General features: G+C 38.0%; 1 pseudogene; it reads right to left on the minus strand.

Moving 5' to 3' along the window:
• Window positions 1–44,275: 44,275 nt before the first annotated feature.
• Window positions 44,276–115,986, minus strand: LOC119535351 (annotated as a pseudogene).
• Window positions 115,987–144,179: the final 28,193 nt, after the last annotated feature.

Below are 144,179 nucleotides of genomic sequence, written 5' to 3' on the forward strand. Positions count from 1 at the left end.
TTGGAGAATGCCATTTTGAAATACAACCTGGGTGTAAGCAGACACCAGCCACATGCCTTCCCAGCTAACAGAGGTCTCTGGACACCATTGGCCATCCATCAGTGAAGGTATACTCGTGTTTATGCCTTGGTTTGGGCACTTTTATGACCTTAAGACTGTAATTTTGTAACCAAATAAACCCCCTTTCACAAAAGCCAATCCATTTCTAGTATTTTGCATTCCAGCAGCATTAGCAAACCGGAACAATAGTCAACCAATTATTTTATTTTTTATTTTCAGGGAGGGGACACACTATGAGTTGCCTTGCAGTTTGCTTTTAACCTATGTTTTACTTGGCAGATTTAGGGATTTGGCTACGGATGGATCGCAAAGACTGGTGCTCATATTGGGTGCATCTGAAATGTAAAGGGTTGTGGGACTACACCTGTGGGATATTGAGCAGGTTCTTGTTTTGGGCTTGAGATATAACTGATTTTGTATGTATTTAATTGTGCATATGTGTGAGATCTGATTTCTTAAAATCCCATGTGATTTATTGAAGACTACATAGGCTCAAGCAAATCATTCAACTGGATTTTGGGTGTGAGAATTTTCTTACTGCAGTGCCTTGGATGTTTTCATTGACAGTTTTTGATGTTTGGTGTTTTATTTTATTTCTTGTGGGAAGTTGCTTATTTTTAAAAGAAACACTTTTCTGCTGTATTTTTTTGGGGTGAGTTTGAAAGTCCAAAGGTGAATGATAAAAGACTTAATTATGATATTAATAAATAACAATATGTGGTATGAAAATATAGGAAGAATAGGAGAGGAAGGGCCATAGCCAGGATTGGGTTAAAGGTGTGTGTATAAATTTAAGAGACACTGATGAAATTGGAGACAAAGCAGAAATCGATTCTCAGTACCTGAGTCACTGTTCTGACTTTGAGCTTCTTATCCATCTCTACAGTTAAGTATCCCTTGAGATTAAACAAACAAACAAAAAATTATTCTTTGGCATTCAAAAAGCACCGAAGAACCAATATTTTCATATTCCGGATGTGTACCTTCACACTGAAATATCCTTTCTTAAATCCTGGGATAGGCATGTGGGTGGAACCTGAAATGTCTTTTGCTTTTAACTACAGTTTGGCAAAGAGTTTTCAATAAAGTGTATTGGAGGATGCCGTAAGACTAACCTTAAGAAAAGGAAAATGAGAGACGGAATAATAATAATGATGACTATCTAGCATCTACTGTGTGCTGGGTTCTTTAAATGCATTGCTTCAAAATTTGGAGCTCAAAACCTCACAATAACTCTGCAATATAAGCGTTGGTATCCCTGTTTTAAAACTTCAGAGATTTACCCAAAGCTTCACAATTATTAAGTGACAACCAGGATTTAAACCCAGGCTTTCCCTGTACCATATTGCTCCTCACACTAGTCTGTACTACTTAAAAGAGGATGGGATTGTGGAACTGTGAGATCAGAGGAGCTAAAAAAAATGGGACCGCAGTAGAAAAATGTGAGAAAAAAAACATGGGGTTCAAGCAGAGGCTGGGTTATTCAGTCAATCTTAGGCTGTATTAAAAAGAGCTATTTATACAGCATTGCAAACTAGTATTTCCCTCATACTGCTGTCATTTTCTGTAGTTGCAAGAGTTCTGTTGTGACACTGGATCCTTTTGAGCCCTTCTGGGTAAAAGCCGGTTTTTCTTTCTTTCTGTATGTTCATGTTGTTGCGCCTGCCTAGTTTCCAGCGTGGTTTGCCTGGCCCTGGATACTCTGAAACTGATTCCAGGACAGTGATGCTGAAGGTTAAGAATATTGATTGTAAGATCACCACTTTGACCCTAAGCTTTCTGGATTTTGGTGGGGTGCCTATGACAGGGCATTTTAATGGTTTTCCAAATAAAAGTCTATGAGAGCCATCTATTGCTATGTAACTAGTCACCCCAAAATTTAATGGCTTAAAACAACATAAAAACAAAAAAACAAAAACAAAAAGAAAACATTTATTATTTCATAGTTACAGTGAGCAAAGGATCCAGATGTCTCTGGGTTGGGATCCCTCAAGTTTGCAGTCAAAGGGTTGCCTGGAGCTGCAGTCATCTCAGGTTGGACCGAGAAAAGATGCATTTCCAAACTCATTCATCAGGCTGTTAGCTAGAGACTCAGTTCCTTATCATGTGGGACTCTCCTTAGGACAGCTCACAACATGGCAGCTAGCTTCCTTCAAAATAGGCAAGCAAGAGAGCACCAACAGAGAATCCACAATCTTTTTACATCCTAATCCTGGAAGGGACATCCCATTGCTTCTGTTCTATTTCTTAGTGGCAAATCAATAAATTCAGCTTGTACTCAAGGAGAGGGGATGACACAAAAACATGAATACCAGGATATGGGGTGCTGTGGAAGCCACCTTAGAGAATGCCTACCACAATGATGCTATCATTATAATTGCCTGCTTACTTAGAACCTGTTTACTTCTTTGTTTCTCCCTTTCAACTACATGTTATATAAAGCACAAGGGCTATGCCTGGTTTATTTACTGCTGAAGTAAGGGTAGAACCTAATATGTATTCAATAAATGTTTAAATTTTAAAAGAGGATGTAATCACAATTCTCATACAAATGAACACAAGTCAAATATTTTATTAGCTCCTTAATTAATGAGGGAACCAGTAAGATATTATAAATCACTCAAACAAAAATTCAAAGCATTACACATTTATTGCCAGGTAAAGAATGTTAAAATGATTTTTACATGCAAAACTGGCAAAAATGGTCAATGTCTGCAGGGCAATAATCAATGGCGCTCCACTGGACACAATTTGCATTTTGATTTACAGAAATTATTCTCATTACTATCAATTTTCTACAGTTAACTTTTATCTTAAGAGTGTTATAATCTCATGTAGTCAAAAACAAAGGCAGTCATAACCTGGATTTATGAACTAGACCAAATACCCATTAAATTTCAAAGTCTCCCACAATTTTTACTTACAAATGAATGGTATAAACTGGTAGAAAATGTATCCCAGGGAAAGGCCAGACAAGAAAAGAGTCTTGGCTGTTTTCTTTTTAAATTCATACAAGCAGTTTGGACTTCACTGGGGAGTTAGGGTTTTTGATTATTAGGGCACAGGAACTCCTAAACAATTTAGAGTATTTCATATGTATCTTCATACCTTCCCAAAATGTTATTAATCCCCTTAAACATGGTCTTTGAGCTTATGGAAGAGAAAGCATCTCTGGCAAAGAAGGATTAAAACCAAACATTCCCAGTGCTCCAGGAGGTGACAGACTCCTGCAAGTTGATCCCAAGGTCCCAGGATTCCAGCACAATTCATTAAAACAGATGTGCCAGCTACATCAAAATCTGTGGGGTGTACATCCTTGTCAAGAATTCTGACTCTTGGTCTCTACCTTAGACCTGCTGAATCACAGTATGCTGGGGTGAGGCCTGGATTATCTTATTTTAAATATTCTCCTCAGATGATTCTATGTGGCTAATTTTATTTCCCACTGGTCTAGATCACTTCTTATTGAAGAAATTCATGATGCTGTGGCTTTGACCAAAATGTATCTGAAGAGTTTACAGAAGCCTCTGAGTCTACCATGAAGAGGTTATAGGTGGGTTTTCCTTTGAGTTTCTCCAGGTGAATATGGAAGCAAACTTTTCTCCCCAGCTAGGTAATGAATAAAATCACTCAATTTTGAGAAAACACATACCATGCTATAAACTTAGCTACAAAACCATTAAAAAAAAAATACAGAAAATTAACATGGGATACAGATACAAATCTCTTCCTATATCCTCAAACCATAGCCCAAGTTATTGTGGAATTACCCAATAAAAGTCCTTTTGTTTAGTACCAGTCAGTGGAAGTTTCAACATGTATTTGCAATGTCCTGCTGGGTCCTATAGGAGTAAGAGTAAGACAATTATATACACTTTTCTACCATGCAAATTTTGCTGAATGGTTTCACTACATTTGAAAAGCTATAACTATTTGAAATTCAAGTGAACATTTGCCATCTGTGGTCTTCATTAACATTTTAATGGCATCATGATTTCAGACTTCTGTATTGATGAATATTAGCTTTCTTGAGCCTTAAACTGTTGGTTTCAATTTTGTAGTCCATAAAGTGTAACAGGTAATCCGTGATTCATTATATAAATTGTAGAGTGAGAAGAGACTTCAGAAATGATTGATTTTAATGCCTACATTTTATAAGAGAGGAAAACAAGACTCAGAAATGGGAACCAAATTGCCCAGGGTCAACAAGCTAATTAGTTGTAGCACTGGGACTAAAATCCCAGTCTTTTGCCTGTCCATTTGGTGTCTTTTTCTCTATGCCACGGTGTGATTAATACATAAAACACCAATTCTCAAAAAAGTTTTAGCGTGCAAAATTGCAGTTTGAAGATTGTTCAGTACTCGTTCTTCACTTATCTTGAAACTTTGATAGTCTCAACAAATGTTGGATATTAGCATGGGTTTCAACTTTAGGTATAAAACATTTATACTGTAAAATCCAGACTAAGAATTCATACCATTCCAACATATGTGGCCTATAAGGTGTGAAAAACTGACACTTAATATATCTATAACAATTTCATCTTTGACACTGCTTCTGTACTCCAATCTCTCAGCTACTTTTCTTACGTAGTTTGTAGTACAGTATCAGCACTTCCATGACTATGTCTGTCTGTCTGTCTGTCTATCTATCTATATCGTTTGAATCCAGCTTTCATTTTGGCATTACAGCTAGCTTTTTATCCTATAATTAGAGCTGAAACTTTAAAATTTGATGCTCACAAATGTAAAAAAACACAAAAGTTTAGTAGTCTTTGACAAATTAAGAATATTCATCATTTCATGGTTTTTCTGTGATTTGCCTACCACCCTAAAGTAAGAAAGCTGTAATTACTTGATCCAGGTTTGTAAATTGATTGGTATCCTTCAGTATTAAGAATAATTAGCAAGTGGAAAACATTTGTTGTTGGAGGGGAGCCACAAGTCCTGCAGCACAGGTGTTTATGTAGGGCTGCCAGATGAAACACAGGACACTCAGGAAATATTTGGGACATACATTAAAAAATTATTCATTATTTACCTGAAATTCAAATTCTGCTTGAAATATACTTATACTATAAAATTATCTGTCATTTTTCTGAAATTCAAATGTAACTGGGCATCCTGAATTTTAATTTGCTAAATCTAGCAAACTTAGTTATATGGAATTTAATGGTAGATCAAACACCAAGATTTTTGCTTGTAGTGAAAGGACCCAAAACTTTCTCTTCCTAATGTGTGCAGAGCACATAATATTAAGGACATTTGATGCTTTGTTTCTCTATGCCAAGACTCATTTATTAGAGAGGCAGTGATCTAAATAGGAATGATTGTTGATTGTTAATGCCTTGGGAATAACCACCAAACTAGACTGTTTATAAAAGAAAACCAAATTTATTGCTTATTGCCGTAATGAAGGCGACAATACTGACAGGGATTTAGTAGTGTCTCAAAAAGGGGAGGTCAAAGGCACAATATTTATGAGTTGGGGTTCTATTTTGAGATGGGTCTTTCAATGTGTTGGGAGGCCTGTTTGGGACTGGACAAAGTTTGCAAAATAATATTTTAGGATGAAAGGAGCAAGCAAGGCAAGGGTTTTGAAGTATGCCTTGAAGATTAAACAGCCTTTGATGATCTAGTGTTCTTTGAAGGGGTCTATTACCTTAATAAGAGCAAGTTTAGCAGTATATTATTTAAATAAATGGATTTTCAGAAAGTTTCTTTAACAGACAATAAATAGTAAAAGCGACAATAACAGTGGCAAAACAAACAATAAAAATAAAGTTATTTGCAACGTCATCTTTCTGAGCAAAAACTTCATGGAATAGTTAAGTCATGTTTATGCAGAGAATCCAATAGCAAAACAAACCTAATGTTGACAATAACTGGCCTGGCTATAGATCAGCAGTTCTTTAAGTGGTTCAACAACCACTAGGCAACCCTAAGACTTTTTTAGGGGATCTTCAAGATCATCCCTTTTCCAATTTCTATCTATGTAAGGCCAGAGTTTCTTCATATATTTCAACCAAAACAACATGTTGCAACAGATTAAATCAGATACGTGAACTCAGTCCTCTTCAATTAAGCCACACATTTGAGATTTGCAAAAAATTTATAAATTAATGGCACTCTTCTAATTACAACTTTTTGTTGCTGCTGAAAATACACTTATTATCAAGAACTGTGAAGGGTCTGGGGTTTTACCCTATTTGCCAGTTATCAAGTTAGCTTGCCATAGTTTTATGAATGCTGACAGAAGACGTGATGCTCCTGTGTCAGAGTCAAATGTCTTTACTCACAGCACAACCAGTAGTTAGTCAGCATGTCGACATCAGTTCCCCCTAGAGAGCCCCACTTGCCCAAAGCAACACAGATGGATGCCTGCACACATAGTGGGTTGGGTGTCAAGACAACATAGACCTTGGGGAACCTGCTATTTATAGCACATGGTAAGCAAGCCTTCTCTTTGTCCTGGAGGGAGATACGACCTCATCACTCAATGCTGCTTGCTGTCTACACAACCCCAAGAACACCTGGATAAAGAGGGGTCAGGGTCTTGAATTCTTAGCATACACAGCAAGATGTGTAAGAGCATTAGAAACCTATGAAGCACCCAGTTGTTATTTTTCATAAAATTTTGTTAGTGTCAACATGTGCTGGATATATTATAATTTTTAAATGAATGATCAAATAATATTAAAATTTTTCCTCAATTTTAATTCTTAATTGGTGAATATTGATAGATATAACCTAACTAAACAAGCTCTTTGGTGTGTTCAATAATTTTTAGGAATATGAAAAGGTCTTATGACCAAAAGTTTGAAAACCACCGTTGTGCATAGTTTCAATTCTCATCGTTATAGATATCTTTATTCTTCCCCTTTCCTCAGTCTTAGAAATAATTTATTTATTGCTACCAAGGGATGCCCAGGGGTATATGGTAGTTTTGCAACAGGAGGCAGTACATGAGACAGATCAGAGAACATGATATGTGGATAGATATCTTGGTAAAGTGAGTGGTGAAGGGGAGAGTAGAAGGAGATGACATCAGAGAGTCAGGACTGATTGTCTAGGACTCTGTGAGCCACAGTAACAATTTTGGCTTTTAGTTGGAGTAAAATGTGAAGCCTCTGGATGTTTGAGAGCAAAGGAATAATATGATAAGACTTACATTTTAATGGGTTCCTTCTTGCTGCTATAAGCATGTAAACTGAAGGTGGGGTTGCAGAGGCAAGTATCAGCAGGGAGACCATTTACAAAAGACCACTGCTATTATCCGCAGAGAAGTTGTCGGTGTAACTAGGGTGGGAGCAGTGGAGTGAGGGAAGTGGTAGGATTAGGGATCAATTTTGAAGGTGCGACTGACAGTAGCGGCTTACAGATGGGATCTAGGTGTGAGAAAAAAAGTCAAGGATGGGGCTCGTGGATTTTGGCTTGAGTTGCTAAAAGAGCTCCTATAGATCAATTATGAAATAATGAACACCTCAATGGAAAAATGGGCTGACATATAATTGAAATTAAACGAAAAAGTGATTTTTAAGCAGTATTTTTAGTAAGCCTTTTATTGAAGAAAAGTACACAAATCGTAAATGTATAGCTTGATGGATTTTCACTAAGTGAACAAAACACACCCACATAACCAGCACCTACATCAAGAAACAAAACATTACCTGTACTCAAAAAATACATCCTGCCAAGCAGTTGCTTTTAAATTAGCTCTGTATGTATGTTAAACCTTTTCTGTAAAGCAAATGATGTAGATCAACAGACCGTAGAGCAGCAGATATCTTCAGAACTTGGTGGAAGAAAACTCAAGAAACTTGCCCTGAAGCTGTGTGACAGGAATTAGTCACCAGCTCGAGCTCACGAAATTCATACTGAATAGTTCTTTTCTAATAATACAGTGTGAGACAGAGGGTAAAAATAAAGAGATTTTTGCATTGGTTTCAAAATTAGAAAGTTCACAGGAGTTGTGAAAAAATAGAACCCAGAGTTGACAAAAGAAACTTTACAAAAGTGAAGTTGAATATACTAAGGTCAAATGATCTGTTCTTTTAAAGTAAAATATTCATTATCTAGCAATCTTGATAGAAATGAGCATCAGAATAAGACACTTTAGATGTTGAGACTGAAAACAGGACCCGAGCACAGAAAATAACGTTATAACTTTTCTCACAAGTTACATATGGAAAACAAAAATATGAGTGAGTGCATGAGAGGTTGAGAAGAGAAAGGAAGGGAGAAATAATAAATTAAATTAAATTCCTGTATAATTATTTGAGCCCCACCTACCCCAATCCCAAATATTTTTGGCAATGAAAATCTTACATTTTGAACATTAATGATATCTCTCCCTATAGATCCTGAAAATGCAAACTAATTCTAGAAATTTGCTGTTTCATTATTTTGATAGCATTGAAATGTTAAGTCTATCTAAAAAATCACTGTTTTTATTTTTGGTAAAAATATGGCTAACAAAATAACAGAAACTTATTGATGAGAAGAGGAAATATCGATCCCTTTGTAAAAGAAAAAGATACTCAAAAAATTGCATGCACAGTTATTGCAGTGGGAGTTTATTTTTGTTTTTATTTATTTTTGCCTCTTGGTAATTATTACCCCTCCTTTGGGTAACCTGTCCCTATTTTGTCCTGAGAAAATTACTCCTCAGTGAATACTATCTGGCAAGAGGGAAAATCAAGGCACTTGAACTCTCCTGGCAGCGAGTGGGCCTGTGCTCCAAGAAAGTCAGTCGTGTCCTCTCTCCCTGGAATATGAATCTTGAACAAAGTAGCCAAATACCAACCATGACTGGAGCTGGTTCACTCAGGAGTTTGCTCCCTGAAGAGTGTCTCTCATTTCTTCGAGCTGCCCTGGTTCTTGCTCCTTCTTTGATTGATTCTTCAACTTTTCCTTCACCTCTGGGAGCTACCCCTCTTTCTGTGAACTTCCTTTTTTTGCCTAAGTTAACTAGAGTGGCTTTCTATTTCTTGCAACCAAAGAGCACCAACTAACATTCTAGCAATATTTATCTCAGAAGGATTCTCTCTCCAAAATTTTAGTTGGCAATAACAATTTGATTAAATATTGAGTGAACAGTTGGACAAAGGCATGGAACTATTTCATACTCTGCAAAAAGAAACTGTTTAAGAAAAAAATACTTCATAGTGACACCCTGTTTGGGGTGCATAACTTTTAAAAAATAAATTTAAGTATTGTTTGAGAAAAAATACAGAGATACATGTGTGTATGTATGTGTGTATACATGTGTGTATATATACATATATACAAAGTAAATGCAGCCATCAAGATTTTCATTTAAAAAAAGACTAAAAGCATGAGAATTATATTGTTTTTATAGTGCCCCAATTCCTAAAGGCAAGGCCATCTCTGCTGTTCATGCACAAGTGCTTGATATTTGTTCTTTGATGAAGATAAATGTAGTAAATTGAAGCATGAGCCTGGCAGAAAAAAAATCTCCCCATGGGATCTTTTTGTACTTTTTTTCCTAGTATCACTTATACTTAAGGAGCCACTATTTCAAATCACTTATAAACTATTCATTTAAATTTCTGTCCAAAAAAAAAAACAAAACAAAAAACAAACCTATATGGCCAAATACATGGGTTTTGAAATAAAAGAGACTTGGTTTCAGATCCAACTCTTAGCTCTGTAGCAGTGAAAAAGTTAATTGGCTGCTCTGGGCCTAAATTTCTCTAACAGAAAAATGGAAATAATTGTATCTAATTTATTTGTAAAGTGTTCTTGAAAAATATAGTCCTTTATTATTATTAATTGCACTCATCGGTAGAAATTAATATTTCCAGAAGCTACTTGTATCAGAAATCAGTTCATAAAACTTGCATGTTTCTGTGATAACCTTAGAAGCAAAGTTTTCATATTTAAATTCAAATCATGGCAGTCTGGCAGCTGAGATTACTTTAAAGAAAAGGAGAGTTCTTGATTTTGGAAATAACATAGAAAATTGCTTATTTCTGATTGGAAAAAGGCAACTGTAATGATTTCATACTGACAGCACAAGAATGCAGCTATGTGACTGTAATTTTTTTCTTGTTATTCCTATGCAAAGTGGAAGGGAAAAAAAAAAAACATTTTAGAAATCTAAGAAATAACTGGAAGTATTGAAAAGCCAACTAAGTAAGACCCTTTCAAAGACTGGCAGAAAGTAGATGGACAAGCCTGTGAATTACTGCCAAAGAAAGACCCCAGCAATATGTATTTATTCTATTCTGCCCACAAAGATGTTATCTTAGTTGTAAATATATCTAAATATACTTTTTTAGAATACCTAAATGCTCGTCTTTCTTAATTCTACAAGTTGCAGTTTCATCATTTTGAATCTGAGGCCATGCCTTTGATGTTAGTTAACAGAACTGGCAATTTACTGGCTAAAACAAGAAAATAGAGACTTTGGATAAATCTTCTAGATATTTTATCTTCAAAAGGCCAATTTTAAAAGATAGTCATGCTTGGGAACCTCTTCAAGACAATCTTGATATTATGTCTCCAGAAAATGATCATTCTTAATTCTAAATAAATTGTGGTTATCAGGCTTTTAGAAATCAGCCAAATAGGAGACTCATTATGTAGAAATTTTTATGTTCAGAAAATCTTTCAACAGTTTAAATCCCTATGGATTATTTTCCCTGTTTACGCTAACTGATAGTTGTGGCTACATATTTATGCCTGATTGTCTTGATTGCTTGGAGATAGTTTAGATAAAATATTTTCTAGTACTTCAGTTGGTGTCTACTTAATCTTTCGGTTCTGCTTATGAGGCTCTCCAGTCTTTCTTTTCATTAATGTTTAATCATTTTGAAAAGTATTTGCAGATACGTCTTCTAGCTGACACTAGACTGAATGGCCGACATGCTCCATGATGGCAAGGACCATATCTGCCTTGTTTACTGCTACATTGCAGCAAGTAACCATGTAGAGTCTGGCACAGAGTTGGTACTTAATATTTGTACTCTGATGGATAGCAGAGTCGTGGAGCTCATAATGCACTGGTGAGAAACCAACTATGACATAACCCCGAGGCTTGCCTTTATTTTCCTTAGCAGTCTTCTGGTGTCGACACCATCCACCTGCAGCATTCTGTTAGGGGGCCTATAAAATGGCTGGGAAATATGTGGGCTTAAATTACCCATGCTGTGTTTGCTATGTGACTACTGCCAAGCCCAGCAGTACACCTGGCTCCACCTCAAATATCCACGTGTTATTGCAGGCGCATACTGGTGTGAGTGAGACTGTGCATGAATATACTATGAAATTTTTGAAATATGAAATATTTCAATGCAATCACATTCAGTCATCCTTCACTTAATTTCGGATCTCTGTCTCTGAAAATTTGGTCTATTTTATAGTCATATGACTTCTACCAAACATGAAATAAGTAAAAAGCTATGATGGTACCCCTGCCTTCCCTAGGTTAATCTCTATAAATAGTTCAGTATTATTTTGGAAGAAGAAAGAAAATCCAAAATCATACAATTAGTAATCCTAAGATTGTTTTGATTCCTACACTCCCCCTCCCCAACACACTTACTCGTCAAAAAAGGAAAGGGAGAATGTCAGTATTTGTTGAGTACCACCATGTGAAGATAAATGCTTTACATGTATGGTGTAATTTAACTTTCATAGTAACTTTAACATATAGATCTTATTTACCCAATGTACCCATGGGAATACTGGAAATTGAGAGAACTGCCCAAGAGCACATGGCTAGTGAATGTAAGAACTGAGATTTTAATGTATGTCTGTTGATTCTAAAAACCTGTGTTGTATCCCTAACATCTCAATCCGATAAATGCACACTGAAATTCACACACCCCAATAGAAATCTCAAACCAGTTTAACTTTTTTTTCTTACCTGTATTTTAATGATTATGTTGCTGTCAGACTTTTCAAAGGTAAGAACAAACTGACTAGTGTAGGAGCCACCCATTAAGGGAACTTTCAAAAAGGGATTTGATAATGTGTACCTTTGAAAACTGCACAAGTGCTTAAGTGTCTATTTTGCATCTTCAGTTTCACAGCTTATTTAGTTTCAAAAAGCAGATTTACTGAAATAAACATTTCAGTGTGTAGAAATGTTCTCTCAAGAAAAAAAGGTTTTTGCTCTCGAAAATATTTTTTTTGGAGCAACATAGAAAGGTACCACAGAAGCCTATTTGAACAAATTACTTGAGTCAGCAACTCTGTGCAGACACAGTCTGTAAGATCTGAAAATTTAGTAAACACTTCTGAAGGAGAGCTAATATTTCAGGGCTTCAGCCTAGTTTGGAGGCATATTTTAAATAAACATGTATCAGACACTACTCTTTTCTAACTGTGACTGCAGTTTCTAAAGATGTTGAACTAATAGACCAATGTTTACACAGGGCATCTACATAATCAGTCCTCGGGAGTTTTTTAGGTTGGGGATTAGATATAATTTCATTGTATATTACTTAATAAGATTCAGATTTAGATTAAAAACAGTAACATTATGGGACATGATAGTTGCTTCCAAATGTTTCCTGGAGGGAGCAGTGGAGCAAGAAAACAGTAAAGTTGTGGAAGATAGAGGGCCTTTTATGAAAAATAAACTTTAACAGAGATGGATCATAACCATTGAAAACTATATGCTTGGATATATGTTTAATCTATAACCCAAACTGGAACAATTTTGAATCTTTATAAATATATGTATATTGTGGTACATGATATATATATACATGCATATACACTATATGTAATTATATGCATTTATTCACATATACATACAAAATTGAAGAGATTTTATTTGGTTTATTTTCAGAAGAAAATAGACCACAGAAGGACTGAAGATGAAATAATGCCAGATTAGCTATTTGAAGGATATTTTATATACTATAGTTATCAGAGAGCTATAATCAAATACATTTTGACTGATTGTTTTCTTCCATACAAGCACAATGAAGCACAATTCCAAAAAATTGGAATATTTTTATTCCAACAATTGAAATGTGCTGTCCAAAACAATCCTTTCATCATTGTATTCCCGTCTATGTTTGTTCAATTGAATAGTAATCTCATGTTTTGTCACAGTTGTATACAAATTGCAATCCTCTCTATTCTAATCTGATACACTAAGCCCAAACTGTAAAGTATTTAGTGTGAACTTTGGTGTATTACATTAATTTCCTTTATCATATGTAGAAATTTATTTTAGATAAATTAAATTTTGAGACTGTGCCAGTTTGAATGTATTGTGTCCCCTAAACGCCATTATCTTTGATGTAGTCTTGTGGGGCAGACGTTTTGGTGCTGATTAGATTTGCTTGGAATGTACCCCATCCAGCTGTGGGTGATGACTCTGAGGAGATATTCCCATGGAGGCATGGCCCCACCCATTCAGCGTGGGCCTTGATCAGTGGAGCCATATAAATGAGCTGACTCAAAGAGAAGGAACTGAGTGCAGCTGTGAGGGACGTTTTGAAGAGCAGTTACAGCCAAGTGGGACGCTTTGAAGAAAGCACAGGAGCTGCAGATGAGAGACAGTTTGAAGATGGCCGTTGAAAGCAGACTATTGCTCCGGAGAAGCTAAGAGAGGACAAATACCCCAAGTGCAACTAAGAGTGAAATTTTTGAGGAACTGCAGCCTAGAGAGGAACATCCTGGGAGGAAGTCATTTTGAAACCAGAACTTTGGAGCAGACGCCAGCCACATGCCTTCCCAGCTAACAGAGGTTTTCCGGACACCATTGGCTATCCTCCAGTGAAGGTACCCGATTGCTGATGTGTTACCTTGGACACTTTATGGCCTTAAGACTGTAACTGTGTAGCCAAATAAACCTCCTTTTTTATAAAAGCCAGTCCATCTCTGGTGTTTTGCATTCTGCAGCATTAGCAAACTAGAACAGAGACCTTGAGACAGTCATAGTGATTTTACCTTTTAGAAAGGCACAAGGAAAGAAAATCAACTTTCACTGAATACCTGTTACGTGCATAAATATTATCACAGAGACATAGAACTGTTCTTATACCAGTAGATGGTGCTAGTATTATCTGATCCCATTAAAACCAGGACAATTTGCCTCATCTTGGAGTAATTTCTGTGAATCTTGGATTGCAGTCTAGATTTACAAATAGTTACAAGATAAAAATTTTGCTAATTTGAAATAAAGATATTTGAGAATCATGGATTTTAGGATAGTCTCCAAGCAACTACCGTGGCTTGAATTTTCTTAGTGCAAACCTACCAGGTAGTTATTCAGCTGAGGTTTACATGCCTCAGCCACAAAGGAGGACTCAATACCTCTTGAGGTAGTCATGCCACCTTAGAACCAGCTTGACTCTAAGAAAGTTCTTCCTAATACAGAGCAAGAATCTTTCTCCCTGTGAAATCTACACTTTGGTTCTGAATTTATTCCTGTGGGTCACATAGCAATCCATTTATTATTCAATAATTATTCACTGAGCATCTACTGTATGTAAGGATTTGAATTAGTCATTGAAGAGCAAGGACAGGAACATAAAAATGAAATAACTCTACTTCGAAGAATCTTAGTCTTTTGAAGGCAGGTCCATAAAGAATTAATACAATGTGGTACATATTTAAAGGAGGTGAGAATAAAATGCTATGAGAGGAGCAAGGCTTCACAGAGGAGGTTACATTTGCAATAATTTTGTTTGATCATAAAATAAATTCATGTTTAATGAAGATCACTGGAAAATATGAAAAGCATAAAGCAAAAAATATATACCAAACCTTCACTCAAGCATAAAAATAGTTAATATTTCAGTGAACATTTTTCTGTGTTTACTCCACGCATATGTAAAAATGTTCATATAAAAAGATTTGGCATAATGTTGTATAAATCTTTTTTTTTTCATCTAACAGGATCTTAATAATATTTTTCACTTCATAAAATATTCTTCTAAAATGATTTTTCAGTTACAGTTTTCCATTTTGCAGATGGATCACAATTTATTTAAACTTCATGTTTACAGAAATTTAAATATTTCCTTATTTTTTCTTCTTACAAATGATGCTGCAATTTTCATCACCACAAGCAAAATTTTCTACACATCTTTGATTATTTCCTCAGAATAAGTTTCTAGGGGTTGAATTATTGGATAAAATAATTTTTAAAAAAATTTAAATAAATACTTCCAAATTGCCCTCAGAAAACTTCCTCTGATTTATGCTCACACCAGCAGACAACCTATTTCTATTCTTTGTTACCAACATTGCATATTCTTTTACATCTTGGACATTCGGTAGGTGAAAAATTATTTCTTGTTTCGATTTTGATGTCTTTGGCTTTTATTGAGGAAAAATGTTTTTCATATGTTTATTGATTGACTGTTTGTATGTCTGCTTTTGTGAAATTTCCGTAAGATAAGCTCCATCAAAGTAAACGTAAATCTCTCATTTTACTACTGTATCCTATTTTCTATTACAAGTACAGTTATTTCCAAATTATATTGGGAATATTTCCCCCACATTGTCCTTTGCCATTTTTAAATGTTTTTGTTAATTAAAATTTGTTTTTGTTTCAGCATACCAATCAAGAAATATTTTCCTAATATATTGTGTTGTTGGTGCTTGCTGAAAAAGGCTTTCTTCATTCCAAGGTTATGTAACTATTTGCTAGTAGTTATGAGCATAATTTAGGAAGTAGTTCTCAAACTCAGAATTTGGGAATTTCCCTCAAATCCTTAATCAGTACTGTTGTAGTGATTTTAAATTCCAATTTCATTTTATAAAAATGATAATGGAAAATTACAATAATAATCCTAAAGCTAGGAATTACTGTTTGCTTATTGTGCTAAGCATTTAATATGCATTATCTTACTTAAAACATCACAAGCCTACTATAATTTTGTATTATATATGATTTTGTATTACACTGTTTTTATTATCTCTGCTTTATGACTGAGGAACTTGGGCCTAGGAGAAGTTAATAAAACTCATATTTTAGTTTGTTTCTAAAACAGTGCTTTCTGATCATTGTTGCATCAAAATATTATTTTAATTATTATAGCTTTATTGCTTTCACATCAAGTAGAAGAGACTAGCTGTTTGAATGTAGATTTCTGTTTCCTCATTCTCCATACACAGTTTAGCCTAGCGTTCATGATACTTTGGTTCACTATTGTCCTTCTGGTTGAACTAGTAGCTTAAGAACCCTAAGACATTTTATTTTTAAATATTGTTGAACCCTCATAGCAAAAAAAGAGACTTGGAGATCTGTTCTTTGCCCATGCCAGGAGGAACATTTTGGATTTTCTCTACTTATTTCATGAGATATCAGCTCTTTAAAGGAGGAGAGTTGTAAGGTGTTCTTTGGTATCTTTTCTTTATCTTTTCCCTATCTGTCTGCACTATAGCTAACAGACATTCCTAGATTTCCTGTCATGTGTAAGGTACTCATCACTATTTTTCAATGCTGAGATGTTTTTATTTCTTATTTTTGTATTCCTTTGGTCATTTCAAGGAGGGTATGGGTTAGGATTGGAATTTAGATGCTTACTTAAAAATCCAAAGTGGTTTTTAAAGTATTAGTAAATGTCCTTTAGACAGAAAAGAGGGATAAGGCTTTCTAGGTAGGAAAACATGACAAAATGTAGTAGAGAAGAAGTTGTCTGGAACTGGTATGGTTGGAATTAGAAAAGATAAAGTTAGAAAGGTAGTTTAGAATCACATTATGTAAGATTTTTATGCCAAACAGATGTACGGGCTTTGTTCTTCAAGAAACCAGGAGCCATCAGAATCTATTCTCTCTACCAAATGACAGCCTTTCCAACACATGAAATAGCTATTATATTTCTCTTGGAATTGCCTTCTGCAAACTAGTATGCCCAGTTTCTTCCTTTTTTCCTCACATAATATAGTTTGATTTCTTCATCTTTTTGATAATTCTTCTATGAACATATTCAGTTTATATGTGGCAATTACTAAATACAGTCTAATATCTTCTGCATTTTAAAAATGCTGCTTCCGCATGTATAACACTTTGGAAACAAAGGCTTTATCATTTTCATTTTTTTTATTCTCTTTCCTCCCACTACTCACACAGTACCTCGCATCACACACAAAATACATGAATTATCTTATTAATGGAGTAGGTATTTTATTATTTATTGCTTGGTGAATAAAAGAAGTGTTTAGTTGCTAATCTCACCAAACAATTTGTATTTTAGTAGTGATCCTGCAGACTTCTCTCTCTCTCCAACAAAGGATCTGAGTGGCCATTTTTAACATGTCTGAAATGAAGTGATGACACAGACCAAAAAAAGGAGACAACCAAGCTCTCAGTCAGGAATCCATCTCTTATAGATATTAACTTCTAAAATTCAAAAATTATCTTTTATCTTGAATGCAAAAGGATAATTTAGTTGGAGGTTTTAAATATTTTATTCTGCTGTTTTCTTAAAGCTGGCCATAGAACAGAGCCATATTCCTGTTAATAGAAATTAGGAAAGAATCAGTTAATACTTCAGTATAAATTTCCTATTTGCTATATTTCTTAAATGGTCTCCAGCCAAACAGCATCTTTAATGGCTCTACTGTTAGCTTGGAAATGCCATATAACAACCTTTGCAGATGTACCAACTTCAACAGAAAAAAACAATGGCTTAGAGTGATGCAAAAAAAGGTGGGTTACTGTCAAAAAAAAAAACAAAACAAAAAAAAAGCTGAAAAAGAGCCCAGACTTCAATTAGTGATATGAATGAAGAAGGTCCGGTTAAGACCAGGGCAAGCCAGGCCAAAGGGTAAAGGTTGAAACTGATTGTGTTTTAAAACTTCAACTTCCATATGAGACCAAGGGAATAGATATCTATTTGGTACAGGATCTAAATTTTCTAAACATTACAACTCTACAGTCAATTTGTTCAAACACCACAATTGCATGGAACTTTGAATAGGAAGTGAGATACGGTAGGTTAGTATAGACTGGAGTGAAATAGTGACACATCCCAGAGTAATTTGGGCAGATAATTAAAAATATACTTACAGCCTCCCCCTCCCCAGCCCCAAGGATCTGGGGGAAGGTGCAGATGTGTTGGACATCCTCACCTGGACTGGTGTTGATGTTGTCACAAACATTGAGACTGGCGGTTTGATGTGCTGAGCCCTTGATCATGAGACATGCACTTATGAAGCTCGTTACTGCAAAGGAGCGGCTAAACTTGCATATAATTGTGCCTAAGAGTCTCCCCCTGAGTACCTCTTTGTTGCTCAGATGTGGCCCTCTCTCTAACTGAGCCACCTTGACAGGTGAACTTGCTGCCCTCCCTGCTACGTGGGACCCGACTCCCAGGGGTGTAAATCTCCCTGGCAATGCAGAATATGACTCCCAGGGATGAATCTGGACCCGGCATCGTGGGACTGAGAGTATCTTCTTGACCAAAGGGGGGATGCAAAATGAGATGAAATAGTTTCAGTGGCCAAGAGATTTCAAATGGAGTCAAGAGGTCACTCTGGTGGACATTCTTATGCACTATATAGATAACACCTCTTAGGTTTTAATGTATTGGAATAGCTAGAAGTAAATACCTGAAACTACCACACTCCAACCCAGCAGTCTGGACTCCTGAAGACAATTATATAATAATGTATATTACAAGGGGTGACAGTGTGATTGTGAAGACCTTGTGGATCACACCCCCTTTATCTAGTGTATGGATGAGTAGAAAAATGGGGATAAAAACTAAAGGACAAATGGGGTGGGATGGGGGGATGATTTGGGTGTTCTTTTTTCACTTTTATTTTTTATTTTTGTTCTGGTTCTTTCTGATGTAAGGAAAATGTTCAGAGATAGATTGTGGTGATGAACGCATAACTATGTTATCATACTGTGGACAGTGGATTGTATACCATGGATGATTGTATGGTGTGTGAATGTATTTCAATAAAACTGAATTTAATAATAAAAAAAAAAGGTGGGTTAATAGTGAATATACCTCAAATATTTTAAGACAGTTTCGCAGAAGAAATCAGTCAGCCAATGGAAATTTGTAAGATTGTCTAATTGTCTAATTATGACCTCTTCAACCATTCTTGTTCAGAGGTAAAGTGTAAAATATTAGATTCTGTTAAAGTGATCTTGCACTGAAATACCTAACTCAAGAACAATTTGAAAAACAAAAAAAGCTGTCTTGTGACAAACTGGTAAGGAAGGACATGTCATGGTGATATTTAGCAATACTTCCTTGGCAAAAGATGGCTCCTTGGCCATATATTTTAAATCACCCATGATTGTTTATAAGGGATACTGTGAGTAGATAAAAGTAGGGATAGGTCTTTTGGCAAACACCTCAACATGCATGTCCTGTTATGGTCAGTGAATGGCATCATTTTTGACAATGATGTTTATTAATATAAGCAAATACTTATTTTTGATGATGATGTTAATATAAGCAAAGAATAACAACAAAAAAAAATCAACAAGAACCATCTAAAGTAGATGAAGTCTAAAGTTTAAATAGAGTGTAGATGTGTGTGATTATACTTGAATTTAAAATGTAACTGTTTGTCTTAGCTTTGGCTGAGTTCTTAAGAGAGTATACACAAACTACCCCCATATTTCAAAATGAGATGTGAGACTGCCATATGGTACTTGCGATGGAGATGGTCACAACTAATTTGGTGTGGGTCTTCACCCACAGTTAAGGTATGAAAGGGATGAAATGGGGATTATAAAAGAGTTTATGTACACCCAAAGCACAAGCAACAAAAGAGAAAATAGATAAATGGGAACTCCTCAAGCTTAGAAGTTTCTGCACCTCAAAGGAATTTCTCAAAAAGGTAAAGAGGCAGCCAACTCAATGGGAAAAAATTTTTGGAAACCATGTATCTGACAAAAGACTGATATCTTGCATATACAAAGAAATCCTACAACTCAATGACAATAGTACAGACAGCCCAATTATAAAATGGGCAAAAGATATGAAAAGACAGTTCTCTGAAGAGGAAATACAAATGACCAAGAAACACATGAAAAAATGTTCAGCTTCACTAGCTATTAGAGAGATGCAAATTAAGACCACAATGAGATACCATCTAACACCGGTTAGAATGGCTGCCATTAAACAAACAGGAAACTACAAATGCTGGAGGGGATGTGGAGAAATTGGAACTCTTATTCATTGTTGGTGGGACTGTATAATGGTTCAGCCACTCTGGAAGTCAGTCTGGCAGTTCCTTAGAAAACTAGATATAGAGCTACCATTCGATCCAGCGATTGCACTCCTCGGCATATACCCGGAAGATCGGAAAGCAGTGACACGAACAGATATCTGCACGCCAATGTTCATAGCAGCATTATTCACAATTGCCAAGAGATGGAAACAACCCAAATGTCCTTCAACAGATGAGTGGATAAATAAAATGTGGTATATACACACGATGGAATACTACGCGGCAGTAAGAAGGAACGATCTGGTGAAACATATGACAACATGGATGAACCTTGAAGACATAATGCTGAGCGAAATAAGCCAGGCACAAAAAGAGAAATATTATATGCTACCACTAATGTGAACTTTGAAAAATGTAAAACAAATGGTTTATAATGTAGAATGTAGGGGAACTAGCAGTAGAGAGCAATTAAGGAAGGGGGAACAATAATCCAGGAAGAACAGATAAGCTATTTAACGTTCTGGGGATGCCCAGAAATGACTATGGTCTGTTAATTTCTGATGGTTGTAGTAGAAACAAGTTCACTGAAATGTTGCTATATTATGTAACTTTCTTGGAGTAAAGTAGGAACATGTTGGAAGTTAAGCAGTTATCTTAGGTTAGTTGTCTTTTTCTTACTCCCTTGCTATGGTCTCTTTGAAATGCTCTTTTATTGTATGTTTGTTTTCTTTTTAACTTTTTTTTTTCATACAGGTGATTTGAAAAAAGAAGGGAAAGTTAAAAAAAAAAAAAAAAAAAAAGATGTAGTGCCCCCTTGAGGAGCCTGTGGAAAATGCAGGGGTATTCGCCTACCCCACCTCCATGGTTGCTAACATGACCACAGACATAGGGGACTGGTGGTTTGATGGGTTGAGCCCTCTACCGTAAGTTTTACCCTTGGGAAGACGGTTGCTGCAAAGGAGAGGCTAGGCCTCCCTGTATTTGTGCCTAAGAGTCTCCTCCTGAATGCCTCTTTGTTGCTCAGATGTGGCCCTCTCTCTCTGGCTAAGCCAACTTGAAAGGTGAAATCACTGCCCTCCCCCCTACGTGGGATCAGACACCCAGGGAAGTGAATCTCCCTGGCAACGTGGAATATGACTCCCAGGGAGGAATGTAGACCTGGCACCGTGGGACGGAGAACATCTTCTTGACCAAAAGGGGGATGTGAAAGGAAATGAAATAAGCTTCAGTGGCAGAGAGATTCCAAAAGGAGCCGAGAGGTCACTCTGGTGGGCACTCTTATGCACACTTTAGACAACCCTTTTTAGGTTCTAAAGAATTGGGGTAGCTGGTGGTGGATACCTGAAACTATCAAACTACAACCCAGAACCCATGAATCTCGAAGACAGTTGTATAAAAATGTAGCTTATGAGGGGTGACAATGGGATTGGGAAAGCCATAAGGACCAAACACCACTTTGTCTAGTTTATGGATGGATGTGTAGAAAAGTAGGGGAGGGAAACAGACAGACAAAGGTACCCAGTGTTCTTTTTTACTTCAATTGCTCTTTTTCACTCTAATTATTATTCTTGTTATTTTTGTGTGTGTGCTAATGAAGGTGTCAGGGATTGATTTAGGTGATGAATGTACAACTATGTAATGGTACTGTAAACAATCGAAAGTACAATTTGTTTTGTATGACTGCGTGGTATGTGAATATATCTCAATAAAATGATGATTTAAAAAAAAAAAAAAAAAAAAAAAAAAAAAAAAAAAAAAGAGTTTATGGACAGAGTTATCAGAGAACTGTGTCTCTTACCCCATGCCTCATTATGTCCAGGAAAATAGGCATCAAAAGATCCTCTTAGCTTGGCATGTGTCTCTTGCTACTTGGAAGACACAATGAACACAGTCTCAGGCCAGACAAATTAAAAGGCTGAAGGCTGACTAGCTGGCTGTCTTCCCTAATGGTGGGACTAAGAGAAGCTGATCCATTAGGCATCCTGTTCTTCTAGAATTTATTGGGGGAAAAGAATGCATGAGAATTTCTCACAAATCACATGAGAGAAAGAGTGACAGAGAGGGAGGAGCAGGTGGGGGAGCTTTGATCATCTCCAGGAAGATTGCCTGCATCAGAGGTATACCTTAGATGTCAAGGGACTGAGGCAGGAATTATGGGCAGTCAATCAGAGAAGATCAGGAACTTTGGGTAAGTGATCTCCAGCAATGCACTTGTCTCCAAAGAACTTTGAAAAACACTCTGAAAGAGAAATAGAGCTTTAACATCTGCCAAGCCCAAAGAATGTCAGCTTCAGTTCCTTATGACAATATCTGACAAGAAAACTTTTTCCTATTCTCCCATCTTCCTCCTACCCTTCACTATCTCCACCTTGGGAGAAGTCAGAAATGATGGATTAGCAACCTGAAGGAGGAGAGGTTGAAGCATAAGAAAGGAATAGAGGGGAAGGTGACCCTCGCTGTGTAGGCTGAATAGTGCCACCCTTACCCTAAGATGTCCACATCGTAATCCCTGGAACCTGTGAATATGTGACCTAACAAAAGGGAACTCTCTGATGGAACACCCCTACCCAAACTGCTTCCCATCCCTGGTTTCATGTTCCATATCCTTGCTGAGAGAGCTGCAGCTGAGCCTTTCTAACATTTAGGGCTTGCTACTGTGAAAAGCTCTAATTACTGGCCCATGCCAATGGGTCTACCACATTTCCTGCCTCAAGAATTCCTAATGATCAGGCCCAGGTCCCTTCAGTTCTCTAAGCTTTAGTTAAGGCCATGCAAGACATATTCCTCTATTTAAGAAATATTTATTCAATTAATCCTCTAGTCTAGGTGTTTTGGAATAACAAAGAAACATATCCTTGAGTACCTTATGTGAGGAAGGCTATTTAGACAATGTTTAAACTGGCCAAGAGACAATTTGAAATTTTTTTAAAAAATTCACTCATAAATTGCTCTTACATTTTTCTATTTCTTTCTCACTCAATCCCCCTGATGATGGTCACAGCAAGGAGAGGCCTTCTCTGCAATCTCAAGCCAACTTCCCGGGTCACTAGGAAAGTAAGCTTCTCCCAAGACCACAGCTGCTTCCAGGCAGCAGAGTCACCTTGTAGAACAGGTATACTGGGGTGGCTATGTTTACTGTTTACACTGATTTGTGCAAACACAAATTCATGCTTTATGACCTATGCCAACTTGTTCAGCAGGAGAAGCAATAGGTCTACAATACTGGAGATGTTCTCAAGAGTATAGGTTTGAATTTACAGATTTTTACAAAGTCACCCACCCTCCTTCTTTTGTTCCCTCTTTCTGTTCTATCCACATTCCCATCCAGTACTTCCTTTGTGGCAGTTTTACAATGAAGCCTACCTTGCGACAATATCCCACATCCTGGTTATTTCTGTTACTATGTCATTTCAATATAAGATGCTAGAACAATGTTAAATTTTAAAATAGGTAAGATTGGCTTTGGCTGCAAGTGATGGGAAAAACCAGAAGAACAGTTGTTTAAACAAGATGATCAGAAGAGAGCCAGGCATCCTCTGGCTTGTTGCTTTGCCATGCTCAATACATAGCCTTCCACCTTATAGTCAAAGATAGCTGATTGAGTTTCAGCTATGAGGTTTGTCTTAGTAACCAAGTTGCTAAAGCAAATATCATACAATGGGTTGGCTTAAACAATGAGAATTTATTGGATCACAGTTTTGAGGCTAGGAGAAGTCCAAAATTGAGGCATGAGCGAGATAATGTTTTCTCCTGGAAGACTGTGGCATTCTGGAGTTGGTTGCCAGTGATCCCTGGGTCCCTGGGTCCTTTGCTTTTCTGTCTCATGGCAATGCATGTGGCAACATCCTCTCTTTTCTCTTATGGGTTCTGTTGACTTCCAGCTTCTTCCCATGGTTTTTTCTCTTTCTGAATTTCATTCTGTTGTGAAGGACTCCAATAATCCAGATCAAAGCCCAACCTGATTCAGTTGGCCACATCTTAACTAAAGTTAACATCCTCAAAAGGACCTATTTATAATAGGTTCACAGCCACAGGAATGGATTAAAGCTAAGAATGTGTTTTTGGAGGTAAATAATTCAACCTTCCACAAGGTTCATACACCAGCCAGCAGGTGGGAAGAATATGGAAAAAATATACACAAAGACCTAGCTCTGTATCCTTTCCCTAATTCCTAGAGCAGAAAGTGTATGTCAGATATTACTATTGACAAGACCCTTCTTTATGCAATTTGAATAGCCTTTATCCAATCAATAAAGGAAGTGAGCAAACTCCTACAAGCAAAGGAAAAATCCCTGGAAAACTCAGAATTATTTTTGATATTTAAAAAATAATGACTCAATATCATTCACAGAACTAGTTTCCAAAGCATAGTAACTGAGATGCCCCTAGAAATTCAACTATATGAATTATTTATTTCCTAGAGATTTTTTAGTAGGGATGACAAAACAAGTGCATGGTAGCCATCTATATTTATAGCAGCAGCCACTTAAAAGGAAAATAATGTTGCATTCAGAAGAAATAAATATTTGAAACCACCACATTTGCTCATTTTCTTTTCCATTTACCTCATCTTAAAATTATACGAAAAAAATAGTTTGTGCAAGAAAAGAAATGAATGTTGAGCTTTTTAGGTCATATACAGGTTAGGCAGGTATATTATTCTTAACAGAGATACTTGGCTAATGGGTAACACTAAGCTCCATTCCACCAGCAAGCCTCTGTAGCTGAAAGAGGCATCTCTCATTCTCCATAAGGCAGAGTTATTTTCTCAGGCTTTTCTCCTGATAAATGCAGTGATTCAGTAGGCAATAGAAAGGACAGAGGGAGGCAATTCCATCAGCTGGGGCTAAAAAGACCCAAGACCCAAGCTTCATGTGCATTCAAACAATTCATAATATCTACTGAGGGATAAGATTTTTCTGTATCCTTCTTCACAAAGACCCCTCAGAAAGATCTCTAGGAGGTCTTTTGCTGCTCAAGACTTCACTTACTGTTCCTTTAAGCCTGGTTTCTCCATATGTAAAACTGAGTGGTAGTGTTGAGTAATTAGCATTTCCCAGAATAGTACCCCATAAGCATAGATTTAAATGTTAGTCTTACAGTCTACCCTCTCCTGTCTTTCAAACACTGACTCTGACATAAAATTATAGTAGCATTGAAGGTTTCTGGCTCAGTTTTCTGACATGAAGGTGGAGGGTGATGACATGTTTCTCCCAAGGCTGCTAGTGTTTTCAGTGGGCTCTGTCTTTGGTTCAGTGCTATTGAAGGTTGATTCAATGGCTTCCTTCTTGGAAGCTTTCCTTTGGACAGAAAAAGTGTGATGGAAATATAGAATACTGCTCAGAAGCATCTCATACATATCTGCCTGAAGAATATAGTTGAATTGTGCAAAATTAAACCTATATCTATACTGGATCCATGTATTGGAAACATAGGCAAATATTAGAAGTGATTACAATATTTTGTAAATGTTGCATATTATTTCACTACTGGTCTGTCACTAAACTTCCCTACTTCCAGCAGCTTATGGGTTATAGTTTTCATCTAAATTCCAGGGACTGAGAATCAAAACCTTATAGGGTGTTAACCAGATGCCTTTTACTTCTAGACATAGAATACCAGAATTGATTGTGAGAGAGAGCAAAGATCTAAAAACCAATTCCAGATCCTTTTAATCAATATAGAGATCGTTTACATTTATCACAAATGCCTTCCTCTACCTGTCTCATTCTTATGAAGTATTGCATGCATTATTTTATAATCATGGAGAAGAAGCAGAAGGAAGAGTGAAGGAAAAGCTAATTACAATTACCCACTCCACTACAATTAGGCTGCAAAAAATATGAAGTAAATATGTTTTAACTTAATAGTTTGAATTAGTTCTGTGTTCAGCTAAGTGCAAGGCTGGGACACAGGGTAAGTGCTTAGTGCTAGGAAGAATGTCAAGAAGAAGGGAGGGTTCCTGGAGAGAGAAATGGAGTCAAAGCTAGGGAACTGGGGTAGGGGTAGGGGAAATGATGTCAATGATGTACTTCCTCTGCTAGAATATTTTGGGTTGGGCAGAGAATAGGGAGTCATAGAATGGCACATATTAATTGTAGTTTTTAATGAATGATTCATGGTTCTATGATATACCCAGATATAAACCAAAGCTCTGTTTACTCACTTGAACTCTAAACTTTTTCATTTTTTCTGGCTGCCCAAATTTTACCTATTGTGTGAGTTTATAGTTAATTCACTTGTTAGTTTATTTTAAATCTGGGGAGTCTGTGTGTCAGGAATTGTGTTAGTCACAGACAGTGGAGAGACCCTGGTCCCCAACATTTACAGTATAGTAAATATGTTATGGTTGAGATCTACAAATGTGTTTTTTAAAAAGGAGAAAAGTAGGAAAGTTTAACTTTAGGAAGAAATAGTTGAACTGGTGAAGAAGAGTGTGAAGAACAATCCAGCCCAAGAAAACTACATGGTAAAACCCAGAAATATGTGTGAAAAGTGATGGGGTTGGGGAGGACAGCATATGTAAGACTTCTTGGCAGGGTAGGGGGAATAAAGAAAGAGAGAGAGAAAATGAGACTGGAGAGGTAGACTGGAGAACAGGGACTTTACAAGCCAGGATTTTGCATTTTGGATTTTATCATTTGGGCCCTAGGGAGACCTTGAATTTTTATAGCAAAGAATTAATGTGATAAGAACTGTGTGTTTGAACAGATGGTAGACTGGAAAGAGGAGAAAATGAATAAAAAAAGACCAATAGTCAGACTATTTTTGTTCTTATTTGGTGCAATGTATACTCAATGAATGATTGAGGAAAGAAGCACAGGAAGGGGAAGAAAACATAGGACGGAGTTCTAGAAAATGGTCCTATTTAGGGGTAAGCAAAAGATAGGAAACCAGCAGAGTCTAGCCACAAAGGGAATAGCTAGGAGAATTTAGTGCTTAAGCTCCTAAGGGAATTAAATTTCAAGAAGGAAAAAAAAATGAGATATCTAACTAAAATGTCATAGCATGGTCGAGTAAGATGAGTGCTGGTTTCATCTTTAGAAGATCATTTTGGGCCTTAATAGTAGGCAGCAGAGTGACAATGGAGGGAACCAAACTATTGTGAGGCATGTAAGAATAGAAAGTGAGGATGGTAGGAAAGAAAAATGGGAGTGTGGAGATAGGGTTAAGGTTTTATCAGCATGGAAAGAGCTGAAATTGTTAATAAACTGGTATGGGAAGTCAATGGAGAAGGGATACTTGAAGAAAAGAGAGAGAGAGGGAGAAGAGAAAGAGAGGGAATAATTGAGAGGTCACATTCTGGAGAAAGTCTCAGGTGATGGGATACCACTGAACTGGTTGAAAGAAGTTTTCATAAGATGGACGACAGAAGTTAAAACAAACTTAAAATGGAAGAGGGGCAGAGTGCAAAACCGAGTCATGGCAATGTCTTCATACATCTTCCATCAAAGAATCAATCTAAACTGAATCCCTAATCTGAGTCAGAGGGTTACAATACACCCATTTGAAAATCTATTTTGTCCTATTAATTAATTACAAATTCATAGATTAATAGATTTTTAGATTTGAGGGGGACTTAGAGGATCTCTTAAAGTTCTGTTGGATCAGCAAGACATTGCAAATGGAGGAAAATCATGAATTTGGGTCCTTTTTCTGGATCTTGTTCTAGTGGTGGTTGCAGCAGTTAATGGACTGGGGATGGTGCTCTTTGTTTTCTCCTGCTGCTCCCATAGCTGCAGAGAGGCCCCAGATGGTAGGTGGGAGAGGATGGAGGCTGAATCTGTCTGGATTCTGCTCCTAAGTGCACTGAGGATTTATTTTCACCGCTTTTGATTGGTATTCTCTCTGTTGAGAAAGAGATGCAAGATTCTTTTGGGCCATGTAGCAGATAATCAATGGCATTTTTTAAAAAGTTCAATAGGGATGAGATACTATGAAGTTATAAACCTGTAATATAGAAGTTTCAGGTGCAAGCACAAAGTGATATCACCATAGCAACTCCACTTGCACACAGGAAGCTGTATTTAAGTTAGAAATTTCACAAATGCTTCATTTTTTAAAAAAGAGGCTAAATATTAGAGCATAATTTTAAAAATTAATTTCAATAACTTTAAAATTGATTTGCATTAAAAAATGTATTTCTTTTCCTAATATAACTTTCAGCTCTCAGAAATTATTGGTGTTTGAAAAGTTTCATGAGCTGCTTTTCATTCTGAAAGAAATCATTAGATTCTTCTTGGTTATAAAAATATTGATTCTCATGTATATTATTTTAAAACATTAATATTTATAAAAAAGTGAAAGTGAAAAAATCATGTAAAATACTACCACCTGGAGATATTGTTCATATTTAGGTGAATATCCCTTCAAGATAATACCACTTTAAAAACACACATACACACATACACTTATCCTAATTTTACTAAATGATTCTTTAATATTTTAAATGACATCACAAAACATTTCAGAATATAAATTTGTGGGGGTCAGAGACCATGGCTTATATTTTGGGTTGAACTGAGCTCCCCCAAATACAAGTTCAAGTCCTAACCCCTACTTTTGTGAATGTGACCTTATGTGGAAAAAGCCTTTGAAGATATTATTGGTTAGGATGAGGTCAAACCAGATTAAGTTGGCCCTAATCCAATATGACTGGTGACCTTACAATAAGACAAAACGGACACAGATGCAGGAAGGGAGAAGGCCCTGTGAAGAGACAGACACAGAGAGATGATGGTTGTGATGACAGAGGCAGTGTCCGAGTCATGCAACAACCTGAGGGATCCCAAGGATTGTTGGCCACCACCGGAAGCCAGGAAAGAGGCATGCAACAGACTCTTTCCTTCTGACACCTTGATTTCGGACTTCCAGCCTCCAAAACTGTGAGACAATACATTTCTGTTGTTTTATGCCATCCAGTTTGGTGCTTTGTTATGACAGCCCTAGGAAACTAATATTAGTTTTAAACATCTTTTGTGTCATGACCTACCGCTCAGTATGGATATTCAGGTGCATTTGAATGTGAGGAAATTTCCTGCTTAGTCACATTGTGGTCGTGGTTTTCAAGTGGAAAGACTAGTTCAGCAGAAGCAGTGGTTTTTTTTTTTTCTTTTCTACTTTTTTCCTCTCTTTAGGATTCACTCCTTTTTCTACAGCCATGTTTTCCCTCAGTTAAGAAAAAGAGAAATGTGTTTAATTGGTATGGAGTTTCTGTTTGGTGTGATAGAAAAGTTTGGGCAATTGATCATTGTAATGGAGGCACAACTTTGTGAATGTAATTAGCACCACTGAATTGTATATATTAAAGTGGATAAAATACGAACTGTTAGGTTGTATATAAGTTACCAGGGAAACAATTTTATAACACAAAGCATGAACCCTAAAGTAAACTATGCGCTATAGTTAATAGCATAATTATAATATTGTTTCATCATTTGTAACAAAGGTATCACATTACTGCAAAATATTAATAATAGGTAAAAATGTGTGTGTATGGGGGGGTTATATGGGAACTCTTACATTCTGCATGATTTTCTGTAAACCTACAACTGCTTTAATTAAACACAAATCTCAGTGAGATACAACTTTACACTCACTAGGATGGCTGTAATAAAAAAGACAGACAATAACACATTTTGGCAATGATGTTGAGAAATTAGAACCCTTGCATTTTTCTGTTGGGAATGTAAAATGGCATCAGCACTGTGGAAAAGTTGGGCAGTTACTCAAAAAGTTAAGTATAGAATTGCCATATGACCTGACAATTCCACTTCTAAGTATATTCCTGGAAATATTGAAAACAGGAAATCAAACAGATACTTTTACACTGATGTTCATAGCAGTATTATTCACAATTGCCCAAAATTTGAAACAACCCAAAAGTCCATCAACAGATGAATTCATAAACAATATGTAGTATATACATGCAGTGGAATAAAAATTAATGAAGTTCTAATACATGTTACAACATGGATGAATTTTGAAATCATTATGTTTAGTGAAGTAAGCCATACACAAAATGACAAATACTGTATAATTCCACTTATATGAAATATCTAGAATAAGAGAATTCATAGAGACAGAAAGTACATTGGGAATAGGAATTTATTGCTTAATAGCTATGGGGTTTCTATTTGGGGTCATGAAAAAAGTCTTGGTAATGGATGGTGGTAATGGTAGCACAACATTGTGAATGTAATTAATACCACTGATGTGTATACTTAAAAATGGTTAAAATAGGAAATTTTGTGTTGTATATGTTGCCACAATAAAAAAAAAAATCATTGAATTATGCACTCAACTATGACATAAGCGTTATTAAGAAAGTAATTTATTCAATTAAGCTGAGAAGTCTTACCATTTGAAATTATGGTGTGAGGAGACTTATTACAAGTGAAATCTGAGAGCCCTATTCTTCTGTTTTCTGTTGAAGAGATGATAGGAGAAGAAGTCTTTGCCCTGTCACTAGGATGGGTTCTGAGCCTGACAAAAGGAGAAAACAAAAGAAGACATCTGAGAAAGGTGGAAAATTACTCAAAAATCTCCAAGGAGATATTATGGTGTGAGTGTCAGCATCCTCTTTAGTGCAGCATGCTTCAAGGAGGGGTAACCTATTTTGGTGGGACAGTTTCAAAAGAAAAAGGAAAATAATGAGAATTGAGAGAGAGCAGGGAGATGCAAAAGGAAAGGGGGAGAAAAGAGAAGCAGGAGGTGCCTGTGGGTGAGCCAGGACCACCAGTTCCTGGGACCCCTAGTTCCCTCCTTGCCCAGGCAGAGGGGCTAAGTGCTGTACTCCAGGACCCACACGTGGAAATGTCACTCCTACACATGGGGTCACCCTGCTTTGTTCCATTTGTTCCTCTATTTACATTGTTTTGATTTGCTACCTGGTCTTGGACTCCTATCTTTTACTTGACCTTTCTTATGTTTAACAAAGAAGGTAAGAATAAGGGCCTTAAAGATGAGTATCTGGATAAAGATACCTGCACAAGACCAAATATCATGAATGGCCTAGGTAGCGTCATGTATCCCTTTCTTGTCCATCTTAAATTTTCTTTCAGATGAAGTCTCCTGACATCTATCCCAGCTGAACAAGCACCAAGCAGTGATTCTTAGTCCCCCTAGAAAAAAAGAAGGAGATCACTGCAAAAATTAAGTCCTACTAACCTAGGATATAACTCCCATCACCATTTTTAACCATTGATATCACATCTTCTGTCTATATTCTGACACCTTTGAAGTGTTTTTTTAATGTGGACTCCAATCAAATAAGATAACAGGACAAATATAGTACTTTCTTTTGGTTTGCTGACATATGGAAGTAAGTGGTGTTTTTTCTTTTCTATAAAAACTAAAATAAAAATTTAACCACATGGGCCTTTCACAGAAAAATTGAATTATACTCTATCCTTTAGCTTTATTGCAGGTTTCATAGTCTTTGGGGATACTCCAGAATTTAATCTTGTACTCTGGGCTTGATTATTTCTTAATTTAAGGGATGATAAAAACTTTTTTAGTCTATAACCTTTGCCATTCTCTTTTTCTGCAGCTACATATACACACATACAATAATTTTTTCTACATACAATGTATGAGGTAACATTTTGCTTCAAAAGATGACTGAAAATACATAGAACAATATTAGCATTGTTTAGTCTAGTTGGAGGGAATATAGATTTTTATGTTATTCTTTATGCATTTCTAAAATTTTTAAATGTTTCAAAAGAAATTTTTACTAAAATACTTTTTATTTTGACATAATTTAAGACACATAAATGTTGCAAGAATAATACAAAGAATTCCTGTGTACCCTTTGCTCAGATTTTCAAAAATTAACATTTCACTGTAATAGCTGTATCATTCAATTTCTGTGTTATATACATGTTATTTTTTTCCTGAACCATTTTAAAGTTGCATGTATGACATTCCTTTACCCCTAAATACTTCAATGTATATTTCCTAAAAATCAAGGACATTCTTTTACAAAGCAATAGTACATTATCAAAATCAGAAAATTAATACTAGTGTTGTACTGATACAATACTAGGCTAATCAACAGACCATATTCAAATTTTCCCACTGTGACAATAACATCTTTTGTAGGGAAAGGAGATCCTGAATCATAAGTGCATTTGGCTGTCATGTCTCCTTAGTCTTTAATCTGGAAGAGTTCAGTCTTTCTTTGCGTCGTAACCATGACATTTGTGATGCGTATGGGTCAGCTATTTTTGTAGAATTTTCTTCAACTTGGGTTCTCAAAAGAATTTTTAAAAAGATTTTAGAGACAACCTCTTTCCCATATCTCAAGCTACCTTAAAACTGCCTCTAAAATTGCACTTATTTCCCCTCCACCAGACTTAACTCTCCTCTGTATCCTGTTTCCATAAAAGGTGGCATCATTTACCAGTTGCTCACTCCAGAAACCTAGGAGTTGCCATTCTCCTTCTCATCCAGCTCCCATGACAGAGTTTATATCTCATAATCACTTTTGTAGTACTTATCTCTTCTCTGTCCCCACTGACATTCCTTAGTCCAGGCCTCCTTCTCACTTTTTTCAATTGCTTTCAGCTGGTGTCCAGTCTGCTGTACTCAACCCATCCCTCCACCCCTGCTACCAAACACACAGTCAGCCTTTCATGTCTAGAGCTGCCAAAACAATTCTTTAAATATAAAATATAAAATTTTTTCCTCCCCCCCCCCCCCCAATTAAGATTCTTTAAGGATTATACAGAGTTTGCAGGATAAATTACACATGCCTTTTTTGGTGCATCCCTAGCCTACCCTACTAGCTTTAAGTCCTAGCCCTTCCTCCACACACCCTGGTGTCCAGTAATACTGAACTACTTGGAAATTCCCAATCATGTTGGTTTATGCCTGAGTCTTTACATATGCTGTTCCCTTGGTCTAAAACATGCTCCTCCCTTGCCACCCACATGTTCTTTGTTATTCAGCTAACTACTATTTTTCTATTAAAAATATTTAAGTAGGTCCTCCTCTGACAAGATTTTCCTGCTTCCACCACCTCGAATCCAGTGGGATTTTTCTCTTTTTTTCTTTGTAATCTGTTTTGGAAAAAAAAAAAAAAGCTTTACAATTAGAACCACCAGAGACTACTTCCTGGTGGACTAACCTACTCCTGAACCAAACTAACAGTCCAAAAGCCAGCACTCAATGTGGCACCCTAAAAAGCATTAAGGTTTCATTTATTTTATTATCCCTGTCTTGTTTGCCAAAAGTTAGCTTCTAAGATCTTTACCTGTGTGACTCGCTATCTGAAATTTCTTGTGATTTCATTACTATACTTAGAGCTTCCAAACAGAGGTTTTTCCTCCTGGAAAAGGATCCTGGTTGTCTATTAAAAAATCACATCACTATGAATTATTTTTATAAATCAAAGAAATTGACAGTGTAAGAATAGTGAATGGTGGCAGTGTTACCACGGTAATGGTTGATTACCCAGGAAAAACTTCCATGTGTTTATTGTTGTCATTGTATTCTGGAAGGGACAATTCATTGTTCCAAATGGTTTATAGACCCCTGGCTAGGCTAGCTCTACTTCAGGTCATTCTGTGCCTAGTGAACTGCCTGGAACTCAATAAAATGAATAGCAGCTTTGTCAAGCCTAAGATATCATCAGACCTATAAAGAAATGGGGAAACTATTACTCAAATTATCTGCTTCAAAGAAAAGACTCAGCACTATTTTTGACATACTTTCACCCAGGCTCCAGAACAAGGTCAGGGTCTTGCACTGAACCACTTTACAACTTGTGTTTACATCTCCAACTGGTGTTTTCAGTTTCTCATTTTCATTCCTATAAATCAGTGATTTTCATATCTGCCTTCATATGAGAATCATCTGGGATATTTTTTAAAAAATTCTGATGCCTGGGACCCTCCCCCCAAAGGTTCTTATTTAACTATCCCCAACACTGGTACTTTTGGAAATGGAATGTTTTAATATAAAGCTTCAGTTGAGAAACACTGCTGGCAAAGGATCTTTTTTCTTTCTGATGTTCAGAAAGTGTCTGAACAAAATGGGGTTCTTCTTTAAATTTTACTTTTGTTTAAGTTTCGTGTACTTTTTTCAGAGTTTGCATGGGGCTGCCATGCTAGTTATAACATGTATAAACATCTTGATATATAGATATAGACATGACTATGTTTAGCATATGGTTTCTCTAGAGAATAGCAATATGAAAACTCTGGAGGGATTTAATAATCATTTGAATCACCACTTAGGATTCCTGGAAAAACACCAGTATAACTGATAAAACTAAAGCTTTCAATGTATAAAGAAAGACATGCCCTAAACTGCTATGAATATTCTGAGTGATAATATAAAAACAACTAATTGTATTTTCTGTGCATTCCAGGAAAAATACAACAGGTAAAATTCTAGTAACTAAGAATGTGATGAAAGTGGATGAAAGTCTTTAGTTGATGAAGGATTATTGAGCCATCTCATTCTTCTTTAAGTAGCCACACACCTAATCTTTTATGAAATAAAGAGCTGTCATTGATACCACAATAAATTAAAATAGCTAACTTTATTTTACACCATCATATTGCATAGCAACTACAACCAATTTATTAAGTAACTTTGGCTATTTCACTAATGTAAAGTTTAGATATCAATTCAAAACATGAAATCAGAAAACACACTTTTAAAATTAAACATTATTGTTTTTCTGCGTTGTACTTGCTATTGTGTTTCAAAATCATAGTCTAAATGCCTAGTCCATTTTGGTGGGCAAGTAAGATTAAACAAAAGCTGAGCAAATTACATTATAGTTAGCTAGATTTTACAAGCTTTGACACCAAAACAAGGTAAGTTAAGGTTATGAAAGTGTTTTTATTATGTTTAAAGTTACTCAAACCCTGCATATTGGTGGGAGGGGAAGGAGTGGGAGAGGGTGTTCAAAGTAATTTACAATGAGCCAAAATCAAGTTGCTGATTCTAAGAAAGTAAGACAACTATTTTGGATATGAACTAACTATTCTACAATTTTATTAACATTTTAGTGTAAATGAGTTAGAAACATGTATTCTCTGTACCTTAAAATAAAATTATTAAAGGACTGACAGAAATGCAGAGGAGAACAAAGGAGTGGTAAGTCTCCAAGTGCCACTGTGCACTGCACAGATTTTGACCTGGCTTCTGCCTTTCCAGATAGGCACAAGTTTCTTAGCATAATGTTCTAGTGGAAGGACCGCTTTTTACATATTTCTCTCCAGCAAAAAAGGAAAGTTTTAGTAAGCTTGATCTGTGGTTGTAATATGTATAATATTTATGAAAATAATGGGAAAGTCCTAAATGTGTCTGGTATCACCAAATTAGAATAAGGACCACGAACTCACAATAAAAGATCTACTTCAGAAGTTATGTGACCTATTTGGCAATATCCATACAGTGGGAACTCAATTGTTTGTCACCCAATTATCTTTCTCTTTTGGCTCCATATGGTTGGGAGGTGTCAGGAACAATTCACTATGAGTATTTTCATTTTTATATCAAAATGCATTTATGACAAAACTTACTATTTCCGTGGCTCTACTTGTTCATTCCCTCAAATATCCCACTTAAAATTATCTATACAATAGTGACTATTACAACACATGGAACATGAAGATTTTACATTACTTACCAACAGCTCTAAGAACCTTCCTTATTATGTAAATATAACTAACCAAATTGAGAACTTCATAAGCCCTGGAAAATGTCAATTGACATTCCGAATGTACAAAATCATAATGCCTCCTAGGCATACTTGACTTTTTTCTTAAACAACAATGTGGTCACTTTTAAGATTCTCTGCAGTGTTTCTGTTTCCTGGCTGTGCAGGTAATTGGAGAGTATCGTTGTTTTTCCTTCATCCATAATGAGAGAGAATATGATTGTCTAAAACCTGAGGCAGTGTAAGTTAATGGGTTTTGATAGCACCAGAGGAGACGTCTTGGTGGGCTCCTCTAAAGTATCGTGTTTTCATCAGGATTAAATTTTCAGATGTGGCCTGAAATGTTGATCTAGCAGATTTGGAACAGAAATTTAGAGAAGGAAAAAGAGGCAGTTTCCATCAGTTAGTCCGTTTGTTCACTCCATATCAGGTATTATAAAGTAGTGACGGCTGTCGACAGCATTATATGAACTAATTTGCTTGGGAGAAGCATGTACAATTGTGACAACTCAATTGAAAGTAACCAAGTTAAAATTTTTGCACATTTAAAGGCAAAGTAGACTTACTGCCACTGGAAGAGAAGAGGGCCAAGGAGCAATTGCAGAGAATATCTCACCCGTTCAATGCTCAGAGAAAGAAATATTCCATTTTCTATGCCTATAATCTGTAAAATGGACAGATTATATTTTTTAATTCAATTTTTTTGAGATTGTTCATATACCATACAATCATCCAAAGATCCAAAGTGCACTATCAATTGCCCATGGTCCCACCATACAGCTGTGCATCCATCACCACAATTAATTTTTTTTTTCAATTTTTAGGACATTTTCATTACTCCAGAAAAAAAATAAAGACAAAAAAGAAAACTCAAATCCTCCCATACCCCAACCACCCCCCTCCATTATTGACTCATAGTATTTGTATAGTACATTTGTTACTATTGATGAAAGAATGATAAAATACTGCTAACTGTAGTACATAGTTTGCAATAGGTATATTTTTCCCTATATAACCCCCTATTAATAACTTCTAGTTATAGTGTCATTCATGTGGTCTAGTTCATGAAAGAGATTTCTAATATTTGTACAGCTAATCACGGACTTTGTCCACCACAAGATTCACTGTTTTATACATTCCCATATTTTAACCTCCAACTTGCCTCCTGGTGACATACATGACTCTAAGTGTCCCCTTTCCACCACATTGACCCACCATTCAGCACTATTAGTTTTTCTTACAATAAAGTGCCACTGTCATCTCTGTCCATTTCCAAATACTTAAGTTTAACCTAGTTAAACATTCTGCTCATAATAAGCAACTGCTCCCCATTTTTTAGCCTTGTTCTATATCCTGGTAACTTATATTTCATGTCTATGAGTTTACATATTATAATCAGTTCATATCAGTGAGACCATACAATATTCGTCCTTATATGTCTGACTTATTTCACTTAATATAGTGCCCTCAAGTTTTCTTCATCAACCCGTTTTTATTTTTTTTAAGACAGTTTTGTTTACCCACCATACACTCCATCCTAAGTAACAATCGATGTTTCCCTGTATAATCATGTATTTATGCATCCATCACCATCACCATTATCTATGTGGGGATATCTCCATTTCTTCCACAAAGGAGGAAGAGTCAAAGAAGGTAGAGAGACAAAAGAAAGAGAAAAAGAAAGAAAAAAATGATGGCTGAAAAGCAACAGAAGGAAAGACAGAATTAAACTACAGTACAATAAAAGTCAGACAACATCACCAATGCCAAGAGTCTCATACCCCTCCCTTATATCCCCCTCTTATAGGCATTTAGCTTTGGTATATTGTCTTTGTTACATTAAAGGAAGCAAAATACGTTTCAGTTAACTATAGTCTCTATTTTGCATTGATTGTATATTTTTCCCCAATACAACCCCATTTTTAACACCTTGCAAGGTTGACATTCATTTGTTCTCCCTCATGTAAAAATGTATTTGTACATTTTTATCACAGATGTTGATCACTCTAGGTTTCGCTGAGCTATACAGTCCCAATCATTATATTTCCTCTTTCTTTTTGGTGTCCCGCATGCTCCTAACCTTCCTCTTTCAACCATACTCACAGTCATCTTTGTTCAGTGTACTTACATTGCTGTGCTACCATCACCCAAAATTGTGTTCCAAACCTCTCACTCCTGTCTTTTCCTATCTGTCTGTAGTACTCCCTTTAGTATTTCCTGTAGAGCAGATATCTTGTTCAAAAACTCTCTCATTGTCTGCTTGTCAGAGAATATTTTAAACTCTCCCTCATATTTGAAGGACAGTTTTACTGGATACAGGATTCTTGGTTGGTGTTTTTTCTCTTTCAGTATCTTAAATATATCTCACCACTTCCTTCTTGCCTCTATGGTTTCTATTGGGAAATACACACATAGTCTTATCAAGTTTCCTTTGTATGTGATGGTTCGCTTTTCTCTTGCTGCTTTCAGGATTCTCTTTGTCTTTGATGTTTGGTTATCTGATTATTAAGTGTCTTGGCATAGGTCTATTCAGATATTCTGTTTGGGGTATGCTGCACTTCTTGGATCTGTAATTTTATTTCTTTCATAAAAGATGGGATATTTTCACTGATTATTTCCTCTATTATTGTTTCTGCCCCTTTTCCCTTCTCTTCTCCTTCTGGGACAACCATGACATGTAGATTCATGTGCTTCATGTTGTCATTCAATTCCCTGAGATGTTGCTCATATTTTTCCATTCTTTTTCCTATTGGTTCTTTTGTGTGTAGGATTTCAGGTGTCTTGTTCTCCAGTTCCTGAGTGTTTTCTTCTGCCTCTTGAACTCTGCTGTTGTATGTCTCCATTGTGTTTTTCATTTCGTGTGTTGTGCCTTTCATTTCCATAGATTCTGCCAATTGTTTTTACAAACTTTCAATTTCTACCTTATGTTCACCCAAAGTTTTCTTTATATCCTTTATCCCTTTTGTCATATCTTCCCTGAACTCATTGATTTGGTTTTTGAATTGATTTTGCATATTTCTTTGAAAACATTTAATTGATTGTTTCATTAAAGTGAAACAGTATCTCAACTGTATCTTAATTGAGGTGTAAGCTTGCTCCTTTGACTGGGTCATATCTTCATTTTTCCTAGTGTAATTTGTAGTTTTCTGTTGTCTAGGCATCTGGTTTCCTTGGTTACCCCAATCAGATTTTCCCAGACCAGAATGGGTTCAGGTCTCAGAATGGGGTTGTATTCAGTTTCAAGTTTCACTGAGGATGTATCTTAAAAGATTGACAGACTTCCCTGTGAGGACTCTAGCCGCTGTGCTTTTCCTAACCTGCCAAGCATGTGGCACCTGTCAGCCTGTCACTCTCCACTGGTATAAAGACGTGTGTCCCCTTTACTTCTCAGTTTAAGTTGTTTCTGTTTTGACTGTTTTCCCCCAGGCCCTGGGGTCTGAGTTCTGAAGGGAGGGTAGGCACTGGAGCTGGGCTCCACCTCCTTCCTCTTAGGGAAGACACACCCCCTAGGAAGTTATCTTCTGCATCTGAATAGCTCCTTTGTCTCTCTGACTCTGTTAACTCCACTGTCTGGGTCAGAGTGCTGTGAACTGAAAATGGCTGAGGCTTTTTCCACTGAGCAACTCAGGATGACAGAGATAAAAAGGGAAAGAAAGCCCCTTTTCAGAACTTGTCTATGGTCCCCCAGTTTTGCCTGTGGGTCAGAGAGAGCATCAGGTCTTCTGGCTCCCTTTCCAGAGCACAGGTGTTTTCTAGCTCTTTAATGTCAGTTGTCTCTAAAAGCCTCTATATTTTTCCTTCTTTTTTTAAATTCTTTTTTTTTTTTCATTTCCTTCAGCCCCACCTCCTCTCCACTTGGAGCAACCTCAGGGTACTTTGCTGCTTATTAGGGGCTTACCTATGTTTGTAGCTTGTATTGAGAAGTTGATATTTGTTAATTAAAACCCCAGTTGGAGTTGGGCTGAGCTATATTCGCTTCTGCCAGGAATGCTGCTTTCTCCCATAGTGAGGTTTTGCAGCTCAGCCTGCAGTGGGGGGAGGAGGGTCCCAATGCAGTTCCACAGTTTTTACTTACAGATTTTATGCTGTGATCTCAGGTATTCCTCCCAATGCAGGCTGGTGTATGATGTGTGGACAGTCACGCTTGTCCCCCAGCAGTTGTTCCAGATTCTTTACTAGTTGTTCCTGGTTGTTTATCAGTTGCTCCAGGGGACTAACTAAATTCCAAATCTCTCTGTGCTGCCATCTTGCCCTGCCTCCTCCAACAGATTGTATTTTGATCAATAATTTAAAAAATAATTTCAAAGTAAGAAATTATTTGGAGATCTGAGAAGAAAGGTTTAAACCTGATATCTTTAGCAGTATTTAAACATGTTGACCAAGTAGGGAAGGACTCTTCTCAAGCAATTTCCTGAGCCATTCAAATTTCATCACTACAAAATATGGCCTCATCAGCACAGATGAGAATAGCACATTTTTTCACAAAACACTTGGGAGTTGCTACCTGTTTTGTGTTCAATATTATGGGATTTTAATTGATTCAGATGAGAAACAGGGTACAGTTGAATTATAAACACTTTAAAAAAATAGACCAGGGACCACCCTACCTAAAAGACCACCCTAACTTTACAGTCTGTTGATGGTCTGCTCATCATTCTGATTAAATAAATAAATAAATACATAAATACACTGTTTTATAGAAATGGTGCAGCCTTCATCTTGGCTATTTTAAAAATAACAAGAATTTATCATAATATGTTTTTCATGTGCACTAACACCCCCATATAGTGCACCCTGAAATATTATGAATTTGGGTATGATGTGAATTTGGACGTAACTGGATCATGCTTGGCCAATCTTCACCACACCTCTATTCTCATTTCATTAACTAAGAAAAATTGTTACTTCCTCATGTTATGCAATTTAGATTTTTAAAACTTCTTATAGTGTATGGCAGGTTTTTACTTATGGTTAAATTGTGTTTCAGAACACTAAACATTAGGACCTTACATTTTCCTCTGAAAATATTTGGTAAGGAAGAAATTAACAAGGAATGTTAAATTTATAGTCATTATGATTCAGATAGGAAGAATTATAATATTAGTTCTGTGTAACTGAATTGACTTTCTCAAGACCTTGTTTCCATAGATGGTATGTATTTTGGGGTATGGATGCCATAGGTGAGGGGAGAGAGTAAAAAGGACTGGAGGAATTGGGGGTGGATGTGGGAACCTTAATTTTTCTAATTAAAGGTAATTTTCTTTTTGAAAATTTGCTTCTTCCAGATTTATTCATCTTGGTTGGGATAAATGTTCAGTTTTTCATAGTTCTGCCCCAACCTCTTCTGGACAGATGGCGGGTGGACAAGGGGAAACTTTTGAAACTTCATGGCTTTAAAAGGAGAGTTTTCTGGTTCACATGCGAGGATATCCTTGGGTGTTATCTGGGCACTTTGGTATTTTATCCTCTGTAGTCTTTACAGTAGTCTAAAGCAATGGGCGCTGCCTATATTTGGGGAAAATCAGTGGCTGTTCCCTCTTGTGTCTGTGGTCCCTATCACTCTTGGACCCTGGTGGTGAAATCTACACTCCTCATCTCCACCTCAAGAATTCTCCAATCTACATGCCCTCTCAACATTTTTGCTAGTTCTCCCAAAGTGGGGGATGGGTACCTTCTGGATACTTCCCTGACTAGCTGAAGTCTTGTGGAATCAGGAAAAATACCCAGTCATTTGAGACTGTGCTGGTTTGGATGCATTATGTCCCCCCAAATGCCATTATCTTTGATGCAGTCTTGTGTGGGCAGGAAATGTATTGGTGTTGATTGGGTTGGAGACTTTTGATGGGATGTTTCTGTGGAGATGTGATCACTCAACTCTGGGAGATCTTTCATTGGATGGTTTCCATGGAGATGTGGCCCCGCCCATCCAGCATGGGCCTTCATTAGTTTACTGGAGCACTATATGAACTCAGATAGAAGGAGCAGGCTTGCTACAGCCAAGAGGGACACTTTGAAGAAATCACAGGAGCTACAGATGAGAGACAGTTTGAAGACAGCCATTGAAAGCAGACTCTTGCTCTGGAGAAGCTAAGAGAGAACAAACATTCCAAGTGCAACTGAGAGTGATATTTTGAAGAGGAGGTGTGGCCTAGAGAGGAACGTCCTGGGAGAAAGACATTTTGACACTAGAACTTGAAAGCAGACGCCAGCCACGTGCTTTCCCAGCTAACAGAGGTTTTCAGGATGCTGCTGGCCATCCTCTGGTGAAGGTACTCAATTGTTGATGTGTTACCTTGGATACTTTATGGCCTTAAGACTGTAACTGTGTAACCAAATGAACCCCCTTTATAAAAGCCAATCCATTTCTGGTGTTTTGCTTACTGGCAGCATTAGAAAACTAGAACAGAGAACTTTGCTTACCTAAACACAGATACTTGCTTTCTACAGCTCACTTCTAAAGTAAGCAGCCACCTCACTTTAATGCAAATTGCTTTGAGTTCCAGTTGGGAAATGAGGCATAAATTCCTTCTGCCCTCAGATCTCTCCATCCCTCCCTCCCTCCATTTCTTCCCCATCCCCAATGAGGGTGGAAACCTTGGGAGAAGGACATGGCCAAAACCCTTTCAGGGGCACCACACACATACCTTAGAGGTCTGTCTTCTCTCATCACTCTCCTGGCTGCTGCCCCCATACCCTGTGATGAGAAATTGGCTCTAGAAAGATTATAACATACATCCTTTCACCCCCATAGCTTATAGCAAATCTCTATGCTCTGTGAGTCTTCATACTTGAAAGGAAGCTTTAGGAATTTAGGAAACATTTTTCTTTCTCAGGTGCAAGGCTGTTGTTATAGGAAGGCAGTGCTTTCATGACCATCTATACTAAACTTTTTTTTTAAGAAATGTTAGTTTTATTTAACCAGTTTTCACAGCTGAATATTTGATTCTATAAAAACTTTACAGATTGTATAGTTTATATATAGTTCAAACTACAGAATAAAAAGAGTAGGTACACAGATGGAAAAATACTGTGCCAGTCTATCCAAGGTCAAGGCAGATGTACACATTATACAGCTCTCTGCATGGCTGGGGAGGTGATCAGTGCTAAGTATAAATTTCAAAACGTATAAAAATAAAGTTTTGATTTTTTTCATTCTTCACACATTCAATATGATTGCAAGCTCAGAAGCCTAAATAATAATAGGCACCTGGAGTCAGGAATCAGTCACCACTCCTGGGAGGAATGCACAATGTCTATCATACAGGGCACTCTTGGACACCATTTGTCTTCAGGATATTGTGTAGACATGAAAGAACAGACAAATAACATTAGATGTCTAATAGAAGGTAGTTTTGTTTTTTTTGTTTTTTTTTTTCTTTTTCCTCTTTGGATGGAGTTTCTGCATTAATAGTGTGCCAAAAGAATTTTAACTTATTAAATAAAATATATTCTAAGTGAACCTAGAAATTACACTTTATAAACATAAGAATACTTTCTTGGGGTAATATAAATATATCTGCAAATAGAAAACCAAAACTGTATTTTAAGTTGTATTTCTCACCCAGCAACAAGAAGCACTTATGTAGTTATTTTTCAAAAGGGTCAGAAAAACTGATTGTTTGAAACCCACTGAGACTAACTTATAACTTTTAGGTATTTACACTTTTAAGCTATTCAGTGATTCACTAATACTGCAAAACAAGCTTTTTTCTAGAGAGACAGTGGTTTCTTCATGTTAACTGGGTAAGAACTGTACATATGGAAAAAAAAGGAAGGGGGAAACAATTGATCAATTGATTTCTCAGCATGAATCACAAGTGTACATTTAATTTGGGTGTACACTCTCCAGTTGATTTTTCATCAGAAATATTTATCCTAAATGATAAGGCTCAACTTTTGAATCAGAATTTCTTACCTCTGAAGTATTTGTACCTTCCTGAAGACAAAGGGAATCTCTCAGATCTTTCTATATGGCCATTTGGGGCAGGGAAGATTGAGGCTCGCCAACACCCTCTTTAGAATCTGTGTTCCCAAAGGGAAAAATGTGGAAAACAAACATTATTCCGGACTCTCCTGAAATAGCAAGACATAATTCTTTTCCTTTTATACAGTACTAGCCCAAGAGAATAAAAATTAGAGCTCCAAAGAGCAGCTTAGTGATCACCATTATACTTGTAGACTCATAAGTAAATTGAATATAAAATAATGATGTTGGGACACAGGAGCTTTGTAGTTATTTACTTTAAAGGTACAGTACTTAAAAACGCCTTGGTAATAAATAGTTTGGATGGCTCCAGTCCTGTTTCCAAGCGTGAGCTAAGGGTAAACATTTTTCAGGCTGTAAGGGCAGATGAGGCCACTGGGAGACACAGTTCCAGTGTCATTTGGGAGGTGTCCGGCTGATCAAAACTCATTGATTTTCCTCTGTAGGTATTTCAACATGGAGTCCATTCCCTGCGCTGAGTCCCAGATTTTCTTCAGCACTTTGCACTCCCTCTCCTTCACCTTCTCAAACTCCATCTTCACGTTAACAGCGATCAAGGACCTTGGGTTCCTCAAGCACAACTGGATTGTACAACTCAAGTTCCTTAATTCGAACCATGACTTCCTGGGTGAATGCCCCCAGCAAAACACCTGGAGACCAGTCCTTTGTCACAGGCCTCCCGTGCAGTCAGCTTCTGTCCACTGAGTAACATTTCATTCGTGGATTCTCCTCTCATAATCTTGGGAAACATAACAGTAGCGCAGTCATCTGGGTTCTGCCCAAAGATAGTGCGGGGCACTGAAACCAGGCCTTTTCCTTTGCCAAAAGCACATCACAGAGAGGCAAGACGGAAGTTCCCAGTCCAATGGCAGGGCTATTTACTTCTACAATAATTGGCTTCTTAAACTGAATAAAAGTATTCACAAAGTTTCTGATCGCTTCCCCCTTTTTAGTGCTTTCTCTTTTTCTGTCATCTGTTAAATAAATTTTCTTTTTCTGTCATCTGATAAAATAAATAAAATGGAACCTGAAGTAGAAGATGCTGCTGATGGTGCTGAGCAGCACAAGCTTGCCATCATCAGCCACCGTTGTGTGCAGGGCACTTTGCACCTCTTTCATTACCTTGGGATTTAGTGAATTATTCTCTGATGACTTTGTTGATAACAAGATGTGGGTGAAACCATCCTGCTTCCTGACTACAATGTCCCCGTATCAGTAGGCACTTTCCGTTTGCCTCCCACTGAAACGCAACTGCTCGTCAAAAGGCTGTTCTCTTCTGTTGTCCATAATTTTCCTTTTCCCAGCTGACACTCCAGTAATGGGTGCCTGTATATTGGTTGTCCTATTGCCTGTTAAGGCTGCCGTAAACAGAGATGCACCTTTCCTATTAATAGCTAATCCTGTGGCCATGGCTATGGTCACTGGGCTGGCTGTCTGGGACCCCAGCAGGTGGATCCAGGGTCTGCTGCCCATCCTTTCTTGGCACCAGGGTGCAGCAGAGCTCCAACTAGCTTCTCAGTGGCCACCCCAGGCACCACCGTATCCTCCTGACCCTGCTCCCTGGGGTTGAGCTTCTCGGAACTCTCGCTCTGAAAGCTGTCAACGGCTATCCTCCTCTTTTGGGGGCTCTTGGGCATGAGGATCTTGATTCCTGTTTTTGTGAGGCTCCTATTCTTCCAGTTGGACAGAGCTGGAACCCCATTTTTTCTGAACTTTGGGCTGGCAGCAAGAGCTGGCTTTTTATCTCATGGTCTTTGCCAATCACCAGGGATTTAGGGGAGATCTTAGAACAGTTGCTATTGGTGGATCTGGAAATCTGCTTCCTGGCATTATTTGGAGAGGTCCTGTTTGTCTGGTGAAGGTGCTTTCTTTCTGTCTCTTGGTGTGGCACCGGTTGAAGTTGTGAATGTACTCCTCACAGTTCATGAGGTGCTGCTTCAATTCCCAGATGTTGTCCTTGCTGTCGTAGCCTTTCTGACCGAGTACTCCACCTTCCCTTTTTTGTTTCTTCTTTTGTCTACAATCCTTTCGACCTGTGTGAGCCCATGGCAGAGACGAATGTAATCCAGCTTACTCCTTTTCCAAACAAACCCAACACATGGATAATGAACAATCAGGACACCCAAGTCTGCAGAGTTCAGGAATCAGAAACCGTTCCTCACTTCAGGAGAATAATGACTCTATACTAAACTCTTTTAAAGTTTATTTTGAAACCTTAAGATGAATTCCCTCTTCTTTATTCTTGGCTGGTTCTGCTTATTTTCTGAAGTAATGACTGCTCCATTATTGATGGGTAAAGTGTTAAGGGCAGCAAGAATAACCAAAATATCAGACGATAGTTCAGAATATTACCCTGCCATGCAATTATTAACTTGCAATTATTCCCAAGAAAAAATATATTCTTTTTCAGGGACAAGCATGATAGGCAATTTATAAGAGATGAAAGAATGTTCAGTGATAAAGCAGAACCACCCTCTGAAACAAGTTCAAGGAATGCACACTTTCTGCTTCTTAACAATATGGAACAAGTTGAAGACAGGGGCCTAGGAAATGTATTGAACTAATGTGTTAGCAGGGATCACATGAAGCAATGACCTATTAAATTTGTATGCTGCTCAGGTTAGTTCACTGATATTATTCCTACTCCAAGACCTCTCTCAGCAATGCAAATCTCTGGATTTGGTGACGGACAGCTGAGGGCAGTAAGACTGAGGTGACTCACAGGAATAAGTCTGATCAAATAACTGCAAGCAAAGACTAAATTCCAAGTAACCATCTTCCCCATCACTAGGAGCCTGATAATTCCCGTTTATTAACAATGTCAAGGTAAGGGTGAATATAGAACCTTGCTCTGAAAAAGCAAAAAATATTTTATCTCTGCTTTCTTAAGCTCATTTCCTTTTAAGTGGTAAGTACCTCTAAGCACCTACTTGATTAGTTCAAGAAGGATCAAGGATATGTCTATGTGTTCTTTGATTAGTTCACAGAAGAAAGTTTTATCTTCACCATAAGATTGAGCATCTTTAAGAGTAGTGACTATAGATGAATCTTGTATCTTCAATTATGTCTAACCAATACTAGGCATATTCCACATCAATTGGTATGTTATTTCCCATCAGTGATTGAACTTCCACAATTTCATGGTGGACATGCACAGAGAAATCATTGGCATGGTTTTGTGCAGTGTATGGAAAGTAGAATTTCCCCTGTATTTTGAAAATAAATGGATAGGCATTATTTAAGGAGGGAGAGAGAGGTTATACTAAGTGGGAAGGATAGTGAGAGTGAATACAATGCATTGTGAAAGAATGAGTGTGTCTGTTGACTGTAGTGGACAGCAAATAGAAATGGAAGCCAAATGTTGGGGTGCTTGAATGCAGGCAACGAAGAGTAGCAAAGTGATGTGATAGAAGCAGGAAAGGCCCATATTTCCCAGGTTTCCATCTGCATAAAGATTAATGGGATCCAATAATACAAAAGACACAAATAAGACGCTTTCTGGCTTCAATCCCAGCTCTCCTCAAGTCATTCAAGAAGACTCCAGGGTGTTTTATATGTGCCTTCTCTGGCCCATCTTGTGTTCTCTGCCAATATCCTGCCAACTCCTTGTGATGAACCTCAACAATGGCTGCATGTTCCCTGAGTCATTGCCATGACATCACTTGTCATCCTTGAAATAGACATTGTGGCTTGGTACCAAGGTCGTTATTATCTTGGATGCCCAAAATACTCAGCCCTTCCTAGTGCCGTCACATAAAGTGGGACTACTCCCACTTATATTATACTCTGTTATTTGGACCATGAAGCAGCAAGCTCTCTCTTTACAGGAACTAACCAAAAATTATTTGTCACCACTTTTTTCCCCTAGGTCTCTAGTACAAGTTGTAGGGATAGGAAGACCATCTGGATTCAAACATGCTGGCCTGTTTTATTTTGTCTACAATCTTTTTGCAGTTATCTATTGCTTCATAACAAATTATCCCAAACTTAGCAGTTTAAAAGAACAAGCATTTATTATCCCCAGTTCCTGTTAGTCAGGAATCTAAGTGGGGCTTAGCTGGGTCCTCTGGTCCAGGGTCCCTCATAAGGCTATAGATAAGGTGCCCAGTAAGGGCTACAGTCGTCATGAGACTCAATTGGGAGAGAATCTGCCTTCACGCTCCCTCATGTAGCTGTTGGCAGGGCGCAGGTCTTTTGTGGGCTGTGGACCAGAGACACCAGTTTCTTGCCACATTGGCCTGTCCATACAGCAGCTCACTACATGGCAGCTGGATTTTCTCAGAGGGAGTGAGAGTGAGTGAGGGAGGGAGAGTGGGAGTGAGAAACCACAAGCTAATCTCTGAAATGACATCTCATCACTTTTGCAGTATTCTATTTGTTAGAAGTAAGTCCTGTCCACAATTATAGGGAAGGAAATACACGTGACTACCAGGAGGTGGGAATCATTGATGCCATTTTAGAGGCTGCCTACCACAACTTTTGAGAATTCCCCTTCTTTTCTGGTGACTCTACACTTTCAGGATCTTGAATTCCTTATGCAACTACCAGAAAACCCAGACAAGTCTAAATTTGCCTAGACTCTCAATCTCAGCCCCCTCTTTTACAAATATTTGAAAAAAAGTTATCTGCCAGCAATGTACTAGATGGATTAAAGAGGGATTGTGGTCAAGGTGGGAGCACTGAGTAAAGGAAGGTTCTATTGTAATACACCTAGAAGGAAGTAATAACAGTCTGAACCAGGATGATGGTAGGGGTTAGAAATGAGGAGAAAAACACAAGAATCAAAACTCCTTGGTACCTTACTGAATTTAAGTGAGAGGAAGAAGGATGACTTGCATACCCAGGTGACTTCAGTGTTGGTGACACACAGAAAAAATGTGAATGTTTGGAAAGAAATTCAGGTTGGGGGAAAATGGTTAAATCTGGTGTGTTAAGTTTGAGGTTTTACTTAAATTATGTGTGAGCAAATAAAACTTGCCTAGTTTTTGCTGGTTGGCTTCACACATGCAAAGACAGAAAAGAGTTTCACAGCCTTGAGGATTTTACAGTGTATAGACAGCTGGGGAGACTGAAACTAGGGCTGAGGTCAGAACAGGAGTTTTAGATTTATTTGTCATCAATATAGAAATACTGAGAGAAGACAAAAACAAGGGGAAGGCTCAAAGTTGGAAGGAAGGAGAAAGAGGAACCCTCAGATAATACCTTACATTTGGCTCATTTTGTTTTTTACATTTCTTCTATAAAACTTCAGTGAAACAGTTACAATTATCCCCAATTTATACATGAGTAGAGGAAGGATGAGCCAGAGGTTAAATGAACTGCCTAAGGGCACACAGCTGATAAGTAAAAACACTGCAATTTGATTTCATAAACATCTTTTTATATCCTACCCAATGTTCTTTCCACTCCTCTACAGCCACCATTTTCAAATACATAATAATAATAGAGACAAAAGAAGAAACCAGAGTAATATAGTGGTGTAAGAAACCAGAAAGCAGAGTTCTTTTAAAGGAGGTTATTAATAGTCTCAAACATTACAAAAAAAAAAAATTTGCGGAGAATTATTGAGGAAGGCTATTGATGAAAATAGAAATTTCATTGTTGATGAGTGAAAAAAATTAAATATTTTACACATGAAAAAAGCAGTGGATTGGGAGTACATTGGGCAAGCTGTTAGACCACCCTGATTCTAATGAAGGGTATTGCTTCCAAAATAATTGTCAAAGCTCTGAGGTGTTAGGCAAAGGTTATGAATAGCACGATCAGGGATTGAGTATACAAATGGATGTTTTACATCAGAATAGCAAAATCTCAGTTACAGGGAAATCTCTATTTCACCAGTTTTATAACTTCAGAGATTGAAATATATCCCCATGACCTAAATCAAAGAATAATTTCCCTCCTTTTTGGTACTTTATGAGCTAGAGTTTCTTTTGAACATTTAATCCTATCCTTCATACATCTTGAGTCTTACATAATGAAATATTTTTAATATTTTAGTGACAGAGAATGTACACATTTATTTTTTCATGGTATCCTTGTTTATTCGAAATTCAAGTTGTATCAGACCATAAAAAATAAAATGGAGTTCTTTGACATTTCAACAATGCCATGATTAGAATGAAAACATAAAAAAATAAGTTGCAGCATTTTCTCCTTGGGGGGATGAAGAAGGTTTCATATATAATGATATCTATGCCAGGAAGAATTAAATACCCAAAGAATTGAGTCAGCATGTCCTGGTTTTGAAAGAAGTGTCAAATTCTGGAATTCTCAAGGGAAGAGGGTCGAGTAGGAGAGGCCTTCATCCTTTCTTCTTCCATCCATCTTCTACCCCAACCCCCACTCAGTGCTGCTCCCAGGGTAAATGTTCCTCCTGGCCTCCATCTATTGCTTGCTCTATGGTTTTGCCACTTCATGGTATTCTTTAAATGCAATTTTATTGAGATATAATCATACAGCATACAGTCATTCAAAGTGTACAATCAGTTGAGTTGTTGACAGTATAAAATGTACAATCTGTTGTTGACAGTGTTGTCATATAGTTGTGCTTTCATCACCACAAACTTTGAACATTTTCATTACTCCAAAAATTAAAATAAAAACTAAAATAAAAAAGGACATCCAAAACATCCATTCCCCTCCTCCCTGCACTGTTCATTTACTTTTAAAAACAAACATTTTAATTGAGATACATTCACACACCCTACAAACATTCACAGTGTACAATCAGTTATTTACAGCACCATCATACAGTTGTGCGTTTATCACCTGAATCAATTTTTGAAACTTTCCTTACTCCAAAATAAATATAAAAGTAAAAAAGAACCCCTAACTCTTTCCATCTCCTCCATCCCACCCTATTCTTCATCTAAGTTTTGTCCGTTTTTCCCCTCAACTGTACATACACTGGATAAAGGGAGTGTGAGCCACAAGGTTTCCACAGTCACACAGTCACACTACGCAATCTTCATAGTTATATAATCATCTGCAAGAATCTAGGTCACTGGATTGCAGTTTGACAGCTCCAGGCACTTCCTTCTAGCCACTTCAACACACTAAAGACTAAAAGGTGATATCTATATAGTGCATAGGAATACCCTCCAGAGTGACCTCTCGACTCCGTTTGAAATCTCTCAGCCCCTGGAACCCTACTTTGCTTCATCTCTCTTCCCCTTTTTGGTCAAGAAGATCCTCTCAATCCCACAGTGCTGGGTCCAGGCTCATCTCCAGGAGTCATTTCCCACATTGCCAGGGATATTCACATCCCTGGGAGTCACATCCCATGTAGGAGGGAAGGCAGTGAGTTCACCTACCGAGTGGGTTTAGTGAGAGAGGGGGCCACATCTGAGCAACAAAGAGGCTCTCTTGGGAAGACTCCTAGGCACAATCATAAGTGGGCTTAGCCTCTCCCTTGCAGTAACTAGCCTCAAAAGGGGAAAGCCCCCCTGATTGAGGGCTCAGCCCACCAAACTGACAGTCCTCAGTGTTTGCAGGAGAATCAGCAATAGCCCAGGTGGGGAAATCCAACACTTCTGCATCACTTCATGGTATTTCAAACTAAGAAAGCATCAGTATTTTTATTGTTGAAGTAATAATAATTATTCCATTATTTAAACAACTTAAATCTGAACAATTATAAATTGACATCAAAGAACAATGACTTAATTATTGAACGTGAACAAAAAGAGAAACCAAGGCACTGTCTGCAGGTCTAGGCCACTCACTGTGAGCCACTTAGCCTCTGCACTATGGCCTGGCAAAGCCACTCTTGCTGAAGTACTTCTGCATCTAGTCAGTCACTTGCCAAATGAGTGGACCGTGGACATGGCAGTGTTGAAATTAGCAGAGGCAGCAAGGCACGAGTCTCCACTTGCCCAAAAGGAAACTAAAGAAGATGAAGAGGAAGCAGAACGCTTTAGTTTAAAGATGATGGTTGGAATCAATAAAAATTGCAGTCCTTGCAACAAAACAAAACAAAAGAAATAAAAGCAAACAACCCTTAAAATAGAAAAAAAATAAAAACAACAGACAAAAATAAAACTAAACACCAATACAACAAAAAAACCCAACAGCTGTTTAAGAAACATTAACTCAAAGTTATCAAACCAGAGATAGAATTATTTGAAGAAGTCTGAGAAAATATGTAGATGTGGTTTAATTCTAACTTTTCCCTTTTCTCCTCTCTCCTACCTCTTTACTCTTCTCATTTTTTCTCTCCTATCCCCTCATCTTCTCTCTTTCTTCCTCACTCTTATTCTCCCTCCCTCACCTGCATCCCTTTCCCACCCTCTAGGCTCTAATTTCCACAAGTAACTTATTTGGGGTGGGGGATGGGGTACAGGTGAAGGCAGGTTGGATCGTGACGGGGTGGTGGGGTGGGGGAGTGGGGGGGGGTGGAATGAGAAGCAGACCCAGAAGAAGTTAAACCACTGACTCTGAGAGCCTGTATGGTAGTTTAAGTTATGTACCCCAGAAAAAGCCTATTTTTAGTCTTAATCCCATTCCTGCCAATGTGAACCCATTGTAAATAGGATGTTTTGAAGATGTTATTTTTCATTAAAGTGGACCAACTAAATCAGAATGAGTCTTAATCCTATTACTGAAAATCTTACAAAGAAAAATCTACATACAGGGAGGAACTGGAAGCCTGAAGTCAGCAGAAACCCAGAGGAGAAAGGAAAGGACATTGCCATGTGTTAGGAAAACCAAGGAACTGGAGAATTGCCAACCCACAAGAATGCTATCAACCCCAAGAGGAAACAGACTTTCCAGTCTCCAAAACCGTGTGCCAATAAATTCCCTTTGTTTAAGCCAACCCACTGGGTGGTATTTGTCATAGCAGCTGGGAAACTAAAACAGCCCGGGAAGCCAGTGGGGTAGGAGCCCAGACCTGATCCTGGAAGCAAGCAGATGCCAGCATTTCACTCCCTGACTTGGATTCAGAGCCCCTGACACCTGAATGATCAGCAGATGCAGTGGTTTGACGGGAAGCACACGGGGCGTGAAGTGAGCAGACCTAGGATGATCCCTCCCACCAAGCACCAAGATCAGGCAACCAAACACCATCTCACCATCTTGTGTGAGCAGATCTTAAAGGTCTAAATATTACTGGTACATCCCCTGTACATTTTTATGTGATATTTTTGTAGAAGTTGAATAAAATTTAGTATTTTAACTGTGCTAAATCTTTAGTTTCAGTAACAGAAAAAAAACTGGATTTTGAACTTTAAAAATAATCAAGCAGCATCACCTTAATAAAGACCAAAATGGCATTGCCATGTGTCTCTGCTGTGGTGATGTCCCTGAGAGTGACTTTGTGTATTGGACGTTGGCAGGTCATCCATCATGACAAAGAGTTTTTTGGTTCTAAAATACAATTTTTAGACAGGTGTAAATATAAATGAAAACTATTGTAGAATTTCTGTATTGTACAATGCTCTGAAGTAGGAGTACTTCATTCCTAGTTTCACTTATAACTGGAGATTGTTTGTGTAAGGAATATTATTTGGAAAGACTTTTTAAAATATTTAAGTCTTATAAAATATGGAAGTGACCAAAAGTGTTAACATTAAAACTTGATTATGAATATTTTGTAGGATATCATTCAACATGTAAAAAGAATTTTTAGTATGGAATTTTTATTATAACCAAAATGTGTTACCCAAATGTGTAAAAATCGAACCATGGATCCATAAATCATGTTGTATACATACAATGGAATCTTGTTCAGCTACTAAAATTGATTCTTTCCAAATTCTCAAGGATATATGGAACTGCTTAAATGGAAAAAAGTACTGTATGTGTTATACAGCCTGGAAAAAAATGAGATTGACCCATATGTATTGATTTAGAACTATCTTTAAGTCAGATGATGTAGTAAGTAAGATTTTTCACATCACAAACTAAACTGTACAAACAAATATAATTTTATTTTTCATTATATTACAAATATCTGACACTTGTCTCCCATTATCCCTAGTGGAAGAAGATATAAACTAGTCATTTCTGGGTAGACTCAGCCAAATTCAGTGATTTCTCAGTCATTTCAACATTTAGTCTCAAATTAAGGGACAGGATGTTGGAAGAATGCCAGATTCCTTCACCTCAGTGCTTGTGACAAGTGATATGCCCATTGCCTCATGTACTCAATTCTGTGTCTGTGCCTCACGGGTGTGTTCATCTAATTGACAACATTAGTTACATGCCTACCCTAGTTTCAAGGGTATCTCAGAAATACAATTTCTTGTTTTACTTTCTAGCCTCTGTTGTGTAACAGGACCCATAAAGTATTGGAAACATTTGATAATGGAACCATAAGACGTTACAGCATCATCCTCATTAGTATGACCAGATTGGTCTACAGTCAGAAGTTACTGACAGTGTATCAACCCATTGGGATCTAACAATTTATTTTAGTGATCAAATTTGATTATTCAATTGACTGAAAAATGAATGATTTTAGGGTTAAGTTTTCCTTGCCAATTATGGCCAATTGTATCACTTATGTGAAATTGCAACTATATCCCAGAGTGAGAACATTTGACAAGTGAGACTATGCATTCATTTAGCAGTCGTTCAGAGTCTTCATTGAGCACCATGTGCAGGATACTCAGACACTGATCATGCTTTACATTTATATAATGCTTAGATTTTATAGAACATACCTGTGCAGTTTCTTACTTAACCCTAAAAATGCCTTTGTGAAGTGGACTGGACAGAGGTTCCCATTTTATAGACGAGGAGACTGGAAACCAAAACGTAAGAACTTGCCCTAAGTCACACAGCTAATAAATGGTGACGCTGGAACCAGGACTCAGCTGATTGTACCTGGAGTGCTGTTTCCAATATACAAAATTGCCACATTTTCTTTTGGCTCTGAAAAGAGGCTTTGTTAGGGAAAATGGAGAGAGCCTGGGGGAGAGGCTGAGAGAGGATGAAGGAGAAGTTCAACAGGAGAAGCTAGTGGAGTTGAGACTCTTTCAACCAGCTTCCCAACCTCTCCCAGGACCAGGCCTGGTGACTCCTCCATTGGGCTGATATGTTTCCAGCTCTGGCTCCCTTCTTTCTTTTATTTGCCTCCATTTTTTATTCTCTCTGCCCCCCCCCCCCCCAATTTTATCATTAAAAATGGTTAAAAGTTGAAAATATGAAATTCTCCGAGATGGTAATTGTTAAAGCAGCACTATAAAAAGCTGTGGCACCTTGGCCATGGCGAGGGTGTTTTCTTTTTTTTCTAAAACTCCTCAGTGGACTTACACTTCCGATTTGCACATACTTTAAAGTCAAGGACTTCTTTGGTATGTGTTGAAAGGATGATAAAACTAGAAAAATTAATCCACTGATTCTGAGGACCTAAAATTCACAGCTTCCTTGCTGATATTTTGTATTTTTAATGTTTGCCACATAGTTGGGAATAATTCAGTGAGCTTGATTATATCTACATGAGGACAGCAGACTTTCTGAAATCACAAGTGAGGAATGGGTAGGAGAGAGGAGAAGGGAACAAAATGTCTATATAACATAGCGTAAGCCAAAAGAGAGAAAACAACACACCTCCTCTGTTCACTTTTCTATAGAAGCCCAACATTCATTGTCAGCAAAGGTAAAGAACAAAAGGATGAAAACACCCAACTCTTCCATGTAGAAAGGAAGGTAGGTAAACATAATGCTAAGTAATTTTAAGTGTGCTATGTCAGCTTGGAAAGAGCGAAGCTATTTATCTGCTTAGAAAATCTTCAGATGCTCTTGATTGAACACGTAGCAGTGGGGGTTCTTCCCGTGAATTTCACTTGAGAAAGTTTTCACAGTGCAGTACACTGTTGGTTGCTAAACTCACTCAGCACATTGTGATAATTAAGCCGAAGTCATGGGTTTGGTTGTTTACTTGTTTGCTTACTCATTTATATTTGACCATGGTCCAAAAATGCTTAGAGGCGGCAATGTCCATAGTTGGTATTACTTTGTGCTTTGTATCTTGATCATATCTATTGTTATTAAAAACACAAGTAATCATTTCAAAGGACACTTGGATGAATAAAGGTGTACACATTTTTCACTCTAACTAGGAAAGTAAACCAGAGTGCTTTAGTGGTATGCATGCAGAAATTTCAGCATCAGATAAAGGATAGCAAATTTTTGTTAAAATTGATCAACCGTGTGCTGTGCTCTAAGGCATCATGAAGGCGCACAAGGCTGACCTGCCCACCCATTGCTGTGTTCATGGCACATCCCAGGAGTATAATCCTGTAATCCTCAAACTCAGAGAATTTTAATGCAAATCAGTGTCTTTTATACCTGAAAAACTATAGCACAAAAGCACTGCAATGTACCACTAGGGCCTTCACAAGATGTTTATTTAATTACTGGTAATTCCACACAACCTAATTTTTTAAAAGTTTTTTTTCTTTATCAGAGAAGTTGTGGTTAACAGAACAATCATTTATAAAATACAGGATTCACATACACCGCACCACCATCAACACCTTGCATTGGTGTGGAACATTTGTTACAACTAATGATAGCACACTTTTATAATTGTACTATTAATTAAAGTCCATGGTTTAAGTTAGGGTCACTGCTGGTGTATTCCATGAATTAAAAAAAAAATTTTTTATTCTGTTACCATATACACAATCGAACATTCCCCCTTTTAATCATATACAGATATATATTTCAGTGGGGTTAATCGCATTCACAATGTTGTGCTACCATCACCACTATCCATTACCAAAATATTTCGATCATTCCATGTAGGAATCCTGTATATTTTAAGCCTTAACTTCCCATTCCCTATCTCCACCCCATCCCCTAGGAATCTGTATTCTAGATTCAGAGTCTATGAGTTTGCTTTACTAATTGTTTAAAATCAGTGAGATCATACAATATTTGTCTTTTTACATATGACCTGTTTCACTCAACATGATGTCTTTCTTCAAGGTTCATCTATGTTGTCACATGTATCAGGACTTCATTCCTTTTTATGGCTGAATAATATTCCATTGTGTGTATATATCACATTTTATTTATCCAATCATTGGTTGCTGGATGCTTGGGTTGCTTCCTTCTTTTGGAAATTATGAATAATGCAGTAATGAACATCAGTGTGCAATATCTGTTCAAGTCCCTGCTTTCAATTCTTTTGGTTATGGTTATATACCTAGCAGCACGATGGCTGTGTCATATGGTAATTCTATACTTGGCTTCTTGAGGAACCACCAAGCTGTCTTCCATAGTGTCTGCACCATTTTACATTGCCACCAGCAAGGAATGAGTGTTCTTATTGCTCTACATCTGCTCCAAGACTTGTAGTTTGCTGTTTCTAATTGCAGTCATTCTAGTGGGTGTGAAATGATACCTCATTATGGTTTTGATTTGCATTTCCCTAATAGTGATGCTGAGCATCTTTTCATGTGCTTTTTAGCCATTTGTGTGTCCTCTTCAGAGATATATCTGTTCAAGTCTTCTGCCCATTTCTTAATTGGGCTGCTTGTCTTTTTCTTGTTGAGTTATAGGATTTCTTTCTATATTCTGCGTTTTTAAACCTTTATCAGACGCATTGTTTCCAAATATTTTCCTTCATTAAGTAGGTTGTCTTTTCACTTTCATGACAGAGTTCCTTGATGCAAGATGCAAAAATGTTTTTAATTTTGATGAGGTCCCATTTATCTATATTTTCTTTCATTGCTTGTGCTTTGGATGTAAAGTCTAAGAAACCATTGCCTAACACAAGGTCCTGAAGATGCTTCCCTATGTTATTCTTCTAGGAGTTTTGTAGTTTTAGTTCTTATATTTAGGTCTGTGGTCCATTTTGAGTAATTTTTGAATATGGTGTGAAGTATAGGTCCACCTTCATTCTTTTGCAAATATAGATTTTCCCAGCACCATATGTTGAAAAGACTATTTTTTCCCAATTGAGTGGACTTGGCAGCCTTGTCAAAAATCTATTTGCCGTAGATTTGAGGATCTATTTCTAAACTCTCAATACAATTTAATACATCAATATATCTAACCTTGTGCCAAAACCATGCTGTGTTGACCACAGTAGCTTTGTACTATGATTTAGAGTCAGGAAGTGTGAGTCCTCCAACTTTGTTCTTTTTCAAGATGTTTTCAGCTATTTGGAGTCCCTTATCCATCCATATAAATTTCATAGTTGGCTTTTCCATTTCTGCAAACTAGGTTGTTGGAATTTTGATTGGGATCACATTGACTCTGTAAATAAATTTGGGTATAACTGACTTCTTAATGATATTTAGTCTTCCAATCTATGAACATGGAATTCCTCCCATTTATTTAGGTCTTCTTTGATTTCTTTTAGCATTGTTTTGTAGTTTTCTTTGAATATGTCTCTTATATCCTTGGTTGAATTTATTCCTAGATATTTGATTCTTTTAGTTGCTATTGTAAATGGCATTTTTTTCTTGATTTCCTAAGATTGCTCATTACCTGTGTATAGAAACACTACCAATTTCTGTGTGTTGATCTTGTACCATGCCACATTGCCAAATTCATTTATTAGCTCTAGTAGCTTTGTTGTAGATTTTTGGGGACTTTCTATTTATAGAACCATGTTATCTGCAAATAAAGTTTTATTTTTTCATTTCCAATTTAGATGCCTTTTATTTCTTTTTCTCGCCCAACTGCTCCGGCTAGAACTTCTAGCACAATATTGAATAACAGTGGTGAAAGTGGACATCCTTGTCTTTTTCCAGATCTTAGAGGGAATGCTTTCAGTCTTTCAGTATTGAGTATGCTAGCTGTGGGTTTTTCATATATGCCTTTTGTAATGTTGAAGAAATTTCCTTCTACTCCTATCTTTTGAAGTGTTTTTATCAAGAAAGAATGCTGGATGTTGTCAAATGCTTTTTCTAAATCGATCAAGATGATCATGTGATTTGTCCCTTTGATTTGTTAATATGGTATATTATATTAATTAATTTTCTTGTGTTGCACCAAAGTTGTATACCTGCGATAAAACCCACTTGATCATGCTGTATAATTCTTTTAATGTGCTGAATTGGATTTGCAAGGTTTTTATTGAGGATTTTTACATCTTACATTTACTAGAGAAATTGGTCTGTAATTTTCTTTTCTTGTAGTAACTTTATCTGGTTTTGGTATTAAGGTGATGTTGGCCTCATAGAATGAGATAGGGATTGTTCCATTCTCTTCAATTTTTTGGAAGAGTTTAAGCAGAATTGGCATTAATTCTTCTTGTATTGAATGGTAGAATTTGCCTGTGAAGGGCTGGTCCTGGCTTTTCTTTGTTGGGAGGTTTTTGATGGTTGATTCAATCTCCTTAAATAATAATTGGTCTGTTGAGGACTTCACTTTCATCTAGGGTCAGTGTATGTTGTTCATTTGTTTGTAAGAATACGTCTACTTCATCTAGGTTGCCTAATTTGTTGGCATAAAGTTGTTAATAGTATCCTCTTATGATCCTTTTTATTTCTGTGGGTTTAGTAGCCATGACCCTGTCTCATTTCTGAATTTATTTCTGTCCTCTCTTTTTTTCTTTGTCAGTCTAAGGGATTGTCAATTTTATTGATCTTTTCAAAGAACTAACTTTTGATTTTGTCAATTCTGTATTTTTTTTATTCTCGATTTCATCATCACAAATATTATTTGTTATTTCTTTCCTTCTGCTTTCTTTGGGAGTGTTCACATTTCTTTTTCTAGTTCCTCCAGGTCTACAATTAGGTCTTTGATTTTAGCTCTTTCTTGTTTTTTAATGTAAGTGTGTAGGACTATCAATTTCTCTCTCAGAACTGCCTTTGCTGCATGCCATAAGTTTTGATATGTTGTGTTCTCACTTTCATTCATCTCTAGATATTTACTGATTTTCCATGCAATTTCTCTTTGACCCACTGATTATTTAAGAGTGTGTTGTTTAACTTCCATGTATTTGTGGATTTTCCAGTTCTCTGCCTGTTATTGATGTCCTGCTTCATCTCATTATGGTCAGAGAAGATGCTTTGTACAATTTCAACCTTTGTAAATTTATTGAGATTTATTTTGTGACCCAATATGTTGTCTACCCTAGAGAATTGGTCAGTCCTAGAGATTGTTCTTTCTTATTGGTGGATTGCCCCCTTTTATTAATACATAGTTTCCTTCTTTGTCTCTTAAAACAGCTTTTGACTTAAAGTCCATTTTGTCCAATTTAGTGTAGCAACCCCAACTCTTTTCTGGTTACTATGTGCATGGAATGTCTTTTTCCAACCTTTCACTTCCAGATCACTGATTCTTTCTTCTGCCTGTTTCAATCTGCTGTTATATGCTGCTAGTGTATTTTCAATCACTATTATTGTTGCCTTCATTCCCATGATTTCTGTTATTTCTTTTTATACTTCCAAATTCTTTTTTATGCTCACATATTGTCTCCTTATATCCTTTAGCTCTTTATCCATATTTTCATCATCTCTTTGAATTGACTTAGGTAAGTTGTTAGAACTTCTTTTATTAGTTGTTACAAATTCTGTATCTCCTCTGAAGTTTTAATTTGTTCCCTTCATGAAGCCATAGCTTCCTGTTTCTTATTATGGCTTGTAAATTTATGCTGACATCTAGATATCTGATTATCTTGATGAGTTAATTCTGAAGGTCAGTTTCTTCCTCTGTCTGGGGTTTTATTGTTGACTGGCTTTGAGTTAAGGCTCTTCTTTGATGCTTAGTTCAACTTATTCTAGACATCTAGAATAGCCCAGGTTTAATTGATCAGATTTTCTCAGCTCTTCTTCATCTGATTCTTGCCCTGGATATGTGGTAAAATTTTTAAGATTGCATTTTTTGTGCAGTTGTTTCACCTCCAGGTGAAAGCTTCCTTCCCTCTGTTCCTTCTCCAGGAATCTTGAGCTGTTCTGTTTGTTTGTGTGTGTGTGTGTGTGTGTGTGTGTGTGTGTGTGTGTGTGTGTGTGTGTGTGGAATTTTTCCCAAGCTCCTCTGATTTAAATTCTCTCCCTCACTCAGTACCTTGTTTTCCTTATACTTTTCAGTTCTGGGAACTTCCTGTCTTACAGCAGTTCAGTTTAGCACCCTGCCTCCCCTTTTACTCTGTGAAGTTTTTCTGCCTCTGGTTTCTTCCCCATTAGGGTATTGCCCTCCCCCTGGGGAGCCAGATGGGGTCAATCCAGAAAGACGGATTGTTCCCGAAACATCAATTTTGCATTTAGATGGTCCAGCCAACAGAAACTGGATTGAGTCAGTGCACCACTTTCTAGCCTTTCTACTGCAGTCTCTCCCCATCCCCATCCTGGGAACCCTTTTTTGTGCAGTTCTCCTTGTGGCTTGTTATCTGTCCTAGGTCTCTGTGTACTTGGGTCCCTGTGCTTGGATATGTGTGGGGTTCAAACTCTCTGCTTTGATTGGCTCTATAGTAGCATCCCCAGTGGGAGAGACCTGGGCCACTGGCTCTGAGCAACTCCCAAACTGTGCAGGGCCAGGTGAGGGGGAGGAAGTGGATCAGCAAGTCTGGGACAGAAATTTCCTGAAATTTTTCTTTTTCTTCAATTCAGTATTTGTGAAGTCCTTATCCAGTTTCTACCATCCTCCAGAGTTCTAAGCAAGTAGGATTTGCTTTTTTATTTGCTGACTCTCTAGGGAGATTTTTTTCAGGGGATGTCTTAAATTGCCATGTTGATGATGTCACTCTCCTGTCCATTTTTAAATTGGATTGTTTACCTTTTTATCGTTGAGTTGAAAGATTTCTTAATATATGCTGGATATTAAACCTTTGTCAGATACATGGTTTTTAAATACTTTCTTCCATTGTGGAGGTTGTCATTTTGCTTTCATATTAAATTCCTTTGAGGAATAAAAGTTTTTATTTTCATGAGATCTCCTTTATTTTTTCTTTGTTACTTGTGCCTTGGGTGTAAAGTCTAAACACCGATTCATAAGACAAGGTCCTAAAGATGCTTCCCTACATTTTCTTCTAGGAATGTGATAGTTCTAACTCTTGCATTTAGGTGTTTGATCCATTTTGAGTTGATTTTTTTACGTGCTATGAGGTAAGTGTCCTTCTTTATTTTGCAAATGGAGATACAGTTTTCCTAGCACCATTTGTTGAGAGGACTATTCTTCCCAAATTGACAACTCACCACCTTGTAAAAAATCAGTTGGCCATAAATATGAGGGTTGAGTCTGAGCTCTCAATTTTATTCCACTAGCCTATATGTCTGTCCTTATGACAGTACCATGCTCACCCAACCTAGTTTTAATCTCAAACCAAATTGGGCTCTCTGTCCAAGGTTCTGGCAGAGTTGCAAAATGATTTAAAAGCAAAGGTTCTGTCCTCAGAGTGATGTACATTTGTGGACTATTGCTACCACTTTCTAGCTAGCTCCATGGATAAGTTGCTTAAAATCTTAGTACTTCAGTTTTCTCACCTAAAAATAGGTAATAACAGTACCTGTCTCATCAGATTGTTATATCAAATGAAAAAATACTTATAAAATGCTTTGCACATTTTAAATGCTTGTTAATGTTGGCTGTTATTACTATGTGTTGGCACTGAGTTAAGCCTTACAGATGTCAAGATGACTGAAATACAGCTGGCCCTCAAGAGTTAGTAGTGTGGCAGGAAAGACAGATATATAAATAATTAATTACAATCAAATGAGGAAAGTGCAGTATTTGAAGAATATACAAAGAGTGATGGCATTCCTTCGTAGGAGGACATGCTATCAACCTGGGGTTGTTGGGCACGATTTCTAGCAGCTTTGGTATTTGAACTGAGTCTTGTAGTTTGAGGAGTAGTATCATTCTCTGTCATTAAAGTCAATAAAAACTACAACAATCCAATCCAGACAGGGCTACTAATAGCCCAAACCCTTCAGGAATAAAGGTTTTGATCACCCCATCAGGTAAAGAATCACAACCAGATGAGGAGCTTGCTGCGGGTAAAGAGAATATGGAAAAGGATAGTGGAAGAAGGTAGTTATAAATATGGGCTACAACCATGTGACCAGTTTCAGAAATGACGGCTGTAATGATTATGAGTATTTCTTCCTTGCTTTCTTATCAATATGTTTGTATGTATATATAAGGCAAATATCTTTGTTTTCTTCCCATTTTTATCCCCTTATCATATAACACAAGTTGTATTCACTTTATGTCATGGTATTTAAGTTATATCAACTTCAAGAGTGAGTATTATCCTCTTTTGGGCTAATGTGTTTCTGTTGTATGCATGATAGTTGAATTGTGTTAGGTTGAAATATGACTCTGTTATTGACTTCATTTAGAGATTAAGTATGATTTAAAGAGATGTGTATGGGTGCCAGATTGACAAAGAGTAGACTGTGATGGTTAAGTTTATGTGTCAATTTGGTTAGGTTATGGTGTTTAGTTATTTGATCAAGCAAGCACTGGCCTGATTGTTACCACAAGGATATTTTATTGATTTAAATCAGTCAGTTGAACACATCTATGGCTTACATCTACAATCAACAAAGGAAATTGCCTCTAGCAATGAGACAATCCTCTCATCCAATCAGTTGAAGACCTTAAGGGGAGAACTGATGATATCAGCAGTCAGAAGAATTTTTATCTCTGCTCCAGACAGTCAGCTTCTCCTGAGGAACTCATCATCACCTTCATCAGAATTACCAACTTGTGGCTTCTCCTGGGTAATTCAATGTCACCTTCATTGAGTTTCCAACTTGCAACCTGCCCTGTGGAATTAGGACTTGTCAGTCTCTATGGTTGCTTGAGATAACTCCTATAATAAATCTCTTAATGTTTATATATATACAAACATAATACATATATAAGCTTAATGTTTATATATATAAACATAAATAACTTAATGTTTATATATATTATGTGTGTGTGTGTGTGTGTGTGTGTGTATATCCTGTCAGTTCTGTTTCTCTATAGAACCCTGACTAATACAATGGCCATGGAATTCCAGGTAATTTATCACGCTCTTAGTTGCTAACTTGGTAGTCAGAGTGATCATCATTTTCACTGCACTAGCCTTCTAACTAGTCTCTCTGCTTTTATTGTGTACCTCTACATCCAATCCTCCTTACAGAGGTCATTGGGGAGCCTTTTAATCCATAAATCAGCTTCTCATGGCTCCAATAATTTTTCATGATATGAAGTCCTAATGCTATGCCTGTATAATATGACCCCCATACCTTTCTAGCTTAATTTCTTGTGGCTCTCCTCCTCTGTCACTAGCTTTAGCTACACCAAGTACTTCGATGAGCCTGATAAACTGATTTCATTGAAGGTATTTGCTTATGCTTGGAAAACATTTCCTACAAATAGTCTTATGGCTTTCCCTTTCACTTCATTCACGTTTCTGCTCAAAAGGCAGCACCTCCAAATGGCACGACATCTACATTTATCCACTTATCTGGATTTAGTTCCTTTTGTTTTTGTTTTGCAGGTGTCTGGAAAGCTTCTTGGATGAAGTGATACTTGATTTGGATTTTGAAAGATGAGTTAGCCAGGTGAGAAAAGGGAAAACAGAATCTTCAGTAGGAGGACCAGTGTGTGCAAAGGCTCAGAACCAAGAAACAGAGTGCCACATTGAAGAAACACAGGTGGTTCAGCTGGAGTGAAGGGTGAGGTGTGAGTGAATGACTGAAAAGATGCTGGAGAAGATGGACTATCTGTGAATACACAAATATGGACGTCTAAAGGCCCTGCTTCTCCTGCCCCTGTCTCCCAGCACCATGTCCTTCATTACTAGCTGCTGATCTCCTATTTCTTAGCCCCCTTTTTTTCATATTGACCCCACCAAGGAGTCTTATACATTTTTTCCTAATACAACTCCCTATGAAATTTTAATTCCACAGATACATTGTATATCCATTTATGTACTTATGTATATCTGTGCTTTATATTTTAAAAGACTGAGATTTTTCACTTCCTAAGAACCAATTTTTACCCTCATTAAGCATGCATGTCTTAAAATTATCACTGGCAGCATGATTATGTTTCCCTCTCTCCCTCTCTCTCTCTTCTCTCTCTCTCTCTCTATTGGTCTGTCTGTCTCTAGTAGACAAAATTTTCCAAGGAGCATCTGAATACCACAATCTTATATACGATAAGAATTGAGCAACTCTTGTGTAACGGTCATCAAACTCACATAAACCATGGGGCGATTTTTCTTTAATTACTATGAGAGGCACGAGAGGGAAGCATAAAGGCCTCTGAGCAACGAACTGCCCTCATCCCCCCTTATTATTCATTTGCTTTTTGTCCCTATTTTCCTACTCATCTGTTCATACACTGGATAAAGGGAGTGTGAACCACAAGGTTTTCACAATCACACAGTCACACCATGTAAGCTACATAGTTATACAATCGTCTTCAAAAATCAAGGCTACTGGATTGCAGTTCAACAGTTTCAGGTATTTCCTTCTAGCTATTTCAATACAATAAAAATTAAAAAGGAATATCTATGTAACGTATAAGAATAACCTCCAGAATGACCTCTCAGCTCCATTTGAAATCTCTCAGCCACTGAAACTTTATTTTGTTTCATTTCTCTTCCCCCTGTGCATGAAAATTCTCAAAATAGAGTATGCCAGGAAGGGTACAAAAAGTATGAAAATCTGAGGGTAAGTTCATTTTCGAATATGACATTTCTATTTCTTATGAACATTTGGGTATAATTGTGGCTCAGCAAAAGCCATGCTCAAATTATATGTCTTTTGCCCTTTCATTGGAAGACTCTGCAACTGATAACTTACTTGCTTAGATACTCTAGTAGGTAGTTAATATTTAAAAACTGGGGAATTTTTTTAAGAGTTAGCAGAGCATTTGGGTAGCTATGAAAACTGTGATTTGGAGTGAATTTCTGGCTGTAGGTTCTCTTTGTTTTACTCAAGAGTGTTCCATGAAATTACGCTTGCATCCAATTCCTATCAAACCTGAATATCAAGGATTTTTACCCATAGCAGTTATACTTTTGTCCCGTGGTAACCTAGTAACCTACAAACTTAAATACAGATCTTTTCTGCTTGTCTCCTTTCTACATCTGAGCCAGGGCATTCATTAGATTTTCCTGCTATGACATTTTAATTCATACATAACTGTGCTTTACCCATGATTTTAATTATGCTTTGCTTCATTCCTTTATGCACTCATTCATTCATGTCTTCAGCAAATACTTACTGAGTTTTCTTGGCACCACTAGAGATAAAAGATGAATAAGAATGGTTTCTGCCCTCAAGAAATTTTCCATAGGGAAATATGCAGGTAAACAGTCTATTCCAATGCAGGTCCCATAAGGGCTACTTATTCATTTTCAAGTGTTTTCTGAGCTCCTACTCTGTCTTAGGCCCTGTGCTAAAGTAGAGGGTATGAATAGGCAGCCACAGAGAAGAGGTATCTAATTTGGGGGAGCAGGGAGTCTTCCAGAAGAGATCTGCTGGGGGTTGTCTTAGTTTGCTAGCCTGCTATGACTACTACCACACAATGGGTTGGTTTAAACAACAGCATTTATTGGCTGATGGTTTTAGAGGCTAGAGTTCAAGCTTTTTCCCGTGGTCGATAGGGTTCTGGCACTGGCTTGCCACAATCCTTGGAGTTCCTTGGCTTGCATCCCTGCCTCCCATCACGGGGTGATCTCTCTCTGTGTTTGTCCAGTTTCCACTGACTTCCAGCTTCTTCCTGTGTGGTCTTATCTGACTTCTGAAATCCTCACTTCTGGCTTTTAAGACGTCCCACTGGATGAGGAGACTCCCCACATCGCTGAAGGCAATCTCCTTTTTTAATTGCAAATGCATTTAGCCATAGATGCAATCAACTGATTATAGATGCAAATCCATCTATGCAATACCCTCACATCAACAATCAGGCCAGTGCTTGCTTGATGGAACTGGACACCATAGCCTAGCCAAATTGACACACGAACTTAACCATCACAGGGTGCTGCAGGTTTTTTGCTGTAGCTGGTCCTTAGAGAAGCAGGAACTGAGTTCAGGTCCATCTTAGCAGCATTTACCAAAAAGATATTGAATGAAGGAGTGGAGAGAAACGATGCTGGAGAGCCAAGCAGGAATGAAATCTTAAGAAGCTTTGTCAGGCATGCTAAGGAATTTGGACTTTGTCTTTATGACTATGGTTATCCTTTGAATAGAATGGTCGAATGAGTAGAAGTGGGAGTAGGAAAGAGATGTGATCAAGGTTGAATTTGCTTACTTTAGTGTTATTGTCAAGAACGATAAAAGCAAGGCTGAAGGCAGGGAGCCATGGCTGAGGCTATTGCTGTAATCTAGACCATTGTAACCCAAAATGTTATCCCCAGATCAACAGCATTGGCATCACCCAGTAGCTTGTTAGAAATGCAGTCTCAGGCCATATTCCAGACCTGCTGGATATGAATCTACATTTGAACAAGTTCAGCCAGGTGATTCAAATGTGCATTCAAGTTTGAAATGCACTGATCTAGACTTTATAATGTTAGTGGTAGTGGCACTAGGAAGAATGGGAAGGTTTAAAGAGGTCTTTTACTGGAACAATTGACCAGACTTTGTGAATTAATGGATGAAGGGGGGAGAATAGCTGGGCAGATGTGGAGTCTGTAAACAAAGAAAAAGGCCAGAGGGGACTGTTATTAATCTTCTGGGCCTGTATTCTTTTAATGATTTGTAATCTATGCATAGAAATAATAAAATTTTTATATAGCTAAAAACCCTGCTTTAATAACTACAGCCAGGAGAATATTTATATTTATAACATGTGAAGTAACATGATGCCAAAGACATCTGCTTAATAGGGTAGTATTTTGGGAGAGGAGGACGGGGAAGAGAGACTAGGAATTCCACCTTGATCCCTGAGTCAGAGGCTTAATCAGTGTCTACAGTGGGGCGGACATGGGGCACAAGCCAGCAAGGCCAGGAAACCAAGCTCAGGACTCTGGGGTCAGAGGGCCCAGTTCAAATTCCTACATTGCCACTCACCAGCTGGGTGTTTTGGGGCAAGTGGTTTAACCTCTGTGCCTCAATTTTCACATCAGTAAAATGGGGGTGCCAATGTTGCCTACAACATGGGTTGTGAGGATGAAACAGTCAAACGTACAGTAAACACTAAAGCTCAGGGCCAGCACATGGTAAGGGCTGTGGGAAACTTACAATCATGTCTATGTTATTGTTGGCCATTCGAAAACTTCAGTGAGCTCAGTGACCTCTTCTCTTTTTTTTATTAGAGAAGTTGTGGGTTTATAGAACAATCATGCATCAATTACAGGATTCCCATATACCACCCTATTATTGACAACTTGCTTTGGTGTGGTATTTGTTAAAATTGATGAAAGCACATTTTTATAATTGTACTATTAACTATAGTCCATGATTTAAGTTAAGGTCCACTGGGTTGTACAGTTCCACGGATGTTTTTATTTTTACCATTTATTCTAGTAACATATATACAACCTAAATTTTCCCTGTTTAACCACGTTCAAATATATAATTCAATGCTGTTAATTATGTTCACAAAGTCCTGCTACCACTATCCATTACCAAAACGTTTCCATTGTCCCAAATAGAGATTCTGTACATTTTAAGCCTAAACTCCTATTCCCTATCCCACTCTATCCCCTAGTAAACCATATTCTGTATTCTGACTCTGTGAGTTTGCTTATTCTAATTATTTCATATCATAAGATCATATAATATTTGTCCTTTTGTGCCTGCCTCATTTCACTCAACATGATGTCTTCAAAGTTCATCCATGTTGCGAGATATAACAGAACTTTGTTCCTTTTTAGGGCTGAATAATATTCCACTGTGTGTATATACCACATTTTGTTTATCCATTCATCAGTTGATGGACACTTGGGTTGCTTGCATCTTTTGGAAATTATGAATAATGCCACTGTTAACATCAGTGTGCAAATATCTGTTTGAGTCCCTGCTTTCAATTCTTTTGGCTAAATACCTAGAAGTGAGATTGCCTGATAATATGGTAGTCCTATACATAGCTTTCTGAGGAAATGCCACACCATCTTCCACAGCAGCTGCACCATTTTACATCCAACCGGAAATGAGTGAGTGTCCCTATTTCTCTACATCCTCTCCAACGCTTGCAATTTGCTGGTTTGTTTTATTTTTAATAGTAGCCATTCTAGTGTGTGTGGAATGGTATCTTATCATGGTTTTGAATTGCATTTCCTTAATGGCTAATGATGTTGAACATCTTTTCATGTACTTTTTTGGCCATTTGTATATCTTCTTTGAAGAAATGTCTAGTCAAGTCTTTTGCCCATTTTTAAATTGGGTTATTTGTGTTCTTGTTGTTAACTTGAAGGATTTCTTTATATTATATTAAACCCTTATCAGATATGTGGTTTCCAAATATTTTCTCCTATTGTGTGGGTTGTCATTTTACTTACATGATAAAGTACTTTGAGACATAGAAACCATTGCCTAACACAAAGTCTTGAAGATGCTTCCCCATGTTTTCTTCTAGGAGTTTTTATAGTTTTTGTTCTTATATTTAGGTTTCTGGTTCATTTTGAGTTAATTTTTGTGTGTGATGTGAGGTACACCTTCAGTCTTTTGCAAATGGAGATCTAGTTTTCCCAGCACCATTTGTTGAAAAGACTATTCTTTCCAAATTGAGTGGTCTTTTCCCACTTGTCAAAAATCAGTTGAACATAAATGCAAGGGTTGATTTCTGAGCTGTCAACTCAATTTCATTGATCTCCATGTCTTTTCTTGTGCCAGTTCCAGCCTGTTTTGATTACTGTAGCTTTGTAATAAGTTTTAAGGTCAGGAAGTGTAAGTCCTCCAACTTTGTTCTTTTTTTTCAAGACGGTTTTGGCTATTTTGGGTCCCTTACCCTTTAATATAAATTTGATGATTGACTTTTCCATTTCTGAATAGAAGATTCTTGGAATTTTTATTGGTATTACATTGCATCTGTAAATCATTTTGGGTAGAATTGAATTGATATCTTAACAATACTTGACTTCTAATCCATGAATATGGAATGTCCTTCCATTTATTTAGGTCTTCTTTGGTTTCATTTAGTAATATTTTGTAGTTTTCTGGGTACACTCTATCTCCAAACTTCTCTCTTTACAGTGATATCAGGGGCTGAAATAATACTTTGTCCAGTTCAGCTGAGCATGAGACAAACAGATCAAAGAGGGAGGATAGAGGTGTTGGGAAAGAGAGAGCAAGAGTGATTGAAAATCATAACTACAGCCACCATCTTTTAGAGAAATTGAAAAAAAACAAACTTCCTTACACTTAAAGTTGGCAAAAACACTGACCCTAAAGTAAGTTTTCCATGAAAATTGATGGAAATTTTTAAGGTCCCTAATGATTTTGAATGCCTACTATGCACCAGTCACTGCCTCTTCACTGTCCTTACTTAATCTCATTTGTTTCCTTGTAACACTCCTCCAAGGTAAGCATCACCTCCCCTACACCCCAACCTTTTACAGTTAAGAAGATTGAGTATCATAGATATGAAGGTATTGCCACCTTCAAAGGGGTACAAAACAGAGACACACACCCAGAAAAGAAGAGAATATGTACCACGCAAGGTCTGAAAAATTCCCCTTAGCCACAGAGCTAAGCATTACCCAAGTTCCCTAGAGAGCAAAGATTAGAGAGGTTAATACCAGACCCATATTATTCATAGCTATAAATATATTTTATTAATTATATGTTATCATTCAGTATTGTACATTAAACTATTCTCAACTTTTCCTTCTGTTGTTTTGTATAGCCTTGATTTAATTCAAGCCCTTTTTTAAAAATTAGAATTAGACATATGAACCAGGAGGTTCATATGACAGTTATAGTCAGAGATTTGGAACCCAAAACACAGACAAAACCAGACATATGGTAACCTTTAAGAATGGTGCTTTAACAAAGCTAATTCCTGTCTATACTGGAAGTTACAGATCACTCAAATTGGGCTCGTTGAGCACATATTAGTGCAAGGCATTGTGGAAGATACACCAATCAATAAAACATGGGTCCTACCATCAAGGATCTAACAATCTAGAGTGAGAGATCAACATGTTTAATAATAACATTGGTAAAAGAATATGTTAAGTGCCATATGTGAGGAAAAAATAAATTGAACTAGAGAAATCAGAATTCTGGTTATTATGGCTATGTAACAGGTTATTCCAAAACTTGGGTAGTAGTGTTAAATACCCATTTATAATTCTACAGCACAAGAATTGGGGCAGGGCCCATCAGGGACAGCTTGTCTCTGCTTCACGATGTCTGGAACCTCAGCTAGAAGACCCAAGTCTGGAGGCTGGAATCCTCTCAAGGCTCATTTGTTTGCACATCTGGCAGTTGATGATAGACCCAAAGAGCTGGCAGGCTGGAACAGCTGGGGCTCTTTAGGCAGCTCACTCTATATGCCCTCTACACATGGTCACTTCAGCTTGGCACATGTGTCTCCAGAAAGAGTGCCAGGTGGTAGCTCTATCATCTCTCCTAACTCAGCCTTAGAAGTCACACAGTGTCACTTCACCCCCATTCTGTTCACCAGAAGCAATTCACTGAGGCTAGCCCACATTTCCCAAGAGGGGAATTAGACTTTCCTTTTATGGGAGGAGTATCAAAACATTTGTGAACAAGTTTAAAACCACTACGCTGAAGGATCAAGGAAAGCTTGGTGGAAGCACTACCAATTGAGCTGGGCATTGAAAGTTAGATGTCATTTGAGAAAGCAGAGATGAGGAGTGGACGAGAGGAAGAGAGCACAGATCTGCATCATCAGCAGGTAAACACAGGGCATGAATACTGTGGATGGTTAGGCTAAGGCGTTGGAAGTGGGAGAGGTGAGGCTGAAAACAGGTAGGGATCAGGTTGTGGTAGGACTTAAATTCCAAGCTAAAAGAGCTTGGATGTTATTCTACTAGGAATGGGACACTATTACAGTAGTAGTTTTCAACCTTGGCTGCCACTGGAATCACCTAGAAAGCTTTAAAAATGCTGATGTCTGTGGATCCACCCCCAGTGGTTCTAACTTAGTTATTCTGAGATGTAGCCTGAGCAGCAGAATTTTTGAAAGCTTCCCAGGTGATTCTAATGTTATCCAATATCAAGAGTTACTAGAAACATTTCACTCTCTCCCTGGGAAACCTGCAAGTAGCTTACAGCAGACCCTGCAGCTGCTTGAATGGTGCTGGGGACAAAAAATTAAAACCTTCTCTCAATCCAGGAAACCTTTACCAAAGGCAGAAGAGAAAAAAAAACAATTTCATTTTTGAATAAGCATTAAAACAGAATGTGGCACATCACAGGCAATCCACTAAAGAGATTGCAGGAAAGGAAACTTACCCCTTTATATCACCAAGCAGATACAACTCATTATGTACACGTTCTCAAGGTAAGCCAAAACTAGTCCTCAAGTAAAAGGACTTGTAAGCATTATTTGACAAACATTGCCCATCTTAAATTCACCTGGTAATTGGAGGGGTCTCTGTGTTTGCTAATTGTCTCTATCCAAAAGAATAATAAAACTTCTCATTTCTCTGTGGCATGTAGATAGCTACAACTTGGAGCCAATGCCTAAACTAAATTCCCATGGAATTGGGGAGATTATGGTGCTAACTCCTTTGACATTTACATTTCAGAGAGATGAATTCAGGTCCTTGAGAAAGTCATTCTTTGGTTGTCAAGCTGGCAAAATACTTCTTTAGTTTTAAAAAAGATTTCCATACATCTCAAAGGGGCAAGGGAAGAATTTACAATTACAAGTGTTCTAAAGAATGCTCTAAGAAGAAGGGAAGTCCTTTTCCCTTTTTGCACCAGGGAAATCAATATTTACTTATTTATTTTCCAATATATTTTTACCCTTACAATTGTATTGTTACTGATCAAGGGCTCGCTGCCCAGTGTGTACAGAGATCAATACTATGACATAGGGATTTTGAGAAAAGAGTTTTATTGCAAGGTTGACTGGCAAGGAGACAGGAGGCAAGGCTCAAATCTGTCTCCCTGATCTGAGAATTAAGGGAGATTTTGTGGGAATGAGAGGTAGGGACAGAAGTGGGGAGGTTTGACTTGTCATAGTCCAACTGGTTAATTATAGAGTTATCCATATATGGTAGAGTGCATTTTGGGCTAGATCTTTCTTCTTGAAGGATATCTCACATTTGATTTGCTTCTGGTGTCTCATTGTCCTTGTAATCTTGGTTCTGAGGGAGGTGACCTTTGATCCTGGTGTCTCAAAGTTCACCTAAAGGACAAGAGTTTGTGTTTCTGCACATGCTCAGGTTATTTGACCTGCTGTTAAACAAGCTCAAAAGGAAAGGTTACAGGAAGAAAGAACATTTCCACAAACCTGTTTTGGTTTGCCTATGGCTTCAGGATGAGGTGGGGTCAATAACTCTGAATTCACGAAAATGATATCATAGTTTTAATGCAATCTTTAAGAAAAGAACCTGCTGATGGGTTGAATCTCTCCAAAAGATTTCTGAGCTTCCATTTGGGCATTAGGATTCTGGCAAATCTGCCTTAATCCTGAAAATGAAGTGCTTAATTGGTAAACTTTATACCATCTGTTATATCTGTTCATGTCAGGGAGAGGGGAAGGGTCACTTGTTTTTAGGACTTGTAACCTCCTCAGGCATTTTTTAAAAGGTCATTTGAATCTCCATCTTTCGCCGCCTACTCTCCCAACTGGCCTTGCGTTATAAGAATAAAAGGTAGGTGTTTGTACTAAAATAAACATTGAAAAAGATACCTAGTGCCATAGTAGGTATGAGTATATTCCTAACAGATTGTGTATTGGAAAACTGATAAATTGAAACCTCAGATGTTGAATTCTAGAACCATCCATGTCATATTGGGTCAACCCAATTTTCTTTATCCCAGTGAGATAAAGGAATATAGATTTGTGCTTAATATATTTTTAACCACATTATTTTATCTAATATTCAACAATCCCACAAGGGAGGTCTTTATTATGCCCATTTTGCAGATGGGGAAAATGAGATTTTGACCTGGCCAAGGTTGTAGAACTAGTAGGTGGCTGAATGAAATCTGAACAAAGCACTTCTGATTCCGTGTTTACTGTTCATGTAACAAGTCTACGTATTTACACTATAACATATTTTATGTTTTAGGACACAGGGAACATAATTTGTTTCCATTAAATCAACCTCAGAAATTCAGAAATACTTAAACATTCCTGGCTTCCTTTAACATATTTTTTAGATTATATTAAAACCTTTTTTATTTCATATATATTTTTAGCATATCTACTTCTTCAAGTAATGAGATCTGTAAATTTACTGTGTGCTTTGTAAATCCTTTTTATTTGACCTGTATTTATCTCTTAAATTTCAGAGTATACTTCATATTTATTCCACACTGAATTTGGGGGAAACATCCATTTAATTGTGTAAGTTTTAATCCCATCTCTTTTCAGCTTTTTTCACACTGAATTTTTCAAATCTGCAAATATGTCTTTACTTGCTCCATCCCATTATTCTAATTTATTGTATTGGGTCCTCCAATGGCTTATTTTAGACAACATTTTTTTAAGATCATTGGGGATACAATGATGAATAATACTGCAAGCCTTTTCCAGATTGACCTTCTATTTCTGAAGGAGTAGTGACAAGAAATGCACAAGATAATTCAGGTGGGGCTATAGCATGGTTTATATAAGGAAGTGATAAGGGCTTCTATCCAATATTCATCTTTATTGTATTTAATTCTTGACTTTCTCAGTTGCCAAGTTTTATGCCTTCAGTAAATAGCCTTCACTGCTTTTTAGATAATTTTCTTTGTTATAAGAAATTAATAGGTTGAACTTACCTTCCTTTAAATCCTAATTTATAAATCTTACGAGTTTAATTTTTATTTGATTCTTAATGTATTGTCTTACATTTGCCCGCTTTAAAAATGTTTTATCACTTTACCCACTTGTACAGCCTTGTAATATCTTATTCAGATTTATCCTCATCTGCATGGAATTCAGTTATCAACAAGATGAACTTTATTGCTTACAAATGACTCTGTGCTCCCACTTCCTTATTGTTATGTTTTATTAAATGTTCATTAATACAAGTCTCAGCACCAATATTACTGGTGTGCCAGCTTTGCAGAGTGGGCATTGAATTTTCTGGTAAGGGAGAATTATTCTAAGGAGTAATAGCCATTCAGGGAAAAACTCTTTAAAAAATTATAGTTAAACTAGAGGATAGAATCAAGGTTACAGAAGTCACCTTCCAACTAAAATCAACCATTACAATAAGTAAATGATTTATGATTGTTGTGATGAATAGTATTAATAATACTTCTATATGATCTCCCATTTCATTTTGCATGCTGGAAACTCCCTACACTCTACTGGTTAGAGCTCCTAATAGCAGTAACCATAGGATTAGTTGGCAGGAAAAATAGGAACCCTTAAATAAAGTATCAAAATAGTGTATTAGACATTGTGAATGTACTAAATGCTACTGAATTGTATACTTTATAATGGTTAAAACTGTGAATATTATATTATGTGTATTCTACCACAATAAAAATTATATTAAAGCCTTTGATATTTCAAGAAAATACTCACTGAGATCCTTTTCTGGTTCTGAAAGGCATAATTCATTTAACAAGGTGATTTGAAATTCATATGAGATGCCATTTTATCTCTCATTCCATTTGAATCACAAATCCCTAAGTCACATCAAGTATCTCAAATTGGCAGTCCCACTTCTCTAAGATTCTGCACTTGGTGCTCCATTCTTCTAGCTCCAACACCATGGCCTATTCATTCTTTCAGTTTCCCATATTCTGAACTCTGTTCTACCAAAGCTGAACATCCAGTCAGCTCTGCCCTTGACTTCTTCTTCCTACTCTCTTTATTCACCAGGTTCTCTCTACCAACCTGCTACACAGATAGTCAAGAGATAAGATCCTAACTTCTTGTCCTGAGTTCTAGTCCAGATTTTGCCACAAAGTACTATCACTGTCTCTTTATTGTAAAGTAAGAGAATTGTACAAATAGTCTCTATTTTCCCATTTAGCTCTAATATTCTACTTTTCTGCTTAAGCACAGTGTAGCATGAAGGGAAATAGGTAAAATAAATGTATATTCTACCAATTTTCCTCTCAGCTTCTTTGCTTTCCAGCCCTTTTCAATGGTGGCTGATTTAAGTCTTCTCCATCATCCATTAGATTGGGTGTACTGAGGAATGACAAAATAGTTGCAAAGAAGGAAGGAAGTTAAAGTATACCATGCCAGGGAATTGCTCCATCATTTTGGTTAATCACATTGGTGTGAGAGATAGTGCCCTGCATAAGAAAATACAGAAATTTTAGGGATTCTAAATTCAGATTAAATAAAAAGTATATATTCCATGAAACTGAGGAATCACCCTTGATCAAGGGTCAAGACACCCTGATCCAGCCAAACTAGCCAGTTCATTCCCCAATTAAGCCATAAGCAATTCTATCTCTTTGACCACTAAAATGACTTCTCCTGTCTCTTCGGAATTTATTTAAAGTTCTGCATCATCTTCAAGGCCTTGCTTGAGTACTATTTTTTGGTATAGATTTTTCCAGCTGCCCCAACCCAGAATAACCTCTAGTTGCTTTGAATTGCTAGAGCACAATTGTACACTCCACTTCTTTAATACTGACCTTATATTGCCATTTGTTTTTATTTATCTCTTGATGAATAAAACCTGTTCTTTCCAACTAGATCTCAAATTTATTGTAAAGGACCATGTCTTGGCCCTCTCTCTGTCCTCAGCATCTTGCTTGGGGCCCAGGAACACAACCATCACCCAATAAAAGCTTGTTGGTTGTAATAGCACATAATTCTGTGAGAATCACTTAAATGTCATTGACTGCATATTACTTGAGAGATATATTGTCTGACTCCATTTGGCAACAGCACCATATCTTCATTCATAATGAAATCAGCCTTGGAGCCTCAGTTCTAGTTAATGGATGGCCAGAAGCTGAGTCTATTGAACATTTGCACTGGGCACAAAAAGTTTTTAGAAACTGTCAAAATGATCGATACCAATTAGCAAGCAGAGATCACAGAATTTTTATGTTTTTTTTTAATTTTGGCAGTATTAAATGTCATAATGATCTCTTAAAGTTTATCTGCCAAAATGTTAGTCAGTAGAAGAGAAAGATAAAATAATAGCTTCCACTTATATAGAGATTTTTATATATACTGGCTCATTTAATATTTCCAACAACCTTTGAGATGGGTATTAATATTATTCTCATTTTATAGATGAGGAAACAGGGCACAGAAGTGTGAAGTAACTCGCTCAAGATTATACAGCTAATAAGGGAGATAGCTGGAATTTGAACCTAGGCAACCTGGCTCTAGAATCTATGCTCCTCACCACAATACATGCTGCCTTTGAGAAATAAAATCCGCGGTATTATCCCCTCCTCAAGAAACTCATAATGTAATTAGGATAAAAATAATACACCATGAAATAAGGAGGTTCCTTATATTCGATAATGATTGGGTAGATATGAACCAGGAAAATTCATTTTATTAGAGAAAGTTGAGAATTAGGTGGCATTTTCAAATTGGAATGAAGACTACATGATAACTGAAAAAGCCCTCGTGAGGAAATGCATCCTACCAGCTCAAGGTCAGCTTGTGATACTCAGTTACTTCTCCATTTTTTAAGTTATTTTCCATTAGCGTAAAAACAGAAACAGGAGCCCTGGCTGAAGTGAAGAGGGCCTTTCATCTTCCCAGACGGGGACCTCTTGGGAAGGCTGGCTGAAGAGACCTGCGGGGAGGCTGAGCCATTTTTAAAAATACATAAAAGTAAGAGCTTAAGAGAGAATTTTTATGAGGATGGCAAAGTTGAGGGTGTATGCTTATACACATATGCAGGAAACGTGGGTTAAAACTGATCAGTGATTAAAATTTCTTAGACCTTTAAAATGCAAATGATTTTAAAAATGTCATATATTTGAAAAATAGGCATTCTCATTTATGGGAGATACAACGTAATGCTTTAGTTTAGAGAATATTTGAAGTTTCACCAAATTCATCAGAGTACAAATTACTAGATGAAAATATTGCCTGCTGGGGCTTGGGCAGGAACACCATTCATTTCTCATTTCTGTCTACCTTTTTATCCTTAAAAGTGGTGGGGTAAATTAACTTTTTCTTTTTTACCTTTGTGCAGATAATGACATGAACCATTCAGTGTAAACTGGGAAGACAATGTCACAGGCGTCTGTTTTTCAAAGCAGTAAATTCCAAGTCAGTGCTCTGATTTTTGGAGATTGAAGCCAGGCAAACATATTTTTGATGTCACCCATTTTTAGTTTGTCCTTCTGAACTTGCTTCTGCAGTTTTCTCTTACTAACACTTGCTGCCAGCCAGGTTCTCCAATATGAATAGTAACTACTCTGGCTCTCTCGCTGGGACCCCCTAATTATAAGGCTAAGTTGGAAGCTTTCAACTTATTTTGGCACACAAGGTGGTGACTCAAGATTTAATTCTCTCCCCGGGCTATCTAATTAATAAAACTCTAATTTTTGTCAAGATACATTCAGCAGGGGTTTAAATAACTAGTTCTCAAACAGCCCTATTTTGCTATTGTCAAATTCTGTTCTTTGAAATGGCTAAAAATATCCCAGCCTACAGTAAAGAGAATATACAGCTTCCTCCCCTTGTGAAGATATGGTGAGTTCCTTTTGCTTTTGGTTGTTTTAAATATATTTCAAGAGAGGAAGGAAGCTGGCAGGAATTTTTGGCATCAAAAGCTGTAAGACTCAAGTGACAAGGTATATCTTACCCATCCATAGGGGTTAGGCAGAGAAAGAGTTTAAAATTTCTAGACTTGTCCTTTCTTTCTTTCTCTTACTTTATCTCTTTTCTTTTAAATCTGCATACTCTACCTGAACAAATGAATTTCACAATATGATGAATTCTGTTAGAGTTGCATTCTTCTTCCAAGAAATAAAATAGGGAATTTCCTCTTTGATTTTGCTTCAAGAAAAGTCCACCATGATTAGCAATCAAGCAGTTGAAACCTATTAGGCAGTGACAAGAAATAGGAATTATACATGGATCTCAAGAAATATACCATTATTTTGAAATATCTGCATAGTGAAAAGTTTCCCAAACCCCATTTATGGTTCCCTTACAAAAGAATATACTCTGCAATTGCAGTAAAATAAGCAGTATTTTGCATCCCCTGTCGTTCACTATATTGAAATTTGGCTCATGCATGTTTTTTAACAAAAATAACTTATTTGTCCATTCAATGAATATTTATTGAGCAACTTCTATGTACCAGGCAATGGTCTAGGTGCTAAGAAACAACAGAGAATGAAACATACAAAAATTTCTGCCTTCATGGAGTGTGCATTATAGTGGGAGAGACAATTAACAGGATAAATACATAGTACATTAGACAGTGACAAATGCTAAGGAGGAAAATACAATAGGGAAGGGGGAATAGGAAGTATCTGGTGGAACTGTAATTTTAGAGAGGTTGGCCAGAGAAGATCTAGTTGAGAAGTTAACATTAGCATAATGACAGAAAAGTAGTGAGAGGGAAGAATGTTCTAGGCATAGGGCCAATGCAGAAGTCCTCTCTGGTGGGGACAAGCTGGGCAAGTTTGAGACATATCAAGGAGACCAATGTGATTGGAGCAGAGGAAGCAAGGGGAAGAGGCAAAGGGATGAGTAAGAAAGGTACTGTGGACCTGATTGTGTAGGATTTTGTACATCACTGTGAGGACGTTGTCTTTTGCTCTCAGATAAAGTTTTTAGCATTTGGAGATTAGAGGCAGTGAAACAACATAATCTGATGGGCTTTAACAGGGTCGTTCTTGCAGTTATTCTGAGATGAGATGAAGGCAAGGGCACCAGTTTGGAGATTATTGCAATAGTTCAGAGAGATGACAATGCATTGGACCAGGATGATATCAAGGGAGGTGTGCCGGTTTGAATGTATTGTGTCCCCCAAATGCCATTATCATTGTGGTCTTGTGGGACAGACGTTTTGGTGCTGGTTAGATTTGCTTGGAATGTGCCCCACCCAGCTGTGGGTGGTGACTTGGGTGGGGTACTCCTATGGAGGTGTGACCCCACCCATTCAGGGTGGGCCTTGATCAGTGGAGCCATATAAAACATGCTGACTCAAAGAGACTAAACGGAGTACAGCTGTGAGTGACGTTTTGAAGAAGAGCAAGCTTGCTAGAGAGGAACATCCTGGGAGAAAGCCATTTCGAAACCAGAACTTTGGAGCAGACGCCAGCCATGTGCCTTCCCAGCTAACAGAGGTTTTCCGGACACCATTGGCCATCTCCAGTGAAGGTACCTGATTACTAATGTGTTACCTTGGACATTTTGTGGCCTTAAGACTGTAACTGTGTAGTGAAATAAACCCCCATTTTATAAAAGCCTGTCCATCTCTGGTGTTTTGCATTCTGCAGCATTAGCAAACTAAGACAGGAGGTGATAAGATATGGTCAGATTTTGGATATATTTTGAAGTTATAGATGACAGGATCTATGGATGACTGGAAGTGCTGTGTAAGAGAGAGGGATTGAAAGAGAAAAGAGTCAAGAAGGAGCTCAGCAACCAGAAGGCTAGAGTTGCCATTTACTGAGATGGTGAGGACTTCGAGAGGAACAAGTTTTTTGGGGGAATGTTAGTTACCCAGTTTTAGACATGTTAAATTTCACAAATGCCCATAAGACATCTGAGTGTAGATATCAAGTCTGGGGTTCCAGGGAATGTTCTAGATTGAAGATATATATATACTTTGGAGTCTTCAGCATATAGAAGTTATCTAAAGCCATAAGACTGGATGAGATCACCAAGGAAGGAGTATAGATGGAGAAAAGAAGAGTCCAAGGATTGAGCCATGGGGTTCATCAACATTTTGACTTCAGGGATGTAGTTTAAAGAAGGTTCAGCAAGTCCATTGGGAAGTCCTCCAGCCAGTCAGCCATCTGAGGGATGTTATGTCTCCCAGGAATGGGCTTTCCTTAATATCCCTGCCACACACAGCTGCTGGGAAATATGGCCTCAACACAAACACGATGACGGATTTCAGAGGCAGCAGTTGGAGGGTCTTGGTCAAAAAAGCTTCCTGTAACTAGAGGCCATGTTCTCGTGGCTGCCACATGCAGAGACCCAATTTTTATTGCTATGCAACAAGGTACCCCAAACTTTGTGGCTAAAAACAATTTATTATTATATGCCATGTTTGTGTGAACTGACTGGGCAGCTATGTGGTTCTTACTTGAAGTCTCTCAGCTGGTTGCAGTCAGTTGTTGGCTCAGGCTGGAGTCATTCTGAGGCTTCACTGGGCTGAAAGTCCAAGATAGCTTCTTCACTTACATGTCCGGTACCTTGGTACTCTTCTATGTGGCCTACTGGACTTTTTTACATGGAAGTTCAAGCCTCCAAGAGGTAGAAAACAGAATCTGTTGGTCCTCTTAAAGGATAGACCTGGAACTTACATTGTTATTTCTACCATATTCTATTGGTCGAAACAATGACAGGTCAACCCAGATTCAAGGGGGTGGAAGAATAAAAGCTACTTCTTAATGAGGGTACAGCATGCACTTACTAGGAGAGAAAAAATTGGTCACAGCCACATTTAGACAGAAGCTACCATAGCAAGAAAGAAATGTTTGAAAAAAAGGAGACAGTAATCAACTATGTCAAATTTACTGATAGGTCATAAAAATGAGGCTGAGATGTATTTATCAATACACCCTGGGTAGGAGAATCTTCTCTGTAATGGCATAGGTAAAAGCATGAATGGAATGGTTTTAAAAGAGTATGGGAGGAGAAAAATGGAAACTAGATAGTATAGGCAATTTTTTAAGGAATTCTGTTTGTTAAAGGAAGATGAAAAATGGACTGGAACAGGGGAGAAAGCGGGATCAAGAGAGGATTATTTTAAACTGCAAGAAACAGCATTATATGTAGGGTCATGGGATTGATTCAGTAGAGGGGAAAATTGATGATAAAGGAGAGGGAAAATTGCTGAAATAATTTCTTTGGGCCAGCAAAATAGATGGAACTAATATACAAATGGAAGGTTTGGCCTTAGTCAGGTGCAAAGATAGTTTATGAACAAAGAGGCAGGTATCTGGATAGATGCAGTTAGGGATCTGGGGAATTTCTTTTCTATTACAGATATTTTCTCAATGACATAGGCAGCTAGGTAGTTTGCTATGGGCAGAGATGGGGAGAAGGTGTTGAAGTTTGAGGAGAGAGGAGAAGCATGAATGTTTTCCAGAAGAGCAGAAGGAATTGGTTAGGAGATAGAATGATTACTATGCAACTCTTTGGAGCCCTCTGAGTTTCATGAATTGAAAGGGTGACCTGTCAGCATAGGGCAGTGTTTTACTCCATGCATGCTCAGAAGCACCGTGCAGGCATGGACTAGAAGGACAGATGGAATTTACCAGGGCTGTGGATTTGCTAAGGGAGTAAGGCAAAGCTTGAGAGAAGCAAGGGAGTTAGATGCTCATGCAAGGAGGTAACCAATAATTGACCATGGAATTTAATATGTTAACTATGATCACTAAAGTGGTATCCATCTCAAAACGCTATACTTTTGTGCTTGTGGCTTTTAAAATTTTGCCAGTTTTATTCCTTCCTTCATTCAGTAAATTAGATCTTTCTAACATTTGAATGTGCTTGCCCAGAAGGCAGTAAGTTACCTGGCTTTGGCGGTATCCGTGCAAAGACCAGACAGATGATTTGTGTAAGATATTTAAAAGAATTTACACATCAGAAAAATGTTTGGCCTAGACTATTTTTAATGGTTCCCTGGGGTTCAACTCTGATATTTGATGATTCTCTTAAGGTTTAATTGTACACTTTTATATGAAATTCTCTCTATGAGGTGCTGTAGGGCTTACAAAGATATATTTGATGTGCTATCTGGCCCCAGAAACATAACTTTAGAATAGGACATGTATTTAAACTTAAATATTTAGTACTGCACAAAAATTACTTATTCATCTCTTAGTTCTGCTCATTTGCAGCTGTCATCGTGGGCTAACCCCATGTTTGCCCTGGCCCTGCTGCCTCATCAGTAAACTCCAGGGACAGGCAATTTTGCCTCAATCCTAGAAACCTAGATCAGAGGGGAAAAAAACTGACTGGTTTTATTTTACTAATATACCTAGAAAATGGTGGATTCAGTGAATTTTGTCATGCCAGGTCACAGAAAATATGGAAAAATGAGGGTCACCTAAATGACCCCAAGAAGGGTTATTTTTGTTGCCATGTAAACAAAATCATAGGCTTCTTTCTGTGGACAAAAGCAGTATATAGGCCACTTCTATATTCAGTTCCTACATTAAACTGGGGCACAGCTGATGCATTCATTCTAGACAGTACCAATTGCTGCAGACAGACTTCATTTATCAGTTGGCATATTCATTAACTTGGCAGAAATGATTGGTTTAATTGTGCCACATTCTGGTTGTTTTATGTATAGAGTCCCAGTGTTACTCAGATACTTTGGGCCTTTAGGCAGAAAACTTCATCAATGTAGAATTTTATTACTCTTGATATTTATATATCATCCAGAAAACACCAGATCAGGATTAAACACATTGTATGTTGGCAGCACTGGGAGATGGATTTTTCCACTACACCTAAGTTCTATAGTGACAAGTGCTATAGTAATACCAAGTTAGGATAAAATTATCCTCCTCCCATACACAAGTGTTATAAATGACAAAAGTCAGGTTAGTGGAGTGTTCCCCTTTAAGAAGATGCAGTATAAATGTAGGAAAAAGACAAATCAGGTGAGAAGGATTCATAGTATATAAGAATTCTTTATAATATGCAAATTTTGCTCAGAGATCCTTTAAATATTTAACCACAGCTACATTTTAAAATTACCCAACTTACCAAAAAATAGTTTTTATATTTATTGCATAACATAAGTTGCAGCAAAACATTGAATGCCACACTTCCTACTTATAATTGAAACTAAAAAAAGTGGAAGATGTGTGTCGAATTTAGAATACTGCACACTGCAAGGCTCATTCCATTAAAAAAATCATGCGTCAAGAGTTGCAGACAAAGCCAGATCCATAGTTCAAACAAGCAGGTGGGCAAGCAGGCAGGTGGGTAGGCGGATGAGCCCAATAGTGGAGAGGTAGGTAGGCAGGCTGGAAGACTGTTCCAATATGCATGGCAGGAAGAATTGGTAGGCAGAATCCAGAGAATGACAAGACAGATTGCCAGCAAGAGAAGCATCAGAAAATATCACTAATGGACTTCAATGTTAAGTCAGAGACTGTCTACTTTGTACTTTCTCTGTGTGGGCAAATCACCTGCTCTACGTGGGTAGTCCTGGCCTACAGAGTAACAAAAAGCCAGAAAATGATACAGCTCAAGTGAATTCTACCTATGAGTAGAGATGCTTAAAAATTACTTCCAGAATAAGTTTGTGATCCTGAAGGAGAGGATCGCTAACAGGATTCTCCCTTTGTCTCTGTGAGGTGATGATAGCAGAAAAAACTGCACTCTCTGCCAGGGAACTCATGTCATGCAACAGGTGTTGAGGACTTCAGTCATGTAACAGGTGTCACTGGACACTGCAGTGAGTACATGGCCCAAGAGACCAGATGGTCTTCCTTGATGTCACAGAAGACCTGGATGGCACTGGACGTCAATGTATCCTAAGGTTCTTCCTTGGATATCTCTTGGTTAAACTTTAGTAAATAAACCCTGTGGCTGATATTTTCAAGATTATGAGAAAAGGATTGATTGAACCAAGAAAAGGAGAGTGAGAAAAAAATAGCAGGTATCCAGAATAGTGTTGGGTTTTTCAATAAGGGGGTAGGGGGAGGCAGGGGGAATTTCTTTCCCTTCTTGGACAATGCACCATCCTTGACATTCTGAGGTTGCAGAGCTAGTTCACTACTCTATGCAGGCATGACAGAAACAAAGCCCACTGAGCCAAAGGGGGTTTCAAGTGTTTTGTACCTCAAAGATTGTCTGCATGTTGACTGTCCTCAGTGATTTGGATGGGTGTTGGGCTCCTTTTAAGAGATGTGTCCATTCTTCCAACGAACCTAAATCCCTCAGCTCTTGTGTCATGATTTAGCTTACTGATTTTCAGCTAAAGGAAGCAGAAATCAAATGGTTGATGCTTTTCAGTCCCAGATGGTGGTACCAGTTTCCAGAGTACATTTATTCACTATTTTAATGAATTTTCTTATCAACAGTCATGCCAAATTTTAAAAGGATATAAAATATATAAGAAGAGGCATTCAGGTAGGTGGAATAGCACCTCACACCTAGCTTTCTTCCTATAATTCACTTCTTTTCACTCTCTTCTATGTACTCTAAACCCTTCACTGGAAATGTCAATCTTGGAGCTCACCGAAGCTCGTTTTTGGCCTACTTTCACTGCATACTCTCTCCTTTTTCAGTAATCTCTTCATTCCTATGACTTCGGATACCATCTGTGTGGCAGTGACTCACAAATATAAACCTCTACCTCAGTAGTTCTTAGAATTTAGTCCCTGTACCAGCAGCAACAGCATCACCAGGATACCTGTTAGAAATTTGAATTCTTGCTTCCTCCCAGTTGTACAAAATCAGTAACTCTGGGGTGCGTCTCACTAATCTATGTTTTAACAAGCCCCATAGATACTTCTGATGCTAACTAAAGTCTGAGAACTACTGCTTTAGCCTGTGTCTCTCTTCTAAGCTCAGTGATGGTATAACCAACCAACTGCATCCATTATGGGTCCCTAACAAACATCTCCAAAATGGAAACCATGATCTTATTCCATCCTCCAAATGCTCCTGTTTCAGTATTCCATATATCAGTAAATGGTTTTATCACTCAGTTTCTCATGTCAGTCTATTTCTTTCCATTACCACTATCACCACCCTGTCCTAAACCACCATCATCTCCCACCTGGACTACGGAAATAGTCTCCTAACTAGTGTCTCTATGGCCTCTCCTGGCCTGCAACAATCCATTCTTCATACATGTGCTTTCCACAGTTCTAATCATGTCAGTTCCTAACATAGAAACTTCCTAGTGCTACACTTGACACTTAGGATTAGGACTTAAATCTTCAGAAGTTCCACAAAGCTAGGGCTTTTCAAAGTATATGTAGTAGAATACCGAATTAAAATCTCTTGGGATAGGACCTGGGAATTTGCATATATCATATCACATGAAGTATTTATTCCTATTGAAGTCAATCCTCATAAAATTTCGTTTTCTGAAACATTTGTTTTCTACTTATTATTAACACACAAAATATAAAATAATGTATAGTTTTTAGCATTAAGTATTTTATCTTTTACTAAAAATCATTTATTAATGATTAAAGTTTGATTATTATTCATATCATTTAGAGAAGCCTTTTCAATGTAATTTTACTCTTTTTGTTTAACTCATCAAAACTTTTAATATATTTATGTTGTTTTGATCAATAGTGTGCTACTAATAATTTTAGTGGTAACTCAGTCCAGAAAAAAATTGATAGCATTTAGTCTCATGGTTATTGAAAATAAAAAGTATGACTTTAAAGCTGATATATCTTTTGTTACAGATAAGCAGGATAGGCTGAGCAACAAATACTTTTCAAGAAGAAAATATATTTTACAAGGATAAATATCTAGGGAGGGTAGCAGAGTACAATATCAGAGTTCACAAAGAAAAAGGAAATATGGAAATTTTCTAAATGTTAAGGAAGATCTTATTAATATATTTTAAATGGATTGTGGAGGGTAATCAGATTATGGCATTTAGATTTCTCATGATACATTTAGAAGAAAGTTGTAATAGTTTCATTTAAAATGTTGATAATTGTAAATATTAACATCATGCCCAGAATTAAATGCTTTGCAGTTATTTAATATTATGATATCTTTTTCTTGAAAATAAAAATTCCCTAAGGAGATAAATTATTTTTAAAAATTATTAGAAAGGTTTTAAAAAATTATTAAAAAGGATAATGAGCAAAAATAAGTAAAGACCACTGTTCTAAGCCAGGGTACTGTGTTTGAGGGAAGTCTCTCCACCTCAGCTAGTTTGAGCTCTTGACTGAGGTAAAAGTGTTTGCAATATTAATTTTATTTGTAAGCAGGAGTTGAGGACAGCGCAATTTGTTAAGTAGGAGCAGAGACAGCACACTGCTTTGACTTATAGGGCTTGGAGTTATTTCCCAAACTGGAAAAAGCCTAATGAGGGCCACTTCCTTTCATCCATTTTCCCAGAAGCCTCACAACAAGCCCATGGCTCCCAAAGCCACAGGTGATGGTTGGTTGTATAACTCTTCCAATAAAAGCCCATTTAATTTCTAAGGGCCTGGAGCCCTAAGCAAAGGCAATCCTTCCTACTTGGTTTAAGATGACTCTCACCCACGTGTCTGGACAGAGAAGAATGTAATAACATGCAGAAAAGTAGACCCAGTCAGCCAGAGAGTATCCAAAGACCAGGAAGTCTGTGTTTTCCAAGAGCTATGCCATTGTTGAGAATTTTATCAGAACTGAAAGAAACTGGTCTGTTTTCACTGTATTTTCATGGCAGGGGCCTGGAATTAATCTGTTCTGGCTAGAATGTCTTTCTCATCTTTTTTCTGCATAAAATAAAGTTTCTGCCTTCTGTTAGCCTATATTTCTTTACCTATTAAATAGACCTGCCTAGTGAAAAACCTAGACTCCAGTTATCTTAGAATATTTCCCCATTCCCCCACTGGTATAAAGGATTTTTATAATTTTAATATTTGTTTGATCTATTGAAGTTGGACATGGGAGAAGGAGTGATCCAAATGATGGTTCTGATGTAAAGATATTAAGCTGAATGCCCAGAGAATTCACAAGGCAAACATGAGGATTAGGGGGAAATGAACTTGCATTCTCCCAGGAGAGACAATAACAATATAAATAAGTGCAATACATAGTGATGAATGCTAAGGAGAACAGTGAGCAGGGAAGTAGGATAGGGAGTTTGCAGGGTAGGAAGGGAGGGAGTGAGCCACGTGGCTATTTTGAGGAAAAGCTTTTGAAGCCAAAAGAACAGCCAGTAGTTGGAGCATGCCTAGTAATCATCAGTAAAGCCATTGTGGTTGGAGCAGAGTGACCAAGAGGGAGAAAATAGGAGTTAAGATCAAACATTTGACAGCAGATGAGGTCATATAGAGCATCAAAAATGAGTGTAAGGACTTGAGTGTGCTGAGAAGACACTGCTGGGTTTTTAGAGGAGGTGTGAGATGATACGACATGAGCACCTTGGATGTTGGGTTGAGATTAGATCAAAATGTAGCAAAGGCGTATTCCAGAAACTAGTTAGGAGGCAAGTCATTAAAACAGGTGAGATTCAATGGTCATTCAGACTAGGGAATGACAAATAGAGGTGGTGAGAAGTAGTCACCGTGTGGATAAGATTTGAAGATGCAATAAATTTTACTGAATAGAAAAAGTTCATGAACAGTTTATACAGGTTTGGTGAAAATAGTATCTAGAGACATTTCAAGCCAAACAAGTCTCTTATGTTCCTCCCTGGCACCATAATGGCAAAAGATATAGACAAGGGGATTATAGCCAGAACTGAATGCCAAGAGACAGGATTTTGGCTTTTTGTGTGGAGAACACTGGACTCTTGCCATGACTGGGGCCAGAAGACAGTTCAGAGGCCTACGTGAGCCTGGCCTACCTATGGTAGGATTATAGCACAACCACAACGGAAGACCAGGTGGAGACCATGTGAGGCTGCCTAATGTAATTAGCTCAATGATAAAGACACACAGACATGTGGCAGGGATGAAAATCTGAATTTGTAGCCATATGTGTCTCCTTTAGAGTCATATTTTCTCAGCAGGCTGAAGAAATGGGGATGGAGAGGTGAAATGAGGGGAATGGTGCAGAGAGTTTCAGAACACACAGGGTTGAACAATTGCTTCTGAGCCAAAACAGTCAGTTTTTCTTCCAACTGACAATACACCAAGCTCTCAACTTTGTTCCAGACGGTTCTTTGTTCTCCTATTTGAACAGGCATCTGCTAACTGACAGCTTGGAAATTTCAGTATTTAATTCTCTTTCCTGCCAAAAACTAACCCTTCCTGCTAGACTCAGGACTAAATTATTGCCAAAGTAGCCAATTAGTCTTATCTCCTTTCCAAAGGAACATTCCCAGTTACAAAACTACCAGGAATATAATGACAGTGGGGTGGTTGGCCAGTGGGAGGATGGTTGGCCAGTGGAAAGGTGGATAATAGAAATCCAGCATTAAAAAGAATGGAATATGCAAGAATCTAATCTAGTTCCCTTGTGCTCATATTTTATCTTGGATGATGAAAATTATTTGTCATAAAACCATAGAAGGACCTAATAAAATGCTGTATAGGATGACTGTCACCTAACAGTGAAATATTCATATGTCTAGTGACAGAGGTAAAATAATAGTTCTTTACATATTATTGTAACCACGTTTTTCTTTTTTCTTCTTTGCTTCACTGGCTCTTACAACATTCTAGATCAAATTGATCACAGATCTCTACCCCTTCAAGATTACTTGCACATTTTTCACTTTTTCCCCTTCTCTCATCTCTTTTCTCTTTAGTTTTTCTAATGTGATCACACAAATTTCATAGAATCATACTATTCTATTACACTAAATCACTAAGACTCAAAATTTACCGTTACTAGGTCAAAGCCAAGCTCCACTTCTTGTTCAATCTCCTAATGTTAGTAGACTCCTACATTAGATTTCTAGTTAAGAATAGCTTTCTAAAAGAATAGCTTGGATAGCTTGGTCCTCAATGTTAGTGGAACAAATTGCCTGCATAAACCTCCTTAAATGATATCTAGGATGTTCTAAATATTGAAGCATAAAGCATAGATACATAATCAAAAACCTCAGTTTTATTATTCACAATTCCAACTTTTGAGATGAGGGAAAGGGGTGGATATAGCTGTCCGTGGTTCTGAAAGGGTAGTACTTCTGGAATTATTCATTTGTTTAATGATGTCTGCTGCTGTCTAATGGATTCCTAATATTCTTTGGTGTAATGTAGATCAGTGGCTGCCTACAGCTCTTTGGTTTACCATTACACTGCAAATGATTATAATTTAGATTGGGCTGAATAGTTTCTTAGTCATTTAACTGTTTAGGAAATGTTCAGTAAAAACAACATCCCAGTCATTAAGATGTTAGTCTACGGTTGAATCCCCTGAACTACTGTCAGAGGGAGATAAAAAAAAAAAAATAAAGGAGTATAAAAAATAGTGAGAAAATTTTGGAGAGTAAAATGAAGTGGGGTAAAATTGGCCACATAGTGTATGAATATGTTCAAGTTCAAATAGTGTTTTAGGAAGAAATAGATTTTGAAATCTGAGGGGAAGCAAATTAAACTGAAAACAGAACCAAAATTCAAGAATGAGGTCAACTTAATACAAACTGTTTTCTATAAAATATAGTGGAAAGTAAAGGTCTGGTTCTTTGCATAATTTTGAGTAGAGAAGCCTAATATGATTTGAATACATTTGGAATATAACCAGGTATCAAGAGAATTATCTCAAAGAAGAACTGTGCTGGAGCCAAATGAGATTGTCAAGAACAACAACCCACTGCCTTTATTACAACAACACATTTATAGAAGGTTGTGCATACAACAGCTTAATTTCAGCACTAAATTAAAGACTTTGTCATTGGAAACATGGGAGGAGTCAAAGGACAGAGCAAAGATAAAAATGGCTATGAGTTTTATATAAATATGTAAATTTCCAGATAATATTCTTGCAGGAAAGCTGAATCAGTATAGTTACAGAGAAACTTCTGAATGATTTCATTTTCAGACGAGATTGCCTATTTCCATTACCAGTGACAGGAGGACACATATCCTAGGTCAGATAGTAAAATAAATCGATAAATTCTTTACTGCACAGGGACTCTGGCACTGGCCTTTTTCACTCCCCCAAGTACATAAGTAGACGAATGATGAAAGGGAGTTTTCAGAAATCAATTGGCCAAAAGCTATAACAAGATAAATTTAAAATGGCATCAATTCTAATGAGGGTCACAACAGGAAAATGCATGTATTAGTCCATTGGATATTTGCTGGGTTGGACCATATCAGGTATTCCTGGAAATTCACACACTATGTAGTATTTAGGATGCAAGACTTGGACACACACTCCTCTGTTGTTCTAGCATGCAACACTTCAAGTCTTTAGGTAGACATAGTAACACTGCCAATAAAACACAAAGTGCCTCTACCCATTGTCACTATTTGTTGGGCCTGGGCAAAACAAATCAACTTGTCAGAATAAGGACATACCTCTTCTTGGGAAGCCAGGAATTGAAGAAGATACTGTGTGACATGAGACGCTGATAAGGGACTGATATATTTTTAGACTAAACTGGTCATGTACATGCATGGCTTTGATTAAAACTGAATTATCAGTATAAAATGAATTCTTGAAGAACTGTACAGAGGTATAGGTCAAATAAATGCTGTATAATGGACTAGGAGAAGGCCATGTTCACCTTGATGTTAGGATTTTTAATGTCTTAATTATTCCTACCTGTTATTTTTATGTTGTTAGTATATTCTTTAACACCAGCTCCCAATCAAGAAGTTTTGCCTCAACTACAAACAGTTCTCATTCTCCAATGTGGTTATAGTCAAGGTCACTGGTTGGCCCATAGTGAGTTTTCCTGGAGCAAGTATTGCACCATACTTTGAATTTTCAGAGCAGACCACTACCTAATGAGTTACCCAGCTTACTCTGTGCTTCTCTTCTGCTGCCCACTTGAGTGAGCTACCTAAACCTTATAAATTGGGTCTTCATTAAGGCAAACCACCACGTTCTGGAGATATCTCATTTGGAAAAAAAGAAATTACTTAAAATAATTGGTTTAACCTAGCATAAAAATTTCCTCAGTCAAAATAGACACAAGAATAGAAAGCTAAGACTTAGTAATGGTCCTCCCAAAGTGTTCATGTTCTTTCTAAACCTTCTTATAGTTCAGAGGGTATAGGAAAATAATCCTTTTATTTTTTTAACCTCACTCAGACCAATGCCACCTTAGGAGAGTGATACATTTGCTGGATCTGTGTCCATGGCTCAGTCCAAATTCATCATTGTGTGCCTCTCATCAGTGTTTCATTCACATGGCCCATATCACGTAATAAGGGATGCTATTATGGAACAAGCAAGACCTTACTTACTGTCTTAGTTTCATAGGCTGCTCAAAGCAGACACCAAGAAATGGATTGGTTTTTAACAATAGGAATTTATTAGCTTACTGTTTGAGGCCAAGAGAATGTCCAAATCAAGGCATCATCAAGGACATGCTGTCTTCCCAAAGACTGGTTGCCAGCGCTCCTTGGCTCCTCTGCTCATGGCAAGGCACGTGACAGCATCTGCAGGTCTCTCCTTTCTCTTCCAGTTTCACTGCTTTTAGCCTCTTGCTTCCATGGCTTTCTCTCTGTATTCATCCCATTTTTAAAGTATTCCAGTAAGAGATTAAGATCCATCCTGAATGAGGTGGGCCACACCTTAACTGAAGTAGTCTTATCAAAAGATCCTACTTACAATGGGTCCACATTCACAGGAATGGATTAATTTTAAGAACATGCTTCTCTGGGGTACTTAGAGTTTCAAATCACCACACTTACTAAACAGTATTGTATGACCTTCAACGGGTATAAAATTGGTCCTAGAGCTGAAGCCTATGGTGGGTTTGAATGAAGGCAACCCCACTCTTAACTTTTTCAGGTCCTAGGAGCCAAGGTAATTTTTGAGTGAGAAAAAGATTCTTCTACATTCTACCTCTTACAAATTGGGTTATCTAAAAATAGCAACCTCTTGCAGCTGTTACACTACCACTACTACTAATTGCCCAGTATCAGGGAAATTCTGCACACTGAGACTACACCTATCCAAAGTTCCCTCCTTTGTGTAACCCCTGTTTTTCCTTTTATGCATGTCAAAAAGGTTTTTCACATGTTTATATTGGAATACATCCTGCAAGTATGAGCTTCTCAGCTGAGGAGCTGGTAATATCAGAACAATTATTAGTGTATGTCTCTATAATAATTGTTTATATATAAATGGAATAAAAGGAAGAAAAGGAAAACTCTTGGAATTTTCCAACTGCTTTGTATTCTATTCCATGTATACTACATAGCAGATATGGAATGATTCTACAAAAAGAATCTAGGATGTATCTAATACTGGTCATTCATCTGTTTGCTCTCAGATCCATCCCCCAACCTCAAGCTTGGCAATGTATTGCTGGGTGCTAAACCTGGAAGATTACACATCCTAGGATCCCTTGCCAACTGGCTTCTTGTTTGGCTCATCAATGGAAGGCACAGCTTGGAGACTGGAGGATAGGTAGAGGGAAGAAGCTAAAGCCCCTCCCCTACTTTCTCTCTGCTTTAGAAAGCATCTCTAGCAGTAGCTGCATCTTCACTGGACGTTCAGCTGCTGTGAAGCAGCTGCTCCCTCAATGCTCTGTTTCCCAAGGTTAGCCCAGGCCCTGGGTTCTGGTAACAAAGTCTCCACCTTTTGTCCCTCCAGTTCCACCAGTGGTAGCAGGTTCTTTTTTGTCCTGTTCTGGCCAGCCAGATTTCCCTTTCAGCTCTTCCAACATTTTTAAACTTGTACTCATATTAAATTCCTTTTGCTATATTATCTGGCATGGGTCTCTTTCCCTGAGTACACTCCAACTGTTACAATGAAGTAGAATGCAGACAGTTTCTGTCTGAAAAGTCACAAACCATTTTTGGCACTGTTATCTGAGAGTCTGTATGTGAACTTTTGACCACTAAGACTGCATTGCTTGGAAAAGTGTTAACACATGCAGTAGATTTTATGAATCCTCTCATAAGAGGAGGACATTCTCCGGCCATTCTAAATAAACATTAGAAAAACCTACTTTAAATCTAGGTGCAATCTGTTTGTTAAGAAATGCATAAAGTTACTAAAACAATGGTTCTTAACTTGGGCTTCATGTTATTGTCAGCTGGGAATCTTTTAAAAAAAATCCCAGTGTCCAGGTTGGGCTGCAGACCAATTAAAATCAGAGTCTCTGGGAGCGGGACCCAGATTTTTTAAAAAGCTTTCTAGGGGATTCCAATGTGCAGGCAGCATGAGAACCACTATGCTAAAGCCCTGTGGTATCTCCCACTGACCTGGTTGCTGGTGGGTGTAAATAAGTCAGTGTTAGCTGATTCAGGTGGCTGCTTACCCTTTTCATCTGCCTTCTTAACAGCATTACTTCTAGTTGGTGTCAATTCCCTTGACAGTGGTTGTATGTAGACTCTTCTTCAGTTGAAGTTCTTAAGGTTGTAGCACTTGGAATGGTCGACCACCGCCATCTACTCACGCTCCCTGATCCTTACAACTGCCAGGAATGATGAGACTGCCTGGAGGAGAAGGTAAAGTGGTGGCTCTTAACACTAGGAATAGGAGATAATCAGACAGGGCTCTGTTTCAGAAGGCTTAAAAATTTGGATTCTACACTCTGTCACAAATATCTTTAAAATTCATTAAATTATTTTATATAGTTACTCTGTTATATATTCTATTACTTCAAGAGATTGGAGATCTGCTCTTACTCTGACATTTCTCATTCTGGCTACCAGATCTACCATCTTCCCAATCTCCTAAAACAGAAAGCTAGTATTCATCCCAGAGTCCAGTGGATTGGAACACTGGCTCCATATTGGAATCACCTGGGGATCTTTAAAAATCTTAATACCCTGACCACATTCCAGATCAATTAAAACAGAATCTCTGGGCTGTCAGATCCTTCTAAAATGCAAATCTGATCATATTACATGGCAGTTTGAAATTTTCAAATGACTTCTCACTGTTTACAGGGGAATAATCTCCAAACACCTATGTGTGGCATATAGAGAAAATATAAGCATGGAGACAAATCAGATTTGGACTCAAATTCTATCTCTATCTAAACTATTTCATTTGGGATAATAATGCCACTTCTAAGCTGCAATTTCTTCAACTTGTAAATTTCCTCATGGAAGAATGTATGTAAAACACTTGACAGTGCCAGGCACATAGTACTGAATTTAAAAAATTGGCTGTAGTAATAGGAGTGTATAAGCCCCTGGCTGCTTCCTATGTCTCAATCTCATTTCCCCTTCTCCTCTTCTTACCCACTAAACTCAAACCCAACAGAACTATTGCAGACTCACCACATCAAGCCATTTTATGACTGCATTCCTGTGTAAGTGGATCCCTTAGCTCAAAATGCCATCCTACCATCTCCTTGGCCAATCCTACTCACTCCTAGACCCAGTTCACAGCATGGCTTCTATGAAATCTTCCCTGACCACTCCCACCTTTGCAAACACCTTTATTTGCTGCAACTCCTGCATATTATGCTGAGATAATCTATTTACTTTACTCTAGATTATGAGCTCCTATGGTACAATGACTGCCTTTTGCACCTTTCTGTCTCTGGTAACCAGTACAGTGCCTGACAATTGGTAGGTATACCATAATGCTTGCTGTATGAATTCATGGGTAAGAAATATCAATAAATTAAAGGAATTCAAAAGTTAAGGGACTGACAAGATTGTACATCATTAACCTTTGAGGGAAATGCAGTGCAATTCAGAGGAACAATCATCTTTTTCTACTAAAAGTTCTGGTATCAGAGAGCACTGGGCTAGGAATTCCTCAGTTCGTATCTATTGTGGTACAAATTATGTTCTTATTTTGAAGGTCAAGATTCTTGAAAGAGCAGAGTCAGAAAGATTTAATCCTAGCTCCACTAATTGCTAGCTATGTGAAGGTGGATAAATTATTTAGCCTCTCTAAAATGGAATTTCCTCTCCTATAAGATGGGACAATAATAGCTGCTTCATGGTGCTGCTGTGAGGAATGAATGACATAATATGTGCAAAGTATTTGTTATGGTAGCTCCCCATTAAGTGAAAGTTGCTGCTGTTTTAATTACTGTTATCATTGTTTTAAAGGAAGGGTATTTCATCAGCTTTCACTTTTTTTTGTTTTGTTTTTTGTTTTACATGCCAAAACTAGTTTGAATTTCTTAACCAGATGATTTAATAAAAATATTTAAATAAGTTACTATGACTAGACAAAACCCACACCTGTGTAGTTAATGTGGGCCACTATATGCCAAGCATTCTAAATTACTTAATTTAGAAGTCTTAGCTAAAAACACCTGAATTTATATGAATATAGCAAAAAGCACCACTTGTGGGTAGTTAGAAATCTTCTTCCTCAACTGATGCTTGATCCTATTCTCTGCGTCTAAGGAGATGTCCCACCTCAATGGTCACCATGGTTATGGTGTATTTTTGTCAAGAGATAAGGTACCGTCCTCTTTAATTGCTACTACTAATGTTCCTGAATTATCTTGATGAGAAAAAATATGGTAGTTTATCTCTCCCTTCAGACATAGACAATATTTAACATTGCATGTAATTTAATTTTCTCATATTTTTTACCCAAGGATTCCACACTTCATAGATAATAAATTTGTAGTTGGTCTTAGAAAATTAGTAACTTCTGTTTATTCCCTTCTGAAAAGGAGGGAGTAGCTAAGGTCCTAAAGTTGAACCACATAACTCAAAATGAAGTATGTAATTAGCAGTTATGTTCTTCACCATATATTATTTAAGCAACATTTCCCAAACCTGAGTAATGATCAGACTCAGTTGGTGGACTTAAAAAAAGAAGTACAGGCGCCAAGCCCAGATATTTCATATCAGAATCTCTGAGGATAGGGCTTCAGAATCTGTAATTTTATAAACCTCTTTAGGGGATACTGATGATCAGCCAGGTTTAGAAATGTCTGCCCTATAGCATTAGCATATATTTTACACACAGTTGCGTAAATGCATAGTATACATTTGCTGAATTAAACTGCTATGCAGGGAAATGAGATGGATCACTTAGTGCACAACCAGTCTAATGTTTTTGGTTCTCAAACTCGTTTATTTTGCCATGTTATTAATTGGCAATCCAAAAATATATGTATGGTTTATAAATCTGGAAGTTTCTCTTTGAATATAGCAAACATTTACTGAATACTCTGTTTGTAAAAAGCACCATGCTAAGGGATATATAAAGATGGGTGGTGCCTGCCCTTAGAGATTTACTACTACTACCTAGTAGGGAAGAAATACATAGATTCAAATAATACAATGTTGAATACAATGAAAATTGGAGAAATATTAATTATGAGCCTCTAGTCCATTCTAAATATTCCAGATTGGATAATTGGGTCAATGGTTTGGGTAGGGTCACGTTTAAATTTCTGCTGTTTTTAATAAAGCAGATTATGTCTGTTTTCTTCTCTGTATTAACATAGCACTTCAAACCTACCTCTGTTTGCACTTACCACATTTTTTGTTGTTTGTTTACGTGATCTCACCAATCATCAGTTTTTGGTATCTATAAAATGACTAGACCCTAATTTGGTTTTCAGTTTAGTTCTATCATTCCATGAGTTTTAATAGTGTTGACAATAAAGTTCGGTCACTGAAGTTCCAAAATAAGTTTTTCTCTAAATAGGAAAAAAAAACCTACAATATTAGATTGAGAGGAATCTAAGACAGCTTACAAGCTGTTGAGGTTTATTCAATAAATGAGTCTCTTAGACCTAGAAAAAGAACAGAAAATTATCCAAATCATGCAACTGGTTTACTGACAGAGCCAGGACTTGGAACACAATTCTATCTTTTAATTATCATTTTAGTACCCTAAAAAAGTTGTGTGTTTGGGCATGTGTGTGTGTTTGTGTGTGTGTCTGTTAAGATAGGATAAGAAACGCAGGAAATAATTTCATTGAGAAGTGAATTTTTAGTCTCTTTATGGAGCATTTGCCTTAGAAGTCATATATTCAAATGTTGCTCTGCCCCTGCAGGTAACATAAATGAGTGCCTTGGGTGGATTTCATGTAATAGGAAACAGTGGGAGCTGTGGCATGCCAAAAGCATATATTCTTTCTGAAGTTTCCTGCAGATTTTTCCATGTGGGACTGTAGCCAGTTTTTCAGGAGAAGCCAGAAACGTGGATTGTGGATTCTGTGTGAAAACTCCTAATTTTTAAATGCTTCTTTAAAAAAAGAAAAAGTTTAACACTGTATATAGCATTGTATGTCTACAAATACATTTGTAGGTTGAATTCAGTCTCTTTGTCCTCAGGTTATGACTTCTTGTCCATACATTGATAAACATATTCACTGTAATTTCCAAATTTTGAAATGAGTTGCTATAGCTCACCAGGTATCCAGGGCTTTGACCAACGAAATGACCTTCACTTCGGTTGTCTTGTATTTTGACAACACAGGAGGAATTTGCAAATTAAACTTACTGAAACACATCAATCATGCTGGGAATAAGTCTCCCAAAGTATTTTACTATAATTGAGCCATAGCCACCTGTCTTGTTTTTTTATTTTTTATTTTTAATTCTGAGAATAGTCTATCATATTTGAACACATGCACTTCTTAAAGGTTACCTACAAATGTAAATGGTATGGTAATTGCAAATACCAGAATATATATGGCATGAGCTAGGCCGAAAGACCTGAGGATTCTTGATTTAGGGCAAAATTTCTGGTCTCCTGAGACCCACACACTATCTCTAAATTAGCTATATGGAGACTATTCCCCTATAAAATAATCTAGACAAAATTTGTCTCCTACATTTTAGAGGAGAAGGAGAAGGAGACGGAGAAGGAAAAAAGCCGAATAATGTCCTGTAGCATCTAACGTCTAAGAACTCAGAGTTTAAAATTTTATTTGAACACTGGTAACTTGGCTGCCTAGTCCCTGCTATCTTTCCTGCTTCTACTTTATCTACCTCCTTTAACTGTCTAAAATTTATCCTTTAGTTCAAAGGAACTTTGTAAGGGATAAAAGAGTCCCTGTGAATGAATCTTTATAATCCTCAACCCTACTTTAAAAAGCCTTGAACATATATTTCTGGCAGAGAAAGGGGAGCATGTTTTCACAGCAGAAGAGACGAGATGCCCCAGATGGAATACTACAGCAATTATGTTCCAAAGACTGGGAAAGACCTGACTAAGAAATGATGACTTTCCTGGCCTTTGCCTCATTGTGATGAAGGCCTGGGCACTCTCCACCCCCGTCCGAGCAACTGGCATCCCTCTGACCCGGGAGGATTTCACACTGTGTACTGTTGCCTTAGGAATATACCCAGCAGCAAGACACAGGCACCAATTCAGAGAGCTCTCCCCAGGCAGGCAGGCTAATGAACGCCTTTCAATGTGGCACCTCTCCATGATTGCTAAAGGCTTTGGGCAGAGGATGAAAGGGCAGGCCACGCCAGATCTGATTGCATTTTTCTGGCATGGGACAGCAGTAATCTGATACCAAAGACGGGTGCCCATTTTCTTGTAATGAGTGCAAGTGGAGATAATTTGCTTTGTGGGTCCAACTAATATCTGTGGCCATATATATTCTTGAAAATTATTTGCATGGCTATAATAGGATGCCGTTTTTCAAAATTACTTCCTAAGGGTTCATACAGACACTGTGTAGTCACTGACAATATTATCTGAGATGATTTATTTTGGTCTATGCCAAGTTTTTGTGTAGAAAGAGCTGGAAAATGCTGTTTTCTCAGTTCAGTTATACAAGATGGCACATTTATGGGAAGATATCACTAAAATTAGTGAATTGGTTAAAAGATGCCCTGGAATGAAATTTTAAAAAGGCAATTTTGTCCCTTTTAAATTTATTCAGTGACGTTAACCTGGTTGTTTTGCTAAACAGAGATTTTGGACCGCATGATCAAATAAATAAGACTAGTATATAATGAATATGTTAATTTTATCATAGTAAATTATTCTAATGTCCTTAAAATATTTTTCCCCACTGACTTAATCATTCTCTCTGTAATTTTCTCCATGCTATTAATTTATTTGACTTCAGTTCTTTTATAATACAATTTATAATACAATTTTTTATAATAAAATTTTCATAAAATCTGAATTAGTTTAAATTAATAAGATTTTTGGTCCTTTCATGTATCAGCTCAAAAGCATTCCTGCCTTCCCTCCTCCCCCTAATCCCATTCATTCTAGATACCTGCTCTCTTCCTTATCACCGAGTGATTATAATAATGGCTAAAGTTAAGTGAACACAGTCTGCCAAGCACTGGGCTAAATTTTTTCATGAATTATCTTAATTCTCACAACATCATCATCATTATTACCCTATTTTTACTGGATCAGGAACTCAAATTGCCCTAGATCAAAGAGCTAGAAGGAAATGATGCCTGAAGTCCAGGTTCTTAACCAATAAACTCAGGTGACTGTCTTCCAAGCCCCATGCAGCTTCTCCCAGGACTGCATGCAATCTATGATAGGGCATAGAAAGTGCTGGTGAGAGGAGGGGAAAATGAGAAGAGAAGGTGTCCTGAGCTTATGTTATTGGATTAGTGACTGAATCCATAAGACGGTTTTAAGAGACCTCTGCAAACAGAAATTGAAACTGAAGAAATCATAGGAATCATTTGATGTATCAGTGACAAGTTATATTTTCTTTTCATTCAAGTAAAAAACAAATGGCAGTTGATCACTCTTTCAGACGGATACATACCTGAGAGAGAACACTTCCAAAAAGTGATTTTCCTTGGCCTGACCTTCTCAGCTAGTAGTTCTGGAAGAAAAGGCTATTGCCCCACTCCCAGCGCCCTCCCCCCCTCCCAGTCAGCTGCTATTTTTCCTCAATTTTGTCATCAAGTACTAGCTTTAGTTTGACATCTCACAATTTGCCATAATGGAACAGATAGGTGTGTTTAATTCTCTGCACAATTCAATTTAAACTAAACTAAATTAAATTAACCAGAAGGTACAGCCCTTTACATTTTGCAAAGCTCTTTTCACATGCATTATCTCATTAAACTGTCACAAAAATTAATTAGGAAAAACAGATTGACAGAAAGGGATGGAACCTTTGTTTAAAGCACAGATGCCCTTGATAAATCAGTAAATAGAGATTATTGCAAAAGAAAAATTATGTTATTTATGTGAACTAGGAACAGATTGTGGGGTGTTGGTTGTTGATGGTCCCAATCATGTCAAAGTTTTCATCTGACTTTCCCATCAGTATACAAGCAGGACAGCTGATCTAAACCGCCCACCCCCAACAAAAACACTTCATTTATTACAGTTGCAGAAATAATTGGCCATCTGTTCATTTTCTTCATTGTGCTATGATAATTTGTTCTAGAATCCATTATTATTTTTCCTTTTTTCTCCCATTTCAGGTGAATCCTGTGGATTGTCAGGATGTAGCTTTGCTGTAGCAACTATGCCACAGTACTGGTTTCAGAAAATGCTGAAGTACATTATTCTTTAATCCCTCACACACCATGCTGTTTTTCTCTCATTATTGATGCATTCTGATTGGGTTTGATGTGAGAGCAGGTATTGTTGTGTATAGTTCTAGCCTCAAGAAGTGGTTCATATTTCAAATATCTACAGCCCCCCAGAATACTTACTTGGCCATTTGTTTACTCAAGGTCAACCTGAATAATAGTTCACAATTATTGTGCTCTTACTAAATACCAGATGCTGTTCTGAGCACTTTAAAGTGCATTATCTCACTCAGTCCCCATGGTAATCTCAAGAAGTAGGGCATCTTATCATCCCCATCTAATAGAAAATGCACTGAGACTAAGAAGTAAAATGGATTGTTGTGTGACTGCTGGGATTCCAATACAGGTTTACTTGAGTTCCAAAAGCTGAACTCTTAATCATTACACTCTTCAGAGCTGATAAACAAATTCACCATTCACCATTACTTAACTAGTTAGAAGTATGGCAGAAGCAGCGAGCTCCTTCTGTCTTGAGTGCTTCTATACGACTCCAGTGATTCAGTCAAGACCCAGGGTGAATGGGCAGGGCTACACCTCCACGGAAATAATCCAATCAGAGTTACCACCTGCAGTTGGGTGGGTCACATCTCCACGGAAGCAACTTAATTCAAATATTCCAACCTAATAGACACTAATACATCTGCCCCCACAAGATTGCATTAAAGAACATGGCATTTTGGAGAACATAATACATCCAAACTGGCACAGGAGAGATGGGGGATATGAGCTGTTTTGGGTTTTTTTTTTCAACTTTAATTCTTATTCCTATTCTTATTTTTTATTTTTTTGGAATAATGAAAATGTTCAAAAATTGATTGTGGTGTTGAATGGACAGTGGTACTGTGAACAACTGATTATGCACTGTGGATGACTGGATGGTTTGTGAATATATCTCAATAAAATTGAATTTTAAAAAGAAAAAAAGTATGGCAGAACTGGGGAGTTAAGGAGTATATCAGTTTTTGTTACAAAAAATGCTATATAACAAATCAGTAGCTTAAAATAATTATTATTATTTATTCTCACTTACACACCTATGGGTTGGCTTAAGCTTGGCTTGGGTGGTCTTGGTTCCAAGCTGCAGGTTGTCCCATGATCTGCTCTACAAATCTTTCATCATCCTTGACCCATGGGCTACCTGGAGCACGTTCTTTTCCTGACACTAGCAGAAACGAAGGAGGAGCAAGTGGGAATACATGATACCTCATAAGGCCTAGTCTCAGAACTGGTGCACTGTCATATCTGCCCACCTACCATTGGCAAAAAAAATCACATGGTAAAGCCCATCATCAATGAGATAGGGAAGTATACTTCACCTCTAGAGGGAAGAACTGCAATGTCACATGGCAAAGAGGGTGGATACAGGGAGGCAGGGAGAAATGAAGAAGTGGAAATAATTTATACAATCCACAACAGGGAGATAAGCAGGTAAGAAAATGTGCTCTCTGCATTATGTGAATGTTTGTATAGAAGAAGAAAGAGGAAAGAGATGTACTCAATTGAGCAGAGAAATAGAACCTAATTTTATATTTCTAATTCCTGTATTTAGAGATGGGAGAGAAGATCCAAGGTCTCTGGAACGATCATCTACAAATCTTTAGGTGATTTTCAGCCTAAGCAGGTTGGCAAAGCATGGCAAATTACAGTGTCTATGGTTTCTAAGGACTAGTATTCATAGGCTGACAGGAATATGATTTTTATGAGAATGAAAATAATTGAAATTAAGAATATATGGAAGACTCAGGACTTGCAGAATCCATAGTCTGCAGAGTATTTTTAAAATGACCTTTAACCCCACCAACCTACGATAAAATTCTAGACTCTGAGTTGACAGAAATCTTAACATATCCTCAAGTCTAGATACCCACCTGATGCTTGAATTCGTTCTGCAACATGCAGATTATCCTTGAACATTTCCAATGACTGTAACTTCCAATTCCATTTTGGAAAGCCTCTTTTTCTGTCCTTGTCATTTTAATGCATCCCATCTCTCCACACGAGTCCTGGGTAAGGTAGTGAGCAAGTAAGAGCTACTGAAGGACGATAAATCCAGGATTACTCCTCCCATTCCTGGTGATGTACCATTCCTTTGCAGAGCCAGCTTCATTGGCTCATGATCTGTGCGGTTGCACAGAGCCCTATGCTTATCAGGGCCCTGTGCTTGATTTAATGATCTTCTGTTGAGGTCGTGAAATTCTTAATAATATTCACAAGGGACCCCACATATTCATTTTGCACGGGGACCTGCAAATTATGTATCCCCTCCTGTTCTGAAGTTATCTCCATCTTTGTCTATCCTGAGTTAGTGCCCCACCTCTTGTTATGTGCTTCAGGCCATTCTATTGGGACAACTCCTTGCTCTTTCTTAACCAGATATGTTTCCTGCTTGGCTGTCTGTTCTTCATGGTCCCTTGATTTCATTGTTAACACACTTTGGTGGAGATATTCCTTCCTTCTCCCCCAGCTGGATCAGACTCTCACTGACACCTTCCTTCTTCCACAGAGGAAATATTTTGACTATGACTCTTCGAGCATTCTTCCTCCCTAAACTTAGATATGCCTCCATTGGTTCTAGCTCTCCCATTGGAGTATGAAAAACAAATCTTAGCTGCCTTACAGACTTCAGCTATTTGAAGTCAGCCCTTCAAAGCAGAATTGAGGAGTAATTGGATGAAGAGACACAGTTCAACTTCAGGAAAGAGCCTAGTGGCCCGGTTGTAGAGTGGGGGAAATAGAATATCCTCAGCCGGGGCAGAATTCCTCTAATCTTTCAATATTGCTTATCAAATGTTGGCTGACTTGGCACCCATGTGCTTAAAGTTTGCTGTGGTGAACTCCATCTTTAGAAAGTTTTGTTACCTTTCTATTAACCTAAATTAAAAAACATAAAACCGGATAATTTGTATTGAAGATTGTATCTTCCCCAGAAGTGTATAGGTTATTCAAGCAGAATTTTCAGGGAGAAGGATGAGTCGAAGCCTGAGAATTCAAGACTCTTTTAATGTATTTACTTTGGATTTTCACACTTCATGCAATTACTTTTTAAAATAATCCTTAGTGATTTTCTCTTCCTTATTTGCAAAAGTAGCACTTGTTCTTATAGGAAATTTTAAAAATAATTTTTAAAAGCACAAAGAGGAAAATAAACACCAGCTACAATCACAGCTACTAAAAATAACTATTAATAGTTTAATCTTTATTTACCTTTTTCTATGCATATATATATAACTTTTAAAAAACATTATGAGCATATTATAGATACTATTTTCTCTTTTTTCTTTTACAATTTTATCAAGAACATAATTATATTTGACAGACTAATCAGTAGGCAAACAATTAAGCCTGGAGCTATACAGTGAAACAATTGCACAATTCTGTCAAAAGCAATCAGTTCAGGAGTATAGAAAGTAAGACTAGTCTACTTGCAGTTATGTAGGTCTAACAATGGGTTGATTTGCTCACTATCTACTAATATTAAATTAAATCCAACAACCAATTGGCATGCAGATGATGTGCCATCAGAACCAAAGGGCAAGATGGCAGACTGGTGAGCTGTATGTTTTAGTTACTCCTCCAGGAAAGTAGGTAGAAAGCCAGGAACTGCGTGGACTGGACACCACAGAGCAATCTGACTTTGGGCATACTTCATACAACACTCATGAAAACGTGGAACTGCTGAGATCAGCGAAATCTGTAAGTTTTTGCGGCCAGGTGACCCGCGCCCCTCCCTGCCAGGCTCAGTCCCGTGGGAGGAGGGGCTGTCAGCTCCGGGAAGGAGAAGGGAGAACTGCAGTGGCAGCCCTTATCGGAAACTCATTCTACTGATCCAAAATCCAACCATAGATAGACTGAGACCAGACACCAGAGAATCTGAGAGCAGCCAGCCCAGCAGAGAGGAGACAGGCATAGAAAAAAAACAACACGAAAAACTCCAAAATAAAAGCAGAGGATTTTTGGAGTTCTGGTGAACATAGAAAGGGGAAGGGCCCTGAGGCGCATATGCAAATCCCGAAGAAAAGCTGATCTCTCTGCCCTGTGGACCTTTCCTTAATGGCCCTGGTTGCTTTGTCTCTTAGCATTTCAATAACCCATTAGATCTCTGAGGAGGGCCCGTTTTTTTTTTTTTTCTTTTTTTTTTTTTAATCCTTTTTTCTTTTTCTAAAACAATTACTCTAAGAAGCCCAATACAGAAAGCTTCAAAGACTTGCTATTTGGGCAGGTCAAGTCAAGAGCAGAACTAGGAGAGCTCTGAGACAAAACGCAATAATCCAGTGGCTGAGAAAATTCACTAAACACCACAACTTCCCAAGAAAAGGGGGGTGTCCGCTCACAGCCATCATCCTGGTGGACAGGAAACACTCCTGCCCATCGCCAGCCCCATAGCCCAGAACTGGCCCAGACAACCCAGTGTGACAGGAGTGCTTCAAATAACAGGCACACACCACAAAACTGGGCGTGGACATTAGCCTTCCCTGCAACCTCAGCTGATTGTCCCAGAGTTGGGAAGGTAGAGCAGTGTGAATTAACAAAGCCCCATTCAGCCATCATTTCAGCAGACTGGGAGCCTCCCTACACAGCCCAGCAGCCCAGAACTGCCCTGGGGGGACGGCACTCACCTGTGACATAGCACAGTCATCCCTCAACAGAGGACCCGGGGTGCACGGCCTGGAAGAGGGACCCACTTGCAAGTCTCAGGAGCCATACGCCAATACCAAGGACTTGTGGGTCAGTGGCAGAGACAAACTGTGGCAGTGCGGGTGACTGAGCTTGTACCTCGACTTACCAGGCCTGGGCCAGGGGACCTGATATCACCCCCTGGGGAGGGTAGTGGGTACGGGCGTTAGTGCCCTCTGCAGCCCCCCCGAGCCTGGGGAGCGAGGTCAGGGCAGCTCCCTTTTCCTCACCCAAAATGTCACGGGCAGGGGAGGCTTGCCGGAGGAAACCGCCTTTCTCCCAACCGCCCTTTCCTCACTTCCTTATCTTGCCCGCACACTCCCCTGTGCCAAGGCAACTCCTGCCACCGCCAGCGCGCATGCACCGTGGCCAGAACAACTCCCTCCCGCTGCAACGGCTCCTGCGTCCTCTCAGAACCAATCCTAGCCCCTCTCCCTTCAGTATTGCCATTTAAGGCTACTTCACCTCCTTTCCAGCCCTGCCCTTCTTACCAGCCTATATAACCTGTAATCACCCCTGAATAAATCCTTCTCTTTGGCGCATACTCCTACTGGATGAAGAGTGTCTTGTCCTTATCGCCGCCCTCCACACCTTGCACGCCTCCCGCCGAGGACCTGGCCAAGTCCTCCGCCTCGCCCTCGCCTCCGGGAAAGAGCCCCCGCCGCCGGTACCCTTTAAGCAGCCCCGAGAGCTGAGGGCTCCGCTACCGGCCGCCACTCCCCCCAGAAGCAGTAACCGCGACCGCATGGCAGGACTGAACTGAAGGATTAGACTATTGCAGCAGCTTTAAAACTCTAGGATCACCAGGGAGATTTGATTGTTAGAGCCACCCCCCACTCCCTGACTGCCCAGAAACACACCCCGTATACAGGGCAAGCAACACCAATTACACACGCAAGTTTGGTACACCAATTGGACCCCACAAGACTCACTCCCCCACTCACCAAAAAGGCTAAGCAGGGGAGAACTGGCTTGTGGAGAACAGGTGGCTCGTGGACGCCACCTGCTGGTTAGTTAGAGAAAGTGTACTCCACGAAGCTGTAGATCTGATAAATTAGAGATAAGGACTTCAATTGGTCTACAGATCCTAAAAGAACCCTATCAAGTTCAGCAAATGCCACGAGGCCAAAAACAACAGAAAATTATAAAGCATATGAAAAAACCAGACGATATGGATAACCCAAGCCCAAGCACCCAAATCAAAAGACCAGAAGAGACACAGCACCTAGAGCAGCTACTCAAAGAACTAAAGATGAACAATGAGACCATAGTATGGGAGACAAAGGAAATCAAGAAGACCCTAGAAGAGCATAAAGAAGGCATTGCAAGACTAAATAAAAAAAAGGATGATCTTATGGAAATTAAAGAAACTGTTGACCAAATTAAAAACATTCTGGACACTCATAGTACAAGACTAGAGGAAGTTGAACAACGAATCAGTGACCTCAAAGATGACAGAATGGAAAATGAAAGCATAAAAGAAAGAATGGGGAAAAAAATTGAAAAAATCGAAATGGAACTCAGGGATATGATAGATAATATGAAACGTCCGAATATATAAGACTCATTGGTGTCCCAGAAGGGGAAGAAAAGGGTAAAGGTCTAGGAAGAGTATTCAAAGAAATTGTTGGGGAAAACTTCCCAAATCTTCTAAACAACATAAATACACAAATCATAAATGCTCAGCGAACTCCAAATAGAATAAATCCAAATAAACCCACTCCGAGACATATACTGATCACACTGTCAAACACAGAAGAGAAGGAGCAAGTTCTGAAAGCAGCAAGAGAAAAGCAATTCACCACATACAAAGGAAACAGCATAAGACTAAGTAGTGACTACTCAGCAGCCGCCATGGAGCCGAGAAGGCAGTGGCACGATATATTTAAAATTCTGAGTGAGAAAAATTTCCAGCCAAGAATACTTTATCCAGCAAAGCTCTCCTTCAAATTTGAGGGAGAGCTTAAATTTTTCACAGACAAACAAATGCTGAGAGAATTTGCTAACAAGAGACCTGCCCTACTGGAGATACTCAAGGGAGCCCTACAGACAGAGAAACAAAGACAGGACAGAGAGACTTGGAGAAAGGTTCAGTACTAAAGAGATTCAGTATGGGTACAATAAAGGATATTAATAGACAGAGGGGAAAAATATGACAAACATAAACCAAAGGATAAGATGGCTGATTCAAGAAATGCCTTCACGGTTATAACGTTGAATGTAAATGGATTAAACTCCCCAATTAAAAGATATAGATTCACAGAATGGATCAAAAAAAATGAACCATCAATATGTTGCATACAAGAGACTCATCTTAGACACAGGGACACAAAGAAACTGAAAGTGAAAGGATGGAAAAAAATATTTCATGCAAGCTACAGCCAAAAGAAAGCAGGTGTAGGAATATTAATCTCAGATAAAATAGACATCAAATGCAGGGATGTTTTGAGAGACAAAGAAGGCCACTACATACTAATAAAAGGGGCAATTCAGCCAGAAGAAATAACAATCGTAAATGTCTATGCACCCAATCAAGGTGCCACAAAATACATGAGAGAAACACTGGCAAAACTAAAGGAAGCAATTGATGTTTCCACAATAATTGTGGGAGACTTCAACACATCACTCTCTCCTATAGATACATCAACCAGACAGAAGACCAATAAGGAAATTGAAAACCTAAACAATCTGGTAAATGAATTAGATTTAACAGACATATATAGGACATTACATCCCAAATCACCAGGATACACATACTTTTCTAGTGCTCATGGAACTTTCTCCAGAATAGATCATATGCTGGGACATAAAACAAGCCTCAATAAATTTAAAAAGATTGAAATTATTCAAAGCACATTCTCTGACCACAATGGAATACAATTAGAAGTCAATAACCATCAGAGACTTAGAAAATTCACAAATACCTGGAGGTTAAACAACACACTCCTAAACAATCAGTGGGTTAAAGAAGAAATAGCAAGAGAAATTGCTAAATATATAGAGACGAATGAAAATGAGAACACAACATACCAAAACCTATGGGATGCAGCAAAAGCAGTGCTAAGGGGGAAATTTATAGCACTAAACGCATATATTAAAAAGGAAGAAAGAGCCAAAATCAAAGAACTAATGGATCAACTGAAGAAGCTAGAAAAGGAACAGTAAACCAATCCTAAACCAAGTACAAGAAAAGAAATAACAAGGATTAAAGCAGAAATAAATGACATAGAGAACAAAAAAACAATAGAGAGGATAAATATCACCAAAAGTTGGTTCTTTGAGAAGATCAACAAGATTGACCAGCCCCTAGCTAGACTGACAAAATCAAAAAGAGAGAAGACCCATATAAACAAAATAATGAATGAAAAAGGTGACATAACTGCAGATCCTGAAGAAATTAAAAAAATTATAAGAGGATACTATGAACAACTGTATGCCAACAAACTGGATAATGTAGAGGAAATGGACAATTTCCTGGAAACATATGAACAACCTAGACTGACCAGAGAAGAAATAGAAGACCTCAACCAACCCATCACAAGCAAAGAGATCCAATCAGTCATCAAAAATCTTCCCACAAATAAATGCCCAGGGCCAGATGGCTTCACAGGGGAATTCTACCAAACTTTCCAGAAAGAATTGACACCAATCCTACTCAAACTCTTTCAAAACATTGAAGAAAATGGAACACTACCTAACTCATTTTATGAAGCTAACATCAATCTAATACCAAAACCAGGCAAAGATGCTACAAAAAAGGAAAACTACCGGCCAATCTCCCTAATGAATATAGATGCAAAAATCCTCAACAAAATACTTGCAAATCGAATCCAAAGACACATTAAAAAAATTATACACCATGACCAAGTGGGGTTCATTCCAGGCATGCAAGGATGGTTCAACATAAGAAAAACAATCAACGTATTACAACACATTAAAAACTCGAAAGGGAAAAATCACTTGATCATCTCAATAGATGCTGAAAAAGCATTTGACAAAATCCAACATCCCTTTTTGATAAAAACACTTCAAAAGGTAGGAATTGAAGGAAACTTCCTCAACATGATAAAGAGCATATATGAAAAACCCACAGCCAGCATAGTACTCAATGGTGAGAGACTGAAAGCCTTCCCTCTAAGATCAGGAACAAGACAAGGATGCCCGCTGTCACCACTGTTATTCAACATTGTGCTGGAAGTGCTAGCCAGGGCAATCCGGCAAGACAAAGTAATAAAAGGCATCCAAATTGGAAAAGAAGAAGTAAAACTGTCATTGTTTGCAGATGATATGATCTTATATCTAGAAAACCCTGAGAAATCGACGATACAGCTACTAGAGCTAATCAACAAATTTAGCAAAGTAGCGGGATACAAGATTAATGCACATAAGTCAGTATTGTTTCTATATGCTAGAAATGAACAAACTGAAGAAACACTCAAGAAAAAGATACCATTTTCAATAGCAACTAAAAAAATCACGTACCTAGGAATAAACTTAACCAAAGATGTAAAAGACCTATACAAAGAAAACTACACAACTCTACTAAAAGAAATAGAAGGGGACCTTAAAAGATGGAAAAATATTCCATGTTCATGGATAGGAAGACTAAATGTCATTAAGATGTCAATTCTACCCAAACTCATCTACAGATTCAATGCAATCCCAATCAAAATTCCAACAACCTACTTTGCAGACTTGGAAAAGCTACTTATCAAATTTATTTGGAAAGGGAAGATGCTTCGAATTGCTAAAGACACTCTAAAAAAGAAAAACGAAGTGGGAGGACTTACACTCCCTGACTTTGAAGCTTATTATAAAGCCACAGTTGCCAAAACAGCATGGTACTGGCACAAAGATAGACATATAGATCAATGGAATCGAATTGAGAATTCGGAGATAGACCCTCAGATCTATGACCGACTGATCTTTGATAAGGCCCCCAAAGTCACTGAACTGAGTCATAATGGTCTTTTCAACAAATGGGGCTGGGAGAGTTGGATATCCATATCCAAAAGAATGAAAGAGGACCCCTACCTCACCCCCTACACAAAAATTAACTCAAAATGGACCAAAGATCTCAATATAAAAGAAAGTACCATAAAACTCCTAGAAGATAATGTAGGAAAACATCTTCAAGACCTTGTATTAGGCGGCCACTTCCTAGACTTTATACCCAAAGCATAAGCAACAAAAGAGAAAATAGATAAATGGGCACTCCTCAAGCTTAGAAGTTTCTGCACCTCAAAGGAATTTCTCAAAAAGGTAAAGAGGCAGCCAACTCAATGGGAAAAAATTTTTGGAAACCATGTATCTGACAAAAGACTGATATCTTGCATATATAAAGAAATCCTACAACTCAATGACAATAGTACAGTCGGCCCAATTATAAAATGGGCAAAAGATATGAAAAGACAGTTCTCTGAAGAGGAAATACAAATGGCCAAGAAACACATGAAAAAATGTTCAGCTTCACTAGCTATTAGAGAGATGCAAATTAAGACCACAATGAGATACCATCTAACACCGGTTAGAATGGCTGCCATTAAACAAACAGGAAACTACAAATGCTGGAGGGGATGTGGAGAAATTGGAACTCTTATTCATTGTTGGTGGGACTGTATAATGGTTCAGCCACTCTGGAAGTCAGTCTGGCAGTTCCTTAGAAAACTAGATATAGAGTTACCATTCGATCCAGCGATTGCACTTCTCGGTATATACCCGGAAGATCGGAAAGCAGTGACACGAACAGATATCTGCACGCCAATGTTCATAGCAGCATTATTCACAATTGCCAAGAGATGGAAACAACCCAAATGTCCTTCAACAGATGAGTGGATAAATAAAATGTGGTATATACACACGAGGGAATACTACGCGGCAGTAAGAAGGAACGATCTCATGAAACATATGACAACATGGATGAACCTTGAAGACATAATGCTGAGCGAAATAAGCCAGGCACAAAAAGAGAAATATTATATGCTACTACTAATGTGAACTTTGAAAAATGTAAAACAAATGGTTTATAATGTAGAATGTAGGGGAACTATCAATAGAGAGCAATTAAGGAAGGGGGAACAATAATCCAAGAAGAACAGATAAGCTATTTAACGTTCTGGGGATGCCCAGGAATGACTATGGTCTGTTAATTTCTGATGGATATAGTAGGAGCAAGTTCACAGAATTGTTGCTATATTAGGTAACTTTCTTGGGGTAAAGTAGGAACATGTTGGAAGTTAAGCAGTTATCTTAGGTTAGTCGTCTTTTTCTTACTCCCTTGTTATGGTCTCTTTGAAATGTTCTTTTATTGTATGTTTGTTTTCTTTTTAACTTTTTTTTCATACAGTTGATTTAAAAAGAAGGGAAATTTAAAAAAAAAAAAAAAAAAAGAAAAACAAGGAAAAAAAAAAAGATGTAGTGCCCCCTTGAGGAGCCTGTGGAGAATGCAGGGGTATTCGCCTACCCCACCTCCATGGTTGCTAACATGACCACAGACATAGGGGACTGGTGGTTTGATGGGTTGAGCCCTCTACCACAGGTTTTACCCTTGGGAAGACGGTTGCTGCAAAGGAGAGGCTAGGCCTCCCCATGGTTGTGCCTAAGAGCCTCCTCCCGAATGCCTCTTTGTTGCTCAGATGTGGCCCTGTCTCTCTAGCTAAGTCAACTTGAAAGGTGAAATCACTGCCCTCCCCCCTACGTGGGATCAGACACCCAGGGGAGTGAATCTCCCTGGCAACATGGAATATGACTCCCGGGGAGGAATGTAGACCTGGCATCGTGGGACGGAGAACATCTTCTTGACCAAAAGGGGGATGTGAAAGGAAATGAAATAAGCTTCAGTGGCAGAGAGATTCCAAAAGGAGCCGAGAGGTCACTCTGGTGGGCACTCTTATGCACACTTTAGACAACCCTTTTTAGGTTCTAAAGAATTGGGGTAGCTGGTGGTGGATACCGAAACTATCAAACTACAACCCAGAACCCATGAATCTCGAAGACAGTTGTATAAAAATGTAGCTTATGAGGGGTGACAATGGGATTGGGAAAGCCATAAGGACCACACTCCACTTTGTCTAGTTTATGGATGGATGAGTAGAAAAATAGGGGAAGGAAACAAACAGACAAAGGTACCCAGTGTTCTTTTTTACTTCAATTGCTCTTTTTCACTCTAATTATTATTCTTGTTATTTTTGTGTGTGTGCTAATGAAGGTGTCAGGGATTGATTTGGGTGATGAATGTACCACTATGTAATGGTACTGTAAACAATCGAAAGTACGATTTGTTTTGTATGACTGTGTGGTATGTGAATATATCTCAATAAAATGAAGATTAAAAAAAAAAAAAAAGGGCACAGGAGTTAAGGTTTTATTTTGTTTTAATAAATACTCGAATGCTTTGGATCCATTTTTACACCCTTCAGCAAAGGCTAGGGGTTTTGCTTTTAAAATAAAGGGCTCAGTTCAGAAGGAAAGATTTTTATCTTTCTTAATCAGTTGTAAAAACATGCAGAATAGCATGCTGAGCCTGTTGAAATTAAAATTTCTGGGCCTGAAGGTATCAGAAAAATGCAGAAGTATTTTGATGCCCTGAGATTTTTTTTAATGTGCCTGGAGCTATACATTTAATAACTAAGTGCCCTTTCTTCTCCTTATAAGCTTTTTGTCTTCAATATTTATGATTATTTTTTATTACTAATTTCCCGGCCATTTGAAAAGTGTTCATTTTAAAGTAGGTTTAAAAAGCACCTGAATCAATTATGAATTTAGTGACCATCTTTTAATTTTATAATTGCAAATGACAATCCATATTCAAGGAAGCACTTTTCGTGACCAATAGGATGGACACAAATCGTACAGGTAATGTGGCTATTGATTCTCTCTCTCTCCCTCCCTCCCTCACACCCTCCCTCCTTCTCTCTTTCTCTCTCTCTCACATGGATAGATTACTTTACTAATGAATCCTGCCTGCCCAAATGCATTTTAAAGTCGTCCCTGGAATATTTTCAAAGCTTACATTTACAAGCACCTTTCAAAGAGTTACACAGTGTGTTTATTTCATTTAGTGAAAGTGAGAAGTAACTTGACATTTGCCTTAACCCATCATATTCCAAACTCTGCTAAGCTTGGTTAATTTATTTTTTTATTCACCTTATATTGGTCTTCAAATTTGATTCATTTAAGTTGTGCATGATCCAAGCGGTCTACAACATACTGTTGATTGTGCATGAGCTTAGAGTTTCTGCAACCTTCAAGATAATTATAAAGGAAACAACAAAAGCTAAAGCCCCGAATTTCTGTATGCCAACTTCTGTATTCCTGCCTTAACCTATCAGGTTCTGTGAAAATGAGAAGAAAATTGAAAAGCGTGACAGATTATTTCTCTAACCCTGACAATGAGCATAATTTACTCCAAGGTCCCTATTCTTCTTTCCTCCCTATCTTTTATTCTATTCTTAATATATGTTTCCTTAATAAAAATGAGAGGTAACATTAAACTACTTTACTCAGTGTCTCTAAGATAATGCCTTAAAAGTTCCATACTTATTTACAAAGTGCACTTCTCCAAATTATAGTATGTCACCTTCACCTCATGCAGCCATATATGCACTGATTCTTCAAGTATTTTAAACTAATTTTTACCCAAGATACTACAGCCAATGCATATTTGAAAAGTCTGTTTGAGACATTCCTCAAAATGCCTCCAGACCTTGTTATGTGGCAGATAGTTTGATGGTTTAGACCACAGGTCTGGTGCCCGGTACACCTGGCTTTGAATCCCATCCCTACCCCTTGTATTCACTTTGAGCAAGTTTCTTAGCCTCTCTATTCACAACTGTAAAATGGAAATAAAAATGATACATAGATTATTTGTTGATTATGATGGTTAAGTAAAATAATGCATGCAAATCCCTTGATACTAAGTGCTCAAAACATATTAGCCCCTATACTGGTTTGTATATATTATGCCCCCAGAAAAAGCCATGTTCTTTGATGCAATCTTGTGGGGGCAGACATATTAGTGGGGATTAAGTTGGAACCTTTGGATTAGGTTGTTTCCATGGAGATGTGACCCACCCAACTGTGGGTGATAACTCTGATTGGATAATTTCCATAGAGTTGTGGCCCCACCCATTCAATATGGGCCTTTATTAGTTTACCGGTGTAGTATATAAGCTCAGACAGAAGGAGCAAGCTTGCTACAGCCAAGAAGGACACTTTGAAGAAAGCTGCAGATGAGAGACAGTTTGAAGACAGCCATTGAAAGCAGACTCTTGTTCCAGAGAAGCTAAGAGAAGACAAATGCCCCAAGAGCAACTGAGAATGACATTTTGAGGAACTGCAGCCTAGAGAGGAATGTCCTGGGAGAAAACCATTTTGAACCCAGAACTTTGGAGCAGACTCCAGCCACATGCCTTCCCAGCTAACAGAGGTTTTCCGGATGCCATTGGCCATCCTCCACTGAAAGTACCCAATTGTTGATGACTTACCTTGGACACTTTATGGCCTTAAGACTGTAACTTTGTAACCAAATAAATCCCCTTTATAAAAGCCAATCCATTTCTGGTGTTTGACAATCTGGCAGCATTAGCAAACCAGAACAGCCCCAATTATCATTACATCATTTCAGATCAGTTGATGAGCAAGAAAGTGATCTCATTACTTCATAACCATATTTTATTTTGGTCTTAAAATGTTACTCCCCAGACTTATTAGCCATTTGATTTATGAAACTGTCTCTAAATGACTTTTGACTATGTTTAAAAAGCCAATTTACCCTTAAGGGTGATCATTTTCTTACATTAGAAATATACAAAATAAAATGTTTAATGGTGTAGTATAATAAAAAAAACTCAGCATATCTTTGTACCCAGTTCCTGGGGAAGCAACTTCTGAATCTTTGGAATTTCCTGTGATAGAAGTTTCCTTTGTTCTTTAAGGTAGGCCGGGGACCACACCTGATGGGCCAGCCACACCTGCAGCCTTAGGGTGGGGCTCTCCACACCAGAAAGGCCAACCAGGCGATTAGAAGGTTGGGCTTTTAGCCAGGTCACATCAGCCCACCTCAGCCCATCTCCCTGAACACTTGGAGAGGAGGGGGGCTGGAGATTGAGTTTGACCATGAGGACATCAGTTCTATGAATCATGCTTACATAATGAGACCCCACATAAACTTGGGCACTCAAAGCCCTGAAGAGCTTCCATGACTGATAAGACACATGTCTGTATTGGGAAGGTGATATGTTCTTACTGCACATGGAGAATTCACAGGAGCTTGAGTTTGAGACCCTCCCAGATCTCCCTCTCTGCTTCTCTTCTTTTGGCTTCTTTTTATTTGTATCCTTTTACTTTAATAAAGCCATAATCACAAGTATAGCACTTTCAGTGAGTTCTATAAAGTTGTTCTAGTGAATTATCAAACCCAACGGTTGTTGTGGGAACCCCTGAATTTGTCACCAGAAGTGCAGGTGGCCAGAAGTATGGGTGGCCTGGGCCCCCAAACTTGCAACTGGTATCCAAAGGCCAATCTTGTAGAGGATTGCCCTTAACCTGTGGGGTCTGGCCTAACTCTGAACAGAGTCAGAATTAAATTGAATTGAGTTACTGTGGTATTTGTAGTTGGTGTCTGACACTGTTATTGGTAGTTGCACTTGTAAAAATATATATTTATTTGTGCATTTGTTTGTTTTCATTAGAGTAGTTGTAGGTGTACAGAAACTTTGTGCACAAAGTCAGAGGCCCCATATATCCCCCTCTCACACACAGTTTTCCCTCTCATTAACATTTTACATTACTATGGTAACTTGTTACAATTCATGAAATAATATTATTAAAATTATACCATTAGTTTTAGCCCACTGTTTACATTAGGGTTCACTTTTTGTGTTATAGAGTTCTATGGGTGTGTGTGTCTGTGTGTGTGTGTGTGTGTGTGTGTGTGTGTGGAAACTTGTATATAGCCTAAAACTTCCCCTTTTATCCTTTTCAAATACACTATTCAGTTGTGTTAATTACATATGCAAAGTTGTGCTTCTGTCCCCATCATCCATGTTGCAGATGTTTTTGATAAACTATTTAAGTGGAAAATACAACAGAGACATTCTGAATAAAACAAACCCTTCAAATCCAAATCATCTTCAAGAAAGAAAGAAATGCGATATTCAAGAGGCAGGAAGTAGATGTCTTGTTCAGCTAATTCAATTCTGTGGGCTACACACTGAGCATCTGAGTTTTGGCCAGATACCCAATCTCCTACAGCAATATGCAGACCCTGGAGAGTGGGGTCTCAGTCTTTTTCAGTGTTTCATATCTAGCATTTAGGGATTATGGGAAAGAAAATTTAAGGGCTTGGTCTAAAGACTTTTTTATTCAGAAACAAAGGGAAAGCCCCAGCAGTGACTTAAAAGATTTTGATGGGTGGTGAAAGGAAACTGGAACAAAGAAGTGCTATCTCTGGCCTACTCCCAGCAGTGCCTGCATTCTGGGGTTGTGTCCAGTAGTAGTGATCAACTTCAAAGTCTCTTGACAATGGCTCAGATGTGGAGTGGGCTGACCACGTAAGAGGTTTGGGATATATATCACTGTCTTAGTTTGCCAAGTCTGCTATGACAAATATACAGTGCTTGGTTTAAGCAACAGGGATTGATTATCTCACAGTTTTGGAGGCTCAAAGTCCAAAATCAAGGTATAGCTAAGCCACACTTTTTCTTGGAATCTATAGCATTCTGGTGCTGCCTTACCACAATTCTTGGGGTTCCTTGGCTTGCATGTCTGCTTCTGTCATCTGATGGTCTGCTTTGTTCTCTGTCTTCTTCTGACTTGTAGCTTCTACTTCTCCTGCTCATCCGTCTGAATCTCTCTAGATGTCCTCTGCTTCCAGGACTTCAGCCATCCTGATTAAGGCCCACACTGATTCAATTTGGCATGGTTTAAATGGATCTTCAAATGTCCTTTTTACAAATGAGTTCACCTCCACAGGAATGTGGAGTAAGACTTTAACGTGTTTTTTGTGGGGGAACATGATTCAATCTCCAACAATCACAGACCAGCATATAGGATGAATGAACCCTCAGCATCGAGCTAACTCTACTTATCAATCCACAAATATTTATTGAGAATCTACTAATTGCTCAGCAGTGTACAAGGCCCTGTAGGAGGTAGAAAAGAAGAATAAGTCACAGCCATCATCACCTTCAGCAATATAAGTTTTTTCTTTCATTAATCTCCTCAATCAGGCAACTGCACTCTCTCTCCACTAATTACAGGCTTTTCTTCAATTATAATGGGGATATTCCTAACCCACTTACCTGCAGTTGTAATGACTTTTCTCTGAGCATTCCCATCTACTCACTCAGTCCTAATTAAATTCCCAGATTCATGACTGCGAAATGCCCCTGAGACTTAGGGAAAATCTCTCCCATAGAGACTAACAGAGCTAACACATAGGAGCAGTGAAAAATGGGAAAGGGAGAAAACAAACCACACAAGACATACCATCATCTGCAAGTATTTTATAATCCAACTCTAAATTTTAGTGTTCCATTTGGGCTCTGCAATGTTGTTCATATTTATTAGCAGAATTTTTATGAACATAAAATTAATAATATAAATTCAGTAAACATTAACATCCAAGAGAACGTGAAGCATGTGAAGAAGTCTGAATTGGATTTATCCATATGTCCCTATTATAGAACAGTAACGCTTGGGTTGTGTTACATGTGGTAGCTACACCTAATGCTTCCACACTGCAGTATTTTTCATTCCCCAAGTGAAAATAAACATGCCCCAAGGAAAAATAAGATCAGTATCATAGCAAAGGAAATTAGAGTGGTTATTAGTATATTAATCGAATACCAGATGGAAAAGCAAAACAAACAATAGCCTGCCAGTCTCCACAAGAAACGTCTCCAAATATTTTAGAAGAGATTTCAAAACAGCATGTGGTGGCGAGGTATATAAATATACATTTTCAGCTACCCTGAGCTTGCCAATGACCAAAATTGCTAATGCATTATACCACCACAGACTCTGAACTCAGAAATTGTAAAGCAGTCCATCAGCAATTTAGATAAAAAGTAGATACTGGACTTTGGTTGTTACTGTTATATTCAGGAAGCGTGTGTGTGTGTGTGTGTGTGTATGTGTGTGTGTGTGTATGGGCATGCATGTATATGTAATCCTGTTATCCTGCTCACTATGTAGCTCCAGTGGCCCTGGTGAAGATCAGTGCATTTCCAGTGGTCCAAAAGCCTGTGGATGGCTATGCTCCCGGCTGGCATAGCTGGAGACTTCAGGTTGTTTTCTATGAGCTGACTGTTTTGTCCCCATCCACAGTTGAAGCCTGTGATTGGCCAAGTGTCTAACAGCCCACAATTTAGCAGCTATTATAAACATTGGTTGAATCATCAGCATGCTGGAAAATATGTCCAAACATACGAAGACATTTCTGAGAATTCATTCATTTCACAGGGAATAATTCTATCACAATTTTTCTATGTATTGTTTTCTTAAATGTAAAAGAATTTTTGTAAAATCAAGGGTATTCCTGAATGTGTTTTGTCCATACAGATGTCTTAGCTAATTCAAAATGAACTCTCAAATGTTAAAGGTGACTCATATTTGTCCTTTGTCAAATTCAATTATTCATCAACAATTGAACACATACTATGTGCCAGGGAAAGTATGAGCACAAAAATGTAAAGACTCTTTTTCTGCCCTGATAGAGCTCTCTGGTGAGGGTAAGACCAGTCACCTTCATAAATATTATAGTGTCAAAGAATAAGAGCAGTAATGTGGGTATGGAAGGTATGCTATGGGGCCGTAGGTGGGAGGGTTGAGTCAGGAAAGGGTGCCAATTCTGAATAGGAACATCTTAAGCAATTTCTATGTTAGTCACCATGTTGGCATGTGGAGTAAAGTTACTGAGTTCCAGAACATGGAGTGGAGGCATAGGAAGGCCAAGAACAGGAGGTCTGGAAGTGAGGGCTGAAAGCATTCTCTGAGCTGAGCAGCAAAGAGCCACTGTGGTTGTTTATCCTTTTTGCAGTTAAGGATGGTAAAAAATTGGTAGAGGGAAAAAGAAGGGGAAATCAATGAAGCGTTTGGTTCAGGTACTGCTGCCTTAACAAGTCAGGGAAGGAAGGACAAGCTGCAGTTGGCTAGAGCCACAGTGAGAATGCACAGAAGAGAGAGGCTGATGCAGGTGACAAATAATAAGTTAATTTTGTTAAGTTTCAGATAGAGATCTTAGAGGAAAACCAAGATTTTGCATTGTACATTAAAATTAATCTGTAAGAATCGCTTTATTTTGCTTGTAAAACAGTCTTTTTTTTTTTTTAATGAGCAGGAATGCCTTTAGCTATGTTCCTAATTCTAAAAGAGTCTATTGAGTTGTTTTATACTCGTTTAGTTAATTAGATGATCAGGGAGGTCTGAGGCCATTGGTTAAGCATCTCAAGGGTGGTGAGCAAGATCAACCTTTGGGGCAAACGGATTAAAATTTTAAGTAAACATTTTTTTGTTTCATTAACAAACATTTTCTATATAATTTCTTGTAATACGCATAGTCTCAAGATTATAAATCAATAGAACTTGGAACCATTCACAGAAAACTCAATGTTAGAAGAAAGCAAATGCATTTATATAGAAAACCCATTGTATAATGGCAGGATAGAGTAAGTGTAAATCTAAGATAAATTTTATGGTAACTCATATGTAAATATTCTCAATTTTCTCTCTTCTCTCTCCAAACAAGGGGTAATTGTTAAGCCAGTGCTTTGCATTTTCAAAATTACTTGCATCAACAGCTTCATAAACTTTTTTGTGGCCTCTGGATTTGAGTTTAATTTTATATTGTTTGTTTATTAGGCTTAATCACAATATTTGGGGCTTATCATACTTTATTTCCTCACACTAAATGAGATATTCTGTTCCACTACATCTTTTTTTCTTACAGAATTTTTTTTCTCCTCTCAGAATGGGGGTACTTATTGCTGTGCCAAAAGTAGGGAAAGTCCCAAAAAAAGTTGGCATTTTTTCCTAGGGTATACATTTTACTTGAAGGTTATAAAATGAGGGAGGCTAAGTAATTTGACACATTTTTATATTAAAATAAATATGCTACATTATGTTAGAATGAAAATTCACATGAATTTATACATATTATAAAAGAACAGCAATGTAAGACTTCAAAGAGCTGGCTGTTGGCATTTTCAGCCTCTCACTCCATCTCTGGATGAGGTGTCATGCTTTTGAAAGACGGTCCCAAAGACAGGGGCATTTATACTCATCCCTCTGGGCTCTGTTCTAAACAAGCTTCAAGAAGATGTAATAACAGCCCAAAGTATGTCTCTCCTTAAGTTCACCACCTCACCTCCCTAACGACAACCCTCATCGTAAGGAGGTCTGAGGACACCTGTAAAATCACAGTGTTTATCACACTGCATAACAATTATCTACTTGTCTTGAATGCTTTGAGAGCAGAATTTGTTTTCTAATCATCTTTTTTAACCCCAGCTCCTAGCCTGCTCACTGCCACAGAGAAAGCATTTAATAAATGAATGCTGAATGAATGGGTGAATGAATGAATACATGAGTGAGTCTCAGGAACTACCCAGGACAGTCCACAAATCATACACTCCTACATGTAGTGCTCTGACAATGAGCCTGAGGTCACCCTGATGTTTAGTGTCAGGTGGAACTGAGAATTAATACTGCCCAGAGACACTAGGCTGCGGAGTTACAAGAGAAGACAACAAATCTTGTCACCAGGGACAGGAACAAGGAGAGTCACCTGGGAAATCAAATAGCCATCAAATAGCCAAGGGAACTATATTGATGACATTAGAGAACTGTATGTGCTGCAAACTTGCTGGGAGGATAAGCCCTGTCAGAAGATCATCAACTCTTCTAACAGCTATGACTAAAGGGCAGAAAAATAATACCGTGAAAATAATGTGCTTCGGAGACTCTGTGTACCAACCAAAACTGAATTGTTCTCCCACCATCAACATGTTTGTGTTGATACGCCCAAATAGATTGCATCATTAAGATCATCAAAGTATTCAAATTGTCTTTGCCGCATTCCATGTTATCAGGCATACAGACATGGTCTGAGAATTAGTGGATTTTTAAAAATGGTAAAAATCAATTGACAATGAAAATAAAGTGAGTTTTGCACATGGAAGATGAATCTAAACTATGGGGCCCTAAGCTTGAAAGAGATTTCATTCATTCAACAAATATCTGAATGCTATTTATGTGCCAAGTACTATTCCAAGCAAAAGAAAGGGCAAAATAAAATGTGTAATAGGTCAAATAAACATCAAAATATTTGCCTTTAATGTGTTCATTTAAGAAATTTGAAGTTTGAGTGATTTATACCTTTACAAAAGACAGCATATGGTAGGCGCTCAATAAATTATGTGAAGGTCACATATCCTGAAGAGTGAATGTGGACATTTTCCCTATCCATTGTGCGCTCTTTTGATGAAGCAAGTGATGATAAGGAAGCATCAGTGCAGCAATAGAGCAATAACTTTTACATTCCTTTTGCAAAAACTGTAGGCAGTAAGAGAATGGACAATGGGCTTGGTATGCCTGGCTAGAATTGTGCTTCTCCCACTTACTACTACATCACCTTGGGCAGGATACTTACTCTCTCCTTGCCTTAGTTTCCTCATTTACAAGCAAAAGTAATCTGCTTATTATAGAACCTACCTCCTATGTTTCTTATGATGAAGTGAATTAATCTATATAACATGATCAGAGCAGTGTTTGGCCCCTAGTGTTTACTCAAGAATGGTAAGCTATTATTTGCCTGGAATCATAGTAGACAAAAGAAACATTTGACTAAATAGATTTTTTAAAAACAAAAGCAAAAAATCCTTTCTTGGAAGTCAATTCAAAATCAAACAAAGCACACAATAAATATCATACTGGAATGAGAAGTTCAGAAGGGTTGATGAAGGATTGATGAAAGAACTAAAATCTGCACATGTTACTGGGCACCCACTATGTCCTCAGCATGGTGTTAGATGCTAAGTAGGATGAAAATATCCCAATGATTCACTTCTATCCTGCAGAAATTTCTATTTTATTTGGGACAAAAAGGCAATATCTGATGGAAACAGTTAAATGGTAAAAGTCTGAAACAACTGTTTAAAGCCAAAGAAAAGAAATATCACAATATGGTATATATCAGTTTTTTACGGTCATAACTTAAAGACTTCTTGTAAATCCCCAATGTTAACTTAAATTATTTGTATTTTAATGCAACTTGAATACATACAACCATAAACTAGATATAAACTCTGTATGCTTATAGTTCTTATATAGCTATAAAACCAAAACAAATTTTTAAATTAAATACAAACAAACCAAAGCCATATACTACAATTAACAGGCCTTGATTTAAGTGAGTAAGTAACATTGTTTTACTGAAACTAAATTGTCACTTTCAAGATGAATACAGTGTTGGCACTATGGCACAGGTTCTTTTGAGTTTGTCATGCTTCTGTGACTGTATGCTAAGTGATGACATTCTCCCATGTGTGCTGAGTGATGACATAATTCTCCAGCACTTCTCTGTTTCTGACCTAATGGCCGTCTTTTCTGGTACAGAATGCCTTAGTTTTCTTTAGCTTTCACTTGATGCCAAAACATCCTTTGCATTATTAAGCCTGCCCATGCTCTTTTCTTATTAGTTTGTTACAATTAAAGGGGCCCAACCAACCTCAAGCACAAATAATTACTGAAAAGTATAAGGCTATTTGCAATTATAGAGAGCTCTTCAGATGATCCACAGCATGCCAGCATGCCTATAGTATTTTTTAGATAATCATTGAAATGAAACACACACACACATGTAGTCACACACAAATTCTCATAGAGAACTAATGGTTCCTTCAAATAGGCCTGAAGTTGAGGAGCACGGCAGTAAAGAGTCCATTATCAAATAAATTTCACAATTGGGAAATATGTTAAAAGTGCTACAAAAACTCAAGAAAATGTCATTTTGTGCTCAGATAATGAGTGAGGTAGGGCTTATGGAAGATATGCGACCTTGAAACCTAGTTGTATCATGTCACTAGACACATACAGGTGAGGTCCTGGAGGCAGGTATTTGGGTGGTAGAAGATATAGTCCTACTTAAATAGAGATCTAAATCTTTATCCTATGGATTTCTTGAATAGAATAAAGAATATATATGAGTGAACAAAGGGAATAATGTAGGACAGTAAGGTGTTGGGGGAAGAATTATGTTTACGGGAGGATATCTTACTGAAGTATATAAAAAGGATTTGGTTTTTCCTCACCTGTTGGACTGTTAAGCAGTGGCTCTGGCTGATTCATCAGCAGCTCAATTTAGGGGAAACACTTGGGTTCCCACTATAATGAGAAAGATTCAGCATTTAGTAGACTAAATGCCCTCACAATTGACCAAATGAGCTTTTGCTTATGGAATGTAGGTCCCAATGGCCCTTCTCTGTACTAATTTTCCCTATCTCTAGCATATGTTGAAAGATTTAAAATCAATAAGAATGCTAGAATACAATGTATTCACAATTAAGAATTCTTACACTAGGGGATACATCTGCTGACTAACTATAGAAGATGGCTCACAAGTTGTTAAACAAAATTACTTCTGACCTGCATTATTTTCACTTATTTTCTTTGAAAGTTCAATTTTTTTTTTTTTTTTTGTCTAGTAACACCACCTCTCAGTTAAGAGTATGGATGATGGTGTAGTAATTTTGTCTGGTTTGGTTTTATTTCAAATTGTCTTATGAAGGCAGGAAGCTATATTCCTATTGACCTCTAGAATTGTATTCACAGTACAGTTTCTAGGCTGCATAAACCTGTATCCACTGGTGACATCCAATTCCTGTTTCTGGCACACAATTTGCAAAATTGCTCCAGGTGTCTGGTAGGTTCTTTCACCCAGGGAGAAGAGAAATCTCACAGGTTTCATTTTCCGCGTGAAACTTAATTCACACTTCTAAAAACTATACAATATGGAGACTAAATATAGTCCATCAAGGGTATGAAATGTGAATGAACAGTAGCAGAAACTAAATTTATAAAAGCAAACGGGCTGAACCAGAAGATTTCAGCTTATTTAAATTCTCCTTATTATATTCCCAGGCATCTGTCTGAACAGCAGAATGAAATTCATGATTATGGAAATTGGAAGAACACAAGCGTGGGACAACTCTTCCGTGCATGTTCTCAGAGGGGCTGTCACAGGTTTAATTGACCTTTTCCCCTGCGGTGTGATCTGTCACGGCGTTATCAGAGGAGGTATCTTCAGTGAGCACAAGGGTCGGAAGCCACAGAGACCTTTGTTGGGGAGGAGAGCCAGGGCTCCTTGGAAGCTTTGCCCACTCTCACCTTTAGCACATTTCAGCTCACCTCATTACACGCAATTTGATGAGTGCCAGGGTGACTTTCCAAGCTCGGGTTGTGATCGTTTCCGAAATTTAAAACAGGTCAATATTGTGCTATTTCCATCCTTTTAAAGCAAAGCAAAGGGAGATGTCTGAAGGTGGATTTTAGGTGAGGGTCAATCATGATGTGGCAAAAGTGTATGCTTTTGCAGGGATGAGATTCAGTCCATAAACTAAGCTCCCATTTTGCCAAAAGCTTGAAACAATCCTTTGCATTGAGGTTGTTTCAAATTCTGGGCCCTTATTCAGTGTTGAGTCATGGTTGGGGAGTCTGTATGTGCTTTAGGTTGCCCTCTAACATTATTGGCATTCTGGCCCATCTTTCCCATCTGATTTTCAGTAGGTCTACTCAGGAACCCAGCCCGAGGCTGACTGGGGTCTGGGTCTACCTGCACTTGCTCTTGAGACCCTCTCAGTGGCATGGGTAGTGCTTGGTGGCCTTTCATGGCCCTTCGCCACCACCCTGTTGTGCCTGGCCTACAGGAACTAGTCCCCTGCTCCTGGGTTGGGGAGGAGACTTTGTGGGGCTACTCAGGCCTGGATACCAGGGCATATCACCTCATTATTTCTCCTCTGGGGTCCAGCTGCTTTTCTAATTCTACACTGGAAAGGGGGCACCCTCTGAATTCAAGCTCCCAAATCAATCTGGTATATCTTCTTTCTCCATCCATTCTCTGGAATTTCCCCACCCCCTGCCCCAGCTTATCTGTTTAAGGAAAACTTGTAGAAGTTGTAATGGATTTGAATGGAAATTTTCTAAAAATCCTTATGCTCCTTCCTATCTTTAAAAACATGAGTTTAAATTACTCACTCGCTCTCTTTTGTAACATTGAATTAATAACTATTCATTCAACCAGCATCTATTGAGCATCTACTATATAAGAGATTTACAGATACAAAGATGAATACTAGAACATCCTTGCCCTTTAAGGTGGTTACAGTCAAATTGGGACAGGGATGCTGAAGATAAATCACTGCAGTCCAAGGCTAACTAGAGGTGTAAACAGGGCATGGAGGGCATCGGCGGGTCCAGAGGAGTAACAACTCTGTGGAAAGGGGAAAGGGAGAAGAGGTGCCAGGATAAGCTTCTCAGAGGGCTGATAATCTGTTATTAGGGATTCTGTCCTCCTCAAGGAGTCCAGACTGGGTCTGCATTTTGAGTTTTCCTGTCTGTCTATTAAGGTGCTCCCATTTGCCCTCCAGCAGCGAGACTGTCAGCTGGCACATCTTGCTATTGACAATGTGCTTGCTTCTAGCAGCCTCTTCCTCTTCTAATTTACATTTCTAATTATCTTGGAGTTGGGCAGCTTTATAACCAAGCTGGCTAGAACCAAGGCTGCCTCAGAGCAAACAGGCTCTCAGGAAAGCTCCCTGGGGCTCTACTAAGATAATGGGCCAGGGGATTGTCTGATTGCTTATTACAATTGGGTTATTTTTATTGTTTTGGGTCTTCTTCTCTGGTTCTTAGATGGCTTAAGAGTTTGGTAGATAAGCAACCTCTAAATAAAACCAGGCATCATTATGGGTTCATATCGTCAGTATTAGGACAAGGGTTTTAACTAATTGAATTATTATTAACAATAATATTGTCACTTAATGAGCATCGATTATGTGTGAGGATCTTTTACCTTTATTATGTCTTTAACCCTCACAGTGGCCCAGCAATGCAGATAAAATGCCTCCCCCCATTTTATGAAATAAGAAACTAATGCTCAGAGACTACACAACTTATTGCCTTTGTGATGTTAGACTAATTTTTTGATCTCCCTGTCTCTCAGTCTTCATTTGTAAGATGGGAACAATGGTACTATTTGCCTCTCAGGGTTGTTGTGAAGATTGTATTGATTAATCCATATAAAGTGTTTATAACAGAGCCTGGTCCATAGTACAGTTTAGAGGGACCTGCTATTATTATTGCTGTTGTTGTCATTGTTGTTGTTTTCAAAATCATGGAGTTACCAAGAAGCAGAACCAAAAGCCACAGGCAGGCACTCTGGCACCAGGAAGGAGAATTATTTTTTAGCTGGTGACCTTTATCAGCACGGCTCGTATTATACCAGGGAAGCAACAACCTGTCCTGCCTGTGTTTGGTATGAGAACAGGGTTATACTCTTACTAGAACTGTCCTAATCATTAACAATTCCCCAGACTACTACAAGGGCACTGAATTATGTATTTCAAGAGAAGGTTGTATGCAATTGTTTAATGCTATTTTTTGAAGTTTGTCTCAAGGTCAGGTTTTCTTTTGAAAAAGCACAAGAGGTACTAAATTCCTCCAAAACCACAGTTTTTCCTCCCTAAGAGAGAAATTATCCAAGAGATTTCTGATACTCCTTCTCTTGACTTTGATCAGAACTTGAAGAGGCATATTCCAGATTATATGTTCTGCATGTTGAAACATTTTATTAGGAAATAATAACAATGTGCTAAATAATCTAAGTCAAGACTGAGATGAAGAGATTATGTCAAACAGAGCATGTTTCCAGTCATTACAAATTTCTGTCTTTAGAATCAACTATTTACATTATGGATGGGACTTGGAGTCATCATTTGTATGGATTTCGTGTGGTCATACTCTTCAATTTCTTGAAACTTTAAAAAGGACTGTTATAAAATAGGTCATTCCACAAGTAATGCTTGCTTCCCCTATTTTTTATTCCCATAAAGAAAAAAAAAAACATTACTTGAAAACTGTGTAGAAGTTCTCTGAAATATAATAGTTCGAAATTTCAGTAAATCTGATTTGTGATAGAAGAGTGATTACATTCTCTCTCTTCAAAACTCCTGTGACAAAAATTAAAGGCCTCATAGCATAATATAAAATAGGGCTCTCATCAAAAAGCACATATTAATTATTATTCTTGCATGATTCTATGCAAAATGTTACCATGCATTAACTCTCAAAAAATATCTGTTACATTGAATTAAATCTTGTTACCCTGTCCTGTCCATCTGTCTTCTAGAGAACTAGTGTAAATTAAGGAAGTTCTAAGAATATAGCCAAGGAGTGAATGATATCTATATTTACATTATGAATTTGATAAGGAGTGAATGGGTTCCCATAGCCCTGAGTTGCAAAGATTTGTGGAATTTTTCTTATTTAAGCACTCAGTAACATCACTTCTATTTTTTACAGTCTATAAGTGATTCTAAGATGAAATGGAACTTGTAGACATACCTGAATGAAGTTGGGACCACTCCTTGGCAATCAGGATGAAGGGGAAGAGTGAGGGGGCAATGGAGACTGGTACATGAGGGAGGCAGAGCACTCTGGAGAAGGTCTGGAGGCTCCAATAGGAGGATCAGACTGACAAGTCTTCTATCTTGTGTTTACCGTATTTCCAACTTAAACAAATACAAATCAAAAAAGCCCTTTGTCTATTTGATCCTTTCCACTACAGATACCAATTTTCTCAAAAACCCACATGCTATTTGGAAGCCCAGGACTGAAGCAAGCTTCCCAAGAATTCAGCCTCCTATGAAAAATGATAATCTTCCTAAATTTCCTGGGTCATATAATCTGGCCATGCTGAAGTTCAGTTTGGTATGTGGCTCACCCTTTATTTGGGTGGTAGGCTGCTTGATGCTAGATGTTGGTAGAGTTGGGAGGGAGGTAAGAGAATACAGGGCTGAGGAAGCAAAGGGGCATGTCACATCTAAGAACACCTTATGCAAAACTTCAGGAGAGCATTTCCCTGCAGCGTCTGCCACAGAATGAAGGATGCCTCACTGTGGAGGTAAAGTGCAGAGAGAGGGGGTGCTCCAGGCTGAGCCTCTGCCAGTCACTTCCTCAGCAGCTTGATCCGTGATAGGGAACTATGTGGGGGCGGTAACAGAACTCGCAAGACCCCAAAGCCAGCCAAGAGGAAACTAAGTTAAAGCAGAGTGCGTTTTCTCCGTTTCCTTGTAATCACTACTTTATTGAAGGCAAGAGGGGCTGGAGAGCCTGTTCTGGGGCATTTGTGATTTAATTAATAGTGAAATATCACTAGCATTTCTGAGGATTTATTCCTCTTTGCAACCACCTGAAACATTAGTCTGCAAAGGCTGTGAGCTTAGAAACCAGAGGCTGAGGATCATGAGATGAAATCAAGGCAACTTCCACCACTTTATTTAAAAGACCCCTGGGTTGTGCAGGCAGAAACGTGGTACATCTCTGCACCAAAGGGACTGTTGCTGGAGACAGCAGAGTTGATGAGGTAAAGAAGAACAGGGGATAGACTGTCAGGGTCCTTCTACCCAAGAGCCTCCTGGTGTGAGTCACTGATCTTCCCACTTGCCTGAACAGAAGGCCCGGGAACACAGTTCCCCGGATCCCCCTCAGGACCCTGTCTTTCAGTGAGTCATCAGGAACATCACACTCAGATAATTATTTAGAGTGCAAGGAATTACTTTTGTATAGGTGAGAAATCCCAGGGTATCAGACTACAGATGGGTCAGCATATTACAGGTTCTTACTTGGCACCATTAGACGTGAGTGGGGTTTATTTTTACCCCATTGTACTTCTCTGCCCTTGAGCAATCACTTTTAGCTTGATGGTATGAGTTCATTCTCCCCTGAAGTAAGGCTGAAATTCCTCTCCAGCTCCTTCTTCAGCTTCCTAAGCCAGATGCTCTAGTTATCCGGTCCTTAGGCCCCCAAGTCTTTAGGTATAATTCTCTGTTTTAGGAACTGAACCTAACAACTTTTTAATCTGCTCACTGCCAATCCCTGCTTTAATTAACTCAGCTCCCTTCCCTCTGCACTCACTGGTCTTCTTTCATCATTAACTCTTTTTTCCTAGTCTGTTTCACCTTTGTTTTCATGCCCTCAGTTCCCACCCAAAGCCTTCCTTTGTACCCAGTGAAAAAGAGAACACCCATAACATACTTGGAGAAGTGGGATGTTCATCATAAAGATGACAGGGGTAAATGGAACAAACTCTTGGTAATTAAGAGCAAATAATGTATGAGTGAGATGTCAACATAAAATCCAAGACCTGCAGAATTGGAAAGACTTAGCGTTGCCTTTTCTGACCACAGCTAATATTTGAACCCTCTCTCACCTGTTCACTCCAAAACCTCATTGAACCTATGCCTGAACACCCTAAGTGATTGGGATTCATTACCTTCAGTTAGGCTTGTTTGATATTTAGGGAGCTCTAGCAGAGCTCTTTTATATAGAGACCTGAAATCTGTCTTCCTGTGGCTATTTTTTCTCTTTGGGAGTTCAGTGTGGGGTTCTAGAGAAGGGCAGTATCCCTTTCCCCTATCTACTTGGAACCTTCTTTAGGAAAAAATTAATAAAGGCCATCTAGTGAGGAAAGGAATTGAGGGATTCTTTGTCTGGGGATCTAGCCCAGGCTTCTAATATAGGTCAGGGGAAGACTACCTGTTACTGTAGGTACAAATGATTAAAATCCCTGCTCTGTTGGAAATACACTTTTAGTTAAGTTAGGGATTTAATTAAGTTAGGTACCTTTCTATTGTGTCTACAACAAATAAGAGTTATTTTTCTCTCATGCAGTGAGAAGTTGGGAGATCATGCAGGTGTTGGTTGCTAGCAATGGTTCACGGGCTTGTGAATGTCAGGGCCAAGTCTCTGCTGCTCTCTTGTTCTTTCAGTGATGATGCAAAGATGAATGCAGAAGCTCCAACCATTTCATCTACTTTTCACACAGAAAAGAAGAGGCAGAAAGGGTTGGTGCTTACATCAGAGAAGCAAAGCCTACCCAGATATCCTCAGCTGACATACTTTGGGCTAGAATTATGTCCACAGCCATGCTTAATTGCAAGAGAAACCAGGAAATGTCCATTTTTAGCTGGAAACATTGCTTCTTCCTATCAAATGGGGTCCTGTTTGTAAAAAGGAGGAGAAATGCTATTTTGTAGGCAGCTATCAGTGTTTATCAAAATATATCAATAGATATATATCCTCCCTGGTTAAAACTCCACTTAATGTTAATTAGAAATGTCAGGACTCCTACTTACAGGCAGCAGAATTGGTCTGGCTAGTTGGGGCAGAAAAGAGTTTATTAAAGAATATTAGGTAGTTTACAAAGTTCTCTGGGAGAGCCAGAAAAATAAGCTTGTGTGCCATCAGCCATGGCAAAACAAGTTTGAGAAATACTCATTGCCTCACAGGATTTCTGTGGCTAAAATGCTGCTGGTGTCCACAACATCCACTAGTTGCCACCTCGCATGGTAGGACCAGACACCAGAAATTCCCCCATAGCTCACACACACACAGACACCACTGCTACTGGGCCTGCTCACAGATCCACTCTCTCTCCCCACATAATTCATTTCCACACCTAAGCCTCTCATAGTGGGACCACGGGAAGGTACATTTGCTCACGTGGCTGCATCCTAGCTGCCTAGCATCTGAGAAAAGTAGGCCTAAGATTTCCAGCCTCTCTAGTATAAGAAGAAATGTAAAAAGGGGGTCAGGAAGGATGGTGAATGAGCCAGCCTATGGTGTTTATCACTATGCCTTTAAGTAGGTGAGATCATGAAGTCTTCTTGGTTATTTTTTTTAATCAGGACTGACCAATACTTTCCCATGGCTTTGAAGAGAGAGTTCATGGCAAAAAAAAAAAAAAAGATAGTGTCTGGTTCTAGAAAAGAATGGTGTTTTGGTTACTTAGGCTTCTTAAGCAAATGCCTTGAAATGGAAATTTATTAGCTTATGGTTTTGAGACTAAAGAAAGTCCAAATCAAGGCATCATCAAGGCAATGGTTTCTCCCTGAAGACTGGGGTGTTCTGGGGCTGGCTGTCAGTGATCCCTCGTTCCTCTGTTACAGGGCAGGACACATGGCGGCATCTCCTGGTCTTTTCCAAGTTCTGTTTCAGTTTCTGGATTCCTGTGGCTTTCTCTCTCTTTCTCTGAATTCCGTTCTCTTATAAAGGACTCCAGACCCATCCTATTTGAGGTGGGTCACACCTTAACTGAAGTAGCCTCATCAAAAGGCCCTGCTTACAATGGGTTCACACCCATAGGAATGGATTAAATTTAAGAACATGTTTTTCTGAGGTACATGCAGCTTAATCCACCACAAGTGGCTTACTGCAAAAATAAGAGAACAACACAATCTTTCCAATTCTATTTTTTTTCCCCTGCATGACATGCTGCATTTTTGTGAAAGATAACAGATGGGAATCCTATATTCATTAAGGAGGGGAAAAAAAATCTTCATCTGCTAGTGTTTTAAATAAGGGAAATACGTAGTATTTACTGCGACCCTTTGAAGACCCTTTGACGATTTTAATTAGCACCGATCATGTTGTTCCATCTGCTTAAATGAGTAGACCACATGGTCATGAGGCCTCTCACTTTAGACTAGCAAACCAATCTATTGGTTCTCCTTGGTTGGAATTAATGGAAAAACCTCAACTAAAAGATCCCATAAATTATGCAAAGGTTATCTTCATTTTAAAAAGGTTTACAGGAAAAGACCTTATATAGATATACATGTTTTAACACAAAAATTTCAGAAAAAAAAATTCAAATATATGTCTGTTTGGATTCAGCCCAATATCCCACGGTGCAATGATTCATGATCATATGCCTTTTAAAAAAAAACCATTTTTATGGTGCTTTATATTTCATAGAACACTTTCTCATATGGTTATATTATCCTTTGTACTCAGAGAGGTAAAACAGGGTAGAGAGTATTTTTTTTCCGATTAAAGAGAAGAAAATGAAGGCTCAGAGAGATCCAGTGATTTGCCCCAACTCATAAAAGTTCATAAGTGATTTGCACTGATCCTATAACCTAAATCTTTTTATTTCTAGCCTAGTACTTAGTCCAGCAATGAAATCTTAAACCATAAAAGGAAAAATCTTTCCTTCTTTATAACAATTATTTTGCGTCCACTGGGCTTTACTTAGGCTAGATCTGAAATGTAATGCATGTTAGAAAAATGATTTCAGGGAAGCAAAAAGATGTGCAATTGAATCCCATATCACCTACCTTCTGGTTGCATGACCCAGAGCAAGTAACTATTTAATCTCAATGAGGCTCAGTTTTGTCACTCATAGAGGATAACTATAAAAGCTACCTCATAGAGAGATGACGTACACATTCTAAATCCCTAGAGAATCAAATCCCCCTATTCCTGAACTATTTTAATGAATTCAGATTCATTCATTTATTCAAAAAATATTAAATACCAACTCTATATAGACTACTGTTCTAGACACTTCAGATACAGATTAATAGGACAAATTCCTGTCCTTATGGCACCAAAGAGAATGTGGCCAATTTTAATTCGGTTGAGTCTGTGTGTGTGTTGTGTCTGTGGCAGAGAGAGTGGAGTGGATACTGCTGGGAAGTCTCCATAGGTGAGTTTCTCCTTGAGCTGAGTTTGAAAGCTTGACTACATGAGACTTCAAAGGCTAGTGTCCTGGAGTCATTACTATCTAGGTTAGTTTATGGGAAAAAGGAGAACTGAAACACAAAATAACCAACTGAAAATATTAAAATGTCCTTTTATTTGGATAGGGCTTTTACTCCTTTTAAAGCCATTTTTGGTCTATTATTTTGTTTACTTAACACACTTAGGGAAGGCGGGTATTATTTAAACTATATTGATGAAGAAAGTGAAGTCTGAAAAAGCTAAGGCTTCTTCACAGTCATTAAAGTACTTCAAGGTCAAAGGCATTCAGCTGGATATTTGGGATACAAATGTAAACAAACCAAAATCCCTAACAATGTACAACTTTGTATTTTGCTATTGGATTTACAGGTAGACATGTTGATTAACAAAAAAACTTTTTTTATTGTAGTAACAGAGTCCAACTCAAAATTTCCCATTTTAAGCACTTCCAATTATACAATTCAGTGGTATTAATTATATTCACTATATTGTGCTACCGCCACCACCATTCATTACCCCCAACTATTTCATCACCTCAAACAGCAGAAAAATTGCACCCGTTAAGCAATAATTCCCTCTTCCCCACCCCACCCCCCACTCCACCCCACTCCAGCCCCTGGAAACCTATAAGCTACTATCTGTCTCTACGAAATTTGCTTTTTCTAGGTATTTCATATAAGCAATATTATTTGCTTTTTGTGTCTGACTTAATTCACTCAACATGATATCTTCAAGGTTCATCCATGTTGTACCATGTATCAGAACTTCATTTTTTATATGGCTGAATAATATTCCATTGTGAATATTATTTTATTTATCCATCTGTTGGCTTGCTTCCACCTTTTGACTATTGTGAATAAAGCTGCTATAAACATTGGTGTACAAATATCTGTTTGAGTCCCTGCTTTCATTTCTTTTGGGCACATAACAAGAAGTGGAATTGACAGGTCATATAGTAATTCTATATTCAACTTTCTGATTTACACAGTTGATGCACTATTTAATGATGCCACCAACAATGTATAAGGTTCCAGTTTCTCTATATCCTTGCCAATACTTGTTATTCTCTTTTATTCTGTTTTGTTTTTGTTTTTGTTTTTGTTTTTCTTTTTTTTAGTAATAGCCATTCTAGGGGGCATGAAGTGGTATCTCCTTGTGGTTTTGATTTGCATTTTCCTGATAACCAATGATTTTGAGTGTTTTTTCATGTGTTTATTGGCCATTTGTGTGTCTTATCTGGAGAAGTATCTATTCAAGTCCTTTCCCATTTTTAAATTAGGTTATTTGACTTTTTGTTGTTAAGTTATAGCAGTTCTTTGTATATTCTGGATATTAAACCCTTATCTGATATATGGCTTGCAGTTACTTTCTCCCATTCTGTAAATGTCTTTTCACTTTCTTGGTAGTGTCCTTTGATATGCAAAAGTATTTAATTTTGATGAAGTCCATTTTATCTATATTTCCTTTTGTTGGTTATGCTTTGGATATCATCATATGAGTTGTTTTTGCCCAATTTTGAAGTTGAATGTATTGGAAGAACATGGAATGTTTTATTTCTGAAGTTTTTAAAGTATTTCCTTAAAAATGCAAATTATTGCTTTGCATTTTTGACATTTCTCTTTATTGTGGTATAATTTACCTCTAGTAAAATGCACAGATCTTAAGTGTTCAGTTCAATACATTTTTTTAAATTCAGTTTTTATTGAAATATATTCACATACCATACAATCATCCATGGTATACAATCAACTGTTCACAGTACGATCATATAGTTATGCATTCATCACCACAATCTATTTCTGAACATTTTCCTTACATCAGAAAGAATCAGAATAAGAATAAAAAATAAAAGTAAGAAAAGAATACCCAAACCACCCCCCATCCAACCCTATTTGTCATTTAGTTTTTATCCCCATTTTTCAACTCATCCATCTATACACTAGATAAAGGGAGTGTGAACCACAAGTTTTTCGCAATCACACTGTCACCCCTTGTAATCTACATTATTATATAATTGTCTTCAGGAGTCCAGACTACTGGGTTACAGTTTGATAATTTCAGGTATTTACTTCTAGCTATTCCAATACATTAAAACCTAAGAGGTGTTATCTATATAGTGCATAAGAATGTCCACCAGAATGACTCTCGACTCCATTTGAAATCTCTCGGCCTCTGAAACTATTTTGTCTCATTTTGCAGCTCCCTTTTGGTCAAGACCCATGATGCCAGGTCCAGATTCATCCCCGGGAGTCATATCCTGCGTTGCCAGGGAGATTTACACCCCTGGGAGTTGGGTCCCACATAGTGGGGAGGACAGTGAGTTCACCTGCTGAGGTGGCTCAGTTAGGGAGAGAGAGGGCCACATCTGAGCAACAAAGAGGTACTCAGGGTGAAACTCTTAGGCACAATTATATGCAAGTTTAGCCTCTCCTTTGCAGTAACGAGCTTCATAAGGGCAAGTCCCACGATTGAGGGCTTGGCACATCAAACTGCCAGTCCCATGTTTGTGACAACAACAACACCAGTCCAGGTGAGGAAGTCCAACACTTCTGCACCTTCCCCCAGCTCCTCGGGGCGGGAGGAGGGGGAGGCTGTAAATATATTTTTTATTCTCTGCCCAAATTACTTTGGGATGTGTCACTATTTCACTCTAAGCTATGCTAACCTACCGTATCTCACTTCCTATTCAAAGTTCCATGTAATTGTAGTGTTTGTTAGTTCAATACATTTTGACAAATGTATATACCAGCATTGTCATCACCCATATCAAGAAACAGAACTCTTGCTTCATCTTGAGAAGTTTCCTATGGTCTTTTTCATTCAGTGCCCCATCCTCACCTCTGCCCAAAGATAACTACCAATCTGATTTCTAGTCTAGCACCATAGACTAGTTTTGCATGTTTTTGGACTTTAAATGGAATCATAGAGAATGAATTTTTGTGTGTTCTTTTGCTCAACATAATATCTGTGAGATTCACCTATGATATTCATTAAATAGGCAATTCCTTTTCATTGCTTAGTCATAGTCCATTGTTTTACTATATCCCATGTCCATTCTCCTGTTAATGTTTGGGGCTATTATGCATAAGGCAACTGTGAATATTGTCATACAATTCTTTTTGTAGAAATATGCATCAATGTCTATTGAGTATATACTCTAGGAATAGAATTGCTTTGCCTACCTAATGTGGTTTAAATAAAAAGGATATAATATTGATATACAACTATCTCTCAATTAGCTGTACTAACATACTTATAATATACTAATCAGTAGTATAGATTTTCCAAAGCAGTCAAAAATTCCAATCAAGTTAAATTTAGATTTGGAAATTCCTCATTGTGCTGTGTTCTCTGACCACACTCAAGCCTAGAGTCATTTGAATATCATCTCACATTTTATTTAGTATGAAAAAAAGGTGGCCCCAAATTGAAATTTGCCAGGAATAATATATATGGATACAAGAGTATTGACCACCACTTCTTTTACCCAGTTGAAAAAGAATCACCCACCACTTGACCTATATTTTATTACCCTCATGCATTAGAAAGAGTTTTCAGATCTGAACTTTGCTAAAAGGATAGTCCAGTCAGACGTTTAAAGAGATAATACCTACCTTTTTTTCCCAAGCAGGGAAATACAGTTTCTTTATCTCAAAATATTTGCCTACTTGTTTTTATCCCTTCCAGTATTTCATAGGCAGACAACCTCTGTTTTCCCACCAATTCTAGGTCCATCCCCCTTTCAACAAATAATTTTTGAACAGCTACTATGAGCAAGGCTCTGTGACACATACTGGAAATATAGTATTGAAGCAAGGGGGATATAATCCCTTCCATCATGGAATGCACAACCTATTGGAAACAGATTTAGGTAACTAATTACATGGTCATCAAAATAAAATTGTAAGAAGCCCTATAAAGTATAGAGCATTGAAAGAGTATATAATAGGGCTGCAAAATAAGAGCTGAGAGGTGGGCATAGATCAGTTTGTGCAGGGCCTATCTTCATGCTGACAGCAATGAGAAGCCATTGAAGTAAACAGAGGGATGACCTGATCAGATCTGGACTTTAAAAGTTGACTCTGACTGCAGTGTAAAAGGTAAGAAGAGGACGAAGGGTCATTTTGGTGACTCTCCTTTCTCTTTCTGGACAGCACCTTTCCATTGCCGCATTCCACCCACCACACCCAAGGCAAGGCCCCCCCTTTGTCTTCATTCTGCCCCAGTCCACGTGGGGCTTGCCCTCACAGAACTGCCCTGATTCTTCTGCATCAGAATCTTCCCGGATGAGCTGACCTAAGTTAATAAATTGCTTTGCGCTAAGGCTCTCGACGCAGGAAGTAGTTTGAAGTTTTACCACTCCCCCTTTCCTTCCAGGCCAAAAAGAATCTTCTTGTCTCAGTACAAAGGAGTGAGGAACAGGAAAATATTAGTCATCAGAGTCAGCCCAGGTAGAAAGAGACTTTGAATATAGGTGGCCAAGATGTTCATCATGCCACAAATTATATCAAAATAAACAGGTAAGTGTTATTTAATCTGCATATATTTGGTCCTAGAATATGTTTCTTTGTCATTCCGGGAGGTTTCTAGCAACAGGATCAGTTTTCATAATGGATGCTCACTGTAGCTGGCTACCCACTGTTTTCACCATGTCCGAAGTACATTTCAGGGCATGTACGAATTCCATTTGTCATGCAGCATGAGGGTATTTTCTCTGTCTGATTCCTGGAGGAGGCTGAGCAGAGCCCATGATTTTATTTGTGGTCTCTTTTCTCTCTCTGGGTCTTTTCTCTTCTTTCCTCAAGGTTTTGCAATGGTTTATCAATGTAAAACTAACCCTCAGCAATGTTGGAAAGATGGGAACTAGGGAAGTAGGGAAATCTACCCAAACAGTATCATCCCATTGCTTTTTAAAGAAATGGTTAGAGCTGAGAATTTCAGCAGCAAGAGGAGGAGGTGCTTCTTGATTGAGCAAGTCTTTGCAGTGCTCTTCAAAGCTGCTGCTGCTGCCCCTACAGGAAAGCCATTGAAATGAGCACATCTGGGAGGAAAGCTCTCCAGGGCATCCCTGGCAAGGAAGGAGATGGCAGGCGCAGCCCCTTCTGTCAGTTTAGAGCTGTAACTTTTTTCCTCTCTGAGGTCTTGGGGAGTGATGCATTATAGAGAATAATGCCAGAAACAACTCTGAGCTACAGAATTAGCATCCACTCCTGGCAGCAGCTTTTGGTTTATTCGTTAGAGACAGTGTAAGGTACAGTTCACCTCCGAGCAGCTTGAACTAATATCATTGTTTCTCTACAGCTTATATATCAACTTCACACTAGAATTAGAGCAGGCAATCTTTTCCTCTTCTTTCTCTAGCAAGCCAATCACAATGGTTCTCACAGTGCCTGAGCATTCTCAGCATGATAAAATGTCCAAGAACAGGGAGATTGCATCATGAATTCTGAAAATGGTGAAGTTTCCAGATGGTGTTGGGGAAGAGATGCAGATAATAGCACTGAGCTTCTAAGAGAAGACTGCTCGCATGCAATATGTGGAAGATCATCCAGGAAAAGGTAGGTGTCCCGTAATTTGATTGGGCAGGTCATTAGTGACCCACTCACTGAGAAATTAAACAAAAACAAATATGTATGCTAATTCGTAACCGACCATATGTAATAAATAGCTGCTCCATTTTGTCACCTTTGAATTAGATGTAAAAGTCATAGAAGTGAAAATAACACTCTGTCAAAATACCCAATAATATTATTAGGAGCAATATAAATGAGGCTGAGAAAGAGAATTGTTGGGGCAGCAGTTCAGGAAATCATACTATTTGCTGCTCTTCTGTCTCTGATATATTTTCTTAGTGAGGGCTAGTACCATAAACTTATCCTTAGGTCTTAGTAGGGGAAAATGCATTAGTATCAGATCACCTGCTTTCAATTCTGCAATTGAAAGCCATTCATTTCTTGTGTCATTCATTATATAATTTATTCTTTTATTATGACTATGATTAATTATTCATTTATCTATTGATAGATAAGTATTGTGGCAACTATGTTGAAGTCACTATGCAATATCTGGATAACAAGGAACAAAACCCTTATGGACTTTATTCTAGAGTAGTTGTTCTTAAAATTTAGCACACTTCAGAATCACCTGGAGAGATTCTGATCCAGTAGTTCTGGCAAGGGGGTGGGGGTGGGGCTGGAATTTGCATTTCTACCAAGTTCCCAGGTGATGTTGCTATTGGTTGGGGGCAACACTTTGATGAACACTGGTCAGGAACAGTGGTTCACAATCTTGGCTGTCCACTATAGTCACCTAGAGAGCTATCAAAAATCTTGATTACCAGTCTGCACCTCATACTACAAAAATCAGAATCTCTGGAGTGGGACTCAGTCATCAGACTTTAAAAGCTCAGAAAGTCAGTGGTCTCAGGGGAGAGACAAACAAATCAGAAAATAAACTCTGGGTTATAGAGGAATCAAAGAGGGGTCAGTGGTGAAGAATGCGAATGGGAACCTAGGATGATTAGGAAAGAACTTTCTGATAGTCTGAAGAAAGAGGAAACAAAATGCAAAGAACCATGGAATGAATACTTCACACAGAGGAACCAGCATGTGCAAAGACCCTAAGACTAGAGAAAATTTTGCATATTTAAGAAATTGAGACAGGGCTAGTAGAGGGCTGAATCATACTGAGTGAATGGGAGAGTTGTGATTATGGAAGTAAGCAGTAGAGACTTGTAAGCTGAAACTTAGCTTTGAGGAAGAGTAGGAAGCTATTGCCTAATAAGATTGACATTTAAAGGAACATTCTGTCTGCTCTGAGAGAATAGTTTGGAGAGGGGAGGAGAGGAAAAAGGAAAACTAATTGGAGGTTGTGGAGGTTGCACCAGTCACAGAGTGGCAGTGGCTTAGATGGGATGGCAGGGTGGAGATGGAGAAGAATAAGTAGATTTTAATCTATGTTAGAGGAATATTTAGCAGAACTTTCTAAGAGTTGGAAAATGGAGAGAGACAGAACAATAATAATAAAAAAATGATTATAAATTTAGCAGCTGAGAAAATGGGGATATCATTTTTTAAGGGGAAAGGATAAATTTTTAGGGGAAAAATAAAAATTTCTGTTTGGATGTGCTAAATTTGTCACCTGAGAGACATCTAAGTGGAGGTATTAAATAAACATTTTGTTATTTGAGCCTGGAGTGGAGAGGAGAAGTTGGAAATGGAAATCATCAGTTTTTATAATCATGAGATTGAATGATATCACCAAAGGAAGAGAGTAGGGGAAGGAGACCTATACTAAGCCATGTGGAATCCATTTTATTAGTAGCTGTACAGAAAAGGAGCCAGTAAAGGAGACTGAGAAAGAGAAGCTTGAGAGCTAAGTGGTAAACCAGGCAAAAAATAGAATCGGAAGCCAAGATAAGGCAGATGTCAAAAAAGAGGAAAATGGCAACACGCTTCTAAAAAGTCAAGGGCGATAAAGAGAGAAAAGTATCCATTGGATTTCACATCATGGAGGTTAATAGTACCCTTGACGAGTTATTCCAGGGGTAGGGTGAAGGTGGAAAGTGGATGTATTGGGTTGTAGTGGTCATTGGAAGTGAGAAAATGGAGAGAGTATAAACAAGTCTTATTGAAAAATTTAATTTTCTTTTGGTATGGTAGGAGTATACTGGAAGGAATGGAGTTACTTCAGGATATTTGTTTTTTCACATTGCTTTGCTTTGTTTTGTTTGGAAATGTTTTTTTATTTGATAAATAAAGTAATTTTAAAAAGAAAAATTTGTCTGTTAGAGGAAATGAAGACATGGTTGGCAGCTGGAGAGCAACACAAGATAAAAGACACTCTTTGTTTAAGACAGGAAGATAAAAGAATGTTTATATGCTGATGGGAAGGATCCAGTTGACAGAGAGGAATTGATGATGCTAGAGAGAGGGATAACAAAGTAAAGAGACTAGGAAAGCAAAGAAGGAGGCACTTTTGGCTTTAGTGAGTAAAGAGGAACTTCCTCACTGTAGTAGCAAGAAAGAAAGCAAAGACAAATGCCAACATAAGCAAGTTTGTGAAACTGGTCATTGGAAAATAAAGGGGCTTCCTTTCGATGGCTTCTCTTTTTCTATATGGAAGTGTGAGAAAAGTGAGGTGTTAGGAGAAGAAATGAAATTAAAAAAAAATCTCAGAGCATGGGAAAGAAACTTACCTTCAAGGTGAACAGAGTGCTTATTTTAAGAGGAAAACGTCACTAAAATTCCCCTTAGTGCACTGTATTTGGTAGAAAATGCTTGAGGTAGAGAGCGAGATCTTCAAAAACCAAGTGCTGGAGTGCTACACGTTAGACAAAGGGAGAGGAGAAGGAAATAGAAAGGATAAGGGCAGAAGGCTATTCTCTGTGCTACATAAACTCTTCCTGTGACTTCTACCCCCTCCCTCCCCAAATCTCTAGTAGTCTTCTGAGCTCACAAAATTCCTCATGTGTGTGGGCTCCTTATTGACAGAGAGGAGCCTGAGGCAGGTAATACCTTGAAAATATTAGTCCCCAGGGATTAACATAAAATATAGGAGAATTTGGACCCTAGGTGTAGAATTAGGGATTTAAAACCATCTTTTCTAAATCTCTATCACTTGATACTGGATAACAATTGCACCTGGAATTAAGGATACAAGAGAAAAAGATGAGTGAATGTCATGTTTAAGATGGAGGGAAGTGAGGTGAGACTCCCTCCTCTGGGCTTGGGAGTACTTGCAATCGTCTTTCCCACTCCTGAGCTCTGCAAAACACTCCTGAGTGTCTCTCCTATCTTCCCCTGCAATGCCGAAGAAGTTTCTGCCAAGTTCTGAAGGAGCATTACCTGGAAAACTGCATTTCATTTTGTGGGATTCTGAACCTCTTATACTGGATTTATTGGAAAAGTTTCAGAGATTAGAACTGATAATGTTTAGGATGAGAGACTTAAAAGGAAAAAGGCAAAGGGACTCAAACTGTCAACCATCCACAAGTCATACCCAAATCACCGGTATGAATGGGTCCAGATCACATTCCCTGGACATCTAAGCAAAACCAGTGAGTAAATATACTAAGTGAAACAGGCTGAATGAATTATTCAATACCTGATTACTGGCCTGTGCAGTTTCTTCAAGCCAGTAAAGCTTTTTTTGTGGATAGAAAGCGTGGGAAGAAGAAAAGAGGAGCTTTCGGTAATGGCTTTCCCTTTCCTGGCAGGGTACTACCCCACATTTTCTACTCTGGAGAACTCTCCAGATTTTTTTTCCCAACTGAGCTTTGTACTGCTCAACTCTACTGGTATGGCAAATATTCTTTTCAGAATTGGAGTCAAGACCTGAACTTGTTTGCTCTAAGTGTTCAGCTGTTTGACTTCAAGGAGTAAAGCTCTACAAATAACTCCTATACTCATACAGCGGAGGATTAGAAGTTTATCCACATCCACGCACACAAACCCTATACTCCAGCCATTCTGAAATACTGACTGTTTTCTAAGCAGTAAAGGAAAAGAGACATGAGAGGAACATGAAATGTATCCCTCCTTATCTTCCCACCCTACATAATCCCTTCTTCCATGATCATTCTTATCTGTCCTTTAGATTCCGTTCATGATTCAGATTCTTCTGAAAGCCTTCCCTTGTCTCCTTATCCACCTTCCAGTCTCAGTTAGATGGTTTTTCTCTCAGATTCTCCTTTGTATTTATACGAAATCCTGTGCATATGTCTGTTACAACTTTTCTTTCACTGTAACATAATGGTCAATATTATTGTCCATCTCCATTACTGTACCATGTGCTTATTGAAGGCAGATACTATATATTCATTTTTAAATGTGTCTGCAGCCTGGTGTATACCATATGTGCACATATCACAGTAAATAAATAAATTAGAACCATGAATTAGCTAGGAGAATGAATAGTGGAAATTAATTTGCATACTATGGGAATATGCTACATAAACTTTTACAATAGGTTTATCATTGCTGGAAAATGGTTTAATGTTCTTAGTCTAGAATTAAATGCTCAAATATTATAACTTTATCATTAAAATTTTGATTCAGTTCAACATTCATTAAGTGCTTACTACATACCAAACATTGTGGTGGACGTTGGAGACACACAGACTAATGAGACATACTCTGCGTTGGGAGTATGTAGGTGAATTAAAGGGTACATAGATGATGCCAAGAACCTCAGAAAAAATGTGGACAGGGAGAGCACAAAGAAGGGAGGGTTCTGAAGAACGTATGCTCTGAAAGGGAGAAACTGGCATAGAGGAGCAGATAATGGAGAAAGGGTAAGGTGTTGTGGCTCAGGGGCATTCTTGCTGATAAAGGACATTCTGTCTTCCTTACCAGATTTGCCGTGGAAAATCCATCAGTACAGTTGTAATAATTTCCAAAAGCCCGTCCAGATCTTTCTGTTGTACTAGAAATGTCGTTATCTCTTAAGTCTCTCCTTTTTTAATTAACTCTTTCCTCTCAGAACCCAGTCATGTTCGTCTATCCTATTTTTAAAAATAAATAAAATAAATATC

This window comes from Choloepus didactylus, chromosome 5 (assembly GCF_015220235.1).
Source record: "Choloepus didactylus isolate mChoDid1 chromosome 5, mChoDid1.pri, whole genome shotgun sequence".
In the NCBI taxonomy this organism is placed as follows: domain Eukaryota; kingdom Metazoa; phylum Chordata; class Mammalia; order Pilosa; family Megalonychidae; genus Choloepus; species Choloepus didactylus.